General features: G+C 37.9%; 12 protein-coding genes and 1 long non-coding RNA gene across 17 annotated transcripts; 4 read left to right on the top strand and 9 right to left on the bottom strand.

The window, feature by feature from the left end:
• Positions 1–26,173: 26,173 nt before the first annotated feature.
• LOC116202911 lies at positions 26,174–33,235 on the bottom strand. Its single transcript, XR_004156168.1, has 4 exons — positions 32,886–33,235; positions 32,323–32,502; positions 26,792–27,264; positions 26,174–26,629 (listed from the first exon to the last, which is right to left on the bottom strand). It is a non-coding gene; the product is annotated as an uncharacterized LOC116202911 (long non-coding RNA).
• A 2,210-nt stretch (positions 33,236–35,445) lies between these two features.
• Positions 35,446–36,183, bottom strand: LOC116206441. The gene has a single exon (XM_031539317.1). It carries the CDS (start codon positions 35,885–35,887, stop codon positions 35,693–35,695), a length of 195 nt encoding a protein of 64 aa, XP_031395177.1. The 5' UTR covers positions 35,888–36,183; the 3' UTR covers positions 35,446–35,692.
• A 2,577-nt stretch (positions 36,184–38,760) lies between these two features.
• On the bottom strand, positions 38,761–42,665 carry LOC116206439 (protein NTM1-like 9). The gene is made up of 7 exons (XM_031539315.1): positions 42,266–42,665; positions 41,629–41,921; positions 41,114–41,353; positions 40,658–41,029; positions 39,879–40,193; positions 39,532–39,786; positions 38,761–39,439 (listed from the first exon to the last, which is right to left on the bottom strand). The coding sequence occupies exons 1-7, from the start codon at positions 42,429–42,431 to the stop codon at positions 39,152–39,154; spliced, it is 1,929 nt and encodes a 642-aa protein (XP_031395175.1). The 5' UTR covers positions 42,432–42,665; the 3' UTR covers positions 38,761–39,151.
• A 3,007-nt stretch (positions 42,666–45,672) lies between these two features.
• LOC116206440 (E3 ubiquitin-protein ligase MARCH2) lies at positions 45,673–49,139 on the bottom strand. Its single transcript, XM_031539316.1, has 7 exons — positions 48,915–49,139; positions 48,212–48,599; positions 47,422–47,556; positions 47,228–47,270; positions 46,638–46,703; positions 46,428–46,542; positions 45,673–46,000 (listed from the first exon to the last, which is right to left on the bottom strand). The coding sequence occupies exons 2-7, from the start codon at positions 48,586–48,588 to the stop codon at positions 45,870–45,872; spliced, it is 867 nt and encodes a 288-aa protein (XP_031395176.1). The 5' UTR covers positions 48,589–48,599; positions 48,915–49,139; the 3' UTR covers positions 45,673–45,869.
• A 15,238-nt stretch (positions 49,140–64,377) lies between these two features.
• On the top strand, positions 64,378–71,358 carry LOC116205369 (WAT1-related protein At3g30340-like). The gene is made up of 6 exons (XM_031537955.1): positions 64,378–64,654; positions 64,759–64,821; positions 69,305–69,421; positions 69,753–70,164; positions 70,742–70,893; positions 71,035–71,358. The coding sequence occupies exons 1-6, from the start codon at positions 64,458–64,460 to the stop codon at positions 71,222–71,224; spliced, it is 1,131 nt and encodes a 376-aa protein (XP_031393815.1). The 5' UTR covers positions 64,378–64,457; the 3' UTR covers positions 71,225–71,358.
• A 1,352-nt stretch (positions 71,359–72,710) lies between these two features.
• On the bottom strand, positions 72,711–73,079 carry LOC116204128. The gene has a single exon (XM_031536207.1). The coding sequence runs from the start codon at positions 73,077–73,079 to the stop codon at positions 72,711–72,713; it is 369 nt and encodes a 122-aa protein (XP_031392067.1).
• An 8,347-nt stretch (positions 73,080–81,426) lies between these two features.
• On the top strand, positions 81,427–88,568 carry LOC116203471 (nuclear pore complex protein NUP98A). Of its 3 annotated transcripts, none has more exons than XM_031535201.1 (13): positions 81,427–81,573; positions 82,027–82,096; positions 82,270–82,560; positions 83,675–84,286; positions 84,420–84,650; positions 84,737–85,380; positions 85,592–85,673; positions 85,764–85,812; positions 86,004–86,145; positions 86,357–86,473; positions 86,594–86,768; positions 87,180–87,272; positions 87,396–88,568. In XM_031535201.1, exons 2-13 carry the CDS (start codon positions 82,078–82,080, stop codon positions 88,085–88,087), a joined length of 3,147 nt encoding a protein of 1,048 aa, XP_031391061.1. In that variant the 5' UTR covers positions 81,427–81,573; positions 82,027–82,077; the 3' UTR covers positions 88,088–88,568. The 3 variants fall into 3 exon arrangements, with proteins under 3 accessions (XP_031391061.1, XP_031391062.1, XP_031391060.1); XM_031535202.1 differs by having other exon boundaries at positions 83,639–84,286; positions 87,219–87,272; XM_031535200.1 differs by having other exon boundaries at positions 83,639–84,286.
• Positions 88,569–89,307: 739 nt separating this feature from the next.
• On the top strand, positions 89,308–92,458 carry LOC116204101 (P-loop guanosine triphosphatase YjiA-like). Its single transcript, XM_031536186.1, has 10 exons — positions 89,308–89,654; positions 89,768–89,833; positions 89,918–90,098; positions 90,250–90,446; positions 90,551–90,601; positions 90,695–90,786; positions 90,921–90,985; positions 91,410–91,498; positions 91,675–91,779; positions 92,031–92,458. Exons 1-10 carry the CDS (start codon positions 89,373–89,375, stop codon positions 92,166–92,168), a joined length of 1,266 nt encoding a protein of 421 aa, XP_031392046.1. The 5' UTR covers positions 89,308–89,372; the 3' UTR covers positions 92,169–92,458.
• Positions 92,459–92,752: 294 nt separating this feature from the next.
• Positions 92,753–97,681, bottom strand: LOC116204100 (ABC transporter E family member 2). Its single transcript, XM_031536185.1, has 13 exons — positions 97,521–97,681; positions 97,043–97,187; positions 96,317–96,402; positions 96,116–96,213; positions 95,876–95,993; positions 95,701–95,790; positions 95,196–95,500; positions 94,914–95,109; positions 94,651–94,836; positions 94,293–94,562; positions 93,762–94,007; positions 93,314–93,443; positions 92,753–93,230 (listed from the first exon to the last, which is right to left on the bottom strand). Exons 2-12 carry the CDS (start codon positions 97,143–97,145, stop codon positions 93,324–93,326), a joined length of 1,818 nt encoding a protein of 605 aa, XP_031392045.1. The 5' UTR covers positions 97,146–97,187; positions 97,521–97,681; the 3' UTR covers positions 92,753–93,230; positions 93,314–93,323.
• A 12,861-nt stretch (positions 97,682–110,542) lies between these two features.
• On the bottom strand, positions 110,543–112,842 carry LOC116204963 (probable carotenoid cleavage dioxygenase 4, chloroplastic). The gene has a single exon (XM_031537355.1). The coding sequence runs from the start codon at positions 112,601–112,603 to the stop codon at positions 110,810–110,812; it is 1,794 nt and encodes a 597-aa protein (XP_031393215.1). The 5' UTR covers positions 112,604–112,842; the 3' UTR covers positions 110,543–110,809.
• Positions 112,843–115,846: 3,004 nt separating this feature from the next.
• Positions 115,847–118,827, bottom strand: LOC116206224 (bifunctional peptidase and (3S)-lysyl hydroxylase Jmjd7). Its single transcript, XM_031539037.1, has 5 exons — positions 118,346–118,827; positions 117,967–118,264; positions 117,232–117,407; positions 116,559–116,629; positions 115,847–116,463 (listed from the first exon to the last, which is right to left on the bottom strand). Exons 1-5 carry the CDS (start codon positions 118,714–118,716, stop codon positions 116,321–116,323), a joined length of 1,059 nt encoding a protein of 352 aa, XP_031394897.1. The 5' UTR covers positions 118,717–118,827; the 3' UTR covers positions 115,847–116,320.
• Positions 118,828–121,859: 3,032 nt separating this feature from the next.
• LOC116205089 (actin-2-like) lies at positions 121,860–124,874 on the top strand. 3 transcript variants are annotated; one of them, XM_031537556.1, is made up of 5 exons: positions 121,860–122,008; positions 122,702–122,779; positions 122,876–123,269; positions 123,761–124,374; positions 124,553–124,874. In XM_031537556.1, exons 2-5 carry the CDS (start codon positions 122,720–122,722, stop codon positions 124,616–124,618), a joined length of 1,134 nt encoding a protein of 377 aa, XP_031393416.1. In that variant the 5' UTR covers positions 121,860–122,008; positions 122,702–122,719; the 3' UTR covers positions 124,619–124,874. The 3 variants fall into 3 exon arrangements, with proteins under 3 accessions (XP_031393416.1, XP_031393417.1, XP_031393418.1); XM_031537557.1 differs by having other exon boundaries at positions 121,867–122,008; positions 122,705–122,779; XM_031537558.1 differs by lacking the exon at positions 121,860–122,008 and adding an exon at positions 122,039–122,185.
• A 515-nt stretch (positions 124,875–125,389) lies between these two features.
• LOC116205091 (RING-H2 finger protein ATL79-like) lies at positions 125,390–126,555 on the bottom strand. Its single transcript, XM_031537559.1, has one exon. It carries the CDS (start codon positions 126,209–126,211, stop codon positions 125,618–125,620), a length of 594 nt encoding a protein of 197 aa, XP_031393419.1. The 5' UTR covers positions 126,212–126,555; the 3' UTR covers positions 125,390–125,617.
• Positions 126,556–143,450: the final 16,895 nt, after the last annotated feature.

The following is a 143,450-nucleotide window of genomic DNA, read 5'->3' as shown; positions in this document are numbered from 1 at the left end:
GGTTGATAACTAACGAATAATTTTTTAGTAGAAACAGGAGGGAGAGTATCGTAATTAAGATAAAGTATTTTGGTGCTAAAAATGCTCTCGGGTGTTTCGACCTTATCCATTTTCAAGTAAAACACCGAGGGAAAGATATTGTGTTATGTACATTATTCCTCTTTACTGGGAACAGCACGTGCATCAAATGGAAGGAAAGATCATCAACCTTATTCCCTTGCACATATCATATAGAAGGGAATACATAATCAATTGGGTAACTAAAAACCGGAAAAAAGACATTTTTTGTCCTATAAATTTAGCCTTCGGTTAATTTTGATCATCTAAGGTTTAAAAGTGCCGAATTAGTTCAATATATTTGATTCATAAGGCAATTTTGGTATATTTTGTGACCTAAAGGACCAAAAATATCTTTTTTTTTCAAAACTTATAGGGCCATATTTTTATTAAAAGTAAACTTATAAGACAAAAATATCTTTTTTAAAACTTACAGAACTGAAATTGTCTTACAAAGTAAACGTATATGATTGATTCGGTAGTTTTAAATCTTATAATACCAAAATTGACTGAATGCAAAACTTAATGGATCAAAAATATCTTTTTTCCATAAAAAAAAAAGATGTTTCCACCATGATATTCATAATTTAATTTTGCATTTCCGAATGGTAGTAAGAATGCTAAGCTGTCAAAAATGTCATCCGGCATTTTCTTAATTACTTAGAGGAGACAAACTTCGTACACAAACTTCGTATGCAAGGTGAAACGATGCATGTGTTTATGTCTTCCCTTTCGCCCACATGAAAAGAGCGATTTTGCTGTGTTTATGGCTTGATTATAAGTGAAATGTGATCTTTTCGAGGGGCTGTCACTGATGATGTATCTAGAGCAATGTATTGTTCTCTAATGTACGCAGTGAGTGTGTTGTTGTTTCCTTCACGAGACTTGCCCGAATCGATCAACCCACCAACTCATGATCGGGGCGGATGATATATGATGGACAGTAGTAACCAACAACTGATCAAGAATATCAATATTTCTAGCTTGCTAGTGAGATATATAAATTTCTGAATTTTCTCACCTATTACCTCAATTCATATGAAATTTCTGAAAGGTGGAAGCAATGTATTTCACCACTTAAAGGCTCTTAGAAAACAAAAAAATGAAAATTGCCTCAAAAAGCACGATTTGGACTCTTTTTCCAAATTTAGCATGAATTATTTTTTTCTCACAAAATTACATAAGTTTGTCATATCTAGCATTCGTCCATACTTCCGTCCATTTTGATGACGTGGTGAGCTAACGGAAACCGACATGGCACATGGAATCCTACATGACAGTAGATGGTGTTTTGCTAGAACAAAGTATCATATTCACTCCTCAAATTCTTCTCAAAGTCCATTTTAAGAAAAGGCAAATATGTAAATCAACCTAGCAATGGCATTTTTGAAATATTTTTTATTTTAAAATAATATTATTTTAAAATTTTAAAAAAACAAAGTAAATTTAAAAATATAGCGAGAGAAAACCACCGAAGCGCTCCCTCTCTTCCTCTCCCATTATGCTTCTCCATTACCATCTTCACGCCACCTCCAGCCACCACCTCCATCTCCTCCCGCCACCAACCACAGACATATGGATAGGTGCTTATGAAAAGTGTAAATGTTGTGTAAGGGCATAGAGAATAGCGCACTAAATAGAAAGACGATAAATAAAATGAATTATTGTTTGGTATTTGTAGGAAATTTAGCACATTAAACTTGAGGAATATCAAATACTTCGAGTTCATTTTTATTATCGAGAAAACTTTTAATCTTTTAAAAACTTCTTTAATTATATATTACTATCTGCAAATAATATTGATAAATTTTCAACATTAGTTGAATATAACGTAAATAAAATATAATATAAGATTTGATTGAAATTAACGACATACGTTCCCTTTCCTGTAGTGGTCGCATAGTGAGAGGAGAGATGGTGATGACTGAATATGAGTGGAAAAAGATGGACAATATATGTTTGGGAGAGAACCATTTAAAAGATTTGTTACATGTATAATTTTAATAATTTTTCATATATCACAGAAATTAATTACTCAAGAAAACTCTCGATTTCTTTGATATTATAAATATAATGTTGACACTTGGACAAATATATATTGAATTGAACATAAACACAGATGAGGTCTAATTCACGTAACAAAAGCAAAAATTCATTGGAATGAGAAGCTGAGAGTTCTATATATTTTTTCGATTACAAGAGAGACCCATGGGCTTAGTACATTGAAATATAAATATTAAATATCTAACAAAAGGGCACGAGTAGTCCCACTGGGTATCGAACCTGAAACCTCTTAATCACCAGGCAAGAGGTGCACTATTGTGCTATTTCCTCTCTTGATTGAGAGTTCTATATTTCGAATACGTGGCGGCTATACAAAAATGACCTTTCGGCATATTTGTGGGAAGATTCTTCGGCATATTATAATTCGTCTAATAATGCCTTGACTCCCACTTCCAAAGCTGCCTCCGTTACCTGTTTTTGTTTCAGTTTTTTTTTTCAGAAAAGGCAAAAAGAAGAAAATAATATTATTATTTTCCTTAGATCGATATATAAATCATCATCATTAATCATAGAAAACTTGCTTACCGATTCAAACAATTGATTAATAATCTTGATGCATTGAGTAGATTCCTCGGAAACCTAAAATTATTACAAACTTTCCTATTGCATATACATACATACATACATACATACATACATACATACATTTGCATTGGTTCTATAAGCTGAGAGCGTATATCAAACATTGACACTGCTGGTTGATCAAAAGACATATCGGGATGACTAATTAACATCAGGATTATTATTTATGAATCCGTAAGAGTGTGAATCAATCATCTCTGATGAAAATAAACCATAAGATATAATCTCTGGAGGAAAAAAAAATGAAAAAAGGTAGGAAATAAGATATAATCTCTGGGATTTGATTTACCGTTCACTGGGACGCAATGTGATCTCATCCTCAGTTGGAGTCGAAGTTGAGGTCGAGGAACTAGGCTCCACTTCACCAGGAGCAAGATTCTTTGATAGACTGCCGAAAGATTAACCGAGCCAAGAATCTTGGACAGAATCGAACATATATATCTGATTCATCTAGCGAAAAAGCTCTCTTAAATAATGATCAAGCATAGAATGCAATTTTTCCATTCATTCTTACCGATCCTTTGAAGAATTTTCCCAGGCCTCTTCCCACTTTTTTTACTTTCACTACCTTCCTGAAAAACAAACACACTTCCTTTTTATATGTATATAACCAAATAAATAGTTCGTGTCTCTAGTGGTGAGAAAGGAGTAATTTACGGGGTCCGTTTGAAGCGGTTCTCCTTTTGATATGTTATAGTGACTGCATCCAGCATGTTATCATAGGCAAGAACAATTTTAGCGCCTCCTTGAGTAGCTTTGGATTCAAGAAAGACCACAGGTTGATGTCGGACTTCGAGTCCTTTGACTGGAAATAGATGCAATTGATGTGCTTATGGCCAAGCAATGCGGGGTCAAATTGGAACTTGTCGCCACTAGGAATGTCTTCATTATATATCCTCTCGGTGGACATGAAGCTGCCATCTCGCCACACTTTGATCCCAGTCAACGTGAACGTCACGGTGGATTAGGTCCCGTTCTTGATTTTGGTGATTGCGACGAGTGGGTTTAACTTATGCATGAACATGGCCATCCGTGTAAAGCTCCTGTATAAATAGTGCCAATAACAAGATAAACTCGAGTGATTAATTAGTCAATTATATCGAAAGAACAAATCTATACCAAATTATCACGATTATGAAACTATACCAAAAAACGATCGATTGATGGAGAAAAAATGGAAATCAGGCTCCAACGGCCCCCACCAGTAACTGGAGGCGTAGAAGAATCGATCAGTCCAACAATGCTATGTTGATTGAAAGGTCGGGGAAGAGAGTGGCTAAGGGCTGGCGGGGGGGAAGGGTGAGGATATGGCGGAGGGATTGAGAAAATCGGGTAATATCTTCTAATATTAAGCGAATTGTCGATGATGTACCGCCAACAAATCTAACATCCTCAAAATCTTATTCTAAAAAACAAAAAAATATAGCTCCACAAAATCAGCAGAACCAGCTCGCCGAAGGTAATCATTCGCCTTTCAGAATCTTCCTTAGTTACAAAGAAATTGCTACGAGGAATGTAATAATATGGATGACATCAAGTTGCACTCGGAAAATATGTGAAATCTGACGAAATATTGTTTTAATGCAATAGTGGAGGTTTTAATTTTTTCACTTCGACAAATTTCAATTTGATGTCTCTTCATGTCTCTCTTGAAATATAAATCTTAATAGTTAAAAAAGAGGTACAAGTTTCACTAATATCTAACCTAAAATCTCTTGATTACTAATAAAAGCGTGCACTGCCCGCTACACTCTCTTTTATTTATTCATTTTGAGATTTCTTTAATCATTTAGTTTAGAATACTTGTTAGTTTGTTATGACCTATCTTACTATGTTATTTGTCAATGCATCCATAATGCTTTCGTTTCCTTGATTTCTTTTTAGCCAGATCCGATGTATCAGAAGTTATATCAAGGAATGGATCCCAGAGAGAGAGAGAGAGAGAGAGAGAGAGAGAGATTCCCCCTTGGGTTACAGTACGGTCGACTCATTTCTGTTCATTTATGCTCCAATGGTCATACCATTCTCTCAGTGCTTTATGCAAATTGGAAATCGCAGGAAGCCTCACTTTTCTCCTTCGTGATGATTCCACGAAGAAAATTGACTTGCAACCATGGTGAAGAATTATAAGCATTCTCATTACTTTTTATATTTTAGCCATCACTTGAACCTCCTTCGAATGAGAAAATATTAAGTGATATAAACATGTAAAGGTGTATGTGCCTATTCCAATAAAAAATCAAAAAAAATATAAAAGAAATAAGTGCTGTAAACTTCACAAGATAATGTATTCTGGACACTAAGCGTTGTGGAGAGTTGCACACCACAGTATATGTGTTGATATCATCTAATATTTTCTTCAAATATTGCAAATTGAACACAAAATGGCATTGAAAGCTGGTATTACATGTCGAAAAGTTGAAACAAAATCATAGGATTGGATTTACCATCCATTATAGACCTAATAGGCATTTTACCAACCCATCGACTCATTGTTATTAATTAATTAAGCCTGATAATAAGGTTGTCTTCCTCCAACTCTGACCATTAACCAAAATCACAGCTAGCTTGTGTGTGTATGAACATATATCTATATATGCATATATATAAATATAACCACGTTTAAGTACAGTCCAAGTAGATCAGCTGCGCTAGTCTACAGTCATAAAACACGGAGAGTGAGAAAAGAGGGAGAAGTACATTGAAGAAAGCTGCAGCATTTACGGTATCTTCAAGTCCATCGTTTATGGCTATTCGAATCTCTGTGGCTCTCATAGTCATTCTCCTCTACCTCCTACCACTGGCCTTCGCCGGCCGTTTTCTCTCCTCCAGTGGTTAGTCATCCACTTCTCTTTTTCTCTAAGCTTGAAATTTGCAAATTGGGAAGGGGGAGATCAGATCGACCGTTTAACTATAAAAAGGGGTTGTTGGGTTGCTGTAGTGTCTTAATTGTTGGGTATCCCTCCAAAATTGGAGGGATACCCAACAAACTCCCCCTCCCGACTATTTGGAGGTTTCGAGCATACCGGTTATACTTCGGCAAACATGAAGTTTCTCCCTAGCGAGAGGTTTTGTCATCATATCAGCTCCATTCTCATCAGTGTGCACTTTGTCTAGTTTCACCAGCTTGGACTCCAACACATCTCTAATCCAATGAAACTTGATATTGATATGCTTCGATCTCGAATGGAAAGTGGGATTCTTGCAAAGATGAATGGCGCTTTGACTATCACAGTGTAGAACATACCTTTCTTGCTTCAAGCTCAACTTCTGCAAAAACTTTTGCAACCACAACATCTCCTTGCAACCTTCGATCACCACAATGTATTCGGCTTCCATTGTAGACAAAGCGATGCACTTTTGAAGCGTTGATTGCCATGAGATAGCTCCCCCTGCAAAAGTCATCAAGTATTCCGAAGTGGATTTCCGGGAATCGATATCTCCTGCCATATTCGCATCCGTGTAGCCCACTAACTCCGGCTTACCAGTGCCAAAGTGTAAACACACCTTGGATGTTCCTCTGAGATACCTCAGAATCCACTTAACTGCATTCCAATGCTCTTTCCCCGGATTAGAGAGAAAACGACTAACCACACCAATAGAATGAGCGATATCTGGTCTTGTACAGACCATGGCATACATCAAATTCCCTACAGCTGATAAGTAAGGGACTTTCATCATCTCTTCTTTCTCCTTCTCACTTGTAGGACATTGCTTCGAGCTAAGTTTGAAATGAGAAGCAAGTGGTGATGAAACTGGTTTAGCATTACCCATGTTGAACCGATCCAAAATCTTCTCAATGTACTTCTCTTGAGAAAGCCAAAATTTTTCACTTGATCTGTTACGAGAAATATGCATCCCAAGGATCTGCTTTGCAGGTCCCAAATCCTTCATGGCAAAGGACTTACTGAGCTCTTTCTTCAACTCTACAATCTTGCTCATATCATGACCAACAAGTAACATATCATCCAATATAAAAGTAAAACGATAAAATCACCATCCGAGAATTGTTTCACGAACACACAATGATCTGTAGTTGTCCGTGTGTAGCCATGGCTCAACATGAAAGAGTCAAACTTTTTGTACCACTGCCGAGGTGCTTGCTTAAGTCCATACAAGCTCTTCCTCAGCTTGCACACCAAATGCTCCTTACCTTTAACTTGGAATCCTTTAGGCTGCTTCATATATATTTCTTCCTCCAAGTTACCATGCAGGAAAGCTGTTTTTACATCGAGCTGCTCGATCTCCAAATTCAAACTAGCTGCCAGTGCGAGAACAACTCGGATCGATGAATCTTGACAACGGGCGAGAAGATCTCCTCGAAGTCAACTCCTTTCTTCTGGTTGAAACCTTTCACTACCAGTCGAGCCTTGTATCGAGGTCGCGAGTTCTCTGTCTTCAACCTGTAGACCCATTTGTTCTTCAATGCTCTCTTACCTTGCAGTAGCTTCACTAAGTCATACGTGTGATTTTCAGACAATGAGTTCATCTCCTCATTCATCGCCTTCAACCAGTGCTCCTTGTGATAATGTGCCACAACTTCACCATAGCACTCAGGTTCTCCCCCGTCAGTTAATAGCACATACTCATGAGGCGGATATTTTGTAGATGGTCGTCTTATTCTATCAGATCGTCTAGGTAGATCTGCAGACTCTAACTATAACTGCGAGCTTGTATCATCCGTAGTCACATCATCATCTACCTGAGGAATCTCACCCCTAGTCGTGGTTTCTTCATACTCACTAGGTAACTCTTCCATTGGATGCTCTACATCAACCTATACAGGAATAGAGATCTCGTGAGGATTGCCTACTTTGGCCTTCTCTAACTTTTGCAAATCCTCGATTGTTTGGTCCTCAAAGAACACAACATCCATGCTCCTTATGATCTTCTTGCTATCAGGGTCCCAAAACCTGTACTCGATCTCTTCATATGCATAACCCAAGAAGATGCACTGTTTTGCCTTGGCATCGAGTTTTGATCTTTCATCTCGAGGAATATGAACAGATGCCCTGCACCCGAAGACTCTGAGATGCTTGTACGATATTTTCTTGCCGGTCCACACCTGCTGGGGTACATCGCCATCAAGTGTAACTGACGGTGTAAGATTAATAAGATCAACCGCTGACCTCATTGCCTCGCCCCAGAAAGACTTAGACAGTTTCGCCTGAGAAAGCATACAACGAACTCTCTCAACAATTGTGCGATTCATCCTCTCTGCAAGCCCGTTCTGCTGTGGTGTCTTCGGTACCATCTTCTCAAGTTTGATACCGTGAGTCCTGCAATAGTTCTCGAAAAGACCCCTATACTCACCACCATTATCAGCTCTGACACATTTCAGCTTCATGCCCGTTTCTCTTTCCACTGCTACATGGAAGTTCTTGAAAATCTCAGTCACTTGATCTTTAGTTCTCATAGGGTAAGCCCAAACCTTCTTGGAATGATCATCTATAAAGTCACAAACTAGAGAGCGCCACCAAGAGATCTATCCGACATGAAATAAACATCAGTATGCACAAGATCAAGTATATGATCGCATCTAGAGGGACGACTTCTAACAAAAGAAACTCTCCTCTGCTTACCAGCTAAACAGTGATCACAAGTGCTCAAGTCATACCTTTAACGGGCAAAGACTGCTTTCTAGTAAGAAATTGAATACCTTTCTCGCTGATATGCCCAAGTCTCCTGTGCCATAGCTCGATAGGATAATCCTCAGCAATCGGAATTGTGCCTGGCACGCAGCCTGTAGAGAGTGTCGGTCTTCTGACCCCGTGCCACAATCAACGAACCCTTGGAGAGCTTCCATCTCCCATTACTAAATTCATTACTGTAGCCTTCATCATCAAGCTGACCCGTCGAGATTAGGTTAAGGCGAATTTCTGGAACATGCCTCACCTTTTTTAGAAGCAACTTGCAGCCAAGCTCGGTCTGTAGACAGACATCACCAATACCGACAATTTTGCATGATTGTCCATTCCCCATTCTCACATAACCATAGTCCCCGGTAGTGTAAGATGAGAAGAAATCCCAATGAGGAGTGACATGAAACGAGGCATCTGTATCTGCAATCCAGGTAGAGTCCTGACACGTGAAATTCACATAGACTTCATCACAAACGATGTAGGTCTCTCCATCAGATGCCACTGCTGTAATGCCTTCTTCCTTCTTGCTCTCACCGTTGCCATTCTGATTTTTCTTCAAAGCTCTACACTCCCTTTTGTAATGTCCCTCTTTTCCACAGTGATAGCAAGTGACCACTTTCCTCGTCTTCGACTTTGATCTACCCCTCGATTTGCCACGTGAGTTACTATGCTTGGAAGAGAAATTTCTGCTTTGACTTCTCCCCCGTTGTTCAGTAACCAAAGCTTCAGACTGAATGGAAATCCCCGAGCCTTTTCTTCTAGTCTCCTCATTAAATAAACTGTCTGTCACCGTAGCCAACGATAGCTTCCCGTTTGGCGCAGAATTGCTTAATGCAACCACAAGTGTGTCCCAATTATCTGGTAGAGTCCCTAAAAGTAGACAAGCCTGCAACTCATCGGGTAATATTATCTCCGGGTTCATCAACTGGTTAATAATATCCTGGAAATTACTCATGTGCACAGCCATATCACCTCCATCATGGTAACGAAAATGAACCAGCTTCTTCACGAGGAATGCCTTATTTTGCGGAGTCTTCCTCGCGTAGAGATTTGTCAATTTATCCCACAAAGCTTTCGCATTTGTCTCCTGAGCAACATGATGATAAATACTATTGTCTATCCACTGCCGAATCAAACCAATAGTCTTTCGATTTGTGCGTTCCCAAGCCTTGTCATCCTTATCTTTGGGTTTTGCGGAATCCCCTTCAATGGGATCATACAAATCCCTGCAAAATAGAAGATCCTCCATCCGAGACTTCCATATAGAGTAGTTGGTTGCATTCAACTTAAACATAGATCCTGTAGACTCCTCCATCTCGAAAACACCGAAAAAAACTCAAACTTCTCTAACCCGAGGCTTTGATACCACTTGTTGGGAAGGGATGTACTTAACCAAATAATAACGCAGTAATTAATCTTCCTCTCCTACTAGTGTAATCGAGATAGGAACTAATCAAATCAACTAACAAGCAGTAAAGTAAAAGAACACCAAGAATTTTACGTGGAAAATCCCGATGCGGGGAAAAACCACGAGACCAACTCCGAATCAACAATCCACTATGAATGAAGGTTATACAATGTCTTTCATCAAGGGCAAACCCTTGAATCACAAAACTCAAAAGAAACACTCTCTTGGATCACCCAAACACTAAATTCGTCACTCACACCGGGTGGTTCACAAAGTCAGCTGAAACAGCATTTACAGAGCTCGAATAGAAATTTTGACCGTTCAGAATTTAGCCCCACGTGTTGTGAAGCTGCTGTCAAAATTTCGTCCCAATCGGAGTTCGTTTGACGTCCCGATCGAGGTTTGATCTCCAGCTGCGCGCTGCCCCCTGTTGATCCGAATTCTGCTCTGCTCTTCTCTGTTATTCTGTGCTGATTTGCTGCTAAATTCTGCTGCCTCTTACCCATCTAATTTAGCTGAAAATTAACCCTAACTAAAGTGGGTCCTTGGGCCTATTAAAGTCCGATAATACAATTTGAACCCAACTTCCTCCAAAATTAGAGGATACCCAACATTAATTTGCTTGACTTTTTTCATACACATATGTTATAGTTGTCATAAGCTTTACGGATATCTATCTCCTCCTCATTGTTCGATTTCGTGAATATCTTCTATATATTTATCGTTCTACCTGTGCCTGCGCCTCCTCCCACCAGCCTTTGCTGGTCCATTTTCTCTCCGGCGGTTAGTCTGCCTCCCCAATCTCTCTGTGTCTGAACTGTCAAATCAAATTTCGCCGATAGGGAGGAGAAATATAACTTTGGATCAGATTGTACTTTGAATTAACTATGCGGGCTGGGTTGTTAATTGGGATCCAGCAGGTTTTGCTAGAAGGCTCATGATCAATTACAATGTCATGTACTCTTTTTCAGTTTCTGTTGGCAGAAAATATTTATAAATCGACATAGATTAATGATGTTTTAATTTGCAGATGATGCGAATGTGCATGGAACTCTTCCGTCTCTAGCTGGCCAAGCAGTGGCACGCAGTTAAGTACACTAAATCCCCTCTCTTATAACCCATGCATCAATTATATTCCGTAGATGAAAAACGTTGTACATATATATATATATATATATATATAGACTTGGTCATGGTCCATTTTTTGTTTTACATTATCTTTTCCACTTTTTGTTGCATAAATTATATAGATATTTTGGTGTATCTACGTATACGATCGATATTACGCGAATGCTGAAGCATAAGTAACAAGCATCAGTAACATTTGCGTCAATCATGTTCAGTTTTTAGTCTTGGTGAAGGTTGATTAATTAGTTCATTAGATCTCAATATCTTTGTCCTCCAAAAAATCAATTAGCCCAAGCAATATGTGTGCAGAAATTTCCTTTTTTAATTTCTTGATTTCGATTTATATCTAAATGTTAACCTGCATTCAATTATTTACATGAAGATCTAGGAGGTGTGGGCGGAAGTCCGTACCATCAAGATGGGAAAGCTGGGCAAGATCACGGGTATTCTCTCTTTCCCTTTCAAGGCGTTTGCTATAATAACTTTGCCTTTACGTAAGAAATTTGATAGGTTTTAGCTATGGGATAAGAATCAACTACTTACTGAGACAACAATATGATTTTGGCTTGCAGGCACTGATTAATTGTGTTAGGAATTGTGTTATGAACGGATTGCGAAGATCAAATTTCTAGTCAGCTCAGTAGATTGATCTATAACTCTCCTTTACAATTTGATTTAATTTGTCGCAAATTGGAAAAGAGTTGTAACTAAGCTACTCTTCCAAGATCATTTCATTTGAGCAACTCATATATATAACGGGTATATCATGTGGTAATAACATAAGTCAATAAGGGTTTCCAATTTCTCTTAGTTTTTAGAATTTTGGGATCCGTGAAATCAATGCCGAATGTATTTTATGATATACTTAAATTGGGTGAATGGTGCATACATGTTGAAAGACTTTAAGTATTTTACTTATGACTCAAGTAAATTACATGTAAAAAGTAAGTAATTTCCCCGGTGGGTTGGTGTGGGTAATATAAAGTCAACTAATTTACTTGGGAAAGCACAAATTAATTTACTTGCATGTGCCATATATGCATGTTCAACCCTTAAGATTAACTTAATGCAAACGTATGTAGTTTGTTAATAATATAGCGAGTTTACTTTTTCATACATGTCTCGTTATCTCGTATAAGATAAGGTGCCTTACAAACTAATATTGTCTTGTTAATTGAATATTAAGCGCGTTAGTTTCCTTACCGCAAATTCAAAGGAAAAGTGAACTTTTCTAAGATCCCAATTGAAGATAATCTAATCTCTATGATCAGAAATGTTTTCTAAAGGAAACTAAAATTCAATCAAATTAAAAAAATGTCATTCTAATGGAATTTTTTTTTAACTCGTATAAAAGTGATATTTATATGAAGTGAAATGATGGGATATAATTATTTTATTCCATTCTCATGTACCAAATGTACATGATCGGATATTGCCCATGTAAAATTTTTGAAACATGCAAGCCAAGTTTTTCATGAATGTGGAGTAGGTAACATTTCTCCTCAACTCGAGTTTACGACGGATATTTCTTTGTCAAATATGATTTAAGTTAATAGTAACAAAAAACCAAATTCCCACCTTACCTCTCCTGTCTTCGAGCATTGACTCTGTCAATCTATAAGGTATTCTGAAATTCGATCTGGTAATCGTTCCTCATACGACTATGCAAATTAAAAATCAGAAAAAGGCTCAACTTTTCTCGTTCCTGATTATTCCACGAAGAAAATTGATGCCTTGGTGAAGAATTCCAAGCATTCTCACTACTTTTTTTAGCCACAACTAAGTGAACCACTTTCAAACATATTTAATTAATTAATTTCATCCTGCTAAACTCGTTGAATCATTGGTATCAAGCATGATATGATGTTGCTTTCCCCCATCTAAGACCATTGACCAAAACCACAGCTAGCTTCTAATATATATATATATATATATATATATGTATGTATGTATGTATTAACCACACAGAAGTGAAGTACAGGCCAAATAGATCGGCTGCTGGTCCACTTACGGTCATAACACAGGAATTAGAGAGAGTACTGCGGAAGAGGGATAACAATGAAGAAAGCTGCGGCATTTTCGGCATCAACTCCATCGTTTATCCCTATTCGGATCGGCATAGTTCTCACAATCATTCTCCTCTACCTCATTCCCCTGGCCTTTGCCAGCCGTCTTCTCTCCGGCAGTTAGTCTGCTTTCCCCCCTCTCTCTCTCTCTCAATCATTTTCTTCTTCTTCTTCTTTTTTTCTTTTTGGCCATGAACAGGTAAGATTGACAATGCTCATTTGGAGATCATATCGACCTTGAACTATATATTGACATGGTTGTTTGCGATGGATATATATATATATATATATATTCTTTGGGTGGAATGATGGATTATATAGTTTAGTTTGACTTCTCTCTTGCACATATGTTATAATTTTGATATTATAAGCCATGTGGGTGTCTCCTAATTATTCTTTTCAATTTCATTAATGTCTACTGAGTATTTATCGTTTGATGGGTACTAACGATGTCATGCAGAAGATGTGCACCTGCAAGGAACTTTTCTGTCCTTAGCTGGCCAAGCAGTCGCACGCAGTTACGTATAATAGTCTTCCTAGTCTTCCCCTTTCTAATAAATCTATACTTGCAAATTATATATCTTATATAGACGATATAGGTTGCTGAATAGACATGTTATGGTCCATTTTTTGTCACATAGATGTTTCCTCCCAAATGATTTTCAACAGTCTCAACGTATATCCATCAAACTCTACTGTTATTCATAAATAAATAATACATTTGGATCAAAACGGCACACATGTATATGTATACCAAAATTTTGGGGACATATCTGTACCAAAAATTTTCTTTTATAAGTCGTTTTTGTTCATCCGGGAAGGCATGATACATAATGGATATGTCAATCTATTTTCTATCAAGTTCGAGTTTTTTGTCTTGTACGTGAATATTAGTTAGTTCATTAGAACGTATTCATGCTTTGTTCTCCAGATTAGCCCATGAATTTTAATTAATGATTTTTTTTATGGGGATTACTATATAAATTTGAAATTGTCAAATTATATTGTTATTGTAGATCTAGGAGGCGTGGGTGGAAGTCCTTTCCGTGGAGATGGCTCGCATCACGGGTACTCTCTTTTCCTAATTAGGCGTTTGCTAGAAATTTTGCCTGATCAAAACAAATATTTTAGCTTTGATAGTTAATTATGCCTGATCAAAGCAAAGATTTTAGCTTTGATAGCTAATTATGTACTGATCGACAACATATAACTTGCGGTTGCAGGAACTAATCCAGTGTTCATGATCAATTGATCCTAGAGCCAGTAAAAAATTCAATGAGCGGATATTCTCGATGAATGATTTATAAGTTTTTATGGAGCTAAGATTGTCATGGAAAGTTTGGTTGTGACATATATATATTGATACTGAGGCTGCTTTTTCAGTGCTTATTTTTATTTATTTATTTACACCATACATAACTAATTTAGACCTTTAAATTTCCCTCAATCTAATCTGGACCGTTTATTTTTATAGGTTTTAAAATTTCAAAAATACTCCTGAAAAATCACAATTTGATCCCTTAGTTATATAAATGTGATTTTTGTCCACAATTCTTTCCGTCGGTCTTCACTCTCATCACAAATCCAGATTGATAACGTAGATTCCTATTATTGCGCTAGGTGTAATATTAAACCAAACCGGTTAAGCAAATCGATTTACGAGAAGCTCAATCAAACGGTTTAATAAACCGGTTTTTCACTCTCTCAACCATACAGTTTAATCGTAACCAGAGAAGAGGGAGCGAATGACGCTAGGTCACAGTGATGCTTCGTAGGATAAGCCTCGTACGTAATTGCTCGTGAGTCTATTTGTTCTTAGTTCAGCCTATTCCAGATTGTCTTATCGAAGTCATCACTTCAAATTAAGGGAACCATCACTCACTCAACTTTAGCCAACATTCAAATATATATCTGTACAGCTCAAGCTTAGGGAACAGGCCAATTTCAAATCTAGAGATTTAGCCCTAATCTTTACAAAGCACGGAAGAATAAAAACGATCTAATGAAACTTCACGTTCTGCCAGCATATGATGACGACAAGCATGCATGATCCCGCCACTAGGAATGTCTTCATTATATATCCTCTCGGTGGACTTGAAGCTGCCATCCCGCCACAATTTGATCCTCGTCAAAGTGAACGACATGGTGAATGGGGTCCCGTTCATGATTTTGGTGATCGTGCCGAGTGAGATTAACTTACGCATGAACATCGCCATCTATGTAAAGCTCCTATGAAAATAGTGCCAAGAAAAAGATAAACTCGAGTAATTAATTAGTCAATTATATCGAAAGAACAAATCCATACCAAATTATCCTGATTACGAAACTATACCAAAGAACGATTGATCGAAGGAGAAAAAATGGAAATCAGGCTCCAACGGCCCCCACCAGTAACCAGAGGAGGAGGAGAATCGATCAATCCGGCAATGCTTTGTTGATTGACCGGTCAGGGAAGAGAATGGCTAAGGGCTGACGGGGGGTAGGGTGAGGATATGGCGGAGGGATTGAGAAAATCGGGTAATATCTTCTAACTCTTCTAATGGTAAGCGAATTGTCGATGATGTAACCGCCAACAAAATCTAACATCCTCGAAATCTTATTCTAATGAACAAAAAGAAAATATATATAGAGCTCCACAAAATCAGGAGAAACAGTTCGCCGAAGGTAATCATTCGCCTTTCAATATCTTCCCTAGTTACGTAGAAATTGCTACGAGGAATGTAATAATATAGATGTCATCAATTCAATAATATAATTATTATTTTTTTAAAAAAGTTTTAATCATTTAATTCAATCTTTCATACTAAATTCTCTCAACTATTTATTACTTTTTTCCACAATTCAACAACATAATTATTACTTTCTCTCAACTACTTATTATTTTTGCATACTTTTTTCTCGTAATCAAGGTTGTTAGAATTGTGATTCTACCTAAAATCAATCGAGAGCCGTGAAATCGTGAATCGTAGAATCGGATCGTAAATCGTAAAATTCTACCTATAATATATATATATATATATATATATATATATATAATGCCGCATGACTATCTCTCATTAATTCAATATATTCAGACCTTATACATATATAAAAGATAGCCGTAAGCACGTGCTGAAGTCCAAAGCCCACCTCTCTCTCTCTCTCTCTCTTTTCCCTCCGCATCCTCTGCTTTATTGCTCTCTTTGTTGGCAGCAACCAGCCGCCATTGAAGCCCAGCCCTGGAGCTCCCTTCCCCAACATGGGCTTCCCCAAAACTTGATTCTTTCTTTTGTTTTTTGTTTTGTTCTTCTAACACTGTCTGTGTCATCATCCGTCGACCCTCTGTTTCTTGATTCCGAGCTGCTCTGCTTCACAAAGGTGTTCAAAATTTGTGCTTCATAATCGTTGTTGCAGCTCTCTGCTTCCAGTTCAGGGTTCTGTACTCGCAGAGCTTCGGCTGCAATGCCGGCGATCTCAGGGCCCTCCAGGACGTGATGAACGGGCTCGAGTCCGGCATTGATAGTAGAATCGTACCGATTCTACGATTCGGCGATTCAACTCGCGATTCAAGTCCAATTCCAGCATTTGGATTCATCCCCTTGAATTGGAATCGCTTGACATATGTAGAATCGTAGAATTGTATGATTCTACGATTCGAATTATGATTCTAACAATTATGCTCATAATTTAATAACAAAATCATTACAAATCAATTAAAATCAAAATTCAACTCTAAAACCAAACAAAATCTTAATTTTTTCAATTCGACAAATTTCAGTTTGACGCCTCTTCCTATTTCTCTAGAAATAAAAATCTTAATAATTAATAAAAGGGTACAAGTCTCACTGATATACAATCCGAAACCTTTTGATTACATGCGCTAAAATCTCTTTTATTTATTAATTTTGAGATTTCTTTAACTGATATGTTAGAGCTTAAAATCATTTAGTTAAGAATACTTGTTAGTTTGTTATGATCTATCTTACTATGTTATTTGTCAATCCATCCATAATGCTTTTGTTTCCTTGATTTCTTTTTAGCCATATCCGAAATATCAGAAGTTATATCAAGGAATGGATCCCAGAGAGAGAGAGAGAGAGAGAGAGAGAGAGAGAGAGAGAGATCCCCACCCTTGGGTATGGTTTCATTTGTAGCACGGTCGACTCATTTCTGTTCATTTATGCTCCAATGGTCATACCATTCTCTTAGTACTTTAAGCAAATTGGAAATCGCACGAAGCCTCACTTTTCTCCTTCGTGATGATTCCAAGAAGAAGATTGAATTGCAACCATGGTGAAGAATTATAAGCATTCTCATTACTATTTAGATTTTAGCCGTCACTTAAACCTCCATCGAATGAGAACATATTAGGTGATACAAATACGTAAAGGTGCATGTGCTAGTTCCAATAAATAAAAAATTAAGAAATACAAAAGAAATAAGTATTATAGATTCCACAAGACAATGCGCTTGGCCACTGAGCGCTGCGGAGAGTTACACACCAGAGTATAATTGTTAATAACATCTAATATTTTCTTCAAATATTGCGACTCGAACACAAAATGGCATTGAAAGCTGGTATTACACGTCAAAATGTTGAAAGAAAATCATGAATGCATAAGAGGATTGGATTTACCATCCAAACTGCTTATAGACCTCATAGGCATTTTACCAACCCATCGACTCATTGGTATTAATTAATTAAGCCTGATGATAAGGTTGTCTTCCTCCAGCTCTGACCATTGACCAAAATCACAGCTAGCTTGTGTGTCTATATACGTACATATATAAACGCGTTGAAGTAAAGTACAGTCCTAGTAGATCAGATAATGAGATATTTTTTTAAACTCATATAAAAGTTATATTTATATGAAGTGAAATAATGAGATATAATTATTTTATTCCGTTCTCATGTATCAAATGTACGTGATCGGATATTGCCCGTGTAAATTTTTTAAAACATTTCTCCTCAATCTTGTGTTTACGACGGATATTTCTTTGTCAAATACGATTTAAGTTAATAGATGACCAAACCAAATTCCCGCCTCACCTCTCCGGTCTTCAAACATTGACGCGGTCAATCTATAAGGTGTTCTGAAATTCGATCTGGTAATCGTTCCTTGTACGACTATGCAAATTAAAAATCAGAAAAAGGCTCAACTTCTCTCGTTCCTGATTATTCCACGAAGAAAATTGATGCCTTGGTGAAGAAATTTAATGTTGCGTTTAGTTTTATAATAGAATTTTAAAATTAGATTTTGATTTTAAAAAAAAGTGGTATAAATGGAACTCACCATTTGACTTCATATAAGTTATTTTATTTTGTTGTGAAAAAAAATAATATAAATGGAACCCACTATTTGACTTTGAATGAGTTATTTTATTTTTTTGTTGGTAAAATTAGGTTAAAGTTGTGATTTTAAACGTGATTGGCAAATCAAACAACTCTTTCTCACTACTTTTTTTTGCCGCAAACTAAGTGAACCGCTTTCAAACATATTGAATTAATTAATTTCATACAACCAAATTCATTGAATCATCGGTATCAAGCATGATATGATGCTGCTTTCCCCCATCTAAGACCATTGACCAAAATCACAGTTAGCTTACAATATATATATATATATATATTAACCCGCACTGAAGTGAAGTACAGGCCAAATAGATCGGCTGCTAGTCCACACAGAGAGACTCTCTCTGAGAGAGTATTGCGGAAGAGGGATAAAAATGAAGAAAGCTGCAGCATTTACGACTTCAACTCCATCGTTTATCCCTATTCGGATCGGCGTCGTTCTCACAATCATTCTCCTCTGCCTCATTCCCCTGGCCTTCGCCAGCCGTCTTCTCTCTGGCGGTTAGTCTGCTTCCCTCTCCCTCTCCTTCTCTCTCTCTCTCTCTCTCTCTCTCTCTCTCTCTCGGCTTAAGATTTTCAGATCAGTTTTTTTTTTTTTTTTTCCTTTTTCTCCCTCTTTTTGGCCATAAACAGTTATCATTGACAGTGCTCATTTGGAGATCGTATCGACCTTTGAACTATATATAACATGGTTGTTTGTGATGGATATATATATATATACCCTCTTTGGGTTGAATGATGAATTATATATTTTTGTTCGACTTCTCTCTTGCACATATGTTATAATTTTGATATTATAAGCCATATGGGAGTCTCCTAAGTATTCTTTTCAATTTCATTAATGTCTACTAAATATTTATCGTTTAATGGGTACTACCGATGTCATGCAGAAGATGTGCACCTACAAGGAACTTTTCCGTCCTTAGCTGGCCAAGCAGTCGAACGCAGTTACGTATACTATTTTTCCTCTTTCCAATAAATTTATACTTGCAAATTATATATCTTATATAGATGATATAGGTTGCTGAATAGACATGTTATGGTCCATTTTTTGTCACATAGATGTTTCCTCCCAAATGATTTTCAACAGTCTCAACGTACATCCATCAAACTCCTCTATTGTTATTCATAAATAAATAATACATTTGGATCAAAACGGCACACACGTATATGTAGACCCAAAATTTTTCTTTTTTAAGTAGGTTTTGTTCATCCGGGAAGGCAAGAAACATAATGGATATGTCAATCTATATTCTATCAAGTTCGAGTGTTTTGTCTTGTACGTGAATATTGGTTAGTTCATTAGAACGTATTCAAGCTTTGTTCTCCAGATTAGCCCATGCATCTTAACTGATGATATTTTTTCGATTGGGATTACTATCTAAATTTGAAATTGTCAAATTATATTGTTATTGTAGATCTAGGAGGTGTGGGTGGAAGTCCTTACCATAGAGATGGGCGTCCGGGTACTCTCTTTTCCTAATTAGGCGTTAGCTAGAAATTTTGCCCGATCAAAACAAAGATTGTTGCTTTACTAGTTGATTATGTACTGATCGACAACATACTATTTGCGGTTGCAGGACCTAATCCAGTGTTCATGATCAATTGATCCTAAAGCCAGTAAAAAATTCGATGAGCGGATATTCTAGTCATCTCGATGAAATGATTTATAAGTTTATATGGAGCTAAGATTGTCATGGAAAGTTTTGTTGTGACATATATATTGATACTGATTATGAATAACTTTTACGATTTGCTCAGACAATTTTGATCAATTGGAAATTATTGATGACAAGCGACTCTCTTGCACTGTATCAGTCTATCCATGCAATAAGTCCAAGAGATTTGAGAAATTTTATTGTTCTTCTTTTGCAACTGCGAGAAATCTCAATTTTTACAATTTCCTCTAAGGTGTCCAGCTCTTAATTTCTTACCATCAGACACAGTCAAATGTTAGTGAATTAGTTTTAAGCTTATTTCCAAATGATTCGGTAACCCCAATATTTCATATTCAAATCCTCTCTACACATTTGTGGCAAACAATTATTAGAAATGTGCTCTTTGGTCCTGAATTTGGGGGACATCGGCTTCTGTGAATTATACTGGGTCTTTAGTGGTACTGCGCCGAGGGACCAATACTTAAGCCAGTTGCTCAGTTCGCCCGACATATTCGCGATTGAACACGAGAGTCCGAATATTGCGTAGCGGAAAGCGTTAAAGTCTCCTCGACTACCACCTTTTTACTCATCAAAAAATGACACGGTCATTTCATACTTAAACCTTGAGGCCCTTCAGGGGCGGCCCAAGAGAGTCGGGGTTAAAGCGGGAAAAGTTAATATGAGGCCTTTAATTTACATTTAATTTTGTAACTTTTTTGAGAGGCAAATTAATAACTGATCTTTTATAATAATTTTTTCTAATATTTTATTTCGATTATTTTAAACAAACTTCTATTTCTCTGTTGCCGACATCAGGATAAGAGTAAAAAGTTTTTAAAAATAACTTGAAAAAAATTAAATGCTAAAAAGAGAAATTAAAAGAAAGTTTGTCAAGTTATTGGATAAAAAGGGATGATGACTAGGAGAACAAAATAAAATTTATTTTTTTGATAGGTACATATAATAAAGGATGAACAAATTTGATCAAAATAAAGAGCATGAGAATAATTGATTCAATTGAGTCAATGAACTGTTGATGGGTAGAAGAATTAGGGATAGGGAAAAATAAGTAATAAATTGGGAAGATTGTTAGAGAGGAAAGATAGGAATTACATGAAAATGATTTATGTTATAGTAAGCTAATTTATACAAATGAGGAAAAATGAGACTTATTTGGAATTATTTTGGCCAGTAAGTTATTAGAAATTAAATTAGATAAATTACTATGAGGGGCCTTAATCTGTCAATGGTAAGTACTCTATATAATATATATTTAATAAACTTTTCCTCAATTAAGAAAAAATTCTAAAATGGGGACCTAAATTATATGGTCTAAAATTGGGGCCTAAGGCAAGGCCGTTTTGCCTCGTTACTATTGTTAGGGCCCTGGGGCCGTTGTGGGTTCTAATTCAAAATTGGCAAGATCAAGATGGCTAGATGAAGGTCCATCATCTTACAACTAGTAGATTTACGCATGCTTTGGCTTTAAATGATAGTCTATTTCCTCTTCTTTTTTAAGCCTCAAAAATCACGAATTTAAAAATACGCTAATGATATATTTATAAATAATAAGAACTTCAAAAATATTTTCAATAAAATGTAAATATTTAATAAAACTAGTTGGAAGGCCACATGCATTGCACGTGGTAAGCATAACTATGATTTCCAATGAGTTCGATATTGCAACAAGAATCTAATGGTCGTGCAGATCGCATATTTTGAAATGGTAGGGAGGGGGGAGGAAGGACGAACCTCTTATTACCTTCTTCATTCAGATGGTAAACAAAAAAAGTGTAAAATAGCACTTGAAAAATCAAATCTCATTTGTTATTTATAATATTAGTCGAAATGCCACGCACGTTGCACGTGGTGTCTGTCAGCTTGATTTTCATGCCATTGTGACTCAATGCAAGAAGAATTAATCTAGAACAAAATTTCAATTAATATCATATTATAGAGGTAACTTATAATCCATGAAGTCAGAGAGAAGTGCTCCATTATTTTCTTCCAAAGATTCTGCATTAATCATTTAAGCAATGGACAAACTTATGCGCAAACTTTTGCAGTTTCTTCAATTTGTTAATTATGACAATTTCAAATATTAGTTTAGAGTTCCCCCATTTTGACTGAGACTCATGTGGCATTTTGATAATTATATTGAATATCCAAGGCATTTTTAAGTCAGTGAGGAGGTCGGAGCCTTATCCTCCAAAACAGGAACTGCAATTTCCCTTTCTGTTTAAGTGTTTGTTATTACGGAATAGCAATCATTCCATAAGAAATTTCCATAACCTCTTATCAGTAAAACGTCCATCACTTTTTCCACTTGATTAATGTGGAAGCTGCTAATGGAGGAACAAAGAGATGATGACATATTGCAACCAAATATATAATATACTAGTTCTTTTAATTTTAGCAATCTCTGAATAATGTTGAGAGTGTTAACAAAGGACTATCAAAAGACAAGCATTATAGCTGAGAGCTTTCATTTCAAAACCAAGTTAATTAAAAAAAAAAAAAAGAGAGAAAAAGAAAAGGGACTTTAGCAGGACCCTACATATTATGCATATAAAAACCATTTGGGCATTTTGTCAAACAAGTGGCAAGCGTACAGATAACGAAAGAAGGATAATCGATCAATCGAATAGTTCAAGGCCGAACAGAGCATGAATAATGATTCCATACAAGTCGTGCATTCGACGGCAGGCAATCAACTAGTCTTCTAAAGAATAGAAGTCAGGTGGGATTGGAACGCAAAGAAGACTTGGGAAAAGGTAAAAGAAAATGGAGTTTGAACAGAATCTTGAATGAGGACAAAGAACAGGGAGAGAGGGGGATACCTGCAAAGGACAAGCTGGGGGAGAAGAAGGCACTCACTGGGCAGGCAGCTTAAGCGAGAGCCTCAAAGGAATGCAACAAATGCTGGGAGGCGAGGGGCAACCAAAGGAAAGGAAACGGCATGGAATGGAATAGAAATGCAGGAGCTGTTGCGATAGTAAAAGGAAACATCTTTTTGGATTGTTTGCAGTTAAAAGAATTTTAAGCCAATGGATATATCATTCATATTTTTTATATAGAGTATAGATTGTTAATATATAAAAGTATTATTAAAAATAATAAAAGAATATGGCAACCAAAGTATACGGTTTTCAAAAAATAATTTATTTTTTAGAAATAAATTTTGATTGATTTTTTTAAATAATTCTTCATTTTAGTAAACTACCTCGAGATAAAATTCTTAAAAATAAAAAACTAAATGTGATATTTTTCATTTAAGAAAACGCATTTGAAATATTAACATAATGAAGAAAAAAATAATTAACAAATAAATTATTTTCACTAACAGTATCGTGATAGATAGTAACCACTCTTAGGCTCTATTTATTTCCTGTAAATTATTTTCCAAGAAAAAATGATTTACATGAAAAGCAATTTTCGAAAAAATAATTCATTTTTCTATGTTTGGGAGGATATCAAGGAAATTATCTCTGCATGTTTGAAGAGATGTGTCGGGTGGCCCCATGTAAGAGAGAGAAAGAGCAGTGCAGCCCAGAAAATGAATTTTGAAAATTTTTACATAATTCATTTTCGTCATTTTTGCCTTTAGTTTGTAGTTTGGGCGAAAATGCTTTTCCGTTGACCAAAAGATTTTGTGTTACCAAATGTAGGAAAATGAGTAATTCACTTTCCTGTAACTTATCTTTCCCAAAAAAAACGAAGCCTAAGAGTTGGGTTGTAAGTAGGACAAACTACTTGTGAGCTATTCAGGATCGAATTGATGATACTCAAACCCGACTTGGCCTTGTCGAGCTCGAGACCAAGCTCGAATCAAGTTTGTAAGTAAGACAAACTACTTGTGAGCTATTCAGGATTGAATTGATGATACTCAAACCCGACTCGGCCTTGTCGAGCTCGAATCAAGCTTTTTATTTGAGCAAGCTGAGCTCAAGCTTAGTAGTGCTCGACTCGTCTAGCTCACAAGCTTAACCAAGTTCTCATGTAAAAATTATATATGAATCCTCTGATGAATGGCCGAAGCCCATACTTATATCTTTTATGCAAATTTGGGATGGAATTCTAGAGCGAGCTTAACCGAGCCATGCTCAAATTGCTCGATTGCATTTCGAGTCAGGCTTAAGCTGGGATTTCAAAGCTCGACCAAGCTCGAGCTCAACACTCTCTATTCAAGTCAAGTTGAGCTTGCCTATACTCGAGCTCAACTTGGCTAGATTACACCCCCTTGATTACAGAAAAAAAAAACAAAAAATAAAAAACAAAACAAAAACAAAAACCCAAAAGATAATAGGTTCCTCATCTATGAGTTTTATGCCCAACACAAATGGGAACGAGAGACTTCTCATGCATCTATGAATTCATATCCAAATCCCAAAGGCATACTCTTTTTCTTTTTCTTTTTTTGCTCCAGTAGTCAAGTGGATCCATTCATTAATCCACGGAAAAAATGGATATAAGTAAAATGCCGATCAGAAATTACAAGAATTGAAATAAACAGTTTATCTATCGGGCAAACTACAAAGGATAGAAGGAGAAAACATCAAAGAATAATAGATACAATTGTAGTTTGTTATCTTGAAACCGTTAACTCAGATCACTACATGCTAACGATATTTCATCGTGGACCCCAACAGTAATTGGGAAGGAGGACATCCTAAATCCACTATGAAATTCTACTCCATAATGAAGTAGGGTAGTCAGGGTATTTCAACCCGGTATCCAAGCGCAAGATCCTACCATACATCTATGAAAATTGACCTAGGTATTTAGTTAAAGATGTCCACTGCCATACGTTGTATCGATAAGCAAATTAAAAATAAAAAAAAAATAAACGTGATCTCTTTCATTTAAGAAAAAGCATTTGAAATATTAACATAATTAAGAAAAAATAATTAACAAATAAATTATTTTCACTAACAATATTGTGATAGATAGCAACCACTCTTAGGTTCTGTTTATTTCACGTAAATTGTTTTCCAAGGAAAAATTATTTACATGAAAAGCAATTTTTGAGAAAATAATTTATTTTTCTATGTTTGGGAGGATATCAAGGAAATCATATGTATGTGTTTGGAGAGATGCGTCGGGTGGCCCCAGGTAAGAGAGAGAAAGAGTAGTGTAGCCCAAAAAATGAATTTTGAGAATTTCTTTGTTTAGCATTTGAGTTGAGTTAACTCAACTCTATTTTAACTTTGAATATATATATATATATATATATATAAATTAATTGAATTGTAATGATTATGTTATTGAATTATAAAAAAATATATAAAAAAAGTAATGAATAATTGATAGAATTTAGTATTAAAAATTAAATTTAATGGTTAAAAAATTGAAGAAAAAGGAAAAAGTAATAATTGTGTTGTTGAATTGAAGATAAATGAAGTTAAGTGGAGTAGAATTAAAAATAAATTATAAAACCAAACAAAGGGGTACCGTTACCTTTACTTTGTAGTTTGACCGAAAACGCTTTCCCGTTGACCAAAGGATTTTGTGTTACCAAATGTAGGAGAATGAGTAATTCACTTTCCTATAAATTATCTTTCCCGAAACAAACAAAGCCTAAGAGTAGGGTTGTAAGTAGGACAAGCTACTTGTGAGCTACTCGGGATCAATTTGATGATACTCAAACCTGACTCGGCCTTGTCGAGCTCAAGGCCAAGCTCAAATCAAGCTTTTTTATTTGAGTGAGCTAAGGTCAAGCTTAGTAGTGCTTGACTTGTCTAGCTCACGAGCTTAACCAGGTTCTCATGTAAAAATTACATATGAATCTTCTTATGAATGGTTGAAGCCCATATTTTATATCTTTTATGGGAAATTGGACTGGAATTCTAGAGCGAACTTAACCGAGCCGCGCTCAAATTGCTTGGTTGCATTTCGAGTCGGGCTCAAGCTGGGATTTCAAAGTTCAACCAAGCTTGAGCTCAACACTCCCGATTCGAGTCAAGTTGAGCTTGCCTATACTAGAGCTCAACTTGGCTAGATTACACCCTCTGATTACAAAAGAAGCCCAAAGCATAAAAGATAATAGGTTCCTCATCTATGAGTTTTATGCTCAACATAAATGGGGAAGAGAGGCTTCTCATGCATCTATGAATTCGTATCCAAAACGGTAAACCATTTTTTGTTTTGTTTTTTTTTTTTTTTTGCTAAGGCTGTCAAGTGGATCCATTTATTAATCCACGGCAAAAAAGGATACAAGTAAAATGCTCGTTCAGAAATTACAAGAAGGGAAATTAATGGTTCATTCATCGGGCAAACTTCAAAGGATAAAAGGAGAAAACATCAAAGAATAACATATACAATTATAGTTTGCTATCTTGAAACCGTTAGATTCAATCACTACCTGCTAATAATATTTCATCGTTGACCCCAATAGTAATCGGAAAGGAGGACCCTAATTCCACTATGAAATTCTACTCCATAATGAAGTAGCATAGTAAGGGTATCTCGAGCCGATATCCGAGCGCAAGATCGTACCAACAATCACTACCAACAGACATAATCAGTCAACCTAACCCTTAACAGCTCAAGCACTAAGTAATCAAACCAAGGAAGCTCAACGCATCCTTGATCGGTTCATACCATATATCACAATAAGGTCCTAAGTAATCAAATCAAGGGAGCCAAAGCCTCCTTGACCAGTTCAAACCAGCGACCACCATTGGAGCCGAGACCTGCAAAACCCAACCAAAAAAAAAAAGGGAAGTGAGCCACAAAAGGTCAATCTTTGCAAGCGGGAGGTAGGACTAACAGCCTGATAACGCGATCATGTGTCAAGGTAGGTGAGGATACTATCACGGGAAGAAGATTGGGAGGCTGAGAGAAGAATCCATCACCGGTCGGAAAGGTGGAGAAGCCGAACGGTCTGGGTCAAGTCGGAAGAGTGCACAGCCCCTGTGCCGATACTGCCACCACCAGAACGAGGAGGGACAGAGCAAATCAAAGCTCCTGGTCAAGGCCAATTGTGGTCAATCGGTGAGAGCGCCAATGCCGACACCATCTCACGCCAACATGTGAGCCGCTACTCAGGGAGAGGGTCGCTGCAAAATCACCAAAGGGGAGGGGGAACCGCCACCACACACACATTACTGATGACGGGAAGGAAGGGGAGACGGCCAGTGCAACCTTCAGGACACCATTGAACACCATCCCCACCGCAAAACAGAGGGCGAAAACGTTGAGGACGTCACTGAGGTGTTGACCCAGTGAGGGGGGAGCCCGGGATGTCGATCTCAACCTCAAAATCGACCACGAAATCGACGATGAAATCGATCTCAGGGGGAAGCTTCGGGCATGCCTGGACACAGTGCTGGTAGTTTGGATACGAGTAGTTCATAAAATCAAAATTGAAAATCATACATCAGCCAACAATTCTCAAGATGAGCATAAAACTACATATAGTGAGGTATTATCACATATATTATGGTTATCGTAGATCTTCAAAGTCCCATCCACCAAAATCCCTAATCTTGCCTAATGGTTCTACCACTTCCATCGAGTTGGTTAAGAAAAAAGTACAGACGAATATCTCTATCAAGAGACATGCTAAATTGTGCATTATTCTCACCCATAAGTCTATTTCCATATTTTCTTTGTCCTACTTTAAATGAATAATAAGCAAAAAAGAAGCAGAGATGACGAAGATACGATGAAATGAGTAGATTGCTGACTAGTTACAACAATAGTCTGCTTACCAATTACGTACTTTATGACCTCCAAATTACAGTTCTTAGAGTCAAAATTTACCCGGTAGACAATCTAGCCATAAATTGAATTTCTATAGTAGTTTCAACCGTTATTGTTTAGGTATATATCTTATAGTAGCTAGACATCAAATTTCGCCACTCTGCAGAAACATAAGCAACTACATAAACTTTGGAATTACAATAAGCGAGATTGTCACACTACTCCATTTGGTTTTGCAATCGAATTTTAAAATTTTAATTTTAACTTTAATTTTACTCACTATATAACAAAAATTAACTTTTCAAAGTAAAAAAGGTAGGACCTATACATAAATCCACATACACCTTCATTATACTCAATTCAATTTTTAATACTAAATTCTCTCAACTATTCATTACTTTTTTACACTTTTTCTCATAATTCAACAAAACAATCATTACAACCCAATTAAAATTAAAACTCAACTCAATTCAACTCTAAAACCAAATGCACCATCTTCTCGTCACAACTCAGTTGTATGTCCTCACTTTCTTATTGGTCAACTTGCCTTCATTCAATTAAATTCAAACCTCTTTAAAGTTTCTTGTTCGTCCGACGGCATAATAAATTACCTTTACAAAAAAACAATTGAGAGGTAAAATAAGCTAGATAAAAGGACTGTGATAAATGACCTGGAATTCTGTTTGAGTTGGGCATATGTGTAATAACCTTCTATAAAATTAAAAATTATCCATTCTAGTCACTTCTTCACATAATATGTTAAAACTTCACAATCAGATGAACACCGAATTCTTTTCTGGAATTGTTAGAAAAATGACAGGAAATAAAAAGATAATTAAAAACTCGCAAAATTGAAAAAACTTTTCCCGTTTTGTGGACACACGCCCATGTTGGAATTCATATTGCCCACGACTTCGTTTATACATCGGCAATATGCATGCGAATATGGGCGCGTTTATGCAAAATGAGTAAATTCCCGATTCCACAAATTTTAAATTATGTTATTGTTTCCTGTTATTTTTCTTTTTCACAGTTCAAAAAAGAATTTAATGTTTTCTCATTGTGGTGTCTTAGCATGTTATGCGAAGAACTAATTAAAAACGAATTTTATAGAAGGTTAAAGAACACATGGCCAACTCAAACAAAATTTAAGGTCAGTTATACCAAATCTTTTATAGCTTGTTTACCTTTTCATTGTTCTTCTCCGAAGCTAATTTATTATTCCCTAGGACTAGCGAGAATTTGAAGAGGTTGGGTTTAATTCAAGACAAATAGCCGATAGCAAGATAAAGGAGAGGAGACTAAGTGTGGCACACTCTCTCATTGGGAACCCCTAGGTATAACTTTCTGTAGTTGCTTATGCATCTCTATAACGGCGGAATTTGACGTTTGCTAAGTAGGAAAATAAATGAAGAAACCTACTAGAGGATACATACCTAAATAGTTACAGTTGAAAATGTTTTGGAAATTCAATTTTGTCGCTAACTTGTATACATGGATGAACCAACTAAGAATAGATTTTTACTCCAAGCACTGCATTTTGGAGGCCTTAAAGTATGTAAAAGAAAAAGCAGCCTATAATTCAAATGAGTGAGCAATTTACGCAAGTCATTTTATCTTCTTTCTCTGCTTCTTTTTTTGCTTCTTCATTTGAAGGAGGACATGGAAAATTTAGAAATAGACTTACTGATGGGAATAATGTACTACTTAGCATAATGTATTACTTGCTCACGAGCTTGTGAGGAATTATCACAGACAAGGAATAACCCCACGTTGTGCCATAAAGATTGATCTTATGAAGGCTTTCGACTCTTTAAGCTGGGAGTTCATTCTCAATAGTTTGGAAGCCTTGGATTTCCCGCCCTGTTTTCTCTGGTGGATTAAGGGATGTATCACTTCCCCTTATTTCTCTGTGGCTATCAACGGGACTCTAGCTGGTTACTTCCCTGGTAAGCGTGGAGTGAGACAAGGTGATCCGTTATCCCCATATCTATTTGTCATTGCCATGGAGGTGTTCTCCCTCATCATGGATTTGGCTGCAGCTGAGGGTAAAGTCGGCTATCATCCAAGATGTAAGTCACTCCGTCTAACCCATCTCTGTTTTGCGGATGACTTGCTCTTATTCACTAATGCTTCCAAGGACTCCCTCGTCGCTATCCTTGATGTATTGAATACCTTCTATCATTGGTCTGGTCTGAAGTTGAACCTTGAAAAATCTGAGATTTTTATGGGAGGCATTTCTGAGGATTCTATTTCTGACTTGGTGACTTGCTCTGGTTTTAAAAGAGGCTTACTACCTGTGAGGTACCTAGGCCTTCCTCTTGTTTCCGAGAAACTCTCTTCGAAGAATTGTGAAGCTCTTACCGAGAGAATTGTGGAAAGAATCAAGAGTTGGACTGTGCAGTATTTATCTTATGCAGGAAGGGTGTAGTTGATCAACTCTGTGCTCTTTAGTATGGCCAGCTACTGGTGTTATCACTTTATCCTTCCAAAAAAAGTCATCAAACTTGTGCAGCAGAAGTGTCGATCCTTCCTCTGGAAAGGTCTCGAGCAATATGCAGGTGGGGGCAAGATCAGTTGGGAAACCATTTGCCTCCCAAAAGCTGAGGGAGGTCTTGGTATCAAGGACTTAACTCTGTGGAACAAGGTGTGCGTATTGAAGAACTTATGGTCTCTCCTTATAAATTCGGGCTCTCTCTGGGTGGCTTGGGCAAACAAATACTTAACAAAAGGTCGTAGTCTTTGGTCTTTACGGATGCCTGGAGACTGCTCATGGAATTGGAGGAAACTAATGCAGATCAGAGCTCTCATATTCCCTTATATTAGATACAAGGTTGGTTCAGGCAAAACTGTGTCCTTTTGGTACGATGCCTGGCTACCTGTTGGCCCGTTGATCAAATATTGTTACAGAGGATTTCAGTGTTTCCCCTCACTCAGGGAGCATGCAACAGTTAGTGCAGTTCTGGTGGAAGGGCAATGGCACTGGCCGAGGAGTTCGGACCCACAAGCTACTTGTATTCGGGATTTGGCCACAGCTCTCGAATCTTCTAACCAGGACAGAGTCTTATCGACCCCTCAGAAGTCTGGGCAATTCTCTATTGCAAATGCCTGGCAGTGTCTTAGATCGAGAGGCCCTAAAGTGGAATGGGGGAATGCAATATGGTTTGAAGGACATTTTCCTCGCTCTTCTTTTATTAGCTGGCTCAGTGTTCATAATAAACTAGCTATTAAGGACCGGCTATCAAAATGGGGGATTCAGCTTGCGTCTACTGAGTGCGAATTTTGCAGTATGCAGAGGGAGACTCGTGACCACCTCTTTTTTGAATGTCTTGTTACCCAAGGAATTTGGAAAAGTCTGCTAGCTCGAATCGGTTTGCACCGAACTATGGTGAGTTGGAATACGGAAATCAACTGGATTACTTCCCTTTGAGGGAAGAAGCTTGATGTCATATGCCTCAAGCTTCTTTGGACTCACTACATATACTGTATATGGCGAGAGAGGAATGTCAGAATTTACCAAAAGCATATCTCTCCTCCAGCAGCAATAATTCAGAAGGTTTTTGCAGATGTGAAAGCGAAGCTGAGTGTTTACCCCAGCCTCTCACAGAAAATTATAAATGCTACTTTAGTCGGTCACATGTTTAACTCTTCTGATTTTGTTCACAACTAATTAGCTCCCTTTTGGGGTAGAGTTTGGGGCTTAGTCTCTCATGTTGTACTAGGTTAATGGCCTCTGATGTAATTACTTTTGATTAATGAAATTTGCCATTCATCCAAAAAAATGTACTACTTAGCATATCTACTGAAAAAAATATATGTCTATATTCTTTGCTAGCCAATTAGATGATTGTTTCAGAGGCCCTAGACGATATATTAGGGATTCGGGGGACTTTAAAGTTTACAGCAACCATAACATTGGTAAAAATACTTCACTATAAGCTATGGTATGGTTATTATGAGAATTGTTCGCTGTCATATAATTCTAAATTTTGCTTTTGAGGACTACTCATTACATCCAAACTTGATGAAAACTACAATGTATGCAATAATTTAACTTTAGTTTAAATGGACAAATTTATCCTGAGAAACTATCATTTTAGAGAAAATTCTATTTTGAGGTCCATCGTATTCAATCAACATAAGTTGCATTTTTTAAAATGTAGGAGAAATATTTATATACTAGTACATAGAAAAAGAGTTACGTTCAAAACCATATATAGAAAAGATTGAGTCATTTGAAAATTAATGTTCATAGCAACATAAATGGAGTTCCTGGTAATAGGAACATAATAAATTTTCTAAAGAAGAATATGGCAGGGTTATCGCTATAAATTTGAGTTGTGGCGCTTTCTCGCGCCCCGACTTATATATATATAAATATATTGATGAGATAAGTTTATTCACAACTGATTAATGAATAATTTATATCTATTTTTTTTATCTTTGTATTTATTCCTTTCAGGACTATTTGGTTCTACCAGATTGTACTCTGATATGAAATTCAACTGTAAATCATTAGTCGTCTTACTAAGTCATATACGATGATTTATTTGATTTGTTGAAGGAGAAGTTATATTAGTAATTTTATTTTGGAAAATGATTTCTCAAAGAAAAAACCCCACCTTCCACACAAAATTGGCACACAAACCCGAGCAGGCCAAGCAAGGAGCAAGAGAAGTACCCAAATTGAGCAGAAACCCCAATCCAGTGTTTCCTGTGAAATTGACGTAACCAGCTGGTCATGCGTGTAGAGGGAAAGAATGCGGCTAGTGGGCTGTCACGGTGGGACAGAAGGAAGCAGCGCAAGGCCGTGGTGTAGGAGCAGCAAAGATCGATGCATCGTCAGGGAGGTTTAACCTGCCTGTTAAGAGGAAAGAAACCATTCCAAATCATTACATCTCAGTCTACGAATCCAAGGATATATATATATATATATATATGTATAAAACATAAAACGAGATCACAAAATTTGGTCCAATGTGACATAACATTGGTTCTTCTAATGTTGTTTTCCGAATAAAATCAATCATCTTCCAACGCAAGTTAATGACTAACAGCTTGTCTCGTAATAATAATTAAATAGATCTAACTTGGAGAACAAATTCTGTTCTTGTTAAGTGAGATTATCATGACCACTCCAAATATAACAGCAGATACATTTAATAAGAAATGTCTACAACAACAGCGAGGGTGACCGGGAAACCGCATTTCAGCAATTACTGGGAACGAAGGGAACCTGTTTACCTATCTCCTGCTGGAGATCATTGATGTGGACATTCCTCGAACAGGAAGCAGGGGTAGTAGTAAGTGGAGAGATCGGGCAGGGGGCCTCGGATGCCCTGGGGAAGAACTCGAGGATCTGGGCATTGAACTTCAAGGTGTCATTGGTGGTGAGCCCCGTCTTGGACGTCTCTCCGTCCCTCTGGCAGGGCCAGGGTTGCGCCGTTGTTGTGGGCTGCTATGCTTTTTTATTAGGAGGGACTGATGCTGGCCTGTTTAATTGATGGGTAGGTGAGTGATGCTTTTGCTTGCTCTCCGGGAGTGTAGTAACGGTGTGGACGTTGAAGTTGAACCCGCTTTTCCAGCGCAAATTACGAACATCCTTTGATCAATTCAATGTGTGCGTGTGTGGAGGAGAGAGTCTTGCATGGATGGGGATATATCACGCGGCGGTATCGCAAATTCACGAATGTCAAACATATCAATAAAGTTAATTACGAAATTGCGATATGATATTAAAAAAAAAGGTAAATAACACAGTTTTACGTGATATACCTATCAATTTACCCATCATTTTTATATCGGTTAATTTGTATTTGAAAGTTGAATGGAGGATGCATCAACTGTCAAGTTTGCTTTAGATTTACTGCATCTCAACTCAATTTTACTGCATACCCATCCATTTCTTTTAAATGCACATAAAATTGGATTCTTTTCCAATCTCCGGAGGTGACTCGGTCCTTGAAGCCATCGAATTTCATTCTAGATGTTCGATTCGGATTTATACAACCAAAATATTTGAATTAATTTTTTTAGACTAATAAAGAGAGAGGAAAATAAAGAGATGCAAAAAGAAGTCCAAACTGTGAAAATCGAGTCTTGAATCTCTAGTTTGTGGCGACAGCACGTGACCTCGTGTTCCATCCATTTTCTCCGAGTGAAAAAAAAAGAAACTAAATGAAAAAGAAAATGAAAAGAACGAACAAACAAAAAAATAAAAGGGTAGATTGCACTGAACTCCCTTCAGATTTAGGGAAATAGGACTCAACTTCATTTATTAAAAAATATATTGCACTTAACTTCATTTGATATCTTTGACCAAATAATTATTCTTATAGAAAATACTAATTTAGTCCATAACTTTTAAATTTTTTTCTTAAGACCACATATATACTTGGAGTGATATTAATGATGACAGGTTATCACCGCTCCATAACTATCTAATGAGGTTATGCGATTCAAAAAGATGAAAGTATTATCTATGAATATTCCATTGTACTGTCACCCTCCTAGGTGGTCCACATCTGGTTACTATCGCCCCAAGCGAAGTCTTCAACATCTTTCGAAATATCTCTTGAATGGTGATAGTTGGTGGCGCGCCACCACCCACTCCTTTCTTTATTTCTCTCATTGTTTGAAGCTTTCAACTTATTTTTTTAATTTTTAAAATTTTACAAATTTAAAGTATTTAAAAAAATAAGTTAGGCTTATAAACATTTTATGTAATATGGGCCTTATTCGATAAAAATAAACGTATGTTCTTTAAAAAGGAAAAAAAAATTCAGAAATTATGGTCTCAACTGGCATTTTTTCAGAAAAATGACAATGCAGTCAAATAAGTCAATCAGGCTAAATGTATATTTTCTTCAACAAATAGAACTGAGTGCTATTTCTCAAGATCTCAAGGGAGGCCATTACATTTTATCCAAAATAAAATTATGGGATTTTATCCGAAATAAAGTTATGGGATTGAATAAACCAAAGATGCTCATATATCTCATAGTACGGGAGACAACCGGAAAAGACACTGCTTGGTTGACCTCATCTCATACGACACACGGTAATCGGTATGGTACCATCTAAAAACGTTGACTGTTGGGGCTCTAGTGAAGTTGTATTACCTTCTAATTAGGTCTGAACTCACCGTACCCTTTCACTTCCCCTTACCGTGAGGCTGGGGAAGAAGATAACCCGGGAAGTTATCGGACTTGGACCGAGCCCATCGACATTGACACATTGGAGCTGGGTGGAAGTGCAGAGCCAGAGGCTACCCGCTAAAATATAGAATCGGACCCAATAAGACACTGACTTCCATATTGTTCTTCTTCTTCTTTACTTTTTCGATGTGTCCATCGACCGGATTAATTCAGTGGGTTCAAGTCGAGTAAAGAGAGTAAAATTCAGTGGGTTCAAGTCGAGTAAAGAGAGTAAAAGGTTGACCCACTAAAGAAGTAAAGTCCTCGAATTTCTCAATTTGCAAGGATTGAATCGAGATCTTACGTAAAGGGTTAGTACTACGGTTCACAGTTTCACAAAATTCTATTTAGTTAGACGAAACCTTCGGTTCAGCTGAGGTCCAATGCCCTCCGCATTCTGCCCCTTAGAGCAAGCAAACATTGAGGAAGCGCCGAGTTATCAACCTCTGAATTCGATCCCGAAGTTAGGATCTGATGGTGAGCGAACTCAAAGGGCCTAATGCCCCATCCATCGAGCATTTTGCGGCATCCTCGTCGAGATACTAGTACAAATAACTAGTGAACATTCGACACACTAACTAGCTATGATTAATGACCATAATGAGAGGAGAATGCAGAACAAAGGAGTTTTTCTTCTTTTTTTCCCCTCTTTTTCCCTTTTATTCATGGAAGAACGACAATGTACAAAAATGCTTATCCTGGGAATTACAAGAAACTCTCACCAACCTTTTAAAAAAAAAGAAAAGAAACTGAGAGAATTAACAAGAAAGAACCGAAACGAAGAAAAATTCATTAGTGGGAAAACAGAGCTCATCCGCAGAATATATACATACGTGGGAGGGAGAGGAAACTTTTCTAATGGACACGGGGTGAAGGTGAAGGGATGAGGTAGGGAGGGGGAGGGGTAGAGGAGGCAAAGGGGAGGCTGCTGAGGATGAGGAAGCGGACCCGCCTGGGGAAAGGGAAGTCGCGGAAGACGTGCTCCAGCAACCTCGCCAGCACCGCCGTGTACTCCTCCATCAGCTCCGCCAGTTCCGCCACCAGTATCATCTCTCTCTCTCTCTCCAAATTCTCTCCAACAGGGGATATTGAAATGGTGAGGTATGGACCCAACAAATTGACCCGAAATCAACTCCGATTCACCCGATAAAAGAAATCTGCTGCTCTTGTGCTGTGCTGTGCTGTGCTGTTGACGAGTAAAAGACGAATCTTAATTCTGATTTATACGAGAAACTCGGCGGCGGCTTGAGTTGAGACGAGAGATAATAATAATAATAATAATAATAATAATGAGAGAAAAGCAAAACAACGGCGGCCCCGGGCAGAGGGAAGGGCAGAGAAAGGAAAGGAAAGGAATGGAAAGGGTGAGGGGGACGCGGCAGCCTCGGTTCCACGTACGGCCGATGATATTTCACACGACATGATAATATAATACAGATAAGATACGAAATTAAATAGATTTGGATTGAATATTTTTTATAATCGATCTAAATGGATCCAACCCGTTTAAACACGGTTAATAAGCGTGTTCTATCGGGTTGAATCCGTGTAAACCGATTATACATAATTAAACTTGTTTATTTAGACATGTTTAATAGTGTTATTATAATCATATAACCCGTTAACCCGTTTATCTATTTGAATTTACCAAAATATCCTTATATAATCCTAACTTTCGAAGTCTCTAACCTAATTTTTTTCCTTTCTTTCATCCAATCCAACACATGTCGTGTTAACGTGTAAACATGTACATGTGTTCGGGAAAACGAGTTAATCGGATAATCATGTTGTGTTAATGTATCCGGATAATTGAGTTGATCGGATAAACAAGTTGTATTAATGTATCCGGATAACATTTATAATCGTGTCATGTATACGTGTACATATTATGACACGTTTCGATAAACGGGTTTAAACGTGTCTAAACGAATTGACACGGATATAAACGTATCGTAGATGGGTTTTCAAAACCTGATCCGTTTAATAATCGTGTCGTGTACAGATTATGACTTCGATGACACGAATCCATTTAGACACAACACGTATATACACGACACCATACAAACCGTCACCCTAGTTCTACCTTGCCATCCATCCGGTGGGCTGGCTGGGGGTGGGTTCAGTATCGCCACGTGGGAGGGATGAATCGAGAAGTCTGAGGATGGCGTGTGGGGCCCCAGCCTATTTTGCCGAATGTTATGTCTTATTTTATTTTATTTATTTTCTAGGTAGGATGGGAAAGCTTCACTCAAAGCTGAGTTGAGTTGATCCATTTGTCTGTCGTTTTTTGTTTCCGTATTAATTATTGGATTCATTAATGTTGAACAACAATTTGTTCGTTCGTTCTTATCCATTCCATCCTTATCCATCACCTTTCTATCGCTCCGCTCCCCTGTCAATTGATCCTTTTTTACTTTTTCTTTTTTAATGATTATATGAAGAGGATATTTCGGTTTCTTCCGAATAATCCCTACCGTTCACGTGAATATTCGATAAATCTATAGAGCAGGTCAGGTCAGTCTGATCATACGTCTTTGAACATTTTTATACTCTTGCTCTCGAGGCCAGTGTGGGTTGGCCACCTCGCCTAGGGCAAATCGGATTTTGATTCGTTTGGTTTACTGTTCGGGGTCTTGTTCGCTCGTTTCGAAAGCTATCAGATTGCTTCTCGATTGTGATATCATCCACACCCTTTCTTGAAAACCATATGGTTTCTCTTGCCATCATATGATTATTTTCAATTATTGGTGATCCTACAATTCTTCTTCTTTTTTTTTTTCCAGAATTCACTTAATAGTTCCCTCGGGTTTTATATAAAGGTTATTGTACCACATGAAGTCCCAAGCCAATAGATTTTTTTTTTTTAATGAGCGTAATGACACAGTATCACGTGATATATCCATTACACATAACGTATTTTATAGTGTTTTGAGACGACGATCTACTTCAATTAACTGAGAAAACTTTATCGAGGTCTCGGGGACTCAGAAGTGCATCTTTGAAAACCTCCTTCCAACCCTCAAATTCTTTCCACACTCCCGTCAAATCTGAGGAAATCCTTGTGGAATGAACTGAACGATTTTCTAATTTGTGAAAAAACCATTTGGTACTTATGGACAGCAGCGCCTCTATCTCGAGTCGTGCTGGGCCGCGAGGCCCCAGCCAAGCCCGACCCAGTTCAGCTTTTCCAATCTGGATCCAATTAAGGCTCCTACAGAAGAGGGAAATGTTGCAAAGGGTGGACGCATCATCGGCATCCCCAGGGTCTAGGGCTCCTTAAGCAATTCCAGTGTGGCCCGGGGAAAGCTGGGGGGTTGGGCTAGGACTCGTGGAGCCTCTTCCAACTCCCCATGGGCTCAGGCTCAGGCTCGTCAAGCTCCTCCACGAGACTCTTCACCTCACCAAGCCCATCCCAAGCAGCTTGAGCTTGTCCAGCGCCCCATCCTGGTGGGTCGAGCTAGGCCAGATCCCCTTGTTTTGGGCTTGAGCACTTGGACCTCGCCCAACCCGATCACCACCTGCCATAGTGTCGACGATAAAAGTACAAAAAGATCAGACCGAAACTTCAAGCGCAAGCTGCTTTTTTTTTTTCGCTAACCCGAAGTGTCCGGGCTTCGCCCGACTAATCCTTAGAACTCCGTGAACCCCCGACGACACATAAAGCAAATAATCACGCCAAACGCGCTCCGGTGACTCCAAGGAATTTCGAATCCAATCCGAACTCCAAGGAATTTCGAACCCGGGATTGGACGCATGCTGCTTAAAGAATGAAAAGGCTACAAATTGTCTTCTTACCCCTGATTACGAGGAGATTGACGCTTAGCCGGCCCATAGAACTTGCGGCTCTGAGCTTCCTGCCGGAATCAGTGTTTTTCTTTTCATTTCTTTTTTTTTTCCTTTTTTGTGACTTTTTCATTATCATATAAGGATATGCAAAACCTTAACTCGGAATCATTTACACACAGGCACGTCTCCGTCAATCGACAATGCGAATACACTTGCAATAAGAAGCTAACTCTACATTCAGCATCAAAGGGTGGACACTGGTCTCCACAAGCTACTGCAGAGAAGTCGAGCCCCGATACATAACGCTGAGCTCGTCTCAGATACATAAACTAACCCTTAAGACCATCTAATGCCACTACCAAACAACACTATCTACCAGGAAGTTCTCAGTTGATCGGCTAACCCAAGACAGAAGGGGCATGCAAGTGAAGAAGTAGACGGTGCCTGCCTCATCAATCTACCCATAAACAAGTAATATGCACACACGAGCTGCCATGACGAACTTAGAAAGATGTGACCCAAGGGTAATCACGATCTGAGGCACAGCAGCATCCCTACAGGGAGAGCGACTACTAGGACCATAATAATCACAGAGGCGCCTCTCAAATAGTGAGACATGGGACTAGAACCTCGGAGAGCCAAACTCTTGTCGGAGCAACTTCCTGTTTGAACACCTGATGATTTGCCGCCTTGTATTGACCTCAATCTCAGATTTGCGGAGCGCTCTTTAGCAATATCTTCCCCATTATCAAGCTTTGTGTTCTCCATCTTTGGCTCATCAGTGGCAGGAAGATGCTCCGGCTCTCCTTTATTATCCTGCATAGAAGATTACCCATGTGTCAATAACTGGTGGAGAGGGCCATACCTTGGGAGAGAGTACCTTATGATTTGCAGCTAACGACTGTTACCTCGGTGAGAGCAGATGTGACTTCTTCGTCATCATGTACTGAACCAGGTTTCAGATTTACTTGTAGGTGAATTCTTCTCGCAGCAGTTCCCTGGGCAGCCACATTTTCTGATTTCTGCTGCTGTCGAGGCTGGCGGCTCTTGATCTTGATACCCGTTCCATTATGATTATCAGGATTCTTTTCATTTATCGATCCTTCAGAAATATTAGATGCTGCAACACTCGAAGGGCAGGTGTTCTCTGCAGTATCTCCAACCTGCACAAGACAGTCAATTGAACCCTCGAATCAGCACATCGCCTTTCTATATTTATACAAACTAAGATTTTAAATAAGAAGAAAACTCTTGCCTCCTCAGTAGCAGCCGACTGCACTTCCTCATGCTCCATTTGTAAACAGAGTCTCCTCCAGGCAGTGCCCTGGGAAATGGGAGAATGCATGTTCGGAGGCAGTTCACGTTGACGTGTCCTAATCTTGATTCCAGCTCCACCAGCAAAATTGTTGAGAGATTGACCAGTTGATTCTTCGACATTGCTGATCTCATGATTAAATAGACCTGAAGCCGAACCACCAAAGAAGACATCTTGTAGAGCCCCAAAATAATTGTGTTCCCCTCGTACAAAATTCTGATTAAGCTGCGGAAAGACTCCCAAGTTTGCATTGTGCTGTTATTGGAGAAACGGCAAAACAAAGGGAAACTTCTGGTCAGGATTCGATTGTGAATAAATATATCCAGTTTAGAGTAACACCAAGAGTGAAAAATACAAAGAGAAACTAGACGTTATACACACCAGCAGCAGCTACTGGAGGCTGGAGAGTCATGCGTTGAGCATCCCCTGAATATTTTAATTTAGATTCAAAAGAAAATTCCTTTGTGATTTTTGTTTCTTTTTGTAACATTATATAAACACCTTTTAGCACTAACTTCTATTTTTCGAAAGATAAGTTACTGACACTATTGGAAAATGGGGACGCAGATGGTATGACTACATATTCCCATCCATCTCCAATAAGACACTTGATTAAACAACTTGGTTCTGAATAATTCACAACACCATGCAACACATATACAAATATTCATTATTTGAATTATAGAGAACTGTAAGAACTAAATCAAACTATATTTTACCTGAATTTGGGCCATCTGAGTGTCAGTATCACTGAAGAGTCCACTGTCTTTAAAAAATGAGGGCCCTGCAAGATTGACATGGATCTCACCTCCAACCACAGAGTTCTTCTGACTAGTCGATTCCTCGCAGGAGTCATCATGGTTGTTGAAGACCTCATCTAACAATTCAGTAAGAGAGATGTCCTGCTCACTAGTCCCATCCTGGAAAAGTAGCCCATCATGATCATTGCCAAAGTCATTGGCGAAAGGTGAACCCACATAAGGCACCAGCTCTTCTTGATGGTGAGATTGATCAGGAGAGAAAATTTTGCAATCCACTTGATCATATGGAACATTAGACGAATTTGGATCGTCTCCTAGGAGTGGATGCCCCTGGTGGAAAAGACACTTCTGGTCAGTCCTAAGGAATAACTGTAAATTTTATGGTGAAAACATACAAGAAGAGAACGGACAGACCTTGAAGGTTGTTCCCTCTGTCATATCGTCCAGCTTATCAGTTAGCCACCGCTTAATACCTTCTGATTGCCTATTCACTCCGGCGTCTGATGCTGGTGTTCCTTGTACAAGATCCGAGGAGGTCTGCTCAGGAGAGGACTTGGCTATTGGCGAAAAACCATTCGGTTGGACATCTCCATATTTCAGGGCTTCGGGCTTCTCCTCTGACTTTCTGAACAGGCGGCAGAGAACATAAGCACCCTGCGCCATCAAGGTAAGAGCAAGCAGAAGCATATAAGGTTAGATGGCGGACAAAGCCCTTCTGTATTTTATTCTAAACTCACCAGTCTCAGCCAACCATGTCGTAGGAAGACATGTCACAAAGTTTAGCATCAATATGTCAGAATATGCACTCAATGTTGAAGTAATATTCACCAGTTAAAAAAATAACAGAGAATAGCTTATTAAGCCCAATAAAGAAATAGCAAACATCGAAAGAACTTAAGCCACGCATGAGGAAATGGAAATAGTAGTACCTGGCCAGGACCAGTGCCATCAAGGTCCTTCTCCGTAGCACGATATTCGTGCATGATCCAGTGCGTCCGCTCACCTTTAGGAGCACGCCCCCTGTAGAAAACCAAGGTCTTCTTCATCCCAATCAGGGTGGTATTCGAGCCCGACTTGCGGGACTTGATGGTCCGATCCTTCCCAGTGGCCTTCCAGTAACCAGCATCCGTTGCCCGGTTCGATCTGTGACCATTTGGGTACTTCCGGTCCCGTGGGCAGAAGAAGAACCACTCAGGATCATCCGTCTTTATCACTGACAGCCCTATTGATCATAAAATGGATAAGAATCAAACAAGGGGGGCAAAACAAAAAAAAAAAAAAAAAAAACACAACTTTAGCGAAGAACACAACCAAATGACACCAGTTCCAATTCTGGAAGCAGAACCTGACCAGCACGAGGCGAAATTCCTGAATCAGAGTCTTTTCCCTCTTTTATTTAAGCGAAATTTCAAAGAGGAATCTGATTTATTGGGGGGGAATAAAGGGAACCCCAACTGTCAATTAACGAATCAGGTATTCAGAATTTCGGCCGCTCATGTCACGGCAAGCAGTAATTTATTCCAAACAATTGAACTATAAAAAGAATGAGAAACCCGGTGAGGTTACCGGGCAAATCCCAGGGCTCGAACTTGCAGACGTCAATCTCCGGGACCACCTCGACCTCGGAGTGGCGCCCGTTTATCTTCAGCCTCAGGTAGTGGCTTATCAGCTCCTCATCGGTGGGACGGAACCGGAACCCTAGGGGAAGGGAGTTCACTGAAATCACTCCCATCTCGCAGCGAGATCACTTCACCACCACGACTACCTTCTTCTATACAGAAGCGAGACAGAAACCCTAATTTGACAACAGATCGACCAAGCAAATTGCTTTCGCTTTCCGGATTCCGAGGCTGATTGATTGAGGTTTGGTCGGTATTTTGCTTTCACACTGACAGGACAAGCAGCTTTCTTCCTCAGCTCAGCCCACAGCTCTGCTGCTGCCTTGCCTGCTGGTGGTTTAAACTTTTTTGGATTTTCTTTATTTTTCTTCTTTCCCCTTTATTTTTCTTTTTCTTCCTTTTTCCTTATTTTTCTTTTTTTTTTTAATTTGTCGTAGCTTGCTGAGATTTCCGGAACGCACGTGCGGACCATCTCATGCGCTGCTTGTCGGCTCGTTGCGACTGCTGTTTTCTGTCCACTGACACACGCACACGTGTAAATTGCATTGGTCTTATCCGGCTGCACCGAGTTTCGATCCCACTGAATTTTTGCTCGCCAATCAACACCATAACGAGAAATTCATGAAGTGACCGCGAGATGTCGTGGATTCAATCCTCACTAATAAATTTCTCAACTAATCGAAAAAATCATTAACGTTATGGGGTGTTGGTGGTCAATTAATGGTATGGTTATGACTAAATTGAAGGTGTAAGTGTAATGTCGGGAGCGTAATGTGTTGATCCTTGATGTTTGAAACCGACATCATTTTCAATTTTTCATTGCTATCAAGCACGCTCCCAACTTTACCCTTCCACCTTCAATTTAGTCATCGCCATCCACCTACCATTATTTGACCACCGACACTCCCCCTCTCGGCTGTCACTGGCACTGAGGAGGTCATCCAGTGAGCTCCCCCACCAGAGAGGTCACTAGAGGTATCCGAAGCCTCCGGCAACGAGCTGCCCGAAGAGGCTCGAGACGATCTCTCCCGCGTTATGTATAAAACTACACTTTTAGCTTACTATCTTGAGATGCTTTTCTATTTTAATTCGTTTTTTATTTTTTTTTGTTTGTTTTAATCCAATAGTTTTGTTTACTTTTTGTTCTAGGGCTTTTTCTTTTTATTTGTTTCGTTTTTGTCATATACATTTAGTTGCTCTTCTGTTTTCGTCGTCTAATTAAATTTTCAATTAGGAAAATGTTATGTTTTGGTCCCCAACTTCTGTAATTTTTTTAATTATATCCTAATTCCCTCTCTTTTTCTTTGCAATCATTTATTCGGGAATAAACATTTTGTTATTTAGTCCTTTTATGTTTTGGGTTTAAGTCTCCTGCAAAAATGCAATGCAAACTTTTTACAATAAAAAATATTGCAAAATATTAAAATTAAAATATCAATAACAGAGGAGGGAGATTGCGGAGAGAAAAAGTGGACGAAGGAGGGCAAATGTCAGATATTAACGCGGTGGTCAAAGACTTTCTGTTATGTCCCCTTTCTCTCTTTGCAAAGAAAAAGATAGTGAAGAGAGATCAAAGTGGTAGAGGCTAAAATAGGCGGCCATCGGTCAGATGATGTCGTCGACGACCTCGGTGAAGTGGCGGATGCAACATTCTCGGGGTCACAGTTGTTTTTTTTCCGGTGGAACGATTGTTTTGAGATCTACTGCTCTATCTCTTTGGGTAGAGCCAGTGACCAACATTAATCGAGGTAAGCTCCTGACAACCTCGCACAACACGGTTGCCGCAGGAGTTGAGCCCCCACAACCCTTTCACTCTAGCTCTGATATATTTGTTTTAATTTTTAAATTTTTAATTTCAATTTTCCATCTTCACGAAGAGAGGGCAACATGGAATGTTACCAGTGACATCGTCTATGTGATGCTATGCCCGATTAGGCCCACGCCCTTCTCTCCATTTTCTGGTTTCATTATATGTTTTTTTAAAAATTAGTTCGATTTTTTCGAAAATGATTTTTAATTTAATATGATTTTAGCATTTATAACCGAAAATCAAAGGAGAAGACTAAGAAAATATAACATGTAATGTTATTGAAGGAAAAAGAGAATTACGAAGAAATCGAAAAAATAATTAAAGTTGAGGATCAAAAGTTGATTTTTCTCTAATAGAAAATTGAATAAAATGATGAAAATAAAAAAGTAAATAAAGGTACAGGATAAAAACAAATAAAGATAATGAAATGGGCTCAAATAGAAATGTAAGTAAAGCTATTGGACGAAAATGAAAATGAACAAAAAAAATAGAAAGTGAATTAAAATAGAAAAGCATCCAAAGGTAGTGAATTAAAAAAGCAGTTTTTCTTTTTCCTTTTGGCCTTTTAATTTTTAATTTTTAATTTTTAGTATTTAATTAACACCTTCAGTGGTTAGTTAACGGCGAGTAAATTGCAATGATTAAACTAATGGACGGAAGTATGGCGTGCGAGTGTATTTAATGACAACGAAAGGTTTTGATGGGTATAAGAACCAAATTGATTAGTTTAGTCAAAAGAAAAATGTCGTAGGAAAACAATGTTCTATCTTTGAGGGCTCTGTGGACTAAGAAAGAGGCGTCTAAACGAAGAGAGAGCCGTCGTCCTACAAGGGATGCTACCGCGGGGTACGTATGGGGGCTGCTGCCTTTGCCTTGCCTTCTTCTTTTTTCAAACGCAGAATTACCGTTCTGCCCCTGAGAGCCTCTAGTAACATAAGATCAATGGGTCACTCAACAGTTTTATTTGGTCCATTATTTCCGGGAGCTCGAGCATTTGAGTATACGATGGCTAGCACGAAACCCGCCTACAATTTTACGTGTTTCATGGACCCACAATTGCTCTGTAACACCATGATTGTCGATTACTCATCTTATGTTGTGCAGTTTAAGATAAAAGAATCGTGTCATTCACTCTTTTACTTTTGTCCCCTTTTATATCGCTGTAAAGAACAATGAAACGTTTCACGGACTTTAATATGGCCGTGGCATCGATCGAATACAATGGAAAAAGAGAAGAAAAGTAAAAGACCAATGGTGCCTCCCAACCCAAATACGACATAACCACATTAAGGAAAAAGGTTACCCGTCGCTGGTAAATTGATTCTTGTCGGGCAAAAAGCACCCAATTCGAAACCCAACATATTCCCCTTACTTTCTATCTTGCCATTTCCCTTGGAATTGTAATACTTCCACACACTCTCTGCACCAGCCACGGTTGGATTTCGGTCCATTGCGAGATCCTCGCGATTTTCAACTAGAACTCGATAACTAGACGAGACCCCAATTGACGTCCCATTTAGAGCGAAATATCGAGCTCCTTGAGGTACTTCCAAATCCAAAGCGATATATATATAAACCAATCAATCAGAGTAACACAACACAATAACAGACAGCGTCTCCTATACTCCTATCAGGCCTGCGCAGACTAAACCAGCCACCTTAAAACTTATAGACAACTGTAGAGCCGTTCCGGATTAACCATCATGTTCCACCACCTCTCTTTCTTATTTACAGTAATAACTCATAGTGCAGGATGGTACCCGAGATTTACATTTGTTTCCACCCTCTGCACGACTCTCCTTAAGCTCCATTCATGGCAGAATTCAAGCGTGAGCCGAAGCGCAGTTCCTAATCCGAGCACAACGATGACTCCTGAAAGTCGTTGAAGAAAATTAACAAGCATAGTCATTAAAACTGAATCGGTTGTCAAACTGATCAAGGCTAGGCATGATTCAAGGGTTAAAGCAGAAGTTAAACAGGTCCAACAGCTAACTATTTAGTTTATCTTTGGCTGGAAGTACAACTAGTAGAAATAATAGAATATTGACAATTATCTGGCTAATTAATTTTGTCAAGGCAATTCATAATAAGCTCTTTGCCTTGGGCAGACAAAGCAGCCAACTGGTAACCATTTTCTGAGGAAATCACCTGGCTCGCCGGTTTAGTTGCATTTTAGTGTGTCGCAAACAAGCGGACCAGACATTTTAAGTCCCCAGTCAAGCCGATCAACCAGATTCAATACTGATGACTTTGCTCACAACCTACTGATAATTGTACAAAACTCATATAACTAAATTACCGATAATGATGTTCACAGGGAGGGCCGAGACACCGAGAGTGACAGATATGAGCACGTCTAACAGGAGACCACCAATGAGGATTGAGAATGCAACCCAAAGAGGACTAAAACAAGTCTGCTCAGTCAAAATTTAAGCAGAAAAACTGAGAATTAGCCTTGCATTTCTTAAAAAAAGCATCCATTAATAAGTTTCATAGAGTGGTTCCTTACCCTGCGCTCCTCTGTAATAACAGAACCTCTTAAGGCTGGATCGACCCTCCAAATCCAAGAGTTTCCCTATTTCATGAGAGAAGAGACAATCAGAAACAACAATAAGATGCCAGGTCTAGATGTAGGCCTCAAAGCAATCAACAAATTGTTTGCATTCAGAAAATTTGCTTTGTTAATATGCAAGAAAGCGAGGGACACCACCCCAAAGCTGATGAGAACAAAGCATATTTACCCAACAATTTATGAGACTTGTTTTTACTACTAACATCTAAATGCATATGCACCTCTAATTGATTTAAGTAATACCCTCTAATTGATTTTGCATATAAACATCTGATTTGGTTTTCATCATTTAAGAATGCAAGCACTCTTGCTCATGGATTAGTTATCCATAATTACTTTCTGGCAATTTGCAAGAAACAACAGATTTAAGTTCAGCAAAAGTTAGCATATGACATGTCTTGAATTAGGCTGAAGGTCTAAAAGAAAGATCAGCATGCCTGCTACTGGTTAATAAATCGATTAAACTAAACCAATAAATGTAGAGATAGGGTTCCATCCACTTATTACAGAAGAAACAGGATACTTACAGTCGGAAGGGGCTCTGGAGGTGACACATTTGTAGCTGCTTGTCTGCATTAAAAGGCCAATAGGATGGTGTCACCGTTTAACCAAAAATTAAGAAATGGATTTAGTCACTTAGAGTTAGCTTGAATTGATAAGCAAATGGAACCCTATAAAAATGAAGGCAAAATTAAGAAAATGATCTTTTTCGATTGCTTACTGGCATATCTCACATTTGTTTGATCCCTTCGACCGAAACCATGTGTCTATGCATGACCGATGAGCTTTTGCAAGCCCACCTCGACATTGGCATCCAAGGTCTATTAATGCCTCATCTTTGTCCTGCTGACAAACTCTAAAAACAGCATGAAACATATTTTAGCCTTACAACCGTAAGATGCATAAAAAAGTCTGGCTTCACTCTTCCACTGCAAGGGCAAATTGAAAGAACTAACAAGGTCCCCCAACTGGCAGTCGTAAATCCATCTAGCACCAGGCACAGCAAAGAGTGCAGAAAAGGAAAAATAAGTCATACTGCACTCACTTTAGTCATTGAAAGGTGCAACCAGATATAGTACAGGAGTATTACATCTTTGTTAGTTCAAGAGAAACTCTACAGAAGCATAGAGGCCATTTCAAGTCCTAAACATAGATTTGTATCTATCATCTTAAAAATCAAATGTGATGAAAAAGTAAGCCAGGTCTTCCCAGAGAGCTTCGTTTTGCAGTGACTTCTTAAGCCAAGGTGGTCATTTTTTGTTCTGCTTCCCACTGGCTCATTAATTAAGCTACTGAACATAACATAAACATCCAACATAAAACCAAAAGTACAAAGATTGTTGAAATTATCAGATTATTCAAATTATCTATGTTGATGGATGATCCAGTAGCTAAGTCAAGCCACCAATAATACGAACTAATGAGACATTAATCTAAAAATGATCTGCTTTAGAAGAACACGAAACAGCATAACGATCACAAAAAAGGAGTTCCACAGAAAAGAACTACACCTGCATTGCTCATGAGAGCTCCCATTTCTCGATAAGTAACCCTTTTTAGGAGAAGCCACCACAGCCAGCTCCTCAAGAGATTCCAAAGCCTTTGTTGTGCCCTCAGGTGGCGCAAGCGGCTCCCCCGTTGACACCACAATCGTGACAGGTGGCAACAGCTGTGGCGCCGTTGGCAGATGCAATGGTGGGAGCAGCGGCGGCATCGGCGGCGAAGGCATTGGTGGTAGTGATGGGGGCTGCGGCGGTGCCATAGGCACGCGGTCGATACCGCCTGGACGATCGGACACTGGAGCACCGCCCTGCTTCTCCAAGTCAGCTACGTCTCCGCAGTGATCGTCAACTGCAGCATCACCACTCCTTGATCCATCTCCCCGCATCAAAAACACCTCTGCAGGAGATTCCGGCAATCAAAAACAATAACCCCCAACCTTCTATTTCAACAGCCCCGAACTCACAGCCCCAAAACCAAACCACCGCCCGTCCTCTCCCCCCCCCCCCCCCCCCCCCCCCAAAAAAAGAAAAAAAAAGAAGAAGACTCCCACGGCACAAAAACCACGAAATTCAACGCCAATTCCACCACTCCACACTCAATACGCAATCCGTCCACAGATTGATCGCCATCAACAGCATCCGCAGCTCAAACGCGGCCACCTAACTGCTGACCGAGCTCAAAGAAAATTACAGAATCAAGTAAGTGACGCACCTGAGCCGACCGTAGAATTGCACAGCTGCTGCTGCTGAGGGGATATGACAGCGAGAGAGAGAGAGAGAGAGAGAGAGGGTGGGTTGGTTTTGGCGATGGAGGTGGAGGAGAAATGGAATGGAAAGAAGGAATTTTCGCGGAAATTATTTTTGCAAAATTAACTTAATTTCCATGAATGCGTTCATCCATCAATTCTCTGCCCAACGCAGAACTCATTTTCATTCTTTTGCCTTTTTCATTTCCGGGAAATAAATAAATAAAAATTCAATTTTCAGATTTTTCAATTTTTGGTTGGTGACATGCCCCCAATATTTATTGCGCCACTGCCCCCTCTAAACATAGGATTTATTGGGTACACCGGGCGTATGCTCCTCCCGGGAAATAAGAGCGCGAAGCTGTAGAGGGGAGGTGAATGCACCGGGCGTACACAATCATCGCTCGGAGCACCTGTTTGCCGGTTGCAGTTGCAGATGGAGTTGGGACCCTCCATTCCCCTTGCTCTTTCTCGTGCTCCTCGTGGGAAAGTATCAGTACTTACTAGGACGGAAGTATTCGTTGCACCCCGCGATCGTTGGATCAACACTTAAAGGTTATTTTCGTGTACTCATCCAATGATCCAACAGTGGCTACAAGACTGGTATTTCTATGCTTCTCGTGTTTTCTTTGTCATCCGGATCATGTCAGGTTCCGCCCATCTTCGTGGGAGGGAGATTCAGTGGTAGTGATGGCGAAGCCCTCGTCCCCCAAATTATTAACAGACTATTTGGGATCCTCCAAAATGCGAGAATTTAATTTTTTTTTTACACTGTTAAATTCTGATATTTAGAATGCAAGCGACAAAACTACCAAGATTTATCCCGAATTCAATTCATTTGAACGGTAATCTTAATTTTAAATTTTACTCTATTTAAAAATGCAATTTAAACGAGATTATTCATTTCATTTTAATTAAATTGCTTAGTTTTTCAAACAACATAATTCACTTACAGTTAAATTGAATTAAATTGAATCAAACTGAAATTTTCTTATGGTGAGGCTGTCTCAATTTCATCCTGTAAAATTCATCTTCCAATTTCACAACGTCGATCGTGAAACTTCAATTCTAGGTCCAATTTCAGCCTGTTTCCATGAGGTGAATATTGTTGTGACTTGGCATATCTCCCAATTGCTTGGGCATGACTGTTGGGAGAAACGAATGAATGTGAAATTGAAAAAGGGAGGTTTGGGGGAGTTGAATAATTCCATTCCCATCATGATCTGATTCCCAAACTGACAATGACAGTGAACAAACCTCATCAATATTCCTCTGACCACCTCTTTTATTCGTGTGGAGAGATCATGGCTTTTGCTTACTTGCTTCGGAAGAAAAAGAAAAAACAAGTAGCATATTATTTTAATTCAAGTAGTTCGACGTTGAATTTCCTTAAGTAAAATCTCAAATTCGACTCTGGCGGATGTAGAAAATCATTATGAGAGATTTATCTCATAGTGGACAGATGATTAGTTAAGACCATTGGATTTGCAGATACTAAAGTGGACACAAATATATATATATAGATTATATCTCAAAGCTAATATCCTAATTTGGGAAATTACTCCAAATGATGGAGGTTTATCCAATCCAGAAGGGATGCAATCAGGATTCAGTTTGAGAAGGGCAAATTATTAAAAGGGAAAATATCTAACAGATATATTGCTGTTTTAGTGAATATCTCTTTTGTAAATTCTTTTTCCCCCTATAATGACATAAAATTTTAAATGACTCTACTTCATACTGATATAGCAAGAAACAATCAATAATAATCATTTAATGAAAAATAATTATGATAATTATCTGGATGATTAGCATAAATTCCTCTATTTTATGCAATTCAATTGGCTTCCTCACCCAATAACTTCTCATGTAATGAACTGTTGGACTAGGTATCCATGGATAACTAAAAATGTAGATGATATACTATTATATAAAATTAGATTTAAGAGGACAATAAATATTACGATATACATGTATAAGACCTGTCACATTTGGTCAAAAAGAAAGCCAACAGTTCAAAATGAAATTGCTGTATGATATTGGATCGTTTGGTACGACTCTTTTGCATTGTGTCTCATTATATCACACATGACCAGGTCAAAGAAAATCCGCTCGACTTATTGACAGTGCACAGATTTTCTCAACTTATCAAAAAAAAGAAAAAAATTGGTGCACAGTCAATAAGCATTAATGAACTTGTATTCCATGCAAAGATGCCCCGATTAGAGTTTATAATTTGTTATGAACCAGGGACGGGCAAATTCTAAAATAGTTTTTCCTAATTTGATGGATGAATATGAAATATTCCGTCAAAATTCGAAAACCTATATGTAAATTCATTAAAACGTGAAAATTTTAGAGGGGCTTAGTCTATTCCAGTCATAAACATTGGCTTTGCCTCGCCAACTATATAATATCATATGGTTGGACGAGAAATGGAAGAGAATAAAATCATACCCCAAAGAGGTATCTTATATATATGCGCATGTTTTCATTGGAAGGGAGGACTCCAAATGCTTATTGTATTTGGTTTTAGAGTTGAGTTGAGTTGAATTTTGGTTTTAATTGTTTGTAATGATTGTGTTGTTAAATTATAAGAAAAAGTGTAAAAATGATAATGAATAGTTGAGAGAAAGTAATGATTTATTATTGAATTTTGGAAAAAAAGTAATGAATAATTGAGAGAATTTAGTATTAAAAATTAAATTGAATGGTTAAAAAAATTGAAAAAAAAGTAATAAATATGTTGTTAAATTGAAAATAAGTGGAATTTAGTAGAGTAGAGTTAAAAAAAATTTGAATACCAAACACCCTACATAACTTGGATGTAAACAAAAGTATGTTTTCGATGGAGAAAACTGCTTTGCTACTCAAAAATATTTTGAAAATATTAAAAGTAAAAGTCCCTTATAAACTATTATTTAATTAAGAGTTTACTTTTGTACATCGATAATTAAATTTTTATGGAAATTGTTTTTCTTATAACAGTATATTTATGAAATTTTGGTATAGAAGAGACGTTTTTCTTTTGAGCTGAACATATAAATGGAGCCATCAATCGCGCAAAGACCGTTTGGTCATATAATAGCCCAATGCCGATGGAGCCCAACGGCTAATAATTTTGCGAAGAGAATGGAGTCGAGTCCTACATTCACTTTCAAATTTTTTATATCTGATTATTATATTATTTTTGCAAATGAAAATTAATTGCTTAAAAAATTATTTGATCAATTAGAAAAATTTTAATTAATTAAAATTAACTAAAAATTTAGGATATAATTAATTAATTAACACTTACAATTAAAAGATCCGCAGCAAAGTTAATTAATTAATTACAAAACAAATGTAAATGTGTGATACAAATTTAGGTTATTTAATTTTATAATTTATTTGATGAAAATTATTGAGTTGAGTTTTGTGAAAATTAGAATGTAATTTATAATTCGATGAAAATTTAGCATATTATAATTTAATTTCACAACAAATAAAATTATAATTAAGAAATATGTATGATGAAAATAATAAATAATTTATTATTAAAATAAGAAATAATTAAATTGCTAAATTAATTATAAATTAATTTGATGAAAAATAATAAGTTTATTTGAAGAAATTAGAATGTTATTAATATAAATATATATGTATGTACACATTTGAAATTGCTTAATTACAATGTTCTTATGCTGTAGGTGTTATATAATGGAGAAAACTATCACTGTCGTCCGTCTGCTTTCACACTGCCACAAATTTAGTCCCTCTACTAATTTTGCCACAATTTTAACAGAACCGTTTGCCTTCAGCCTATCAATATGGTCATCGACGTCAGTGGACATAACGAAAGTTTGACGTGGGTGCATTGCTGGACCAAACGGCATCAATGAATTGGTTTTTTAATCAGAAACATGTGCCAAGCTCAAAACGACACCGTTTCTAAGCAAACCGGAGCTTGATTGTAGACCAAACAATGACGTTGTGGGACTTCATCTTGGCGGCGAAGGAGCCGGTGCCACCGCCGATGCCGATGTCAATGCCGAGCCTGAGGGCTGAGCCGGAGGATTTGGCGATTTGGAGGAGCTGGGGGATGAGGAGGTCGAGCTAGGAGGAGTAGGAGGAGAAGCGGGAGGAGTCGTGGCGGAGGGGTTGAAGCCGAGGGAAGGGTTGTACTGTTTGAGGCAGGAGAAGTTCTTGACCTTCAAAAGCCATCATTTTAGCGAAGGAGGACGAGGCCGCGGAGTGCAGCGGCCTCACTGTAAGGGGTGTTGAGGTTCATGGTAGCGGTGAGGACGGTGACGTTGTGGGACTTCATCGCAGCGGCAAAGGAGTCGGTGTCGCCGCTGATGTCGATGCCGAGCCTGAGTGGGGTAGACATCATTTCTTACAATATTTTCTGGACCAAGCTCTGATTTGCTTCGCTCAAGATTCCCTGCTGTTGAGGGGATGCATTTGCAGGTGAATTCACAGAATTCAAAATGTCCACAAAACTCCGATTATTAGATGAGGATGGTGTCGGTGACTGAAATGGAGATGCGTTGGGTTGGGTGTTTAGGATGGTTGTAGTAGAGGTACCCGGAGATGCAATCTGAATGCAATCTGAACACCACTAACTGCTCCATATGGACTGCTTGTGTTACCCATCGAACTTTGCTGCCTGGAGTTCATAGAATTTTGGTGCAAAAGAACTATAATCGTGCTAGAAGAGGCGGACGTGGATGCGATGTTGATCGAGTTATCTCCACCTGCTATGCTGCTGCTTGGATCAATTTGCATTCCTGTGGCCTGAGAAAGGGCCGGATCAGTTCTTGTGTTCTAAGACGTTGATTGTTGCGGATACTGTTGTTCCTCTAGTCGGGGTGGTTGTGGCAGGAGGAGGCGATCGAGGAGAACTGCTGAGGATGAGTGTCTCAGAGAGGTCGGGGTCGTAGGGGCCGAGGGAGAAGGGGTGTAGTTCATGTACTGATGGAGGAGTTCGGGGTGGTTGTGGCAGGAGGAGGCAATCGGGGAGAGCTGGGCATGGAGGAGGAGATATGGCTGCGGGGCAGCGGCAGCAGCGGCGGAAGAGGAGGAAGAGGAGTTGGAGGAGTCCATCCACTGACCCCGTTTGGTCCAACAATGCACCCACGTCAAACTTCTGTTATGTCCACTAACGTCGAGGACCATATTAATAAGCGGAAGGCAAAAGTTTGTATTAAAATGGTGGCAAAATTAGTAGATGGACTAAATTGATGGCAATGTGAAAGCAGATGGATGACGGTGATAGTTTTCTCTATATAATGTGTTATAGATTGTTCTTTAAGCATGTTTCCAATTTACTGAGTTTGCTAAATTAATTTATAATTTATAATAGAATGTTAAAATTATAATAAATAATATAAGAATAGTTAATGGTGTTATATAATGGGTTAGGGATAAAAGAAAAATAACTAAATATATACAAAAGTTGGTGCTTTCCTAAACTATATATAAACAATATACAAATATAATATATGCAATTAAGTGTGAGAAGATGACAGGACTTGACGGTGATAGCACAATATTTAAGAAAATTGGAGGCTCAGAATCTGAGCGAGGGGTCGGGTGTTCAAAGTCCCCCGACACCCAAAATAAATACGCTGGTGCATGTAGGGGTGTGCACGGATATTGAGTATACCCAGAATCGATCGAAACCTATTCATTAGTGTAGGGTCCATGTAACTCGTATTGAAAATATGATAGGATCATGGTATTAAAATTAGGAACCATTAAAAACAGGTTCCGGTTCCGGTTTCGGTTCCTGCATGTAGGGTACACAGAATCGAAACCAGAACCAGAACCGGTACCTCGGAACGGGTAATAATTTTTCCTAGTTATATTCATATATATTTCTCATTTTTACTTTATCATCTTCGCCTCTTTGTCTCTCTCTCTCTCTCTCTCAGTGGAATCGTTGCATTTCTTATCGTCGACAGCTTTGGTTCGACGACGATAGGTGTGTCCTCGATGAGGCCTGATTGTATTACGAATGTTTAGTTTTGTGGATGGATTGATAAGACATATTACTCTTTGTTGTAGATTTATAGTGGATTAATCTAAATTTATGTCAACTTTCTATTTTGCGTAATTACTGATTATAGAAGAGACATTTTCGGTTTTATTTAGCGAGACAAAAAAATTTACAGATTCCAACATGATACTCGAAACCTGTAATATAATCAAGGTTTTCAGAATCGCGATTCTAGGTAGAATCGGTCGAGGGTCGTAGAATCGTGAATCGCGATTCGAATCGTGAATCGTAAGATTCTACTTGTAATTAAAAAAAATTAAAAAAATAGCATATATATATGTAGCATACTTTCTGAGTAAAAAAAATCAATCCTTGTTCATTCAAATAAACAAGGATTGAAAAGTTTAAATTTCTTTAAAATTTATGTAAATTACTTCGAAATTTCTATAATAATGTACTTTTTTTTTAATGGACGTGTACGCTGCTGCATCTCATAGATATGGACCCATGGATTTGTTGTTAGAACAACTTCTTAGGTTGGTAAATGTAATATTTCATGACAATTGGATCTAACCCACACCCTTTTGTGGATTATATCTCATTAAATATATATACTTCTAAAAGCAAATTATGGAATATTCTGTTCAAATCAGAAGAAAGAGCGAACAACTTTTCAGAACATGCACTAGCTGCAGATCGGATCAAGACAAATATACGGGAAAGGAAGAGAGGGGGGGCGGAGAAACTGCTGGGCTCAGGGGAAATGGGCTGGGCTTCAGTCCGACTCCCACAGACAGCCCGAATGAGGCCTGGGCTTTGCCCCAGTCTGGGCTGGATCTGGAATCGCAGAATCGGCCCGATTCCGCGATTCCGTGATTCAAAGCCCGATTCAATTCCGATTATGCATTTTCCGACTCACCTACCCGAATCGGAATCGGATGACTCCCTTGAATCGTAGAATTGTACGACTCTACGATTCGAATCATGATTCTGAAAACTATGAATATAATACAGATTCCGGGTAGGTTCCGGTTTCATGACTCAACATGGTATGGTCTGATTTTAAAATCTTGAAATATGTTTCTTACTGGGTAGGGTCCGGATATCGTGAAAAATACAGAATACCCAGACCGAACACCCCTAGGTGCATGTGTGCCTCATGGACGACGACGAAGCGTCGTGCACTAATAGGCCCCTGGCCAATAATTTTGTTTTTAAATTTTCGGCTTTTGCGACGGAAATCCATCGCAAACCCATTGACAGGCATTTGTCCTTTGAAAATTTGTTGGTACCCCGTCCGTACTAATAGTATTAAGATGGAATGTCCAGTCGAAAAACCCTCAAATTCTAGCAGTAGTGGAGGCCGACATCTGAGCTAGCAACCCCCTTCTCCTCCTCCAACTTCTTCTTCTGACAGACACTCTTTTTTTTTTAATAAATTTGCTGTCCGGTTCAACTAGCAGGACCGGTTAATTGAACCGGTCAAGCTTTCGGCCTAATAAATTCATGACGTGATTGAAATATTTGTGGCTAAAAATAAATTTCTCATATTCAAAAATACAAAAAAAAAAGTATAATATCATGGTACACAAGATCACATACTGTATAAAATATTTTGTTAATTGAACTTTTTTAAATACAATAACAACAAAAATAACAGCAGCAGCAACAACAACAACAACAACAACAATCAACAGCAAAAAAAGACAAAGAAACTATGGACCTTGCCAAGGGGAGTGGAGGTCACCGACCAAAGTTAGAATATTTTGGTGAATATTCTCATTATTTTTTTAACTTCAAAGTTTTAAAAAATAACAGTTATAAAAATAATAAACATAACATATACAAGATAGAGAAGGCACGATAGTCATGAGGGAATGGTTGTCGCTAATGAGACAAAGAAGTTGTGGGCCTCGATGAGGGTGGTGGTGGCCACTGACAAACATAGCCACCAACCAGAGTTAGAATATTTTGGTGAATATTATGATAAATTTTTATTTTTCAGTTTTAATTTTTTTAGAATTTTAATAAGTGAAAATAATAAATAAAAGAAAGAGAAAGAAGGCATGCCAATCATGAGGAGATGGTTGTCACTGACAAGGCTCCCAACACCTTCTTTGATCGAAACCTAAAATACTATTAGAATATTTTGGTTATATTATTATTATTGTTGTTGTTATTGTTGTTGTTGCTGCTGCTATTATTATTATAATTATTATTAATTTTCTTTTTTGAAAACCTAAAATGATTATAAAAGTTAACAAAAAGTCCCACGGAATTTGCTAGAGGTATTAGTCAACATAGTCAAATAGGGGAGAGTGTCAAGTTTTCCTAAAATGAGACCAAGTGATATTGAGAAAATCTCAAGAAAGGAAAGTGTAATTTACACATAAATTAAATAATTGGCGCAAAACTTTTTACAAATGTAACTTTTTGGAACAAAAACTAAGAATAGTAATAATAAAATACAAATTTCTTTTTAAAGCTATATCAATGCTATAAAAAAAAGTCAATTTTGGGCTAACAGTATTAGTATTTGTGTCATGGCTCCTTCGTAGCTGCTGAAGTGTTAAGAATTGTTTACGTGACTCTTGCGTGACGGTGACATGCCATCTTTAAATTAAACAATAAATAAATATAATAAAAAAATGAAGTGATATCAAAACAAATAATAATAATAATAATAAAATAAATACAAAACTTAAAAAAAAGAGAAGAATATTTTAAAATTTTAAATCAACAAACAATAATAGTAATAATGAAATTAAAGGTAAATACTAAAAATAAATTTAATTTTAAAAACATAAAAAGAAATAAATAAAATTAGAATATTAAAAATAAATAATTTTAATTATATTATAATAAAAATAAATAAATACAAAAATACAAAATTTAAAAATTAAAGTAAAATATAAAATATAAAATTAAAAGTGAGATAAATAATTTCAGACTTTTTTATTTGATTTTAATTTTTAGAATTAATTTAATTTTTTATATTCATTTTATTATATTTTGTATTTTAAGTTTAGTTACTTTGTTTTTATTTGTTTTATTTTATTTTTAATTTCAATTATATTTTTTTATATTTATAGTTTTTTTTTAATGTTTACAATATTTTTCATTTTTATTTTTAAGTTTTGTACTTATTTTATTTTTATTATTTGTATTTATTGTGATTTCATTTCGTTTTGTATTTTATGTTATTTATTTTTAATTTAAAAATGACATCTCAACGCCATGCATGAGCCATGTAAACAACATGTCAATAGCCGTAAGAGATCAGCAATTATTGACATTGTTAGCTCAAAATTGATGGTTTGTATAACATCGTTACATATTTAACAAATGAGTACCAGTGATTATGGTTTGGATCTCCAGTCTGCGCACATCCTTGCAATTCCTCTGCAACCATCTTTTTCAATTTAGAACTTCAGCTACAGTAGAGTATAAAGGGATGCCCAACCTCTTACCATTCATGCTCTTAATGAGGGGGCAGTTGGAGTGTCGATTATCAAAGCAAATTAGTTAGTTGTCCATCCTCTATCTCATCGTCCAGCTGAGGGAGCAGGTTTGATATTAAGGAAGGCATCTGAATTTGCTCACATTTGTTCGAACAATAGTCATTCTTATTCGTCGAGCAATAGAACTATGAGGAATATTGGTTGGATCCCGCCGGACTCAGGGTGGCTGAAACTCAACACCGATGGAGCTGCGAAGGGCTCTCCAGGCATGGCAAGTGCAGGTGGATTGCTAAGAGATGACCGGGGGAGGTGGATTGGAGGCTTTGTCCAGAATATTGGAATTGCTTCTGCAATCGCAGCAGATATGTGGGGAGTAAGGACATGATTAGCTTTGGCTTGGGAGTCAGGAGCTAGAAGGATTGTCCCCGAAGTAGACTCCGAGGTAATTGCTAACTGACTCTCTTCATCTCAAGTGATGCACGGCTGGAATGAAGGCCTTTGCCGAGACATCAGAGCTCTTATTAATCGACCGTGGACAGTATTGGTTTGACACACGTAACGGGAGAGCAACGCATGTATGGACTGGCTTGCTAATTATACACTATCGCAAGGCTTGATTTCCTATTGTTTAGCGATGTTATAGGGGTCACCATGCTCGGACTTTGTATTTCATAATTTATTTTAATGCAATTGGGCCTCGACCCCACAATTAAAAAAAATAAGAAGGGGTTTTTAGACTCCATAAACTCTTACCTTTGATTATGTACTCATTTATCTAAGCAATCCAAATGGAGCCAGCCCAACTAATTAGAAGCCAAATCAACTTTAAATTGCAAGCTTAGTTCCAAGAGCTGAGCTCTTTAACACCCAGCCCTCCCTCCTTCCTTGGTAATCAAACAAAGTCCCATTTCACACTGGCCCCCTTAGCATCACCTACCTTCCCTTTCCACAGAAAAGTCTTGCACCTTCGCTCCCCAGCCCTAATCACCTTCTTGGGCAAAACAAAAGCATTGCTCTGAAAATTGACAAGGGCATGGATAACGGACTGGATCAATTGAAGTCTCCCAGCATATGACAGCTTCTTTGATAACCAACTATCAATTATTTACGTTATCTTCTCAATGAGTAGCCTACAATCTTTGTCAGTAAGCCTTCCAGGAATCAGTAGTACTCCCAAATATCGTACAGGTAAAGAGCCCTTTTAAACTTACTGATCTGCAGCATTTCATGAACCATCTCCCTTCCAATGCCACCACAGAAAATCTATGTTCTGGCTGGATTAAATTTGAGCCCTGACATCTTGTAGAACCTGTCAAAAATCTCCATAGTATTCTTGAAAGAATCAGTCTCTCCTTTTAGAAATATTAAGAGATCATCAGCAAACCCGAGATGAGTGAGCTTTATCTTCCTACAATTATAGGGTGATAAGCAATTTTGCCTTCTTCAGCAGCCTTGTTCAGGAGCATAGACAGAAGCGAAACTGCCATTATAAAAAGATATGGAGAAAGGGGATTCCCTGTCTCAACCCCTTACAACCCGTTTGGTTGGACGGATGAGAATTGCAAATCCCACATCCCGCCCAATTCGGTCAGATTTGCAATTCCCATGTTTTTCTGTATTTTTGGGCTCGGAATGGCAAGTCCGATTCAGGCCAAAATCCGACCCCATGCTGATTTGAAAATCCGGGCTCCCAGCTCGGATTATGAATTCTATTTGGGGTCCTTCTGCGAATTATCGAAAATGCCCTTCACTTTAGGGATGGCATTGGGAAGGATTTGAGATGGCTATTCATCCCATACCCATACCAATTAAGAAAAATTAATCTTAATCCATTTCCAAACCCATTAAAATTTTAAAAGAAAATTCCCAAACACATCTAACTAATTTAACGAAAACCTACCGGGAACCCATTTTTCGCCCGTTAATAAATTTGCGAGAAAAGTTTGTATGAATTTATATAACATCTGATTTATAGAAAATGGTTTGATATAACAAAAAGTATTCAAATACAAAATATAAATTCCAGACAAATAATTATACGAAAGAAAAAATACAGAATATAAATTCCAGACAAATAATTATACGAAAGAAAGTAAGCTACAACACTTATAAGTTCATAACATGTTCGAGAAAAACAAACTACAACATTTATAAGTTCATAATATGTTCAAAAATAATAAACTACAATACTTTCAAGTTCATAACACTAAACAAGTATTATAAATACTAGAAATTTGAATTATAATAAAGGGAAACAAAAGAGAATAATAAATGTTGTTTTGTAAATATGAGTAATATAGAGGGTAATTTAATAAATTTATGTTTAATGGTTTGAAACAGGTTTTGAGGTAAAATCACCCTTCTCAAATCCTATCCCTATACCATTCCTATGACTTAATGGGTAAAATCCATTAAGCACCCATTAGGGTTTTTGGACGGCTGAAATACCCGTTTACATAAACCCATTGCCATCCATACTTCATTTATCTTCAAATTTTCAAATGATTGCCCTTATCCCTTGTCTCCACTCGCTGTGGTCCTCCTCCTTCATAGTTGTATTCCTTGCCGTCATCGCCGGTCGATCCACCTCAGATCCTCTGACCAACATCTTTCAGGCAACCCAGCGTGGAGAGGCCAACTCTGACCTTTTATCGGCCATATCTCCCATCGTCGGTAAGAAATGGGTGTAGGAATTCGTGACCTAAAATCCATCAGGGAGCCACAGCTCCCCGAGCCCAGTAGGCTCAACATCGACGGGATTTGTGAGGTGGTCCCAAGGCTATTGTGAGGTCTCCGAGATCAAAGTGAGTTTCGTGTAAGTAAAGCTCATAGGTCTAGGGAATGTGTTGACCCACCCGACGCTGGAATCCCATGTTTGACGGGAAATCTGACCACGGCAAGGCCAAATCTGCCCTCCCTGTGTCAAGACCTATTGGGAGAGGTCTCTCAGAGGCTTGGGGGTGGTGGTTGGCTGGCGGCGACGGCAAAAAATGTTGGCTACCATAATGTGTAGGTTGCTACTGTACTGTGTGTCGAAGACAAGTGTCTTCAGAAAAATAATTAAAAAAAGATTAATTTAAAATTTATATTAAAAGGCGGCAATTTAGTCTTTTGATTTATAACTTTATCCCATCCCTTATCTATTCTGAGGTCCAACCAAAAAAAAAAAAACCTCAATTTCAATTCTAATCCCATCTAATTCCAATTCCCTTCTTATTCTAAACTCCTTCAATTCTTATCCCACAAACCAAACGCCACGTTAGATCCTCTAAAGTACCCCTCTGTACCTCCATTTACATTTATAGAGAAACTAGGTCCACTGATGTTAACCCAACTAACAAACTGATCAGGTACCTCAACTGCTGTAAGAACATTGAGAATGAACTCCCAACTCACTGAATCAAAGGCTTTCATAACATCAGCCTTAATAGCACATCTGGGAGTAATATCCTCTCTTATATCCCTTTTCTAAAATTAGTTTAACAATTCAAACGGGGCCTTATAAATGCATTTATAGACCACAGCAAGAGATAGGTCTAAACTCAACCATCTTAGAGGGATTTGGGACTTTAGGAACCAAAGGGATACATGTGTTATTGACATGTTTAAGCAACTTGCCGCTGATGAAAAAATTTATGGGAGCTTTAATGAAATCATGACTTAGAGAGTTCCATGAGGCATAATTCTTGAATTATGTTCGAAAATGTTGATTATGAAAAGTTTTGGTTCATGGGACATGTCCCTAACAAAAGAATAGGTTACGAAGATAAACATCTCTTTAGTTTGTGCCCATTGATTACAAATAATTAAGGGCATGTTTTGGTGCAATAATTCTTGTCGAATAATTTGAAAGAATGATAGAAAAACCAAGAGACAGTATTAGGGAATTATTCGAGTTTGCTAGTTAAAGAATTCATAAGCTTGTGGTGTCCATAGAGAGACTTGTTATTCAACCCTCTAGCAACTTTTGTGTAGGGTAAATGACTGTCTTTAGAAAGAGTGACGCGCGCCTTGAGGCTTCATCATTCGTAGAGGATTATCATCACCGACTTCTTCTCCAATCAACTTCGAAGTTCTTCTTCCACAACTAAGTTTTGAAGTCCGAGTTTGTCTCTTCCATCACCCACTCTGAGTTGTTCGAAGTTCTTCACCGACCCTGTCTTCAAATTTGGTTCCAGCTTTATCTCTGATCTATCTCTCCAAGTTTAATCGACAACAGGAACTATAAAAATCCATATCAGGAAAGTTTGAGCACTGTCATTCTATATATCTCATTCGTCATCCTCAAGAGTCAAGAGCATCGATCAAATTGGCGAAGAACAAACCTCGGGTATATCATGCATAAGGAACCGTCTTTTGAGTGAAGAAATGCAATAGTCAAGTCATGTCAAGCAACACATTACAGCTAGATTCACTCTGTAAGATCAGCAGCAAAAGAGGTATAGCTAGCTATCTAATTATTGGACTGGAGGCCTGCTGAATATTCCATGTGGATGTCAAGTTGATTGTGAATTTAGTATCTCACAACTTTTGCCCTACTATATATCTCTTTATGAAGGGAGCATCAAATCCTTTTTCTGATTCGATGTCTCCCCCGGCCTTTCTCAATTTTCTGCTAATTAAACAGTTGAAACAACTGTAGATAAATGAAAGAGCTGAGTTCAGCTTTAAAGCTCGTTTGGATTGCTTTTTCCCTGACGGTTCCTTTTAGCTTATGTGTGACTTTCGTTTTCGCTTGGAGACTTTAAGGAAAAAGCTTAAGATGGGGATAGTTTATCTCAGAATTTTTCAGCTGAAAATATCTCTTCATGTTTGTCACACGTATATATAAGTATCATCCATGATTTATATGACACGATCTTGATTCATTACTTACATGGGGACCCAAATTAATGTACATGTATCCATGCATTGGTCAAAATTTCTTCAATGCTACTGACCCTTCTGTTTCAATCTCTCCTTCAAAAATGATAGCTAAGCTAGTCGAATCCAGGTCTGGTTCGATTGGTTATATCTCTGCCAGTCTAGGTGTGTGCACAGACGGGTTTCTTTTACCAATCAATTAGATCATATTCATGGACAAACAATGTGTAAAAACTGAACCTAGCTGCTTGCTTGGATTGTGGGTTATGGAGTTTTATTGTGCAAATTTGAATAAAAGAATCAGATCGCACGGTGTTATTTTTTTATTCATATCTTTATGGTAAGCTATAGTTTTGTCGACTCCGCTATTACGCGCATGCACAAAAGTATGAGATTTGACATACTGTTCTTGCTCAGCCCTCCCCAGGATAATATTATGGAATCCGGGATTTGCCTGTTCAAATGGAGAGCATTAGATGCCATAACTGTAAAAGATCGAAAGGAGGATCCAACTATAGTACACTCCCACTCATAGATCAAGATGCCAAGCAATATATGCCCGCACTCTATTATATATATCGTAGACATATATATATATATAGTAAATATATGCTCTAAAGTAACCTTAAAAGAAGACATACAATTGGTCAGTGTCTGAGGGATTTGTTTTTGTTTTTGCTTTTTTTGGCGTGAACACTGATATCCAAAAGCCCAATTGAGTTTTGACTAATCCAGTATAACCGAGTTGGCCCACTAAAGGGTAAAACTTTCTCAACGTGAATTTTCTATATTCACAATGATTCGAACATGAGACCTTACTTAAACGGAGCAAGTGCCGAACCGCTTGAACTAGTCCTTATTGATTGGGGGGATTTTTTTTACATCAGACATATGAGATCTCATGATAAATAGAGTATTTGACAGTCAAATTAAAGAAAGCAAAAACTAACAAATTGGGTTTTGAAAATGGGTAACAGAATAACAATAAATATATTAAACTAATCTCGAAGATGGTAGCTTAAAGCACCTAGTGTGGTGCTCGGAATTTTAATCTTGCTTTGTTCCCACTTATTCTGCAGGTCCTTCCTGTTCCCACTCGATCGGTTTATAATCTATAAAAGACTGCGCATGTGGAAGCTGGAGTGCGAGAGGAGCTGAGGGCTTTTCTCCGAGATCATACATAGTCTTGAGTCGTCCTAATTAATATGGATGGAGAGATCAAGCAGGGCTGCGATGAGTGGAAACCCTTCATCATGATGCTTGCAATCGACTCCGCCTTTGCGGTAGTGAACATCCTGCTCAAGACCGTTCTGGAAGACGGCATAAACCATTTGGTCCTTATCACTTACCGACTCTTGATTTCCGCGGTCTTTTTGGCTCCAATAGGCTACTTATGGGAAAGGTATATATATTGGTCATGCATGGTCTTCTGATGATTCTGCTCATGTTATATTTTGCATACTAAACCATCTAATTCGGGATTTCTTTTCGTACTTTGGTTTGCAGGAGTAGCAGGCCGAAGCTGACATTTCGCATATTGTGTTCCCTATTTTTCAGTGCTATTGTTGGGTAAGTTTCTTATGGACGACTATACACCCCTAACTAAATTCCACAGCTTAGTCAACTGCATATACTATAGTTCATCTACTTCTATCTCAAAAGTACTTAATGTTTACCAGTGATATAATTACGTATATCGACCGTAAAGATAATGTTAGTTATAATACAGTTATAATACACATAAAATTCATCGGTTATAATACACATTAAGTAAAGTATACAATACACGAAATACAAAAACTCAAAAATCATCTATAAGTCGAGTTCCTTGTAGTCTAAACAATGATATATCCTTTACACCATTTTGTTTCAGGAAAATTCAATGATACACTTGTTTTAAATGTATGTATCGTACATTATTCAATGGCTGAGATTTAATATTGAAATTTCAAAAGTTAAGATTCAAAATGATTGAGATTTGAATGCATAATTCATATACCTCTAGTTGCATGTGTTTTAAACCAATCCTTTCGTAAAGATTCCAGTGTTTCATCAGTTAGTTTATCCTTAGTTCAAAGATTAAATCTTGAAACAACATATATAAAACAGACGGAGCAAATTCAATATTCGAACAAATGTAATGATATAGATCTAACAAAAAAAGGGTGTTTTGACAGGCACCGAGCAAGCATGCCTAAGGGTTAGCAAATTTATTTTCTCTAATTAAACTTCGAAGGAACCTTGGTATAGAAAATAAAAGATGAATGTTGAAAAGGAAATTGAGTGATCCATTAAAAAGATATGTTTGTAATTATAAGTGTAAAGTACATTTATATTTGGAAATTCTTTCGTCACTGACAAATTAACTTCTTTGTAATAAATAAAACATTAAAAGTTATGTTTATATATATATATAGATACATATATATGCTAATCATCAATTTATATATAGGTGGAGGTGGAATTAAAGTTAGTCTAAATACACTTAGACGTGTGTCGGCGCCACGCATAGGATTACTATGTATGACAGAAGATTACTAATCAATGACCTCGTGGTTAAATTCAAGCTAAAGTCTACACAGGTTCAGTCAATAGACTGAGACTAGCTATCGTTTTAGAAAAAAATTACCAATGAATGAATTTAATTTTACAAAATAGGTTTAAAAAGAAAAAAACATTGAAAAGATCTATAGTAGATTATCAACAAATATTAATATTTTGAAAATTAATTAAAAGATACATATTGATGGAAGAAAAATGGAAAAAAAAAGAGATGTGTGCGACTAAATATGAAGGGCAGGAAAGAGGGAGATAAAAGAAAGAAATAGAAGGTGGGAAAGTATTGGAGAGAAAATATGGCAATTAATTATATACATTTATAATTATATCCCTTATTTATTGGTTGTCATATATGAGGCGGAAAGATTACTTTTAGGCTAGTTAGTTACACCACTATACTCTTTTTCTATATAGTAATTTATTAGATAAATGGTACAAATTGTCCCGATACGCAAAAGTACACCAAAAATTTATAACTACTAGCTAGTTTATAGTCCATGCTTTGAGCATGTATTTGAAACTAAATGATGAAAATAATTAAAAATTGTCTCGATAACGAGTACAAAAATAAATGTCGAAAATAATTATAGTAATCAATAATGCACCAAAAAAAAGGTGGTCACAGAAAAAGGTGTAATACAATATATTTTTAATATAAGGGAAATTTTTGTGTAATACACTAAGGAGAAGAAAGTTGCAATAGTGAAAGAAACGCCAACTTTCTCTGAGTAAAACTTATGCCCTATACATACATGATATTCTTATAATGTTGTACATAGACGCACGCACGGAAGGATCAAAGAATTTGGTCTAAGGGGGCAAAACGCAAGATAATACAAAAAAAAAAAGTAAATTTATCAATATGGGATGATCTAAACGATTTGACGCTTATTCTCCTTAAATAAGACCTTAAATCCAAAATTATTCATAAAAGAATGTCTTAGATCCGAGTCTTGTAAATGAATAAAATCCATACTATGATAGTTTTACTCTCTATGGTTCGGCCTCACTCGAACTGAATCAATTAAAGTCGTTCAACTTTCAAATATCAGGGTACGCATAAAAAAAAAGAAAAATTATAAAAAGTCAAGGGGCAAATTTCGATAGTTTCGTGAAAAAAAATGATATGACACAACAAAATATCCTATAAATTTTATAATTTTTCTCAATCCAAGGACGAGCGGCCAGTACACTCCCCTAAATCCATCCTTGGTCACACGCATATGCAGAGAGATATAGAGACCGAGGGGTAAGAACACTAGTGAAATTGGAGTGGAGTGAAAAACTATTCATTTAATTTTTCAATTCAAGAAAATTTTAATATATACATATATCTATCTACATATTATATAAAGTTGAATACAATATAATAAATATATTTAAATTAATAAATGTATGTAAATTAAGAGTTTATCAATAAAATTAATAATAATTTTAGTATATAAGTATGAATATATTTAGATGTGAAATATTTTAATTTTAATATATCCTTAAAATTTATGATAATTATAAAATTATCATCAAAACTGATGGCATACTAATTTTTTACTGAATTAATGAAATGATCATTTTTAAAAAGTTATATCACTACTCCTTCTCTCTTAAAATATTTGGATATTATTATTAGATAATATATATTATAGAAAAATAAAAATTCTTTATGAAAATTTTGGATATTTAACAGAAAATAATTAAAGTTTGAATAGGTAAATATAATTATATTTGTAGTAAAAATCCCGTGTAATGCACGGCCCAAAAGACCTAGTATATCTATATATCTTACATTATTATTTAATTAAAAAATTGATTTGTAACTACTAATTTATCTATAGGAATTGGTTAAAAAATCGAAAGTACACCTTATTCTTAATTTAAATATGATACAATTTAAAATAAAGCGGAGGAGTTGGAGAACAATATTGTTCAATTAATATTATTCTCCCTCAGTCCCTCTCTCTTTTCTCTCATCTGTCAACCTCTTCTTATTTTGTTATTTCCTCTCGTCCTCCCAAACTCACATTCTATCACATTATTTTTTTTTAAATAAGATAGCATCTCCATATTCTCCACTGTAGCTTTTATATAAATTTAGTCAAATAACTATGTAGCGTTCAAACAACTTTGAGAATATTTTGATGAAAAAATGCACGTTTTTAATTATTAGATATAGAATTTATACGTTCACGTAATAATGCAAATAATAGTGAAGATTCTTGGCATTTATTTGTATACTGATGCGAAAAAGATTCCCAGGAATATCTTTACATAATTATATATGAGCTAAATACTAAAATGGCACATCTATCTATATCTAAATAGTTAAACAAACTATGCCTTCAATTAATACACCCAACAAATGCATTAAATATTCTACCAAGCTCCTTAAAAAAAATTAAAAATTTATAGTAATATCTTTCTTTTTTTCTTTCTACTTCTTTGGGCCTTTGGCTCAATATTGTTAAAAATAATCTAATATATCTGTTACTCGAAATTATATGTTATTGACATGTGCTTTATTGCATAAAAAAGATCATATTTATCCCCGTATTCTAGCTCATAAATTATTTTGGGCCAAGATGATATACCATATACACACACACATATACAATGCAAATAAAACAACTTGCATTAATAGATAAATTTACAAAAACAAAATTAATACTTGGTATCGGAAAGAGAAGAATTATCAATATGTAAAGGCGTCAAATTAACTTGAGTACATGTAATGAATTTACCATATCCACATGTAATTTGAAAATAAACTAAAAATATTCATAACTAAAATTTTTTTACATTAATAATTAATTATCTATTTATAAATTGGAATTTTAGTATTACTTACGAAAGAAATCCCGTGCGGTGCTTGATTTAAAAAACTAGTAAATTATATAAATTGAACTTGTTAACTGCAAAGTTTTTAACTAAGGACTTAATAATATATATATATATATATATATATATATATAAATAGGATTGGATCCCAATCTCTAAAGTGGTCACGTCGCTAGCGGTCATTACCTCAGGAAAGCATCCATCCCTGGCAAGCACCCAACCACCACAATTGCCACGGTTGGCTGTTGGATTTTTTTTTTAAATTTAAAATTTATATTAATGATTTTATTTTCTTTAAAATCATTGACGTGACAGCGCTACATTAGGATTTAACAGAAAAAATTGAAGACAACCAGCGCGTGTTGGATTTGGATTAAAAATTAAACAGTATGATTTCACAAGAAAATTTTAAAGTACATAAATAATTATGAAAATAATCCCAAAGTGACATGATTTTTTGCTCCTTTATCCATATCTTTTTTAGCTCTGTAATTTTGTATGGTGTAGATGTAGATACAGATATCGGGTGCGCTTAACTATTGATAAAATAAAATAACAATAAGCATTTTTTGATATTTTTTCTTCTTTTTTTTTTGCTGGAAAAAGGGAATTTTCTTTTTAAGAACTGTATGTATATGGATTTGTTTTTCCCATGTTGCAGGGCATCCCTAACTCAGTACTTCTTCCTGCTTGGGATTGAATACACATCCGCTACATTCTCCTGTGCTTTCATCAACATTGTTCCTGTCCTCACATTCATCATGGCTTTGCCCTTTCGGTACGAAATCTACTCGTTCGTTTGCTAGCAAATAATATACATGAATGCGACTGTTCATTAATTAATTTAAATTGCTATGTGCCTTTTGCATAGTTATTTTGATGCTATATTACAAACGTACCTAACAAATTGCTACCGAATTAACGAGAGGATGATATGTTGCAACTTTATCAGTTAACAAGTCATCATGACTACATAACGTATGAATTAGCTTTTTAATTACCCTTATATATTTTTTAATGAAAATCAATGTATAATTTTACCAATAAGAAAAAGGCTCTCCGTTAAATATAAAGTTTTCCTTTTCACCTCATTAAATTATTTTGTACAGCACAGAGAGAGTGGACTTGAAAGAGACCAGTGGAAGGGCCAAAGTGTTGGGGACCCTAATATGCATAGGAGGGGTAATGGTACTGACCCTTTACAAGGGAACTGCCCTATTCAACTCCTCACACACGCAGCAAGCCCCTAGGAGCCACAACTCCAACGAGCTCAGCCCTTCAAAGATGGTCGAAAGGTGGAGTATCGGTCTTATGGCCTTAGGCTCAGGGACAGTCTTGTGGTCCTCGTGGTTCCTCATGCAGGCGAGCATCGGACAGAGGTACCCTTGCCAGTACTCGAGCACGGCAATCATGTCCTTCTTCGGGTCGATTCAGTCGGCTGTCCTGACATTCTCGTTAGGGAATAACCTTTCTGTCTGGGTGCTCAGGGGGAAGGCTCAGATATTAATTGTCCTCTATGCTGTGAGTACGCATACAGGTTATATGTTTTCTATTATTTGACATAGTGCTATATATATATATATATATATGGTGTAAATTACACTCTTGGTCCAAAAAGTTTTACAAATGTTTCAATATGGTATAAAAAAATTTTTGCTACTTGATGGTACAAAATATTTCAAAGTTATTCTAGTATAGTACAAACCGTCATCTCGCCATTGATGCCGTCAAGTCAACGTTGATGGTGCAAAACCGGTTTTTGTGGGATATTACATGATGGTGCAAAATGTTTTGAAGTTGTAACTTAATGGTACAAAATATTTTACATAAGTTACATGATGGTGCAAAATTTACAGATCTTGTAAAGGCCGGCTTGACAGAGTCAATGGCAAGATGACGGTTTGTACTATACCGAAACAACTTTGAAACATTTTGTACCATCAAGTAGCAAAAAAACTTTTTGTACCATATTGAAATATTTGTAAAATTTTTTGGACCATCGGTGCATTTACCCTATATATGTGTGAATATTTTTTGACACATATAGACATGCCCCAGCTATTTCATCTTTAGTGACTTCAACGTATGAAAATGGCAGGGGTTGGTAGGATCAGGGCTATGTATTGTAGGGATGGCTTGGTGTGTGAAAAAACGGGGCCCCGTCTTTACCGCAGCCTTCAGCCCCCTCATTCAAATAATGGCCGCTACGTTAGATATTCCAATCCTCCATGAGCAGCTCCATATCGGAAGGTATGTACGTACATATGTTATATATTAATATCAAGTAGAACGCAAATTCCATATGTCGAGAGCAACCAATGTATAGTATATATATAATACTACTGCTCCTAGCTTGCTTGCTAATTAATTCCCATCAATTGGTCATTGCAGCCTGGTGGGATCGATTATCGTCATAATAGGGTTGTACATTCTGCTGTGGGGCAAGAACAAAGAAATGCAGAAATGTGCCACGAGGATTGCCCAAGAAGAAGAAGAAGAATTAGACAAAGAGATGAAGGAGCGAGAACAAGTCCAGGAAGAGCCCAAAGTTGTCCATCGCGGGGTCGATGCTGTCTTATGACGGTACTGGTATTCTCCGGCGGCTTTGTTTCGGTTGACGTGTTCTTTGCCATTAGCTTTATATCCAAGATTTTACAAAAAGAGATGGGTGTGTTTACCTATATCAGAACGTAAAACGGCCACTAATTGTTCCCAGTCTTTTCCCTTCTTACAAGGTTCTTGATCATGTTCACTCCGTTCGCCCACAATATTCTGAGCTAGTAAGAAAGCACGGGCATCGATTAGAACAGAAATTAAGTTTACCTTGCAGTCCACATAGACTGGTTACTTGCATCAATTTTCCTGGTTATATAAGGTTTAAATTGGTCATATTATATTTGGAGAAAAGAGAATTGTCTTCTCATGAGAATGTGTTTGCAATTTTCTTCGGAAAATTCTAAGATATACTTCGTGTATATTAGTACCACAACAGATTGTTGTGAGTATACGAATGGGATCCACCCGTCTTATGAATTAAATGATGATGGAAATCATACTAACGTATGGAGGTGCCAATAATATTGCCGAAATAAGAGAGCTTGAACGGCGTCCGATGAAAAATGAAAGATGTGCGTGATGCAAAACACCAGTATATGTTGAAGGTATGTCTTCCCAATGGCCCATTTTGGCTGTAAGTTCTGAAAATTCCAGGATTACGAATCTATCATACTAGAATGTGGGCTAAAGCATATTATACTTTAGAAACTAGCATCATATGGGAATGCAATGCCTCAATGTCCGGGAGATTTTCCCACCTGCAGATCAGTCCTTGACACGAGTCACTACGTGTAGCGTCGACATATCCGTAATTTGCGCTATTTCGTAATTGAGCAAGTAAAGGCAACATCGACTGATCTTTGAGGGGATATACTGCCCTGAGCGATGGATATACGGAAACATGTGAAATATGCCAGCGGAACGATTATATTCCTTTCTGATCTTTATCATGCTTTCTTGTGCAGCGTGACTCTGTTAATTGAAATTGATTGCTTTTTAGATCACGAGGTATTCTAATCCAATTAGCTGAGACTAACTAACCCTTACTGAATTTAAGCTTGTTACGGCCATGCGATCAGTGGACTTCGCTAAAATTTGCCCATTAACAAAATGATAGCGTAATTTGTCAAATGCACCATAACTTGTGGTTGATGTTGATTGTATTATACCGAGAATTCTGCACTTTTTCTTGTGAGATTTAGTTGGTAGACCAAAAATTGCACACTATAACTGAAGAAGGTGATGAGAACTTTTATTTTTTCATAGGAAATTTCATGAAGGCAGCAGATCAAACAGAAAAGCACGTCCAAAACACCTGTTCTTATCCTCAAAGTGGACCGGATTTGAAACCTAAAACAACATAAAAAGGCGTAGATTGTCAAAGGAATTGTTTTTCCTTAGCTTATTGATAATCCATAGATCATGACTCACAGCCACACATGTTATTTTCTTCAATCAGAGAGTTGATCGGAATGCCGATAGCTTTCGCTAGCACTTCCCTTCTCTTTCTCCTATCTCTTCTGCTGCCCATAATGCTTACTGTGGCCAGTCCCATGCTCGACAAAATCCGAGATCTCCATACGGACCCCAGGGTTGTGCACCTTGTGGCTCCCTCCCATCATGATCGAGTTACTAATCAACTGGAAGTTGCTGTTCATGTAGGTGCTTATTGGACCTCCATCCTCTTTATCCCCGGCCTCCACCGGTCCATGCAGGCTGTGGCCCGACTTCTCGTGATCCATCTGGGGCTGTAGGACGGCTCCAGTATTGTCCCCGGCGATCACTCTGACCCCACAGTTGTCCTCCTCACGAGGCAGGCCTGACCCACCAGGCCCAGGTTTGTCAAGGCTGGGGATCCGGTGCATTATTGCTGTGACCATGTCCCGAACTCCGTGGTCGAGTTTCTTTTGCTGGCTGGGGTTATCTTCTTCCAATTGGCTTGGAGGTATCGTTGAGGCATGGTGTCTAGCTAGTAATAATTACAAGAGTTCCAAGTATATATGAAGAAGTTTATGTTATATGGCAGTCGGAGTTTGGAGTTTGATATCATGTAATGCGTACATATTTTTTAGAACAGACCAAGAACTCGGTTTTGGTTTTTACTTTTTCTTTTTTCTTTTTTGTTTTTGTGGTAAATGGAATAAAGGGGGTTTCTTGAATGGCGATTCAAGGATTTCCAATTTGCATTTGCATTTTGTCTGAAAGGGGGTCACTTTCAAGGGCTTCATCCCATCTACTTTCTGATTTTCGTCATCTCTACCAAGACGATGCTATTCCTATATATTTCAGTAAAATTATTTCAATATATTTTCTTTTTAAGTGAAATCACGAGGTATTTTTAGTCTTAAGATCTGCTTATTTTAGTCAAAAAGTAGTTGCAGTAGGTTTGGAACCCTTGTATGTGAACTTTGCTCTTTGACACTACAATATGTCATTATGATTTGCTCGCTGGACAACATGTCTTGGTTTATCTACATCCACATGGGTTTAGGAGAAAGCAATCCAAAACGGGACATTATATATTTTGAAGAACTAATTATCTTCAAACGATTATATGAATTTGTTAGCTAATTATCATATACTAGCCATTTCACCCACGTATTGCGCGGAAGTATAATTCATGATAGAAATTTTTATAATTTATTATTTAAAGTCTTTAAAAATATTGATTAGTTTATAATTTAGAATTAACTCTTTGATAATCGTCAACATAATGAAGAACAAAGAATGTTAAATTTATCGTATTAGATTTCCTTTATTAAATAATTTATTTACATAAAAAACTATATATTCACTTAAAAAGCATTAATTTATATATTTTATAAATAAGATTAGTAAAATCACATGAATAAGATTATTTTAATTAAAGTAATTAATTAATACCTTTTAGTTTTTAAGAAAACTCTTAATTTCAATATCGAATTTGTAGAAGATATTTGCATTTATATCCTTTATATAATAATAAGTTACTCGTAAAACTTAAAGGCCTGTTTAATTTTAGAAAATTCATTTCCACTTTTCATTTCTATTTTTCTCATCCTTTTTCTAAATTTATTTCTTCATAGAAAAACTTACAAATATATTTTCTATTGTTAAATTAGAAAATTTTCTAATATGAGAATAATAGGAGTAATCACCATAAAAATATGATATAAAATAAGTATATAAATATAAAAGTAAATATAAAAGGAAAATTATTAATTAGAATATAGAAAAAGGAAATAATGGACAAATGAAAAAAGACCTTATTTATTTATATATAATTTAGAATAATGGAGAAGAAAATTTTCTTTGGAAAATTAATTCAATTCAATATAAGTAAACGTATTCTTTGCAGTTTTTTTCTTTTTTTTAGAAAGTTTTTCTGGAAAATTGAAGAATTCTCCAGAAGCAAATATGTCCTAAATGTTTCAACTTTAAGTAAATTTAATAAAAAGAGATAGCAAATTTATTTCATTCATTTAATGAACTTTTTAAATAAATAAATTCTTTTAGTGTCATCTTTAATTTCTAAGTATATTTTTGGTGTGAATTCTGATATCCGAAAGTCTAATTAAGTCCCGACTAATCTGGTAGAGCCGAATCGACCCACTAAGAGGTAAAGCTCTCCCAGCATGGATTTTCTACGTTCACAAAGACTCAATCCCGAGATCTTGTTTAAGTAGAACAAGCGCGAACCGCTTGAACCAAGACAGATGGGTAAGTATATTTACTATTAACATAGAACTTGTAATAGCTTTTTAATATTCGAAACCTCCTTACAATTTCAATTATGTAAGTAATTACTTGTGTGAAAATTTTTAGAAAAATATTTCTCTATCCTATTTTAACTGAAAAACTCTATTATAGTTTCAAAAATATAATTAAGCATTTGTAAAATTGAAAATTGGGAAAAAAAATTATTTATCGATTTTCGAAAGATATATTTATTACTAAATTGTACGAACTCTTAGATCAATTAACTTGTATCTTTTTTTATATATTTTTATACTTTTGTGTGTATTTAATATTAGTATAGAAATTTTTAAAAGTTCATAGATGCTCCAATAAACATAATTTTACTTGTTAAATTGAGAATTGGAAAATGAAAATAATTTTAGTAAATTGAATTGATATAAATATATTATATCTATAAATCAATTTATTTACTTGTGCATTAATTAGGTGTATTTAATATTGGTATAGAAATTTTTTGAAAGTTCATAGATATTCTAGTAAACATAATTTTACTTATTAAATCGAGAATTGAAAATGAAAATAATTTTTGTAAATTGAATTGATATAAATATATTACCCTATAAATCAATTTATTTATTTGTGCATTATTATTAATACATTAAAGAGCGTAGAGAAGATTAGTGAAATTTTGGTAAATAGAGAGCTAAAGGCTTGGCACATGGCACTATTGGGTTCTAAACCATGATTCCTAAGGTTTTAAAAAAATTTAATACGCTGTGAAATTACCTAAGATCATCAATCATATAAACATGCATCAACTCACGCAATTGGTTCATCAGCATACCTCGTTCCGCAAGTTATGGTTTCCACAAGGTAGTCGGTGTAGCGGCTGATGGCATGGGCTGATTGGGGTTGTCCTTAACCTCCACAAGAGCTGAGGATGATGGCTGATCGTTGGCCTCCTCACGCCTTGCTCGGCTACGAGCTCGCGGTGATATGCACAAGTCCGATCGTCACCAGCCTCTACCCGATCTTCTCCTCTATTCCTCTCGCTCTCTCTATATCTTCAACAGTGTCGGCAGTCGAACGTGTGTCAGATCAGTTCTCACGCACACTCAAATGTCTCCTCTCATTTCTTAAATATAAGAGTGAACGGACTAAGCACTAATGGGCCTTACTTAAGCTCATGTCAAGACTTATCATTGGATTGAATCAACACATAGAGAGTAGATACCAATGTACCAGTTGAGTATGAGACTAGAGAAGGGACCCAGGACATGTCTAACTCGGCTTCTAAAATGATCAAAATGCTCCCGCTAACAAATAGCAAACTAACGCCATTCTGACTCTGGTTATTACCACTATGTAAATAGAGCTATACTTCGAAATTAAACATTGTGTTAATTACAGAGGCCTGAAGTATCGAGCACAACTCTTGTTCTTAACTGTTAGGAAAAATTCACAGACCTACTTCGGACTTGGGCCCATCCGCAACCCAAAAGCTTAAGCCAATTGTCTCATATAAACCTATGGATTTCCTCTCAAATTTTCCATATGGGACTATCTCCAACACATACACTCACCATTCTCCATATAGGAGAGAAACCGTCCCAACAATTCTCCTCCTTCTCGACTATGTGGAGGACTTCGAGCCGGGCTTCCACTCCTGAACTCGGATACCAATTGTTAGGCCCTTCATTAGCCACGAGTTCCACACTCGGGCCTTGGTGTAGTGTGGATTTCCACGCATAGCTTGTGCACTTCCCCAGTATCGTTACTTTGGGCTCTGATACCACTTATTAAGAAAAATTCACAGGCCTACTTCGGATTTGGGCCCATTCACAGCCCAAAAGCTTAAGCCAATGGGTTGCTAGACCATTGTCTCATATAAACCTATGGATTTCCTCTCAATTTTTCCATATGGTACTATCTTCAACACCTACACTCACCATTCTCCATATAGGAGAGAAACCGTCTCAACATTAACCAGTAAGTGTCTCTATGTGCTACCTCTCTACGTAACACCCGTAATCGAGGCCAGATCCCATGTGTCTATCACCTTCTCAATTACATCTTATCCTTACAGTATCTCGTCCAACATGTTAACATCTCGAAATGTCTTAATTGGCTTCCGCTGGTCAATGGGAACTACAAGTATCCAACACTCGACATGACTCGAAGTCACGTCACTAAGGCCTTAGTTTCTGGAGGATCAACTAGGATGACCCTAGGGGGCGATTAATTCGAACCAATAATGGTCGATATAGTTTCTATATTGCATATGCATGTCCCAACTAGCTATTCTCAAATGCCCAACATACAAAGTTATTGATTTATAAAAGATATCACCCATGGTATGTTAAAGCATAAGGTCCTAGTTTCGTAAGTTCATTCACATATGCTCTAGATTAAGAGCACAAACACTTTATAATAGTAGAAGTATCTGATTCCTCTTTGTGATAGCGTTCAAGAGTCACTTCCATGTGGTCATGTTCAATGCTAGCCACTTGCACTAGATCTATGAGTTCAGACTTCATCCGATGACCAAGGCAAGCCATCTCCACATACAAAGAAAACCCTCAAGCTATAACCTTTACAGCCTTGCTAATCCTGCATTTTCCTTTCGCTATAATATATTGTATGTATGTTATAAATAGATATATAGATTACCTTGTTGCACTTGCTCCTACTTCAGAAAACAGTGGATGGATCTTTTGGTTCCACCATGACTAGCTCCTTAGTTAAATGACCTAAAAAAATATGAATTTTGTCCCTTTTGTTCATTTTAGCACAAATTTTTAAAAATAGAATAGAGAGTCACAACTTCGACTTTGTTATCACATCTACCATGTCGTAATTTTAACGTATTTTATTGACATGATACTAACAGTGAGGCCATAAAGTATTTAAATAATACTAATTTATCACAAAATTTAAAACATTAAAAGGAAAATATATAAAATAAAGAACAAATAAGAACTTGAAAGAAGTAGGGCAGGCAATCTGTGTCCTATCGTGTTTATGCAGGTTGTGTCTAAACGGATTTATGCAAAAATGCCTAAACTTGAACACAACACATTTATTAAATGTGTCAAAATTTGAAAACCCAAACACGACGCTGTATTTTTAGATGGACATGGATCTACCTATTTAACTCGTTTAATTAAGCATGTTTAACTGTGTACATGTGTACGTACCTACATGATACTACATAAAAACCTAAAATGAATCTATTCTTATAATAATCTTTACACAATAAACACAATCAAACCAAATAACATTACAAACACAAACTAATAGCCAAACAATAAATTAAGCATAGTAGAGTGTGAATCAACAAATTACCCTCTTTATCCTTTATCGAAAAAATAAAACCCATATCTAATGAAAATATCACTCCATATTTGGTCTAATTTCATATATAGATAAATAGCTTTACTAGTTCAATAACATGATAAAACACATTTAGTTAAATAGGTCTAATCGTGTTTATAGTGTTACACAAATTCAACCCGTTAAAACATTGTTATTTATGCGGGTTATGCGAGTTCAACCCTTTTGGACCGAAAATATGTTTAACCAAAATCGAACCCATTTAATTACGTGTTGTAGTTAGGTTGTGTTATAATGTGTATCAGAAATTGTCAACACTAAAAAGAAAGGAGAGATGCTGACTAGTGTGGCCTAGCTCGCCGCCGCTACCATCACCCCCAACGGGGATTGCTGGCAACCTCAAAGGTAGCCAACGACCCCAGAGGGGTGGTGGTGGTTTCGGCAAGGCCCATGCTGCCCTAAATTTAACAAAAGGAAAAAAGAAAGAATTTGTAAGTGGAAGAGGAGGGGGGCCGACGATGGGGTTCGCCGGCGCCATGACCACTCCAACGGGGTCGCAATAACCTTAGAGGTCGCGGTGACACTACAAGGTTGGAAGGGGCTCTGGCGAGATTCATTTTGTCCCAAATCTAAATATAAAAAGAAAAATCGAGAGGTGCAAGTGGAGAAGGTCGCCGGTAATTCCGATTAGGGCAATAATGGTGTCGTTGAGGCCCCCACTGTTGGCACTCCTTCTTTCCCTAGTTTGCTTTGATTATTCTCTTTTCTCTATTTTTTACTTTTATTTTTAAGTTTTTAACAAAATTTAATGTTATTTAAATACCGTTAGTGCCACGTATGCACCCAATTAGTGCCACATTAGTAAAATTCGTTAAAATTGACAAGAAAATTGATGGCATGCTAGATATGATAACAAAGTTAAAATTGGTGACCTTCAATGCTATTTTTGAAAGTTCGTACTAGAAATGAAAAAGTGGATAAAGTTCATACTTTTTAGGTCATTTATTCATAGTCTTCAATCAATAATTGTAACTGTATCGCAACTTGTACATACATGTGTGTGTGCACGCACAAAGTCACACCCTGTACGTGTACATTCTTATAAGCATATGGTCGATGTTTGGGAGATGATACTAAAGCATACGATTGGTGTCTGGGGAGATAATACTAGCTAGCATAATGAGTTAAAGCAGTGTTGGCAACTTTCTTTAGATATACATACATGGCCACTGTTAACACTCGATTTTGTCAAATGTCCTCTTCGTCATTTGCCACGAGCATGATTCTTTTTGGCCCGAAAAATGACTGAATGGGGCAAAGTGCTTAATTTTTACATAAGGTTAAGGGACCCTGTCAATTTTTAAAGGTTTAGGGCAAACTTTTTCTAACCCTAAGGATCAGGGAGCAAAGTGCTCCTTCCTCTAGGGTTATTCATAAGAACCAAAAACTGAACCGAACTATTGAACCGAACCATATAGAATCGATTCTCTTTCAATTCAATTCGGCAGGGCATGAAGTGTTCGGTTCATTGCCGAACCATCTTTAGCCGATTAACTGTGATTAACCGAACCCAACTATTTTGTAAAATAAAAAATGCATAATTGCATTTGCATATGCTTTGCTTTCTTCTTCTTGTTTTTTTGCCTAATGATAATTATAAGTAAAGTTGCGAAATACATATAAATTGTTATTAAAATTTTTGAAGAAAAGTAATTAAAAACCATAGATTTATTTCAATTTGGGAATTTTATATTCGGTTTGGCAGTTGGAGAATTGAACCTAATCGAACCATGAGACAAGCGGTTAATCAGAGCAAAATACTAGGTTCGAAAATGGTTCAATTATTTCGTTGTCAAATGGTTCGGTTCTGATTGATACTCAAGTAATTGAACCAACCATCTTCGTGCTTTAGAATAGTTCGGTTTGATTTGTGTATGGAACCGCACCATGAAGCAGCTCTACTTTCTTCCTTTAAAAATAGAGAAAAGTATATGCTAGAACACAACATTTTGTTTTTGTATCAATTTTATCACAACCTTTTAAAATTACACTATATAGCATAACGTTTACGATATGGTGTCAATTATGGCGTATGTTAAATTTTCCATAAAAATTTAACGGAAGGCTGGTGTGTAGCATATGTGGATGAATAGTAGGCCAAAACTTTTGCCATATGCAGAATAACTCATATTCAGACCAACCGGTGCCCTTTTACCCACCCGATGACCTTTTATCCACCCATCAATACCTTAATCTCATTCCGTCTCTTCACATACAAAATCCTCTTTCTGAAAACAACTATACCATCAATAGAATGAAAAAAAAATCACATTTTGAACTTACTGCAGCTCATATACTGAGCAAGAGATGAACATTTGTTAGGAAAAAAAGGGAAGCTCACATCTGTTGAATGAAAATGCAAACCTTAATTCGTTTTTTTTAAGCAAAAGAGGGAGAAGTGTGAAGAGAGAGATTGACCGGCTCGTGGGTGAAGAGGGGGAGAAAGGAAAAAGCATTGAACAGAAAAGAAATTTGGGGTTGCAGTAAGACGGGAGATGTGTGAAGAGACGAAAATGAGATTTATGTATTAATGGTGGGGGAGTTGGGTAAGTAAAAGGGCACCGACCAAGCCGGAATATGGGTTATTTCACATGTGGCAAGAATTTAGGCCACTATTCATCCACAGGTGTGCCACAACAGCCTTCCATTTAATTTTTATGAAAAATTTGACGTCACTCAATAATTAACATTACACTTTAAAATATGTGTTATATAGTGTAATTTTAAAAGTTTATGATAAAATTGGCACAAAAGCAAAAGTTTTGCTATGATTGACACTACAATCTAAACGATGTGCTATATAACGTAATTTAAAATGTTGTGATAAAATTGATATAAAAATAAAATGTTGTGCTTTGGCATATATTTTTTCCCTAAAATTTATGGGGAAAAAATCCATATTGTGGGCCCGGACCGTAACTGGACCCATGTGGACATTGCAGTTGGGCTAGCAAGTAGGCCCAAATTGATAAAATTGGGCCGGAATGGGCTTCCTTTGTCTACAATTACGGGCCGTCACTAGTTCGGACAAAAAGGACCCAAATGCGTCCTCTTCTCTTTTCTTCTCCTCCTCTTTGCATCCCTCGCCTGATTGCGCTTACTTTCCACGCGACGCGCGGGTCGGTAATGATTTGAACGCCACGCGCCTCTTAACCCCCGCTTTATATTTATCCCATTGCGACCCGACCCCTCTTAATACCCTCCTCCTCCTCTCTCTCTCTCTCTCTCTCTACCCCTGCGGACGGAGATTGAGCATTTCTGTCCAGTCTTCCGCCCAGTGAGATCGACCGACCGACCGACCAGGTATTCCCTCAACCCTAATCGTCTCGTCCCCTCCCCCGCTCTCTCTCTCCCACTGTCTCGAGCTCACTGCGGATAATGACCTAATCGAACGTCCCGATTTTGTGCTGGTTCCTCCCGTCGTGGTAACTCCATCGCCGATAAACGGGACTGCCTTTGCTGGCAAATATAATGCGTGATGTGTAAACCGGTGGGTGGATGGATTGTTCGTTGCTTCGGTCGGTTTTGAGTTTCAGCCAGCTCGTTTTCTGCTCAGCTCGATGTCTCTGTGAAGTTTTTGGCTCTGATTGGTTTTCAATTTGTTGCCTGATTCGCGGGATTTGATTTCTTTCGTTTATTATGATGTTGTCCTGTTTTGCGGAATTGAAGGATATCTTATTGCCTGTTATATCGGATGGGCGGAATGGGATTTCAATGCGCTGACGGTGTTTTTCTCTTTTGGCTTCTCTTTTCCAGTTTGAGACCGGAGTTTTTATGCTTGGGCTTATAGGGAGTTGGTGAGCAAGGATGTTTGGGGCGACAAATCGTGAGCACTCTATTCTATCCGTGACTTCATTGTTATTGCTTATGCTGTGAGATCGAAAAGCTTAATGGATTTTTGAATGCCTGGCACTTCTTGTGCAAAGCTCAATCGCCTTGTTGTACCTGTATGTTTGTGCTTTGGTGATTGTTAATATTAACTGGAAATTCCTTCTGCAGCTTTTGGGCAGTCATCGAGCAGCCCTTTCGGGCAGTCGTCAAGCAGCCCTTTCGGGTCGCAATCGATCTTCGGCCAGTCCAGTAATACAATCAATCCTTTTGCGCCCAAACCATTTGGCAATACAACCCCTTTTGGGTCCCCACAAACAGGGTCTTCCATATTTGGGGGAACTTCAACCGGTGTTTTTGGTGCCACTCAATCTTCAGCACCCGCATTTGGTGCACAATCATCACCGGCTTTTGGTGCATCTTCTACTCCTGCTTTTGGAAGTTCGTCATCTGGTTTTGGAGGTATGCATCAACATTATTCTACATAGCCTTCTCTCCGCGAAATGTCATTACTTTTGCCACTCCTCTGTTTACGCAACTTTTTACCTTCCAAGTGTTGACATAAAAAGGTTATGACCTATATGTACGGAAATCATGTTAATGAATTTTGGATAACTAACTTGGATGTGCAAAATTACTTGAAGAGAAGGCTTTTTTGGAATGCCAGTATTACTAGAAACTGATACCTTTTACCGAAACTTAGGAAAAGTTGCATCATTAAGTTAACGAAGGTGTATGTATGTGTGTGTGTGTGTGTTTTTTTTTTCCCTGTAGCATGTATGTGTATATTTTCTCTGAATTGTTAGCACTATGCATTTATTCTTATCATGATTTTTATTCTTTTTCCTGGAAAAACCTTCTTCTGTAAATGAATCATATGCTTTAGATGAAGAAATTATTAAGTTAGTTTGTCATTCATGGAATATGAGATCTTCTAGAATCAACCATGGTAAGCTTTCCTGGTTTGTGTTCATGAAGTTGCCGTTTATGCAAAAGTAGATTTAACATCTAAGTCACCAGTAGCAAATGCAAATATTGGGCAGAGCTATTAGTTATTCAATTAATTTAAAAGCAATCATTGGGATGGATTCCTTTATAGTAAATATAAACGCTATTCTAGGTAATTATTCTAAAGTTGCGAATATCTGGGTTGCATTAGGTAATATTTGGTTCTAAATCATGCCAAGTCCATTTCTCTGCTATTACTAATTATGAACTCATTGTCACACAAACCACCACGCGCCCCCCCCCCCCCCCCCCCCCCCCACCACCACACCCCCACCCACAACCAAAACACCACCCCCGGGCTCTCATCATGCCACTGCCACACAGCACAAGTATATTCACTATATATAGGAAATTTCTGCTTGTCAACTACTACTGCGTTGGATCTAATTCTAAAGAATCAGCTCATAGAGTTGTTGCTTCGTAGTAGTAGTAGTAGTTTTTATAGTTATTATTCTAATCGGTATGATATGTTATTTTTATTTGCCGTTTTCCCCTCTTGGCACTTCCTTTCCTGATTTCTAAATCTGAAAAGGATCTTCTCTGTTTGGTCAAAAACCTGCTTTTGGAGGCTTTGGGTCCACTCCTACACAAACAAGTCCATTTGGAAGCACAAGTCAGCCATCACAGCCAGCATTTGGAAGTGGTATGTTTGGAGCTTCTACACCATTTGGTTCTTCAACTCCGTCTCCATTTGGTGCCACCTCCACTCCGGCCTTTGGAGCGACCAGTACCCCCGCCTTTGGAGCCACTAGTACCCCTGCCTTTGGAGCCACTAGTACCCCTGCTTTTGGAGCCGCTAGCACCCCTGCTTTTGGAGCCGCTAGCACCCCTGCTTTTGGTGCTACAACTACGCCTTCCTTTGGTTCAACTGCCACTCCAGCATTTGGTAGCGCAGGATCTGCATTTGGTGCTTCAACTTCCTCAGTCTTTGGCACGGGAAGTGCATTTGGGGCTTCTAGCACCCCTGGTTTTGGATCTTCCAGTACACCTGCATTTGGGGCTTCTAGCACCCCTGCTTTTGGCGCCTCAAGTAGTCCAGCTTTTGGGGTTTTGACTCCTCCTTTTGGGGCTTCCAGCAGCCCTTCCTTCAACTTTGGTTCTTCTCCAGCATTCGGGCAGTCATCATCAGCTTTTGGTAGCAGCTCTTTTGCATCTTCATCTCCTTTTGGGGCCCAGATAGGTTAGCTATTTCTATTTTATTCTATTGTTAGTCATTATAAATTGTCAGTCAACTCTATTCTTTTTTTCAGTTTCACCTAGGATTTTATGATTCATAGAATCTATTCTCCTTAGTGCTGAATTATATAATGCAGGAAATCAGGCCACAACACCAGGTTTTGGTAACTCTGGATTTGGACAGCCAGGTTTTGGAGGTCAGCAACGTGGAGGAAGTCGAGTGTCCCCGTATTCAGTAACTCTTGAGCAAGATAGTGGAAGTGGTGCACAACCGACTGGGAAGTTAGAGTCCATATCAGCAATGCCCGCATACATTAACAAGAGCCATGAGGAGCTTAGGTGGGAGGACTATCAGTTGGGTGACAAAGGTAAGGTTAAGGCGGTTAACCAGAAACTTGATATTAATTGTTCTTATATCTTCGCTTGCATGCTTACCTTTCTAAATAATTCACAGGTGGACCAAATCCTGCTGGTCAATCTGCTGGTGGTAATCCCTTTGCTACATCTTCATCAACCCTGACACCTGCATTTGCTGGACAATCATCTCCATTTTCCTCCAGTACACCTGCTAATCCATTTTCCTCCACCACAACCCCTAATTTGTTCTCCTCCACATCATCACCAAATCCATTTGCTCCAAAACCCTTCACTCCAGGTTTTACGTCAGGACCTGCTACTTCAGTCTTTGCTTCTACGTCCTCATCTGCAACTTCTGTATTTGGACACGCTGCAGCACCTAGTTTTACGGCTGGTAGTTCTTCGTCCCTCTTCCCTACAGCAGGTCAATCTACATTTGGGACATCTCCTTCATTTTTCAGTTCTACTCAGGGTGCCACCGGAATCAGTTCTGGTTTTACTTCACAATCCACCCCATTATTTTCATCAATTACCCCCTCATTTCCCCAGACAAGTTCTGGTTTTGGACCAGCAACTGCACCTTTTGGTCAGACCACTAGTCCCTTCGCCCAGAGTAGCACTCCTGCCATTGGTCAAACAAACATATTTAACACACCTTCGACTGGAGTTTCAATGGGTTTATTCTCAAGTACTCCTTCCTTGCTTGCTTCTACTAATACTGGTGGATTCAATCGGACAAATGTTAGTGATGCCCCCTTCTAATCTATTTAATTTTTGTCTTGTAATGTCATGTTTGTTTATATTTAATCTGTTGATGATGGTTTCAAGCTCTTTATTTGACCATGTTTAATACTTAGGAAGCTTTTCTAGAATTCTCAGTTTCAATATAAGTAGTTTTAAGCTAAGGTTTGCCTATCATGATTTTGAGTTTGATTTGTTGTCAAATATGCAGCCCTCTTTTTCATTGCAATTCCAGCAGTCTCAACCTGCTCAGGCAGGCCCTGGGTTTTCCAACTTAGTTCAGCCCCAACCAGGTGAATTCATCTTTATGTTTTAGCATAATTACAAATTTTGCATTTTTCTCAAGTGGCTGGTGCTAACTTCGTTTCTCTTCTATCTTCTAGCTGTTGGAGGTCCACAAAATATCTATACTCAGAGTAACTTTGGACAATCGTATGTCCTTCCTTGATATTACTTTTTTTTATTGAGCTCATAAATCATGCCTCCATCTCCATCTATATCTTAATTCTGAACTTGTCCTGTGGGACACGCTCATGCGCTTTAATTTTCTATACATATTCATGTAATGTATGTATTATTGTTTAGAATGGTAATGAAAAATCCATTATATGTTCGTATGACAGGTCTGCGAACCTGAGCTCGGCAGTTGTGCAGACAGCACCTCCTTCCACTAATCCATTTGGAACACTCCCAGCAATGCCTCAGATGTCAATTGGCCGAGCTGGAACTGGTTCCTCTATTCAATATGGAATTTCAAGCATGCCAGTGAGTTAGCTTTTTCCTCATCTCCTTATGCCATGTTATTGAGTTTTTTTTTTTTTTTGGTCCTATGAAGTTTGGAATGTCAGCATAAGTGCTACTCGCGTACAGGTTTAGATGGCTAGTTGCTCTGTGCAATTATGTAAATTCTGCCTAAAGTTTGACTTTTTGAAGATTACTTTGAGAGTTTTATGTACAAATTTTATCTTCATCTTAGGTTGTGGACAAACCTGCTCCTGTCCGAGTGTCATCACTATTGACATCTCGACACCTATCTCAGATGCGGACGAGGTTGCCTGCTAGGAAATATCATCCTAAAGATGATCACCCGAAGGTGAGGTCCCTTGATTTGTCAAATGGAAAGAAGAAACATGGTCATACACAGTATTTTTATTGTTGGGGTTATATTTTGTTTTTGTGTTGAGCCTCTTCTTTTGTTCTTGATTGCTGTCAGGTCCCATTCTTCAGTGACCAAGAAGAAACGCCCAGCACCCCGAAGGCTGATGCTCTTTTCATTCCAAGGGAGAATCCTAGAGCTCTGGTCATCCGTCCTCCTGAGCATTGGCCTTCAAGAACTAGTGCAGAGAAACCATCTCCAGTGAATGACACATCCCCTATCCTCGAGAATGGTAATTGTTTTCTGCCATCTTTAATGTCCCTGAAAAGAGAATATTAAAATCATGATTTATTATAGGGGTTTGACTTGGGCTTTTGCTTGTAAAAACTATGGTATATGGAGTATACTCTGTGAAGTGCCTTTGTTGGTACGGCCTTTGTATTTTTTCGTAGAAATATGGCGTTTTCTTTAATTCTTTCTTCTCTTGCTATTTCCATATTGGTTTTTGCTCTCGAGCGAAGTCATATGCTCTTCATATTCTGATGATGAGATTAGTGCTTCTTACCTGTTGTTATGGTTGTAGCATATTGAGCAATTGGGACCAATTCTGGTTGCAGCTCTCTTCTTTTTCTTATGATATTGTCGAGATTAAAAATTCATTGAAACAATTTTGACTAAATTCTTTGCATTTCATGGGTTTTAGCTGCATCCTTTGCTGAGTTACTTCAACCTGACGTCTTAGGTAAAGTGAATGGAGTTTCACCAGCAAATGGTCAATACTCAGTGGATAAAGAACGTAAGTATAATTCTTTGGGAACTCGTTGAAAGGAAAATCAATTGTGATGAACAGTTTGCCATTATTTGGGGTGTTATGAATGTACGTTCTCTCATTTGATAAGTTGTGTCTGTCATGTTACAGAAACTCCAGCTGAAAACGGCCACTTGGCGGAGACGCTCAGCCGTGCCAAAGCTGCTCAGAAATCAAACGTGGTCCATGAAGATCATACCCAGATGGGTGACTCCTACAAGACTCTCACTGGCCACCGAGCTGGGGAAGCTGCTATTGTATATGAGCATGGGGCTGATATTGAAGCCTTAATGCCAAAGCTCCGGCACTCGGACTACTATACAGAGCCTAGGATCCAGGAATTGGCTGCCAAGGAGAGGGCTGAACCAGGCTTCTGCCGTCGCGTCAGGGACTTTGTGGTGGGTCGCCATGGATTTGGAAGCATCAAATTCATGGGCGAGACAGATGTGCGAAGGCTTGATCTTGAGTCCCTCATTCAGTTCAATAATCGGGAAGTCATCGTGTACATGGACGACAGCAAGAAGCCCCCTGTTGGACAAGGTCTCAATAAGCCAGCAGAGGTAACCCTCCTTAATATAAAATGCATCGATAAGAAGACACGCAAGCAGTATACAGAGGGACCGAAGGTGGAGAAGTACAAGGAGATGCTGAAGCAGAAGGCTGTGGATCAGGGTGCTGAGTTCGTGTCATATGACCCTGTGAAGGGAGAGTGGAAGTTTAGGGTTGACCATTTCAGCAAGTATGAGCTCAGGGATGATGATGAAGCAGCGTGGGGGCTGTGTGATGATGCCAATGAGCTATAAAAGTTTTGTTGATTGATCGCAGATGATCTGTGTTGATGGATGAAGCAAAGGTCTCTCTTGGGGGTTTGGACGGTTTTCAATCTAGTATGGGTTTCATGTGGGGATTATACAGGCTAGGGGAATCGCTTATGTTTTTATGTCGACCAAGGTGCTGATACGCATCAAGTTGCCTGTTCTGTCTTGGTCTTATTGCCCTGTCCGAGTCATTGCTGTAGTCTTTGTTTTTGCTGTTTGGCCTTTTTATTTCTGAGTCTGCTTTTGTGCATCTGCGTGAGTAGAGATAATTGTTACAAAAGATGTATGTGCTATCGTCGAGTTTAATAGATGGGGCCTTGAAGCCAAAGGGAGGAGAAAGGGTTGTATAATGTTTTTGTAGCGGTCTGCTGTTTCCGGTTTCTGTTTTATTTTTGGGAATGTAGAAGAACCCTTTTGAATTAGTGTTAAGTTTTGATCTATCAAGAAGTTGTACATTTCAATGTTTGATGTGGGAGGAGGACATGCATGAGATTCTTACGTTGTATGGATTATTCCTTTGATTTCAACGTTAATCGACTCGAAAGAGCTGTTCCATACTCATCTTTACTGTAAGACGTCGGAGAACAAACAAGCGAAAACCATTAAAGAACTTAGAAATATACTGAGAAATTCTTATATGATTTTGTCTCGTATAATATGGTGGAAAGGAAATAAAAGAATTTTTGTAATTTTTTATTTGATTGATACTCCGTTCATGAGTTTGTTAGATTTTAATTTATTCTTTCTCGCGTTACGTGACGAGATATGATCACCAAAAAGTTTACCGAATAAATCATTTTCTTGAAAGTCAAAACAAAACTTAAAAAAATCTCAGAATTAACTGTTATTATGGATAAACATAAATAAACCTCAAAAATAAATTACGCTTTAATGAAATAAACCCGTTGGTCAAAATTGAGTGCTCATTTCTCAAACATTCCAAGTTATACCTACCGAATGATCTCTCAACAATGCAGTATACAAAGTCATATGACATTGTATTGTACTTATTCTCTTTGTTCTCAAACTTACATCATATGTGCTCAAATTGGTTGCATAAATACATACATATACGTATACGTATATATAATAATAATATACACATAATTAACTGGATACAGGTCCAGGGGGCATTTTGAGATCACTCCCAAACTATTGGGAGCGAGTTGAAATTTCAAACAAGTAATAAACCCTTCTTTCGGGGTTTAAGCTCGACTCGAGTAATTGGCAGTCTCCGCCGGCGACTGAGAGCAGACCGGAACCTACTGAAATGGCCGCTGTCAGGCTGCTAATGGCGAGGGCAGCGTCGCTGGGTAACCTCTACCTCCACCGCCGCCTCCACGATCCTTCGCCGAAGTTCCACTTCCTCAAGAGTCTGCACTCTCTCATTTCCCCCGAGTTCAACTCTCAGTCTCCTCTCCCGGGCAACTCCCGGAGCTTCGCTTCTTCTCCGGACTACACCGTCGATGAAGCTGCTGCTGCTGCCTCTCCCGTCAGTCTCGATAGCCGCGTGCCTGCCACTGTTATCACCGGCTTTCTCGGCTCCGGAAAGGTCCGATTATTCCATCTTCATATCATGGATATAGCAGCGAGTACTTTTAAAAAAAATATATAAATTATTTTCGGTCTTTGAAGCTGTGTTTTTGGATGATGCTTGTGCTGCAGACTACTCTGTTGAATCACATCCTGACTTCTCAGCACGGGAAGAGGATAGCTGTCATAGAAAATGAGGTTTGTGCTTAGTTTGGTTTAGTGCTGCTCAGTTTTAATCATGGAGGCTGTCCTCTAATTGATGCTTCGATTGTTCCTCTTCAGTTTGGTGAGGTCGATATCGATGGTTCATTGGTTGCAAGTCACTCTAAGGCGTCTGAAGAAATCATCATGGTCAATAATGGGTGCCTATGCTGCACTGTTAGAGGAGACCTCGTTAAGATGTTGCTGGAGTTGGTTAAGAAGAAGCGTGACAAGGTCGATCATATCGTGATTGAAACCACAGGTATATTCATGCTAATACCTTCTAGCTTCGATTTTACGCATATTATAATTCATGAGTAAATTTTTCGTTCTGATTTGGACGTGATGCGATCCGTATTCAGGTCTTGTTGATTCTTTTCTATGAGTTGACTGTGTAAGTACTGTTGCTACAGGCCTTGCTAAGCCAGGTCCTGTTATCGAAACATTTTGTAGCGATGAGCTGGTTTCAAGGTCTGTCAAACTGGACGGGGTTGTTACCTTGGTTGATTCCAAACATGCTATGCAGCACCTGAACGAAGTCAAACCAAGATTTGTGGTGAATGAGGCAGTTGAGCAGATTGCCTACGCTGATCGTATCATAATAAACAAGGTGAACTTCTTATCTTGTGCAGAATTCCGGTGAAGTTCTCCAATCCCTGTGTTGCTCCAATACATGGCAACTCTTATGACTGAAATTTTCCGCATGCTTGACAGATTGATTTGGTGAGTGAAGCTGAGCTGGAGATATTGACCAAAAGAATCAAGGTATGCTTCCCCATTCTCCATTTGTGAGCAGAAAGGGCTGTCATGAGTTTTGCTCGTAAATGTTAATGTTCCTGCTGTCTTGGCACTTGTCAGCACATCAATGGGATGGCACTGATTAAACAAGCCAAGTATGGTTCTGTTGACATGGATTTTGTTTTGGGAGTTGGTGGTTATGATCTGGACAGGTTGTCCTTCGAAATTTTGTCAGCCTTTTTTTTTTTTTTCTTTTCCTTTGTTATCTTCATTTAGTTACATTGACCATAGGTTACCAAGTACAAATATTTAAACTAAAGCTTCACTATATTGATTGTCTTTACAGAATTGATTCTGAAGTTGAAGGAGATAATTCATCTTGTGCTACCCATCAGCATAGCCCTGGCCATGGTAAAATATTATTACCCTAATTTTTTTATATGTTCTCTGCAAATAAATTATCTGATTCGCGGTCTAGAGACATTTTGTTTTCACATTTAATGCCATTAGGATATGCTAATCAATTCCTCAGAGAGCTTTTAAACTTGTTTTTCTACCAACTGCCAGGCTGCTCTTTGGAACAGCTAGGAGCATTTGTTAGTTCCTTTGTCCTCAAGTGTCTCGTAACTTATCAGAAATATTATTGGCTTATGTCTCCTTTTATCTTTTCAAATAGCAACATGTCAAATTGTTTTCTATATCTGCATGTTTTCCTCTGCTGGTGTACCGATTTCTATCCATTGCTTGTCATGCAAAGTTCTGCTTTTGGAGCACATGGAACATTTATCCCTTCTCTGGATTGATTGATGGATTGTTTTGTTTGTGTTCTCGGCAGAACACAAAGGGCACCACCATGATCATGTGCATGATTCTGCTGTCTCTAGTGTCAGCATTGTCTCTGAAGGGATGCTCGATCTCGATGAGGTAATTAATTTTTGCGCAATTCCTGATCCTGTGGCACCATGTGTACTAATGATCAGTCTTGGAGTGTAATTAATTTTTCTTGGAGCTCAAATTCTTATACATTGATTTGCCCTTTATCTTCCACTCTCTCTTACTGCACATAATGGTTTGTAATTCCTCATTCCTGGGTGGAATAGGTTGATGATTGGCTTGAAAGAGTGATCGACGAGAAAGGGGAGGACTTATACAGAATGAAAGGCGTCTTGTCGGTGACGGGTTACGAGCAACGTTATGTTTTTCAGGTTCTAGTGTTTTGCTTCCAGTAATTTGCATTGGCATTTAATTTGGAGTCTTAGGTTGTGCTTGTTCAAGTTCAACATATTACACGCTTAAGTTTTAGCTGGAAAATATTGGCTTCACTATAGGCAAACTTATTTCTAAATTTTGAGTAATAATTAGATAAGTGTACCAGATGAAACGCGGCACTTAATTGTTGTTCCCATTGCTGATTCTTAACATGTTCTTTCTCCAATAATTATCCTGTTCTCTTCAGGGCGTGCACTCCATTCTCGACAGATGTCCTGGAAAAGCATGGGGACCTGATGAGAAGAGGATAAATAAGCTTGTATTCATAGGGAAGAACTTGGATGAAACTGCATTGAAGAAAGGATTCAAGGGCTGTTTAGTATAATTTGGAGGTGTCGTGGCCTGCCAGTGCCAGTGTCTGAAGGAATGGATTTGATGACTTGCAAGCCAGAGTAGTTGACTGGTTTATGCACGAACCTTTCGAGATTGAATGTAATAATAGGTCTATGGTTTATACAGAAGCTACGAATTTTGTGCACCTACTGTCAGGTCAGAAAATCGCCCCATTTGCTGCTTTAAAGACCTCGAAACAAATTTGTACAACTGTATGTAACAGCCACTGCGTACACAACTTCTAACATTTGGTTTTTTCCAACTAATCTCCTTTTTTTTATGCAAACTATTAAAGCTATGTTCTTTGAGATCATTGTCCTGATCGAATTTCATTGCGCTAGACCATGGCCTTTTCTAGTGGGGTAAATGGAGACAGCAGCAGCAAGAAATATCGTATTGCATTCCTAGGAACATCCTCCTGGAGGTCTCCAGAATGAGACAATAGACAAAACGGATGGCCCTCACAAGAGAATGGCATTGACGATCCCAGAAAATCACCTTTTTGTGACCATCAATCCCATGAACATAGTTTAGAGCTTAGCATTGAAACAAAGGAAGCAAGCAAAACACTCCATAGGGCTTCAAAATAGTAGAGTATACCAAAAAGATGTTTGATTATCGAAGTATCATGTCAAGTATCAATCAAATCCCCAAAATTGCAAAGGAGAAGAACCTCTGAAAGTAAAAGCCAGACTACCCAATACACCTGAGGATCGACATCCTACTGTTTCTTCCTATTCCTCTCCTAGAAAATTCCGCACAACCGAGGTGATAAGGTTCATATTTCATAGTGAAATATTAAAGATGACATCTATATCCATAGATCGAACCATCACAATCAAAAATACTTAAAGCTAGTGAATGAAGACTAGGCAGATAACAAGGTCAATCACGTCGACGCAGGGCACCGAGACAAGGCCTCCGAGCTCAGCCAGGTAAGGCCTCTTCTATGGGCAATGGGGCTTCCTTATTACAGAAGTAGCAGGAGCTCTCTCTTCCACCAGTTCAGTGCCCCCCAATGCCCTTCTAGAGTTCGCAACTTGAAAAAAGCATACTGCAAACACATCATTCAGTCAAAGATACATATCAAGGGTGTGCATTTCAATTTTCGGATCAAAATAAAAGAAATGGACCTACTTTGGCAGCCTTAATCATCCAAGTAATAGTAGGATCCAGCTGACTTCTGCTCCCGGTCCTTGGTGGAGTCCAGCTTATTGATTCGTGGACGATAGTTCGTAGGGTCACGCCTAAATGTGATGTCCAAATGCTGTGACAAGTACATAATGAAGCTATCATAGTAAGTGTTTGAAGCCCATTTTGGAGCTTAGAGTTGGTTAAGACAACTTCAGGTTTATAGTTGTTTAGAGAAGGCCAAAAATCATCACAATCATGATTTGCCCAAAAGATAGATAACTGAAAAGGAGGGAAAGAAGAAAAAGAGAGATCCAATATGTAAAACTTATTTTCCCTTTATTTTCAATCGGCAAAATAATAAATTTGGGTCCTGGCCTAGCCACTATTAATGTTTTGCTGTTTATGTTTCTCTTTGAGGCAGGCAATAGAGGAAAGTAATCGCAAAGCTTACCGACAGGAAGAGATTCATCCCAGTCAACAATGACTGAGGACAGTTTGCAATACAATCCACAGAAGGCTTGCCCTCATAGACAATCACTCTATCTGCCAAATAGGTCGCCATGATAAAATCATGCTCCACAATAAAAGCGGTTTTCTTTGCATGAAGTATGAATCTCTTTATGACTTTCGAAGCAACAATACGCTGCTCGGAGTCAAGATATGCACTTGGCTCATCTATCAGGTATATATCCGCAGGCTGCAAAGTGTAAACCCCCAAGAGAAAGCATTAGAAGTGCAATAGCTGCTTATATTAGCAGCTAACAAACTCCTAAACAGTTGAGACCTGAGAGAGCATACAGCCCTTCTGTATAATTATTTTCATAAATGGAACATCCCTTGGAAAAAGCGGCAACCACAAATTTATGGTTCTATGGCTGCCGAGCTCTTCTGTTATATGGAAAGCCATTGATTTCATGTTTCAAATCCGTGAAAGAAGAAGAAAATCGCAAAGCATAGTAAGTGGTTCAAATAAGGTGATTACCTTTCCAAGGCATAGGCATAATGCGACTCTTTGCAGCTCTCCACCAGAGAGATTTACCACTTCTTGATCCATCAATTGTTCAATAAGAAGGGGCTTCATCACATCTGATATGAATTGAGGATGAGTATATGAATCCCTAATTTTCTGATGCAGAAGGTGTCTAACAGTAGATTGGAATTTCGGACTGATCTTCTGTGGCTTGTAGGAAACATTAAACTCGGGTATTTCCACATCTGTTCCTTCCACAGAATCGGGTTTCAGCAAACCAGCCTGAAGGACAAACCACAAGATTTGAAAATCCCGAAATAACTGATAACTGTATTAGCAACAATTTATATTAAGAGAAAAAAAAAATTACCAGCATTCTGATGAACGTTGTCTTTCCAGTGCCATTCTCCCCAAGCATTACAATAATCTGAGAATCAGTAAATTCTCCTTCGATCACCTTAAGCTTGAAATTTCCTTGAACTTTTGTCATGGTTGGGTATTTGTAACGTGCATATGTTTCAATGTCCTCAGCACTTTCCTGTGGAGTCTCAGCAACCTAGAAAAAGCAAACTTAAATGACAACGCCTGCCTTAACAAATAGAATTGCCTATAAAAGGGAAAGTTAGACTTCACCTTGAAAGTAAGCGACTCATCTCGGAATCGCAGATTTTCTGTAGGTACAAACCCCGCCAAGAAAATGTTTATACCCTCTCTCACAGAAAAGGGAAGGGTTACAACTCCATATGCACCAGGTTTCCCATATAAGCAGCAAATGAAGTCAGATAAGTAGTCCAGGACACTAAGGTCATGTTCCACAACTATCACATAGCTGAAAACAAGATGCCATTGGTAAGATGATAATAAATCAAGAAGAGTCAAAAGATAAAATCGGAAAAGAGACAAGTGAAGAGAAACCTGTTAGGCCCAAGCAAAGATCGTACAACTTGGGCAGCTTTCAGCCTTTGCTTCACATCAAGATAACTTGAGGGCTCATCAAACATATATATCTCAGCATTTTGTATCGCAACAACTGCAATGGCAAATCTCTGAAGTTCCCCACCTGATAGATCACCAACATTGCGGTCTATAACCTGATTCAACTCAAGGTCATCGCACAGCTCTTGTTTCGCATCTCTCTCATCTTTCTGTTCAAGAACCTGCCCAACGTTGCCTTGAACTGCTCTTGGAATGTGATCCACATACTGTGGCTTAATGATAGCCTGCAACAAATACAGAAGACCTTAATTGTAGAAAAACCAATCTTGCACAATTATAAATGAAGACAAACTAAAAGGAAAGGTTAATGCATATTGTATATCACCAAACTAAAGACATAAGATGTTTCGTTTCTCCTTGGAGCATATCAGGTCTAAGATTCATTCCTATAAGGAAAACAGAACTTAGAAACTCTGCAACTGACCTTCAAATTATCTTCAAGAATCCGAGTGAAATAATTTTGTAACTCAGACCCACGAAAGTATGTCAAAATTTCCTGCCAATCAGGAGGATTCTGCAACCAAAAAGAGCAGTTTAAAAAGTGGAAAGCATAAAGACGGATCCAACAATCAAGAAAACTATATGTCAAACATCATTACATCAAATCTGCCTAAGTTTGGCTTCAGTTTCCCAGCTAAGATTTTAAGGGCAGTGGACTTCCCAATCCCATTTGTTCCAACCAAACCAAGAACTTGTCCCGGCCTAGGCACTGGCAACCTGTTATTTGAGAACACTCTAGAGGTCAGTGAATATCTTAAGAAAAGAATTCCACTACAATTCATTTTAAGAAGTAAAACCAGAAATTTGAGAATCTTTTTTATCTGAAAAAGTTTCCACACCTATGCAGCTTAAATGTGTTTGGACCATAACGATGGGTCGTATCCTTATCCAAATCTTTCGGCAAGTTGATGATTTGAATTGCCTCGAAGGGACATTTCTGCAATATCGAACCATAATGAAGCTTAGCAAGCTCATGTAGGGGCACAAAGAACCAAGAAACAGGAAAAAGGATGGGAGTAAGAGAGGGTAAAGAAACTAACCTTGACACATATACCACATCCAATGCACAGCTCCTCAGAAATGAACGCTATTCTTGACTGAGAAGTGACCTCAATACACAATTTTCCTGGAAGAAAACAAAGATCAAGGGGTTAAAAGAAGACTCTCCCCCCAGAAAAACTTTTCCTTTCATTATCGACATAACCAGAAAATATCAGACTACATATAGTGTTCAATAATAGAGTCAAAGAGCAGACAATTTAACAAAATCCAAAGCATGGTCATCATACAAGAATTCATCAGTATTGAAGATTCTGGAGACAAACTTGAATTCCTTCAAATGGTAATTATGACGCTTCATCCCCATTTGTAAGGATGAAGCTTCATTATAGAAAACCCAATACGCCAATGCAATAGAAAAATCAGAAGCAACAAGGACAGGGGCATTTGGACGCATCAGACAATAGCCAGCGCAGTCATAATTGGCACGCATGTTTATATAATTTCAAGACAGTAACATATCACAGGGAATTTAAGGTAACCTAACATGAGTGCAATTACTAAATATCATACAATGTCCAATAGCAAAATTGCAGAACACAAAACACACGTCAATAGTCTATCAGAGAAAACAAACTAAATTCACATATCAAACACAATCCTTGGAGAGAAATACATGATCCACCGTGACCCAAAATCAAAGACAAAAAGATAAATTATATTTAAAAAGCAAAAGCAAGACTCAGCTGCAAACCAAAATCTCGTACCCGTTTTGACGACAGGACAGCTCTTCTTACACTCCTGCCGACACTTTTTCGGCTTGCACCGGTCAGAGCTCACGATAGCAATACGCGTCAACCGATCTGCCATCTCTCCGAGCCCGGGCTTACTCTTTTCCCTCTCTCGATTGGCCTGAATACCAGTAAGCCAAAAAGGAAAAATAAATAAATCAATAAATCAATACTGCAGCTACCAGTGTCCAAGAAAGATCCAGGGCAGCCTCCATCAGTGAGAATCGGGAGGTCCCTACACCCCTTAAGCTAAGGAAGAAGCCTATCAAACTAGAACAATCGATAATACGCAGCTCCGCCCCAACTGGAAATACAAACTTCTCACCTGCTTGGATTGGGACCACCGCCATCAGTGGACAATGGATTGGAAATCAATCAACCCACTCGCTAATTAGGGCCAGAAACGTTTAAAAAATTGACGAAACCCTAAGAAGAAGAGAGACGGTAGGCTCACCTGTTTCGCTGCAGCTGGGTGACGGCAGAAGACGAGAAGTAGCAACTTGCAGATCAGGGGGACGCCGAAGGCCAGAGGGGAGAGGGAAGAAACATAAGAAGAAGAAGAAGAAGAGCGAGGGATCAGCTTCACCCCAAGAAAAAGAGCAGCAAGCAGCCGAGCCGAGAGAAGCGAAGCGCTGAGGGTTCAGGGGGGAAACGTATATGGGCTGGGTTGGGCTGGGCTGAGCTGAGCTGAGCTGAGCCTATAAATGAGCCAGGCCCACTTTCCCCTCCTCAAATTATATTTTTCTCAGAAGATGAACAATTAAAAAATTAAAGGAAAATGCAGTACAAGAAATAACAAAAAGAAAAACAAATTTATCAGTAGAAATTCGAGGGGGAGGGGGGAGGGAAGAGACTATGGCAGTTGGCTATATCTCTGTCGTCGGACCGCAATTGAGTAATCCCGTCCATACACGTGTAATCCTTAATTATGAGCAGTATAAGAAAGTGTTATTTTTGAAATTTGAACCTTAATTATGAGTAGCATAAGAAATAGCAAAAAAGAAAGACAAATCAATCAGTATATGTTTAACTACATACAGAAAGATTTGGACGATAACTAAGCACAATGTATCTTAAGCGAAGCAAATTTTTGCAGTAAGAGTTGTTCCGCTCGCAAATTTCTGTCTTTGTTCACGTGCAATCCTCGAGCAAACTACGAACCACGATTCTCCACAAAGGGCTGAAAAGGAAAGAGCTGTTTGCTTTCTACATTCCCGCTTTAAGTGCGAACGTGATTATGGAAGTCCGTGTTGAGTGTAGATGAATGGATCACGAGTACAAAACCCGTATTTATAGGAAATCAAAGATGGTAAATATTACCTACCTGACAGATATTTGCAATATCCGAGTTGCCGAATTGGGTTTCATGCTGAAAAACACAGATTATACACATGATTAAATTATTACTTGATGGGCAAGGTAAGGCTAAAGACTGAGTTAGGCCGACCATCATCGCGGCTTCGCTCATCCTTGGAAGGCCTTATGCCTTGGGTGCTACGTTATTTGCTTTTATATAATCTATGGAGATACCTAAAAGTATTTGTGCATCGTTTCTTTTTCTTCCCATATTGACTCATTAATATATACGTTTAGTGTGTGTATATATATATATATATATATCTTTATATATTTATATTTCAGTAACACTATATGTATTCTCAATTTATTAGTCAAAATTAATCTAATTAAGGTTTCGATTTAACATTGACCACAAAATAATTTGGCAGTAACTCTGAGGGGTTTAGTGACTCTAGTGGTTAAGGGGGAGCTCATGTATCTATCCAAACCCGAGTTTGCCCACCTTAGAGCCACCGAAGCACCTTTAGGATTTCGTTATCAATTTGAGTGTTAAAGGTGGGCCCAAGATGGTAAGTCACACCGAACGGGTCAGGTCAATTTTCCGATCCCTAACATAGCCCCTTCACTTCCATGAACTCGAGAGGTCACAAGAAGTGGATCAATTCATAACTACTATAATTGCATCATAAGCGATGTCTTAGCATGAAGATAGACTTTGTATCGCTCGTTCAGTCTTGTTTCCTCGAAGGAAAGCCTCGCTCTTGGTTATCAAGTGTTTTCGCTTCCACAAAGTACGGCTCCGCTCTTGGTTATCGAGTGTTGTTGCTTCCATGAAGGAAAATCCCACTCTTGGTTATCGAGCATTGTTGCTTCCACAAAAGAAGGCTCTGCTCTTGGTTATTGAGCATTTTCGCTTCCACGAGGGAAGGCTCCACACTTGGTTGTCGAGTGTTTTGGGTCCCTTGGTTGCCGAGACGTGATCCTTACTTGTTGGACTCTTTTTATCTTAGCCTTTGGTTATCAAGCGTCGCCTCATGCTTGGTTATTGGATGTTATCCATCCCTTGATTATCGAGATATAATCCTTGATTATCAAACTCGATGGAGACCCTCGATTATTGGGTTTAGCCCTTGGTTATCGGGCATAATGGAGGCCCTTGGTTATCGGGCCTAACGGAGACCCTTGGTTATTGAGTTTGACCCTTCGTTATTGGGCGCGATCGTTGTCAGAAGCATAGCCTCCTAGCGAAGAGAGATTTTCAGATGCGTCGCTTTTCTATCCATAAAGAGTCAGCCAGCTGTTGGGAATTGGTGTATGCCCTAGAGGCAATCTATAATCAGTTCTGTAATATGATATCTATTTCATTATATTACGAGGCATATCTGTTATTGTGTAGATTGCGCTAAATATGATTTTACACAATAATGTCCTTGGAATAGTAGGTTCAATAGGCATCAAGTGTGACTTGATTGTGAGATCCTATAATTAATGAACATTATTCCTAAATGTCCATAGTCAAAGTATTATCGTTAATTAGGACAACGATAATACGGTTAGACTAGTGTGAGTGTTGATTGATGACCAAGTCTCATAGGTCATGGATATGGAGATATCAAATCACACCACATGTATACATTAAGAGTAATGTGTATTGGACTGACCCACCATGAGATTGCTACATGGGTTGTTACGTGACTGTCATTAGCATATCTCAATGTGACTATAGTGTAATGGTCCTTTGACTTGAGGTCACCATAGATTCCTACATGTAATGTCATATACTTTGATACTGTCAAACGCCACTGTAACAGGATGGTTATAAAGACAGTTATTGGGTATATCACAGAGCATGGAGAGGAATGTGAGTAACCAAGATAGGATTTGTCCCTCCTACGAAACGGGAGCGATATCTCACGGCCACTTGGTGGTTAAGTATAAAAGTGTATGCATACCCAAATGAGTCGATATAGCGATATCGAGCTCATTTGTTCTGATAGACTTACCCGGTAAACCAAGAAAAAGAGATATTGAGCCATACAAGGATGTCATCGACCATGCCTTGGGCTCAATAGAGATATAGAGGACAAAGGGATTATATTACACGGTAACGTAGGTCACGAGGTTCGTCGAGAAATTGACTTTCCGATTACTTGAGTAACAGTGATGCATTGCTAGATGCCGCTCACTGTTTGTAATATTAAAATAGAGATTTCGATATTACTGTCAACGTAATTGGGAACCTACAGGGTCACACACTACGACTAAATTGACGAGATATTTTGAAATAATAAAAACGTCTAATTGAGATTAGATGATTTATGGTGTGACCGATTAATCGGATATTTAATGAGATTAAATTTGTCGATTAATTAGACTCGATTTATTAGATTAAATGGACCAAATTGATGCACAATTAATATGGTAACACATGGCTTTTGTTTGGATGGACATGTGTATAGACACATGTCACTTGGGGACACTAATTTCCCTTCATCCCACATCGGTCATGGGAAAAGAAATTGTCTCCCCATTTGCTTATAAAAGCAGCAGAAGAGATGGATTCAAAAAAGCGTGTGTGTATGCTTTATATGTATAATGTGTATGCATATATATATATACGTGCAGACATATTTATATACATATATGATATGTGTGCATATAAGTTTATATTAATATAATTTGGGTTGAATTGTTCAAACTCAAATTGGTCCATTAGTCTAAAAATTTCGGGTGTTGCATCGGTATTTCTTTCGAGTGTTGGTCGCTAGCACCGCCGATCTCGAAGACTCGTCGACAAAATCGGTGTGAATACCGGTAGAGGCGTCACGCGTGGGACGCTCGGTCGACTATATTAAATATTCCAGGTACGCTTTTATTTACTCTTATTCTTCTAGTAGGTCTTGGAATTAGTTTCACGGGTAGGAAATTTTGAATTTCTGTCCCTTTTTCGCTTCCGTTGCGCCCCGTGGAACTAGCAATTGGTATCAGAGACTAGCTAGTTAGAATCTGAGTAGATAATAGCATAAAATATGATTTTATGCTTGGTACTGGTATGATTATGTTTGATATTTGCGGTGCATGACTGTTAGACATGGACTATGTCCTAGTTGTGTTAGTATAATAGTTATACGTGTGGACTATTATGTAATAGTTACATAATAATGTATAGTGAGATCGATTAAATGTTAATCAAATCCCTCAAAATATTAAGTCCATATCCTTCCACCGTGTAACGCTCGTCAAGACCAAGATCGATGAGTGTGTAGACCTTGCCTTCGCAGGATGCCCTTATCTATCCTAGTAAGACGTTGTGTTTACCAGTGGGTCGGACTTAACTGAACAAGCCTAATAGGATTAGGAGTTCAGAGGCATGTAGTTGGGCATCGATCTATAAGATAGATTTGAATAAGGAGTTATTCACTCAACTAATCAAGAGTTGCATGTGATGCAATTGGGAAAGTGAGTTCCCTACCTAAATAGCCAGTTCTGGGTGAATCAGCCCTCGCTGACTCAGAGCTTGGTGAGATATGGATCTTGAGCTACTATGAGAATGATATTCTCTGAATCAATGTTGAGGGTCATTGATTTGATATAAATAGTGGGAGCAATATTTATAAAGTCCTCATTAAATATTGTTGTGTCATAATACTTATTTTGTATATTTCTATGGTAGTTACCATGGCAGGGAGCACTTCTAGTACTTTCTGTTTGCGATCCGTCCTTGATAAGGACAAACTGTCAGGGAATAATTTCCTTGGTTGGTATCGAAACTTGAGAATTGTTCTCACCCAAGAAAAGAAGCTATATGTCTTAGAGCAACCTCTTCTTGCGCCACCGCCTGACGATGCCCCCCAAGCTAAGAAAGATGCTTATAGTAAGCATCATGATGATGCCGTAAACGTCGGATGTCTCATGTTAGTCACCATGGACTCGGAGCTTCAGAAGCAACACGAGAACATGAAGGCGTACGATATGATCGTGCATCTCAGGCAGCTCTATCAAGAGCAGGCCCGACATGAGAGATTTGAGATCTCTAAAGCACTTTTTCAGGCAAGGTTGATTGAGGGTAGCCCGGTGGGTCTTCATGTACTCAAGATGATTGGGTACGTTGAGACTCTGGGAAGACTGGGATTTCCTCTTGGTCAAGAGTTGGCCACAGATTTAGTCCTACAGTCGCTGCCCAGCAGTTATAGTCAGTTCATTATGAGCTATAATATGAATGACTACAATAAACCATTGCCTGAACTGCTTAGCATGTTGAGAACAGCTGAGCATGATATCAGCAAGGGGACGTCCGTTCTAATGGTCCAAGGGACCAAAAGAAAGGGCAAGAGCAAGAGTAAAGGCAAGAAGGCTAAAGGTGCATCCAATTTTGACTTGGGTGCGTTGAAGCCTAAAGCCAAGGTGGCGAAGAATGATTACTGCTTCCATTGTGGAAACACTGGACATTGGAAGCGGAATTGTAAGATATACCTGGAAGAGTTGAAGAAGAAGAAGGGAAGTGAGACTTCCACTTCAGGTATCCATGTTATAGAGATTAATGTATCTACTACTTCTACATCTTGGGTATTAGATACCGGATGTGGTGCTCATATTTGTGGAAATATGCAGGACCTAAAGGACAGTAGATCGTTGACAAAGGGCGAGGTGGACCTACGAGTTGGAAATGGAGCAAGAGTTGCTACATTAACTGTAGGGACTTATCACCTAGTTTTACCTACTGGGCTTGTATTAGATCTTAACGACTGTTATTATGTACCTGCTATTAGTAGAAACATAATATCTGTTTCTTGTTTGGACAAGAAGGGATTTTGTTTCACTATAAAGAACAAGTGTTGTTCTATGTACATGAATGATGTATATTATGGCAGTGCACATTTAAGTAATGGTTTGTATGTTCTTGATCTAGATACGCCTATTTATAATGTGGAAACCAAACGGCTCAAATCTAATGATTCGAACCCGACTTACCTCTGGCATTGTCGTTTAGGCCATATTAGCGAGAATCGCATCTCTAGACTCCATAAGGATGGATTACTGGACTCGTTTGATTTAGAATCGATCGAGGCATGCGAACCTTGCTTAATGGGGAAAATGACTAAGGCCCCTTTTACTGGAAAAGGTGAGCGAGCTAGTGATCATCTGGCTCTCATACATACTGATGTATGTGGACCAGTGAACAAGCTTGCTAGAGGTGGGTATCTCTACTTCATTACATTTACTGATGATTTCAGTAGATTTGGATATGTGTATTTGATGAAACACAAATCTGAATCCTTTGAAAAATTCAAAGAATTTAAGAATGAAGTGGAGAATCAGTTGGGTAAGAGCATTAAAGTTCTTCGATCAGATCGAGGAGGTGAATATTTGAGCTATGAGTTCGCTGACTATCTTAAACAGTGTGGGATTTTATCTCAACTGACTCCACCTGGAACACCACAATGGAATGGTGTAGCTGAGAGGAGGAATCGAACTTTATTAGATATGGTTCGATCTTTGATGAGTCATGCAAACTTACCTGACTCCTTCTGGGGATATGCTCTACAGACAGCTGCTCTCATATTAAACAATGCTCCGTCGAAATCAGTTGAAAGGACACCATATGAGATGTGGTATGGGAAGCGTCCCAAGATGTCTTTTCTAAAGATATGGGGTTGCGAAGCTTATGTGAAGAGATTATCTTCGGATAAACTTGGCCCTAAATCGGACAAATGTTACTTTGTGGGGTATCCTAAGGAAACTCGAGGATACTATTTCTATAATCCCATCGAGGGCAAAGTGTTTGTCGCTCGAACTGCGGTATTCCTTGAGAAAGAGTTTCTCTCCAAAGGAACTAGTGGGAGGAAATTAGAACTTGGGGAAGTTCTACCACAAAATGACATTGACCAATCGACGGGCGATGTTACAGAACAAGTACCACGAGTTGTTGTGGCACAATCTTCTGCACAAGTGACACAGGAGCCTCGTAGGTCTGGTAGGATACGTCATGAGCCCGAGAGATATGGATTTCTCGTGACTCAAGATAATGACGTATTGCTCATAGATAATGATGAGCCTACAACCTATGCGGAAGCCGTAATAGGCTCTGACTCTGAGAAATGGCTGGTGGCCATGAGATCTGAGATGGAGTCCATGTACACTAACCAAGTATGGACTTTGGTAGATCCACCTGAAGGGGCAAAACCCATTGGGTGTAAGTGGGTCTTCAAGAAGAAGATTAACATGGACGGTAATGTGATTACCTTTAAGGGCCGACTTGTGGCAAAAGGTTTCAGACAAGTTCATGGTGTTGACTATGACGAAACCTTTTCCCCGGTAGCTATGCTTAAATCCATCAGGATCTTGCTTGCAATTGCAGCTTATTATGATTATGAGATCTGGCAAATGGATGTCAAAACTGCTTTCCTGAACGGGAAGCTCCTCGAGGATGTGTTTATGACACAACCTGAGGGTTTTGTCGATTCACATTGTGCCGGAAAGGTTTGTAAGCTACAACGGTCTATTTATGGACTGAAGCAAGCTTCTAGGAGCTGGAATCTTCGTTTTGATGATGCAATCAAAGAGTTTGGTTTCATCAAGAATGAAGATGAACCCTGTGTTTACAAGAAGGTTAGTGGGAGTGTAGTAATCTTCCTGGTGTTGTATGTAGACGACATACTTCTGATTGGAAATGACATTCCTTCCCTACAGTCTGTGAAGACTTGGTTGGGAAGGTGTTTCTCTATGAAGGACTTAGGCGAAGCTACCTACGTGCTAGGTATCAGGATCTATAGAGATAGATCCAGGAGACTGCTTGGCTTAAGTCAGAGTGCATACATAGATAAAGTGCTTCGGCGATTTAGCATGCAGGATTCTAAGAAAGGGTCGCTGCCTATGTTACATGGCATAAGCCTTTCGAAGGCTCAGTGTCCTTCTACTCGAGAGGAGAGGGACCGCATGAATAGGATTCCATATGCGTCAGCTATTGGATCCATCATGTATGCTATGTTATGCACTCGATCAGATGTCTCGTATGCTTTGAGTATGACGAGTCGATACCAATCAGATCCAGGTGAAAGACACTGGATTGCAGTAAAGAACATCCTTAAGTACTTACGAAGGACTAAGGAGATGTTTTTGGTATATGGAGGCGAAGAAGAGCTCGTTGTAAGAGGTTACACCGATGCTAGTTTCCAGACCGATAAGGACGACAGTAGATCGCAGTCAGGGTATGTGTTCTGCCTGAATGGAGGTGCTGTGAGTTGGAAGAGTTCCAAACAGGAGACAGTAGCCGATTCTACCACAGAGGCCGAGTATATTGCTGCCTCTAACGCTGCAAAAGAGGCCGTTTGGATCAAGAAGTTCGTGACAGAACTTGCTGTGGTTCCTAGCATCGTAGACCCAGTGGATCTCTATTGTGACAACAATGGAGCCATTGCGCAAGCTAAGGAACCCAGGTCTCACCAGCGATCCAAACATATACTCAGACGCTTCCATCTCATTCGCGAGATCATCGACAGAGGAGATGTGAAGATATGCAGAATACCAACAGATGAGAATCTCGCAGATCCACTTACGAAACCTCTTGTGCAGCGCAAGCACGAGGCTCACACTAGATCTATTGGCATTAGACAGATGCCAGATTGGCTCTAGTGCAAGTGGGAGATTGTTGGGAATTGGTGTATGCCCTAGAGGCAATCTATAATCAGTTCTGTAATATGATATCTATTTCATTATATTACGAGGCATATCTGTTATTGTGTAGATTGCGCTAAATATGATTTTACACAATAATGTCCTTGGAATAGTAGGTTCAATAGGCATCAAGTGTGACTTGCTTGTGAGATCCTATAATTAATGAACATTATTCCTAAATGTCCATAGTCAAAGTATTATCGTTAATTAGGACAACGATAATACGGTTAGACTAGTGTGAGTGTTGATTGATGACCAAGTCTCATAGGTCATGGATATGGAGATATCAAATCACACCACATGTATACATTAAGAGTAATGTGTATTGGACTGACCCACCATGAGATTGCTACATGGGTTGTTACGTGACTGTCATTAGCATATCTCAAAGTGACTATAGTGTAATGGTCCTTTGACTTGAGGTCACCATAGATTCCTACATGTAATGTCATATACTTTGATACTGTCAAACGCCACTGTAACAGGATGGTTATAAAGACAGTTATTGGGTATATCACAGAGCATGGAGAGGAATGTGAGTAACCAAGATAGGATTTGTCCCTCCTACGAAACGGGAGCGATATCTCACGGCCACTTGGTGGTTAAGTCTAAAAGTGTATGAATACCCAAATGAGTCGATATAGCGATATCGAGCTCATTTGTTCTGATAGACTTACCCGGTAAACCAAGAAAAAGAGATATTGAGCCATACAAGGATGTCATCGACCATGCCTTGGGCTCAATAGAGATATAGAGGACAAATGGATTATATTACACGGTAGCGTAGGTCACGAGGTTCGTCGAGAAATTGACTTTCCGATTACTTGAGTAACAGTGATGCATTGCTAGATGCCGCTCACTGTTTGTAATATTAAAATAGAGATTTCGATATTACTGTCAACGTAATTGGGAACCTACAGGGTCACACACTACGACTAAATTGACGAGATATTTTGAAATAATAAAAACGTCTAATTGAGATTAGATGATTTATGGTGTGACCGATTAATCGGATATTTAATGAGATTAAATTTGTCGATTAATTAGACTCGATTTATTAGATTAAATGGACCAAATTGATGCACAATTAATATGGTAACACATGGCTTTTGTTTGGATGGACATGTGTATAGACACATGTCACTTGGGGACACTAATTTCCCTTCATCCCACATCGGTCATGGGAAAAGAAATTGTCTCCCCATTTGCTTATAAAAGCAGCAGAAGAGATGGATTCAAAAAAGCGTGTGTGTATGCTTTATATGTATAATGTGTATGCATATATATATATACGTGCAGACATATTTATATACATATATGATATGTGTATGCATATAAGTTTATATTAATATAATTTGGGTTGAATTGTTCAAACTCAAATTGGTCCATTAGTCTAAAAATTTCGGGTGTTGCATCGGTGTTTCTTTCGAGTGTTGGTCGCTAGCACCGCCGATCTCGAAGACTCGTCGACAAAATCGGTGTGAATACCGGTAGAGGCGTCACGCGTGGGACGCTCGGTCGACTATATTAAATATTCCAGGTACGCTTTTATTTACTCTTATTCTTCTAGTAGGTCTTGGAATTAGTTTCACGGGTAGGAAATTTTGAATTTCTGTCCCTTTTTCGCTTCCGTTGCGCCCCGTGGAACTAGCACCAGCCACCATGAAAATTTCATAATTCAAATAGATGCATCGCTTTGCAAAAGATTATCCTTCTTACAGGGTTATCAATGACATGATAGCAAGCAATGCATAACTTAAACGCTTATATGAGCATTGTTTAAAGACGCGTGATTCCCAAGCAACATGGGGACTGTCAAGCTACGCAGCAGCTGAAGCATGACACATCAAGGTGGTTATACCAGTCGAGAGATGTGGCAATCTTCACATGCGTCGCCGAAACCATCACACTCTATCATGAAAGCCATCATTCATGTTGGCCCTATTGAGTATGCTATGGCACGCCTCATGAATGAGATGCCAACCCCCGTGCCTATTGTCGTAGCCCCCCTTGCCCATTGTCGTGAAACAGGCATTGTGGTTGTCATACGACGAGGGCAATATCACTCTCTTCGAGTCTGACTTTGTTCCATACTCTCCCAACCCCTAATCCCAAGACATCAACAATATATTTCGTGATGAATACTGAAAATTTAAACTCAATTGATAACTGAGTGCAAGGAATCAAGTAACGAACATTCATATATTGAATTGAAAAAACAATATATTTAATATTTGATCAAGCAGAAGCGTTCTTTTTTATTCTTTTATTTTAGCCGAGATTGAACTTGTGAAGAAAAGTTAGGAAACTATAGTGCAACGAAAATGTCGAGGGAATTGATCAAGACTTATAGCAAGATTATTCAAGTAAATATCAAAATAAATTTCAAAGATCAAAATTTTCTTTTTGATAAAATCATGAGAATAAAAGTCGAAAAGCGGGCACTTAGCTTGCGATATTCTTAGAGCAAAGGCATCACATATCTTTCGCGATGAAAGTCGTGGTCGTCATGAGGTAGCCCTACTGCGCAGTATGGCGCGTCGGTCCATGAACCTCTCAGGTGCTTAAATAAGAAAGTGCTCGGAGAGAGTAAAGAATGAAACTTAGGGTTTTAGGCATACCTTGAGGGTATTTATAGAAATTGTAGCAAATCTCTTATAGAATTTCATAATCTATATCAAATATTTAATTGTATACAACAAGCAGATATACTTGCTTAATATAGGGTTAAAGATAATATAATATCTTATAAGCATATTGATAAAACATCGTACAATATCTAAGAGATATATCGAGGATATCAATAGAGACAAAAGAGATAATTGTGGAGATATACTCATAGTAGGATTTCATTACCAATGGGGGTATCAAGGTGGGCCCAAGATGGTAAGTCGAACCAGATAGGTCAGGCCAATTTTCGAGCTCTGACAAAATTGTTCATTATATTTATCTATACTCATTTAACTATTAAATTCATCTTTTTACTGAATTATAGTTTTCTCTTTATTTTTTCGATAGAATCTTTACATTTTTTTGTTATATATATATATATACTAAACAAGATATAATTTTCTAATAAAAATAAAAAAAATTAAGATCATTTCATTTAGTCTTGGGAGTGCAAGAGTCTCTTCAAAGTTATTTGAAAAATTGTTTCACTTACATTGTTTGAGTGAAAGGATATTAACTAAAAGGTACAATAATTTCAAGAATTAGTTTAGTTTTGTTAACTATATAAATGGACAAATTTGAGATATCGTTATTTAAGTAAGGGCAAAATAGAAAGAAAAATTTGAGAAATATTCAATACTTTTGTATATAAAATAGACAGATACAAATATTGATATAGATGACATATTGATAAGTAAGTCCAAAATATTAGTTACGTTACTTACAATCCTTTATATTTTGAAATTTAACCAAAAAAAGATTATCATTTTACTCCTTATATACTCTTTTTTTTTCTTTTTCAACAAAAAAAGTTATCATTTGTTTTCACAAACAAATTTTAACTTTAATTTTAACTCTACTCCACTTTAATTTCACTTATCTTCAATTTAACAACACAATTATTATTTTATATCAACTATTTATTACTTTTCCCACAATTTAACAACACAATCATTATTTTCTCTCAACTATTCATTACTTTTTTCAAAATTCAACAACACAATTATTACTATCCAATTAAAATCAAAACTCAACTCTACTTAACTCTAAAACTAAACACAACATAATTTCATGCATGTTTTTTCTTTTTTCAAATGGTAAATCGATCATTTCATTAATGTTCTATCTTGGAAGTGTTTATCGTTCATTAACAATTTATTACTTTTTACACAATTTATTAACAAAATTATTATTTTCTCTTATCTAATCATTACTTTATCTCAACTATTCATTACTTTTTTCAAAATTCAACAATACAATCATTACAACTCAATTAAAATCAAAACTCAACTCTACTTAACTCTAAAATTAAACACAGCAAATTTCAAGCATGTTTTTTCTTTTTTCAAATGGTAAATCAATTATTTCATGAATGTTCTATCTTAGAAGTCTTTATCGTTCATTAACACCGGGCACCAAATAGGCAAATGCAATATCTTTCCCTTTCTAAGGAAATTTCCGTAGCATATGTCACTCTCTACTTTTCTTGATTTAGACTCATCTCTTTTTTTCTTCTTTTTTTTGTTTTCCTTTTTCCTTGCCAAAAGCTCCCTTAAATACTTATTCTGAAGATTCTGTCAACAGTAAATTAGTCATTTTCCCATCTCATACTGTTAATTCTTTTGTGAGGTCACCGCTTATTGAAGAGACCAACTCTGCCCGAACATCGATTTGGCCCTACTGCATTGCCAATCTATATTAATTTACTTTTTTTTGGGTGACATAATTTACTCACATTTGTTTGTACTTAATGACTTCATTTTAATCGTCAATTTATATTTTAGAAATTAGAAATGGCAACTGATTATGAAATTCCCAGAGCAGAGATCCCTGGCCAAAATAATAATCTTTGCAATGAAGGTAGGCACACGCCATAAATTAAATCTATAGTAACTTCTATATGAATGCATAATCCGTATAATTTATTTACAAAATAAAAGCCGTATACTTTGTCGACATAAATTTTCAGTGTATGCAACTACACTTCTATGGTCTCAAGCAGGATTTTGTTTTAATCTAAACCCCGCCACGATCTAATTGCCAATCATTAATTTGACCTTACAACCGTAGATTTTTGGTCAGGTTTCTGAGTCATGTGGCCTAGAGCTTATTGAGGTCGCTTTCCCGGATGAAGAGCCCGTGGAACCCGTAGGGCACCCGCTGGGGCAGCTTCACCGATGCCACGACTTCGAGCTCAGGTGACTTCGCGTCCATGACTAGGAACCTCGACTCCCCTGTGTTCTCATCATGAATGTAAGAAACCACATACCCGTCGTCCTCCTCAGCCTCCGGATTGTCCGGTTCCCTGGCTACAAAGAAAGGCTCGCCCCCGAAGCACCCAGGGTCAAACATACGACTCGCCACGATGCACTCCTTACGGTCGGCGTTTGTCACATCAAGCTTCACCACACCCGACACCTTAGGCATCGGGTCCCCCACGGCAGCATAAACAAACCTGTTCCTCCTTGCTGTGTACCTTGGGTTAATTACGCCAAAGTCGAGGTTCCTGGCTGAGAGGGGCTGCCGGGACACGAACCCGGTTTTTAAATTGATCGTGACCTTCTCAACCAGTGCATGAATGAGTTCCATCCTCTCCAAGGTGTGCTCCACTGACATGATGTTCGGGGCGATCATGACCACCGTGTCCTCCTCCTCAACATCCCAGGCATTGATCGCATGTATGTTGTTAAATCCCGGCACCTCAAACCACTTCATCTGCGACTCATCACTAGTGTACCTTGGGAGGACCCCTATCCTTGGCACCTTACCGGGGTCCGCCCCGACAGGAGACCCACCTCCAAAGATCATTTCTATAGGGTTCATACCTATCTGAATTTCCATGAAGATAGCGTACTTCTTTGTGATCGCGAAGTCATGGAGAAACGATGGGTGGGTCATGGAAAAGATTGGCACATCGGCTTGCTTCACTCCATCAGGATCAAAGCGAAAATAAGTCAGAAATGGGGGAATCGGTCCATACCTAAAGGCAAAGGCCTCGCCGGTCTCCAAGTCGATCTTCGGATGAGCTGTCATGCTCATGAACAACTTCCCATCGAAGTCATGGCGACCCAGAGTCTCGATGTCTCCGCTTTGTGTCACTTTCATGGAATAGGGAAGATCCGACTCCCCAAGGGCGTAAAGGCGGTTCCCAAAGAAGGCGAGGCTAGTGTTAGCAAGGCCGATGCCATTAGCAGGGTTAAACTGGCCTGCAAGCATCCGTGCTGCAGAGAGGGCCCCGCGGGCTGCTGAGGCCGTGAGCCCATTGAAGCCTGAGAAGACGTTCGGCAAAAGTGCCGACCCGGCCTCTCTCTCGGTTAAGTACTTGTAGGTCCTCACATAACGGCTACACAGGTTGGCCTGGCCCCTGGAGATCCTGATCGAGTGGAGCATCCCATCCCCATCGAAAAGGTGATATGGCCCTCGAGGAAGGAACTGCGGGTTCGGCCCATTTCTGATATATGCCCCATCGAGGCACGATGGGATGGGACCAAACTCAACTTCACATTCGGTCGGAGGAAGCTCATCCACGGGGGCGAAGTTGTCTGACAGCACATGCCTCGGGTCTACAGATGGCTTCACTGGAGGATCTACAAAGTTGTTAATGATGTCATCCAGTGCATTAAAGATAGCCACTGAAAGCGGCGGCTCGTGCCTGGTCCGAGACCTTGTGAGCAGCGGTTTAGCGCCAGCTGGAGAGTCAGGCTTCCGGGGAAACGAGGCCGGAGGAGGCGGCGGTGTGGACGAGGGGCTCGGCGTAGTAGTTTTGGGCTTCTCTTCAATCCTAACAGAGGAAATGGAGGGAAGATGGGTCAGGGGAGGTGGCTTGATCAGTGTCCTAGAAGAGTAAAAGAGCAAATTCTGGTTTGAGAGGAAAGAAGAAGAGAAGGCATCCATGATTTCCTTCCACGACCTTAAAACTAACGAAGGTTGAGAGGAAATGGGCGGAGAAATTAAGGGACGGATATGTCTATTTATGAAGCAGAAGGTGCACTAGATGTCGAAACAGGTTCCCAATATTCAAAGACATCTGCTTCAAGCTAAATTATGATTCATTATTTTCTTTTCCCCCTTTTCTGGCTGTGCTGAAAAGCATAGAACAGGATGGGATTCGCATGAAAATTGTCGGTCCCCGACGGTCGAGATTTACCAATGTTTATGGGGAGTATCTTCCGAATAAATGGAGGACAACCAGTTCACTTTTATGAGCTCGGTGCCAGTGATATATTTAACAAGAAAAAATCGCTTGTGAGTTTGTGCTGTTGATAAGTCGATCGAAGATGGTCGTCTCTCACGCAAGGACCACTGAACTTCCCGACCACCACATCATTGGAGGGGAAATATCTAATAAGGTTTCGTTTTTTTCTTCCACACATGACCGAATTAAATGCCACAATCTACAGCGACAGCACCAGGAAAAGGAAGAAAGAAAAGGGAATAAAGGATGAAGGATTAAAAAGAACAAAAACCCAAAAAAAAAAAAAAAGTGTACTATTTCCATCCATCGCTGATATAGTGTACTATTTCCCTTTTCTCGAGGCACTGGCAAGTGGCAAGCTTTAGAATGGCCAAGGAATTGTCCTTGCTTTATCATGTGTTATTTGCGGGTCAGCTTGTAGTAGAAGAGATGATTCATTCAGTTTGTTTAATTTGATCTGGATCGAAAAGAATTTCGCAATTGTAGGTTTTGCTCTCTGATATATATATATATATAAACCTGTGACGGTGATAATGACAACATACGTAAAGTCTTTCCTTCTGTGTTTTTACCTTTGTTACCACCGTTCATGCTGATCAACTGTTAGGACCCGAGGTTCTTTACCTTTTAAGCAACTTCAGCCAGTTGTGTATAGCATGGTAAAATTCCCGGGATAAAGCCCCGAGAGATGATCTCAAGAACTTTTTGGCAGTGTCAATATTGATATGCGCGATCCCCGTTTAACTTCACTACATGTGGTTTGTATTATTTTCTGAAAGAATGTGATAGACGCATCTCCCATGAAGTGTGGGGGCGATACGACAAAGGCTTGGCATGATGGGTAAAGGAAAGTGAATAGAGAGATGACCATGAAAAATTTATCAACAGACAAGTGTAAAGGGGAACCCGACCCAATATAGAATGACATAAAAAACGGTAACAATTTGATATATATAGCGGTGCCTCATGAATCACATGGTCGATGATGACTTGCAGTGACAATTGAAGAAGATAATGTAAGGTTTAATTACTGAATTCCGCTAAAACGACAGAATAGACGACAGATATCTAGCGCAAGTCTCTTCCATGGTGATGCAGTTCGAGAAACTTAATCACGATTTGATATAAATACCGGTGCCTCATGAATTACATGGTCAATGACGACTCGCAGTGACAATTCAAGAAGATAATGTAAGGTCCAATTACTGAATTCCGCTAACACGACAGAATAGACAACAGATATCTGGCGCAAGTCTCTTCCATGGTAATGCAGTTCAAGAAACTTAATCGCCAGAATAGCGTCTATAAAGGGAGAGTATTGGGAAGAAATGAATATTAGCCGTTCGGGGAAACATTAAATTTGCCCAGAAAAGGAGTGTACTGTGCCAGTGGCCTGAATTGAGATATGGAATGTTTGTGGAATTCCTATTCCATATAAGGGATCCCAGACCCCGAGGGAGGAAGAATGTCTGTTCAGCTTATGGAATTCTGGAATTTGATAAGATTCTTGCACGAGAACGTATAGCCTACAACATTATACATTCGTGCCTCGTGGTTCGGCTCTTTGTCATGCATTGTATATGTCCTTGGATATGCATGGTCTTCGTTTTTCAAAATCTCGGCATTCAGCTAACCCACCCGAACAATCTGCCCGGTCGGGACACTAAACACCTATAGGGATCGATAACTCAGGCATGTACTGCGAAGAACATGGACAAAAGCATCCGAGCTTGAGGAGTAGAAGCGTCAAAGGAGCACGTTCTCAAACAAAAGAAGAACCAGCAAATCAAAAGGGTTTTCTTTGGCTAATTTACTGAATGAAATTTATTTGGGTAGAAGATCTTCAGTGTATTATATATAATTTTTCTTACCTAATATCTGAAAGCGCAATAGGAACCAACTAACTCATATTTGTATCGGATCGATTTATTAAGGTGTAAAACTCTCATAAGAGAGATTTTTTTTCATTTATAATATTCAGAGATGATGACTTATTTAAGAAGAAAATGTGTCTAATCATTTGATTCTAACACGTAATGACTTTTGCATTATATAAACATATGCTGAAGATGTTATGAATCCGAGATTTGTGTTCACCAGCAACCTCGCAGTCCCTATCAAGCCCCCCAGATTTTTAGTGCGAGGATGGACACACAACTTTCCTTCTAAGTCTTAGCAAGAAGAATAAATCCACCGCCTGAAAAATGATAATTAATCCAACCTCACCAGTGGATGTAGAGCCCTGTCACCGTGAAGCTGAGATGGCACGTACGATAAGCACCTGAGAAATTCCGAGAGACTATCCCGATCATTTATTCCAAAAGATTAATCTTACTGAAATTGTGATATTAGTAGCTGGAGCGAGGGAATGCATGCAGTGAAATCACCGAAGAACGGGCCATTGCAGGATCATGATCAGCTCGGATACTGGCCTTGAGACAACACATGCCGGGGACCACCAATCCCGTGGATAACAAGATAATTGAGCAGATGAAATTGATGCCTCTCATGGCCATCAAATGGGACCCTTTAGCAATCAATGTTAGGTGTCCTACCCCCGAATGATATTTCCATCTTTGGGTGGTTGCAAAGCTTCGATTACGCTTTGTTCGGATAGGAGGGAAAGAGGCGAGGAGAGGGAAATGAATGGATGCCCATTCAACCAAGGGGTTAATCTCCAATCTGTTTCAGCCATTATTGGGCCTCATCAAACACCAGCCAAATCACCATCGAAGTCCATTTCGTATTAAATTATTTCGCCACAATTATATGGCACAACAGAACAAGAACTCTGAACATTAATCTGTTATCCATGCATTAGTTAGAATCAGCAACTTGCAATGAGATCAGTGCGGTAACTGCAGAGGCAGGCGTAATTGCACAAAGAATGGCCAATCCACATAAAACTCTCATTACCAGGGGCCGTAGCTCTCCTATCAAACTTTAGTCCAAAATTGACGGGGCAAATCCCCAGGAGATATGTTTACCAAAATTTGGACAACTAGATCAATTCTTGACTAGCACAGCACCTCATGAACGCCTTTTCATACCATATAATCAATCACATCATATGGACACGGGCTAACATTTTTGGAGAATATATAATCAATCGCAACCTCAGAAGTCAGAGCACCAAAACGTGGGTCATAAGCAGGTTGAGAGCTGCAAGTAACCCAGGTGAGAAATACTCAACTCAAGCCAATCAGGAGCACATCATGGCAGAATCTCTTCTAAATCACGAAGAATGAGAAAACCTCAATCAAGTTATGAGTGGCAGGAAAAACAGCAGCTATAAATTGTGTTACATGCCTTCAGCATCTCCTTCTTCTCCGTTAAAATATTCCTGCATCACATCGGCTCACATCAGAATGGTTCCATTCCTTGGCACCAAACTGGGCTAAGAGCTGTATGCTTCCTCAACGGAAGTCATTTCCTATTACTGGCTTAATTATCTCTTCACTCTCTGTTTCGTTAGCACTAGGATCGGGAAGAGATTGGTATTGAATCGATTGCAAGAAGTTGAAGTATGCATACTTCATGTCGTATTGCATGTCATACCCTACACATAAAGCAGAAGCAAACACGCAATTCAGTGTCTAGGAATGGATGCAGTGCAAGTAAGAAAGAAGAGGATGGGAAGGAGGCACTACTTACAATAGTTGACTGCAATAGTGAGTCCTCGGTCATCTGGGCTCTGCCTGACATGATGGAACCACATACTTGGTCTGGAAGACATCAATGGCATTAAAACAGAGCTCTAAATGAAAAAAAAAAAAAAAGAGCTAAAAGCATCAAAATGTGTTTGAGAAGCCACCCCATGACCATGCTTCTTGCGCTTTCAACGGAAATCTAATTTCTGTATATGCCTACCAAAAAAGTTCAACCCCATATCAAAGTTTAAAATGTATGGAAAGTTTTACTTCTCTGTAGAGTACGGAAAAATGAACTTTTATGTCAATTCCTCACATGACACTTTAAATATAATTTCTTTATAAAAGCCAAGTTCTCAGACGTAAGAAGCGACCAAATGAAAGACTAATTTTACCCATTAAGGTTAACAGTAATAGTCGAGAAAAAGATGCTCCTAATTCCTAAGAATAAAGAATTGCTCTACTTTTCCTCCAATGCCAGTACGTGTATAACCCAACAGAGAGGTGAGCATTTAGATCAGGAGACCTGTCTTTGAATGTAAAGCCAAGGTTTAAGATCAAACAAAGAAAAACCACCAAAATCAATAGTAGAGACACCCACGAACATGGAAAAATTAATGTACGAACTATCCATATTAGTGCTAAAAGAAAGAAGAGCCATTAAGTTTAAGACTTACAAGAACAAAACCTCTCCAGGCTTGACTGTACACTCAAATGGCTTAGGGCCATTGAAATACAACGGGAACTTCTCCATCTCACTGTCTAGATCCTCTTGAGAAGGGTTAGGATTTACACTGCACCAAGGAACCCACCTCTTAGGTTCCTCGAGCTCCAACTTGAACTCTCCTGTTTCCTGCAAGCCCCACCATCCACAACTAAACAGATAAACAACCTGACTAGACAATTTGAGCCTTTATATATTATCAGAATCACCATAAAATTGCATGTTGAGAAACTATAGCACAGCAGGAATTCCATTGGGATATGACTTATTGCGCTATTCCTGTTTCACAACTATACCAAGGGCTCACGAGCAGGCAAATGAGTTACGAAATTAGTAATTGTAGGATACTAAATATGTCTTTTTGATTTATCAAATTCTTATTGTCGAGCCTAATGAGTTTCACAAGTTCCAAAACCTATAACGGGATAGCACAAAACAAGTTATTTCAGCTCAAACAACCTAACTTGTCTTGCATTGTTCTCAGTCCTAGACCCAGTTCAGAGTTTATACCAAAATGAGTTCTTTTCAGCTCAAATTTGGTGCTGAAAACTACATTTTTTTCTGCTGCATATAAGCAATGGTTAAAGAGTACATAACCAACAAACAAGAATGCGATGTGAGAAAGACCCACGATACATCTCCCATTGATGTGAGTCATGGAAAGCTAACCAAGCGACACGGTGCACACCTCAGAATACAAGTACTGTGCAGCTGGATATTCCCCTATGTACATCCGATGTACGTCAGTCGGCGGAAGGAGGAGGAAGTGCTTTTCCCCGCAAACCACGGCGTATAGATTCTCATAATGGTCCTTGTGGAAGGACGTCTCCGACCAGTGGGTCCCGATCCAGAGATTCACGGCTTCGGGGAGGCAACCAAGGGCCTCCGAAGCCCACTGTATATGGGAGTCGCAGTCAGAACCTAAGGCAGAGTACTCCGACCGGAAGCAATCGTTCTGCTGTTGGGCATAAGCAACAAAATTGTCTCTGATTCCATGAAAGATCATCAATGTAAAGACACAGTGAGAACCTCGTAGACGACGGGATAACGAAGTAATTTGTACATACCCCGCATTGCTCCTGTGTATGAGATCGAGCGCCTCGGGGAAAGGCAAGCGCCGGGTCTCCGCGGAGGCGAAGCAGAGGGACGGCGGCGGCTCGGCAGGGTTCAGTGCAAGGGCGTCGGCGCGGCCGTCGGGGGTGAGGTGGACGGAGACGGTAGAGGAAGAGAGGGAGCCAGTGAGGTAGTCGTCGCTGCGCCAGAGATGGAGGGCGGGCCAGTGGAGGGTGGCGTTGGAGATGATGCAGGGCTTGTTAAGGGAGACGAAGTCCCTGAGGAAGCGGAGAGGGGAGGGAGGTGAGGTGAGGCGCTCGATCCGGGAGGTGTTGCCTAGGGTTAGCTCTCGGACATCCTCCCACAGAGCTTCGATCTCCCTCATCTGCTCCGGCCGTGCGGCAATGGCGAAAGGAAAACGGAGGAGGAGGAGGACCGGCGAGCTAAAACCCCGTGCGGCTGAAGGGGTTTATGGTTAATGAATCGATTTCAGCGGGAAAAAGACATTTTTGCCGTCAAAGTTTCTGATTTTTATCACTTTGGCCGCCAAAACTTGGTGGCAGTGTCACTTTACTACTCACGGCCCCCTCAAGTTTATAGGTTACCATTTTATACCATATAGTTTCACATACATACCAATTTGCCCCCTAAAGGTTGTATGAACTATATGGGACTCATATATGAAGCTCCTCGCATCAATAATAAATCTTTCATTTTCTGGCCTTATGCTGGTACTTTTTCAGCCGGTTACTTGGCCACTTATCTCTTCCCTAGGCATAGATTCCCACATCTATCTCACCAAGAAAGTATTTTGTGTAACAAGTATATTACGTGATATTATGTCACAAGACTCAATAATTTTTTTTTTTGTAAATAATAGTTTGTCACAAATTTAATACCATTTACATTGATGTATTTAGCAATCATTAGTTTTGTAATATACACCGCGTGATATACTCATCACGTAGAAGACTTGAGACTTTCTTCTACCTTGTGGTATCATAACTTTTCCTCCGAGATCATTGATAGTCAAGTTTTATTTTGGTAGATTTCGATTTCTGTGACTTCACATCATACTTTTAATTACCAGCCTTAACTCCATCATGTTTTCAATGTCTCTAATCTCTCATTTATCTGCCTTTTATCTTCATTCTTAAATATCGAAGTCTTTATATGAGATTCTATGGTTTACTAGAATGGATAGCTAAGTGATGGCTCTATTGACTCTCCTACTCCTCAAAAAATACTAGTGTGGACGCGGTCTTTTGAGTCTCAATAGATGATATTGTGATCTTCACCATACCCTAGTTGCCAAGACAATAGAGAGCATATTTGCACAAACTATAATAGAACATATTAGTCTGTAATAAAATAAATAATGGTTACTACTTTTGTATGTTATGCAAATTTGATAGATATGCACATGTACCACGTGCGGTTGAAGGGGTTTATGGTTAATGAATTGCTTTCAGCGGGAAAAAGACATTTATGCGTTCAAAGTTTTTTATTTTTATCACTTTGGCCACCAAAACTTGGTGGCTATGTCACTTTACTACTCATGGGCCCCTCAAGTTTATAGGTTACCATTTTATACCATATAGTTTCACATAATACTAATTTACGCCCTAAAAGTTGTATGAACTATATGGGACTTACATATGAACCTCCTCGCATCAACAATAAATCTTTTATTTTCTCGCCTTATGCTGGCACTGTTTCAGCCGGTTACTTGGCCACTTATCTCTTCCCTAAGCATAGATTCCCACATCTATCTCACCAAGAAAGTATTTTGTGTAACAAGTATATTACGTGATATTATGTCACAAGACTCAATAATTTTTTTTTTGTAAATAATAGTTTGTCACAAATTTAATACCATTTACATTGATGCATTTAGCAATCATTAGTTTTGTAATATACATCGCGTGATATACTCATCACGTAGAAGACTTGAGACTTTCTTCTACCTTGTGGTATCATAACTTTTCCTCCGAGATCATTGATAGTCAACTTTTATTTTAGTAGATTTCGATTTCTGTGAATTCACATTATACTTTTAATTACCAGCCTTGACTCCATCATGTTTTCAATGTCTCTAATCTCTCATTTATTTGCCTTTTATCTTCATTCTTAAAGATCGAAGTCCTTATATGAGATTCTATGGTTTACTAGAATGGATAGTTAAGTGATGGCTCTATTGACTCTCCTGCTCCTCAAAAATGAGTAGTGTGGACGCGGTCTTTTGAGTCTCAATAGATGATATTGTGATCTTCACCACACTCTAGTTGCCGAGACAATAGAGAACATATTTGCACAAACTATAATAGAACATATTAGTCTGTAATAAAATAAATAATGGTTACTACTTTTGTACGTTTTGCTAATTTGATTGATATGCACATGTACCCCGTGCGGCTGAAGGGTTTATGGTTAATGAATTGCTTTCAGCGGGAAAAAGACATTTTTGCCGTCAAAGTTTCTGATTTTTATCACTTTGGCGACCAAAACTTGGTGGCTGTGTCACATTACTACTCATGGGCCCCTCAAGTTTATAGGTTATCATTTTATACCATATAGTTTCACATACATACCAATTTGCAACCTAAAGATTGTATGAACTATATGGGACTCACATATGAAGCTCCTCGCATCAATAATAAATTTTTCATTTTCTCGCCTTATGTTGGCACTTTTTTAGCCAGTTACTTGGTCACTCATCTCTTCCCTAGGCATAGATTCCCACCTCTACCTCACTAAGACAGTATTTTGTGTAACAAGTATATTACGTGATATTATGTTACAAGACTCAACAATTTTTTTTTGTAGATAATAGTTTGTCACATATCTAATACCATTTATATTGATGTATTTGGCAATTATTAGTTTTGTAATATACACTGCGTGATATACTCGTCACATAGAAGACTTGAGAAATTCTTCTACCTTGTGGTATCATAACTTTTCCTCCGAGATCATTGATAAGCAACTTTTATTCTGGTAGATTTCGATTTATGTGACTTCACATTATACTTTTAATTACCAGCCTTGACTCCATCATGTTTTCAATGTCTCTAATCTCTCATTTATTTGCCTTTTATCTTCATTCTTAAAGATCGAAGTCCTTATATGAGATTCTATGGTTTACAAGAATGGATAGCTAAGTGATGGCTCTATTCACTCTCCTGCTCCTCATAAATGACTAGTGTGAACGCGGTCTTTTGAGTCTCAATAGATGATATTATGATCTTCACCATACTCTAGTTGCTGAGATTATAAAGAGCATATTTGCACAAACTATAATAGAACATATTAGTTTGTAATAAAATAAATAGTGGTTCCTACTTTGTACGTTCTGCTAATTTGATAGATATGCACATGTACGCCCTCTACGACGTAATCAATTAGACCTGGGATTCTTAAGGATGCCAGCAAAAACAGGGTGAAATTGTCACTGCAGACAAAACTTAGGGGGTCAAATGGTCCGGACGCAAAACGTCAGGGTAGAAATTGTAATATGCCCCAATTTCCCGTGACCCCCGATGACCCCCGATAAAACCGAAAAGCCACAGTTGTCGTGTTCTCTCCCTCTGCTTCCTCCGTCTTCTTCTCCGTCCTGAGGGTTTCTCGCAGGTTCTCTGCTTGAGGTGGCTGAGCTCGAAGAAAGTCATCTTTCACGGGTATCAAGTCTCTGCAAACTAAGCTCTCCGTCACTCTGTTTTCATTACTGTTCTTGTTTTCGTTCCGGAAGCGAGCTCGTTCAGACTTTTCTTTGGAGCTCTGTGTCACCGAGGTGCCGTGATCGGGTGGCGGGTTCCGCCCTTGATCGTCTTTCCAAGAACGTCCAAACTGTCCTCGTATGTTTCACTTTGTTTCGATATCTTATCATGATCATGGATGCTCTGCTTCTGTAACTTCATGAAAATTGTTGGAAATGGATGATATTTGATTTCTCGCAAGGACCCATTAGCTTTTGTTGGCCCTTATGTAGGATGATTGATTATCATGGAGCTGCTAAGGCTTATTGTTGCAGTATCTCAAAGAAGCTTCTAGAATACGTATAGCTTATCCCTGATCATAGTTCCAGTTCAGACACAAGTACTATGTCGAAAGACATTGAATTATATCTGCATGTCTCGTAAGATTGTCTGATGTATCACTGTTAAGGTTGTTATAGTTCATCGATAGGTTTTCCGAATGATTGCTGTCAAAAGAGTTCGAGCAGCTCAGTTCATATTTTGACGAGAGATCGATTTACATTTACAGATAAAATGTTCTGAATCCTGCATACTTGGCAATTTCTATCTGTTTTTGAATTGTGACAAGTCTGAATTACACTCATAATTGATGGGGTCGCTCTCTTTCTGTGTCAGAAGGGTTGTTAGTAAAACATGGCGGATATAGATGACATTCAACCTCTTGTTGTTGATAACGGCACTGGAATGGTCAAGGTGAGATTGTTTAGACTCAATGAAAGGTGCTTTTTGGTCAGAGTTTTGCACTCATAGAATTCATAGCTCTGATACAAGTACATGTATGTGAAATAGGCTGGATTTGGGGGAGATGATGCCCCAAGGGCCGTATTCCCTAGTATTGTTGGTCGGCCTCGGCATACGGGTGTCATGGTAGGTATGGGCCAGAAAGATGCCTATGTCGGGGACGAGGCCCAGTCCAAGAGGGGTATTCTCACGTTGAAGTACCCAATTGAACATGGGATTGTTAGCAACTGGGATGATATGGAGAAGATCTGGCACCACACCTTTTACAATGAATTGCGTGTGGCCCCCGAGGAACATCCCGTGCTTCTTACTGAAGCCCCTCTCAACCCTAAGGCGAACAGGGAGAAGATGACTCAGATCATGTTTGAAACCTTCAGTGTGCCTGCCATGTATGTCGCAATACAAGCGGTGCTGTCCCTTTATGCTAGTGGTCGTACTACAGGTTTGTACATGCCTAACATTTGGACCATTTGGTTGCATAAAACTTTTTTATGTTCTTAGTTTCTTTCATACTTTATTCGTTCAATTTTTACTTTTTCTTTTGGTTTTAGGGTTGGAACTTTACTCCATTCCACTCCAACCTAATAGGACAAAAGTAGATATTATATATATATATATATGAAAATTTTATTATTAAAAATTAATTATAATAATAGTTAGAACAAAGTAGATGTGAGAATTTATTATCAACATATAGAAATGTAAAAGTAGATGGAGAATTACTGTTGATTGTAATATAGTTCTGAAAAAATATATATATGAGAATTTATTATTAAATTTATTATTACAGAAATTATCTGTAAAAAAAATAATGATTATGTTTTTAAATTGATGAAAGAATGGAGTGGAATATGATTCAACTCCAAAACCAAATGGCATTGTTTCAACTCCCCCCAAAATATTCTGAATAATGGAATTGTTAATCATTTGCAGGGATCGTCCTTGATTCGGGTGATGGAGTCAGTCACACTGTTCCAATCTATGAAGGATATGCTCTTCCCCATGCCATCCTTCGGCTTGACCTTGCTGGACGGGATTTAACAGATGCTCTGATGAAGATCCTAACCGAGAGAGGATACTCGTTCACAACATCAGCAGAGCGGGAAATTGTACGGGATATCAAGGAGAAGCTCGCCTATGTTGCTCTCGACTACGAGCAGGAGCTTGAGGCTGCTAAAAGCAGCTCAGCAATTGAGAAGAGCTATGAGTTACCCGATGGGCAGGTGATCACCATCGGTGCAGAGCGGTTCCGATGCGCAGAAGTTCTGTTCCAACCCTCTCTCATAGGGATGGAAGCACCGGGAATCCAAGAAACCACTTATAACTCCATCATGAAGAGTGATGTGGATATACGGAAGGATCTGTACGGGAACATTGTGCTGAGTGGTGGATCCACCATGTTCCCAGGCATAGCTGATCGCATGAACAAGGAGATTTCTGCGCTCGCGCCGAGCAGTATGAAAATCAAGGTGGTGGCTCCTCCCGAGAGGAAATACAGTGTTTGGATTGGAGGGTCTATACTAGCTTCTCTGAGCACGTTCCAGCAGGTACTGATATCATTTCACATATAATTTCTCATTTTTGTTTCTTGACATGCAATGTTCTGCTGTCATTTTCTTTCACGGTCACAACTATTCCCGTCAACCTACTAACCTTTGATGGCTTTCCATGTGGCATGAACGTCATGATTCATTAATTTCATTTTCGGGATGGTTCTGGATGCAGATGTGGATAACAAAGGCGGAGTACGATGAGTCTGGGCCCGCGATTGTTCACAGGAAGTGTTTCTAGACAGGCAGTGTTTTTTGTATGTTCTGAGCGATGTAATTTCTCGTGTACTAGTCTGTGTAGTTTGTGGACCATCGGAACTTGGCTTGTTCGGCTTTGTGTCTTTTTCTTGTTTTTGTATGTTAGGAGTATTGCCAAAGGACAGTGCATGATCTATAGTCTGAATGCGGTCGAGTATGTATGATAATTTCAGGAACCTCCCTTTTTTGAAGATGCTTTGATTTTCGAAATTGCCCAACTGAAGGTTCGACTTGAATTATCATTGCTATGCAAACGTTTTCCACTTTTTAACATTTCTAGTTTTCCCAGCTGCCTGTTTGATAGTTCTAGCTCGATAGGGCCGGAAGACGACAAGGTGCAGGGAAAGAAAAAGACGTGGATGTTTTCGGATTGTGGGGTAAGAGTCACATTGCACTGCGCCGGTGACATTTCTGGTATACAAAGTAATTCATTAACCTTCCAAAACTGAAAAGAGCATTATGATCCGGCTTTTCCGGTAGAAAGTTGAGCGAAACAATGCATCGGTTATGCACGTTAAGGTTCACGAGTATTGCAAAGTATAGTCGTTACGTGCTGCCTTTACATTGCGACTTACAATCTCTACTGTATAGGGACGCGCCAAATATCAAAATTGAGATGGAATGTTCTGCTTCCTTCCTAGGTAGAGCATTCTTTTTCTTCTTGGATCTCGAAAAGTAAACGGAATCCTCCAATTCGATTAGAAGAAGCAAAGAACCGGCGGGAATGGTATCGACCTAACATTGATTCTAAAAATCGAATGCAAAGCCGATCCGGTTCCATTCATAAGATCGAAAATTCTTTTCTGGACCGGCTCTAGAAAACGAGTTCGGGTTGCTATTACGATAAGAGCAGATTTTATGACAATCAACGGTTGGCAGTACTTTCTGTTGCTCTGAGCTCAATTATGGCATTTAGGCAGTTGGAGTTCCATAAGGGGGGAAAAAAAGAAAAAGAAAACATGCTATAAAAAATGAGACTCCATCAGAAATGCTGCTGCGCCGGAACGGGAAAGGAAGCTTGTCCGGCTTCGGCGTTATCTACGTCAACATTTACAACAAGACAGTTGCGGCGGCAATTTGGGCAGGAAGAATGGGAGCGGAGCCATCTCTCTATGCACATTCCATGGAACCCGTGGCGGCATTCCGCCATCAGCCTTATCTCCTCTCCCTCCACGAACTCCGTGAGGCAGATCGCGCACTCCTCGCCCCCGGCCATATCCATCCCCGGGGAGAATGCCACTGCTGGGCCCGGGCATATCGGGGCGGCCATCGCTTCACCCGAGTGCTTGGGTGGCCTGGGGTCTTGTTCCAGCGGGCGCCGAAGGAAGCAGCGGACGGCGCCGTGGAGGGCGAGGGCGCAGATGAGAGCACAGAGTAGGATGATGACGGCGATGGCTGCGTAAGCCTGGAAGTCCCCCAAGGTGCCGGAAGAGGAGGACGAGGAGGGCGGCCTCCACTTGCAGCCGCCGTGCGGGATGCATGTGGTCACCGGGGGCGGCAAAGCCGGTGGCGAGGAGGTCAAGCGGATGAGATGTTGCGCCATCGCGGTCGCCGCCGGCAGTGGAGCTGGCCGCATTTTGGTGGCTGCAGTTGTCTGGACTGTGGAGTACGTCTTTTTCTTTCTGGCTCCTCTGCTTTTCCTCTGTTTTCTGTGATAAAACAGAGAGGTTCACAGTTTGGTATGTGTTATTGTTTGTGTGCGCTTGTCAGAGAGAGAGAGAGAGAGAGAGAGAGAGGGGGGGGGGCTAGTGGCTGTGGGAATTGCGGGAAATAGGCAAAATTTTAGTACGATGGGCTTAATAAACCCAAGTAGTATGAAACTATTACATTTCTATAGAGAAGCATCTAGTATCAATAGGACAACTCTAGCAGGTTTTCGGTTTCATTTTCGGCCGAAATTATGCGGACCGAGCAGCTAGCCGGCCACGGTTCTCGTCCATTGACAGCATTCAATGAGCATGACCCCCGGTATCATACGAGTTACCAATAAACACATTAACGTGTCTATCATTCAAGGAGAGATATATATAGAATGTCTTATATTTGATCAAATGCAGATATTTTAGAAATCATCACTACGTGATATAACATCATCGAAAGTTCATCTACGACTGAGAAGACGAAAGTTTTTCATTGTTCCTTTTAAAAAAGCACATCCTAGCCTTCTGTAATAATTAGCAGATCTACTGCATCGATTCTATAATATTAACATGATGACTGTAAGTCTTGTAATAAAAAGTTGATCCAATGGATTCGGGAAGGCGGGAAAATAGATTGGAGGTAGCAAATGGATCTTTCTTATGATAACATAATTTGCCATACGGTGCTATATAACTTTGTCCTCAACTTAAACTGTGTTTTTATCTTGATAAATTCAAATAGTGGACCACAGTAGTGATAATCTTGCTACGCCTGCAATGCAATGTTCAGGCTCCCGTGTTTATAAACAAACATATCGGATGAATCGAATAGCAAGCGCAAACACTAGTTTTATCAGCGTAGCACCATCAAATATCTAGTACAAGTCACAGAAGTCGGTGTCCCATAATTCCGAGCAAAGAACACAATTCTAATAATTATTTCGATACAAATATAATAATAGGATTAATAACTAAAAAAATCCCAAACTTTTTACATTTTAAAGATTTTAGTACGAACTTTTCATTTGGCTAATTAAATCACAAACTACCGATTTGATAATAATATTAGTACATCGTCAATATCTCCATTAATTTTAATCGGAATTACAGACGTGTACATGACCGTATTACGTGGCACACAATGATTGACCGAGTGTGTCCCACATTTTTCAAAAAATAAAAAAAAAAGATTCTGAAAATTAATAAAATAACCAAAAAAAGCCTGCAATTAAGGAGGAAGAGAGGTGGTCGGTCCTCTTCATAATCAGCCTTACGGCCTTTTTTTTTTAATACCTTATTTTGTTATTTTTTTAAATTTTCAGAATATTTTTATTTTTTAAAAACATGTGGGATCCACTCAGTAAATTATCATGTGTCACGTAACATCATAACATACACATAAACAATTACGGTTAAAATTAACAGAGAAATTGATAGCGTGTTATCGTTGTCATCAAATCTATAGTTTGTGATAATATTCTTTTATTAACTCATCATAATATTCTGGTACAAGTATTTCGACACAATTCTAATAAATATTAAATTATATAGAAGTAAGATTGGAATCATGAATCATCATTCAGCTCTGTCCTGAAAGGGAAGGAAGCAATGAAGGGCAGTGATACGGTGGGGTAGGCCAAGCACAAGATAGGCCTAAATTTGATGATTTGGTTGCACAAAACAGAAAGCAGAACAGAAAACAAAGACGGTGGGCCCGATTTTAGTATTTTTTATGGGCATGTGATGTAATCTAACATAACATGTGGTCACTCTCAGTTCGCCTCACGAACGGTTGTGGATACATGTAATAACCCAAACTCCCCCGTCGTCTTTTCTCTCGTTGAAACCACGAATTTTTTTTATATTATTTTTTTCGAATCTATTAGTTGAGATTAATTATATTTTTATCTTCACGTCGTTAATGCACCCACTATCTTTCATAGCTGATCTTCTATATGATCTGTCTTGTCCGATTTACATGATTTTAATTCAATATGCAGGTCCGCTTGATAGTTGTAAATGCTAAAGAATTCAATATCAACCTTGTAGGTTTCATGAAGAGTCTCGTCAGAATCTCAAGCGGAGGGAGTATTTTGATTTCGCAATCTGATTTAAGATTTTAATTTTAACTTAAACTCTATTCACTATACAATAAAAGTCAATAATACAATTATTACTTTTTTTTCAATTTTTAATAATAAATTCTCTCAACTATTCATTACTTTTTCTACAATTCAACAATATAATTATTATTTTTTTTTCAATTATTTATTACTTTTTTCACATTTTTTCTCATAATTGAACATCACAATCATTACAAATTAATTAAAATCAAAACTCAATTCAATTCTAAAATCAAATACACTATAAGTTTGCTCTTTTTGACCGTTCATTCTCGCGTAATAGGATGTCGGCGAAGTGCTCAAAACCCGAAATATCGAGGGTGGGGGGGTAAGTACGTGTTATGGACTCATGATCATAGTGATAAATGGACAGGATACACTTTTTGTCCTCAAACCTGTCCTGGAAATGACCTTTGGAATTGGATTTAGACCTTATGAATTCAAAAGAAATAAGATCACTATTTGTATTCACAAAATATGTACGATAGGGGGCGATGAGAAAAATGAAAATAACGTAATAGGACAAATTAGTAAAAAGTATGCAGTGAAGACTTAACATGTAACATTGACTTCATTAAAGTATCTCATCTCTGACGCATGGCGTCCATGTTTATTGCCCCTTACATCAGCCAACATATATTATAAGATTCACAAGGATGGAATCTCCATTGTAAGTCCTACCGTCACTCGCCTTAAGAGAACCGAATCTCGAAGGTGCATGATGGCATATTTGTGAATTTCTTTTTCATTTTCTGTTTTCCTGTTACCAAGGTGTTAGGGCATGCGCAGCGAGATGTCTGATCCCAGCCTCTAGCGCCGACGTGGCGGAAAGAGAGATCGAGACAAAGACTCGCAGCATTGGAGCGGCCCCAGTTTGGGAGACACGTCCCTCTGAAGAGGAACGTCTTCGTGAAGTGACGCGACGAATAAGCTATTGCGTGGCACCTGTAGGGCCCACGCTGCAGCTATTATTCTCCGATTTTTTTTTCGTTATGTATCTTGATATTCAAAAGTTTAATGAGATCTGACTAATTCAATCGAGAAATCGAATATTTTTCGACTTTTTTTATTCACATACTTTCCACACAAATGTACTCCTCCAAATTAGCATTATTCCCTACGTTGATCTTCGACTAAGAAAATGGATCAAAAAAACCAATTTAACTTCAACGCTTTCCACAATTACATGCAAAATCCGAACTTCAAACTCTCAAACCCGAAGTCCTGATTTTCATTATAATTTTCCTAATCTAAATTTTGTATTTCATGATTTTCCACCCAATCCAAATCAACAAGCACATCCATATCCATTCCCTCCCCCATTTAACCCCTCGGACGAAAGTGTAGATACATTCTCATCCATTTTATGGGTGGCTCGAGTTCGACATCCGCAAGTGCATCGGGGGCGTCCTCTGAGCAATCTCCACATACGACCACGAATTCACCATATATTCAATTTTTTAGCGGCCACGACGTAGATGCCGTCGACTTTAACGACGACGCAATTGAAGCAGAAGATGGTGGTTGCAATTCCAACAAATGGCGATGGCAAGATGATCGACTGCTAATATGTGACCGGTTATATGTCTCGAGAGATTCTAGTTGCCGCGGATTAAAATTTAAGTACATTCTGGAACCGGCTCTAACAGTATTGCATTCAAGGCTATCCAACCTTGATGAAGAGAGAGACAAACCAGATGAAGCAACATTGTTATAAGATCAAGGATGTCATGAGTTTCAACGGATTCTATGAGCATGCAACAAGTCATCATCAAAGCGGATCGAATCAAGATAATATAATGGAGATGGCGCATGACCTATTTCTACAAAAGCACAAATATAAATTCAATAAGGAGTCGGTCAGGAATTTGCTCCGAAGGGAACCGAAATGGAGAAATTTTGTATATGGATATGGAGGTCCAAGGGTGACAAGGACAAGTGCTTCCGAGGCATACTCAACATCAACAAACGCCGAAATGACAACGGACGGGGATGCTGTTGTGGAGTCTCCGGTTCGTCCACAGGGCACCAAAGCAGCCAAGAGAAAGAACAAAGGAAAATCAAAAGTGCCAGTTGCTCCCTTTTTTCAATGAGGAAATTGAATCTATCAAATCCGCTATAGTAAGGAAACTATCTATGATTAAGGATTTAAAGAGAGTCAAGGATAAGGAGCTCGAGCTGAAGGATAAGGAATTGACGATGCAAATGGAGTTGAAGAATAGGGAATCAGCCTTGAAGTCCTTAATGCAGACGCAAGTACTGTAACTGCGAAACAACTAAAACTTCATGAAAAGCTGCTAGCAGAAGTTCTATCAAAGTGCATGTAATTTATGTTTCAATCATGCGTGTACCGTTGTAATTTTTAAGCTGTGTAATGAAATTTAAATTATTTTTTTATTAATTATATATTTTTTTATATTTCTTTATATTTAATTTCTTTTATTAGGTTTAATTAATTTTTACTCTTTTTTTTAATAAATTTAAGGAATTTATATTAGATTAGTTCATTTAATTACTATAAAATATATGTGGGTCCTCATAGGAGATCAAAGAGACTTGCATTAGAGGGGAAAGTCTTTTTTTTTTCTATGAATCTTTTTTGAAGTGACACTTATGTGGCAAAAGTGAGGTTATTTTGGAGACCCATTAAGAGACTTGCATTGGGAATGCTTTTAGATCCTATAAATCTAATATAATAAAATAAAAATTTAAATAAAGAAATATATATAATCTGTCTAAAATCAAATAAAAAATTATTTAATTATCAAATGAGGATCACTGCAGTAAATCTTCTTTTCTTTAGGAGGAATTTTTGGATTGGTAATGATTGAACACAAAATGCATTTCTATCATTTACTATGCAACAGAACCCATAGTTCGTGCAACTCTCAAGCATATGAAGGCCTTCGATATCATTTTCATGATACTTCTTGTTAAAGTAGTGTACCGATGCATCTCGATGGATAAAACAGTAAATGAACTATACTTCTTCGCGCGCACGGTTTTATGATTGAGGGCCATACTATGCATGATTACTCGACTATAGTATTTGCAATCAACTAGATCACAATGAGCCCATCGTCTTTGAATACCACACGTATGGGTCAATCATCTCACTTCTGGGGACGGACACAATCAAAGAAACAGGGTCATGTCATTGATAATAAAAGAATACATCCCAAGGGGACAAATGACTTTAATACAAACTTGTTAAATTTCAATCGGTCATATAAACGATAAGACACCTTTATAATTAGATGGAGCATGGCATGAGAGTACGGGAAAGCGTATCCTATTTTAATACCGTATCGAATATTCACTAGGCCGACATGTTTTTATCCAAAAAACTCGAGCTAATGCGATGATGAGCTCAATTATCTTATAAATCCATAATTTTCTTATTGAATTTCCATTCAGCAAATGTTTGATGGACAACTTTGATAAAATAGCCTTAAATGCTAGCTCATATATTTGGAACTGTTTAATTTTAGTCCCTTTACTTCACTTTTGTCAAATTTTCTCCTGTTTAACTTCGGGCTTTTATTTTTTATTTTTTATCTTTTTGGTGCGAAAGTTTGTAATCTTTTTTTGCAACGGTTGACGCCAATAATAAGGTGATATATTACTTATTAGTTTAGTAGGTATTTAATTATTTTGCACATGACAAGTTATAACGAAATAATATTTGTAAATAAGTTACTTGTAATTATTTCAACGTGTCATCTCACCGACAATCATCTTACAAACAACATGCCTTATATATATATATATATATTGAAAAACAGAAGAACATTTTTAGGATTCCGATCCACCTCAGAGCAAACTCACTCATACATAATCGGACCCAATAATAGGTGAAGTCATTAATTTATTATGAGCTAGTGTTATCGACCATGATATAACAACACCCCTTTTCTCCAAACCGATGCACCATACCTTGACAACAAAGTCATAGAGCTTCCTATTGGTTTGGTTGGATTATGTTAGGGTCCGCAAAAGCAGGGACAGATAGTTGCTTGGCCGTATGAATTTGTTCCATCTCTCCGAGGGTCTTGTTCTTGTGAGAGAGGGTAGATATATAGACAGGGACTGGAGATGAGAAAAAAATGTTCCCTCGAAAAAACTAATAAAATTATTTTAATTATAAATATTTATTATAATTAACCGAATGATTAATACTCATTAATTTATTTCTTGTAATTTTATTAGTGCTTCCTCATATAACGTAATAAGGTAAGATAACCAAAAAATCTCTCGTGACAAACATAAATGAGGATAGTGACCGGGAATTCTGGAATTTATGGGCAATTTACTTAATCTGGCCCCATTGAATTTCAATCAATCAATCCAGTCCTGAGATGGGAGGTGTATGGGGTAATGGAATGGGGTCCGACCAGGTCCACTGGCACTTACTAGTCCTCGAACCTTCTGGTTTCTTAAAAAATATACAACACTAGGGTGATGGCCTGTGTTACGCATGGTCATTAATAATGTTATTATAAAAATTTTATTGTTAAGGCGTTTATCCTGATATAGAATAGTTAATGAGAAAAAATTATGTGAGATTAATCATTAATAGAATAATTAATGTTTTGTAATCGGTGAAAATTAAATTGAAGCAATTAATGAAGATAGTAATTGTTTTTCTTAAATAATATTGGATTTAACACATATTTAGTAAACAACAAAAAACAACACATTTTGTAATTTATAGAAAATCATTTGAAATTATATATTACTTAACTTTCAACTAAGTAAATGTGGCAAAAATCAATTAAAATTTATTATTTTTTTCAGTAAAATATGTAGAAAAGAAATGTAGGTATGGGTAGTATAGAATCTGTATGTACCCATACTATCCTAAATCCTAAAGACTATGTCATAATAGATCCGAACATTTGTCCCAAAATGGTAGAATGGGGTACGTAGTACGCGAGAAAATCACCCGCTTCATTGAGTATGCTACCAATCAATTTTACAACGAAATTTATGAAAATTAATTTGTTGTAAAACTTATAGAAAAATAAACATGCATATCAATATTATTTACTCCATCGTCAAGTAAGCATATATATTAATATATTATTTTATAATATTATTATTTATTTCAACATTAAGCAACTTATTTATTATTATATCATTTTATTATTTACTTTATCGTTAAAAATTTATTTACCTAATAGGACGAATGTGAACGCACTTATTATTTTCGTTTGTTTATTCATCGAAAGTCGAATAGAATATATTATGAGTAAAATGAATTTATTAAAAATATAATAAAAATAAATGAAAACGAATTATAGTCTCGAGAATACGGAATTCGAATCGTACTCTCTCCAGCATACTCCGAAAACAGTCTTTTATATATATATATATATATATATATATATATAGCCAGAGAAACCATGGCTCAAATTCCTTGCCCCTCAGGCAACTGCACAGTATTATCTGTCGCTGAAGCATTTGTTCCTTCCGAGAATATTGTAGGACTGAGTCTGCGAAGGATGCCCGAATCGAAGAAGTATTTAGCTCGTGCTAATGGAATGAATGATCTACACCATTGATAGGGTCGATGACAATGGGGCTAGAATGGCCTATGGAACTCGACCTTACACCCCCATATGGGGGCCGGGGTTCCTCGAGCCCCTCCCTAAGGCTAGGAGCATCATGCAACTTAACTAAGCATAGCTTCTTGGGCTTGGACTATGGGCTCCTGTGGGCCCGACCAGGTCTCCATCTGCGTACTAGGTTCGTCAGCCCAAAGAACAAGAGGTACAATAAAGCACACTTGATTAAGAGATCAAGGTCCTATCGGTGAGTTAGTACGTTCAAATTACAAAAAACTCCAAGGGTTAAGAAAGAACTCATCTATCCACCCGATCTTGGGTTAAAAATTTCTTGCGGGCACCGGAGTGACTTTAATATGATTACATGTTCCGTACACAACTGGGGGCTCACTGAACCTCGGAAATTAGTCGAGCGAAATCTGAACATCCCGAGTCAGTAAAAAAAAAATCCAAATTACTATATATATATATATATATCCCCTTACGAATTTTCCTATAAATACTCATCACTAAGACAAATAAGATAATTTGACTGTTCATAATTAGCAACTAACTTGAGCGTCGAAGGAGATTCCTGGCCCAATTCCCTCATTGACCTTGTTAATTTCTTTGTGGCAGGCTCTTCTGCCAGTGCCCATATTACAAGTGACATCAAACACGACAGTCTGACAAGAAAGCCAATTTGTATATTCTTGGATCATAAAGAAGCTACTCTATCGAATATATTATCCTCCTAGTTTCGAAAATAGCGACACGTGCTACTAATTTTGCCCTGACAAAGCCAAATAACTCACGTCAAATGGCTGCATCCGAGGGAAGGATCATTTATACCAATAATGACAAAGAACAATTTATGGTGCTGGAGGGAAGCTGACTTAACACTGGCCTTTTCCTCTGGAAGTGGTCTCAAGGTGGAAACGCTTCCTCTTGGGCTTAATACATGGGCAAGACCACCAACTGTAGTAGGCTTGCAAATAAAAGTTCAAGCCTAAAAGTTCATGGGCCTGTTGAGATTGATAAGTCAAGAAACCCAATAAAAAAAATATTTGCCGTTTGGTTTTAGAATTCAATCGCACTTTATTCCACTCCATTTTTTTTTCAATTCAACAATATAATAATAATTATTTTAATTTTTCCCTAATTTAAAAATAAATTCTAACTCATATTTTTTAAATTATTATCACAATTAATATTTAATAATAATAAATTTCCTATGTACTTATATATATATATATATACACACACACACTCAAATCTTATGTATATTTTTTCCTAATATTATTACAACTGATTTTTTAATAATAGATTTCCTCATCACCTATTATCTATTTTGTTATCTATGGGTGGAGTGAAGTGGAATTGAATCCCAACTTCAAAACCATACGAACAAGCTATGGAAAATTCTAGCATGACGGGAGTTTAGAATGACATATTTAGTGTTTCATTTCAAGTGTTTGATATATTACTTTATGTTTTTAGTAATTTTGTCATTCATGATGGACAGTAAAAAATATCAAATACTTAAATTGAAAGTAAAAATAATAAATATTAGTATTAATCACGAAAACTAAAAGTAATAAATACTTAAATTCAAATACTAAATATTTGAATCGGAAGTACCAAATGTGTTATCATATTTCTGTTAGACTCCTTGATATATTAAACATCCCTCAGAAATTAAAAGAAGAAAAAAAAATCTGGGGCTTACTCAAATTAATTTTCTGGCCCCGTTTTGAGCTGTTTATGAACCCGCAAAATAGAAAACGATTTCTCGGGGAATTTTTATAATTCGTCAAATTTATCAAATTGAAAAATATATATATATATATATATATATATAGTGGGAAGTAATGTCACTTTCATGAGAGAGTCCATTTCCGAAAGTCACCTTCATTGGATTCTCCCTCTCTTAATTCCTCATAAAAAGCCCTAATCAAAGGGTCCCTGTTCTCTGAGCAGTCACATGGAAATTATGGGTGGGGCAATGGGATTTGTCGTGTTTGCTGCAAATTACGTATATTCATCTCTATCTAAAATTCTGAAATTCCACATATATTTTCATTTTTAGGTATGAAAATTTCATTATTGCTGTTTTTCTTTCTCTTTTTTCTTTTACGAGGAAGACTCGTGAATTTAATATAAGAAAATATATAATTATATAAGGCACTATAATCCCACTTATTAATAAAGGCACGTGTCACTGTACTGTACACCATTTCTTTGATTATTGTTCTTTACCTCTTTTTAATATCTATGTTTTCTTTTATTTTCTATTACATGAAATTTACTGGACCCAATAAGTAGCTTATGGAGAATTTTGTGTAAAATATTTAAAAAAGAAGTATCCACTTAGGATGACTGGCCATTTCACATGGCTTTTGCTCCTTCTATATATATACGTAGATGCATATATAGATGGAGTGGCTTCCTACGTGAGAGCCAAATACATCGCTGCATGCATATCATGGGGCTTCTCGGGATATTGCGTCATGACACTTCATCCTGGCACATATATGTGTCAGTATTAATGCTCAATATTCCAAAAGAGCCTCTTCAATGTCCAGCAAAATGTACGGACCAAGTGATCTTCCTCAAATGTACGTGGCGGTGATATCTTCCTCATTCAGATCTAACGTCCTTTCCGAGTATCACAGTTGCACTGCAGTATCTTACTCTAACTCATCCTGATCTTTCACTTGCTGTTAATATTGTTTGTCAATACATGCATTCGTCGACGTCCGTGATTCATTTTCAGATATTGATGAAGTGGATTCTAAGGTTTGTCAAGGGGACTATTAGTATGGGTCTTGAGATTCGAACATGTAGTTCTCTCGAGCTCTTTGATTTTGCAGATGTAGATTGGACCGACTACAAGTCACCAGGCATTCCATTACAGGGTATTGTACTTTTCTTGGCCCTATTCAAGTGCTAAAAAAGCAACTTACCTCAACATCAAAGCTGAGTATCATGCTCCCGCTTATGCCATAACTGAATTAATATTGAGAGTGATTCTTCCACACATGAAAATTAAAGGAAAGTGTTTATAAGAGATTGGATATTACAATACAGTCTTGGTTTGCCACCGCCGTCTGGTTTGAGGGGAGTAATGAAGAGAAATCTTCTCCCACCAATTCTTTCTCCAACAAACTTGCCAAATTCTCAAATAACAGCTAGTTAACTGACTAGTTTTTATAACGGCTAGTTTTTGAATCTTTTGTATTTGCTCACTCCTTACTCTTGGGATTAGAGCAAACTTTCCTTCAACTAGTCTTCCATTCTGTGCATTGCACGGTTTGAATTATATAGAATAATATTTATAAAGATAAACTTATTTCTTGTGAACAATAAAAGTTTTGAACTATAGCTTCCAATTTTGAATAATAATCTCTAATAAATTAAACGTATATTAAATAATTTAGTGACTATTTTCTAAAGTAATATTTTGTGATATCTTTAATATCAAAATTAAACTTTTATTTTGTATGTGAGCATAATTTTGTAAAATTAACATCTAAATATAATTTCTGTTGAAAATCTTGTATTTTCAACAAAATTATATCATCTAGTGAAAATTTTACTTATAATTTTATTTATTTAATTTGTATTACATATTTATTTATCACCAATGTAATGCACATATATATTTCATATATGCGTTTAATTTTAAATTTACTAATTTTATTTTGTGCAGCTAGTGAAAATTTTGCTGATAATTTTATTTATTGTAAAATGCAATAATCTCCCTTGAGGTTTGGAGAAATGAAACTTAACCTTGTTTGTTGAGAAAATATACACTTAGTCACATTTGACTTAGTTGACCACATTATTATTTATTTGGCAGAATACTAATTAGGGTTATAACTTTTTTTTAGTCCATTCATTTATTCTTTTACTAAATAAGTTCACATTGCATAAATTTTCATTCACGGTCATTATCATTTTTATTTTTATTTAAAAAGTAAAAATTGAAAATAAATAATAAAAACAGTTGAAAGCTTCATTAAAGAGGACGAATAAGAGAAGGAAGGGGGTGGCATGTCGCCCGGCACTAGGGATGAAAGTAGAGACCCAACCTAGACCCGTCTAGATCCAAAAACCAAAAACCCAATTTCAATATCGGATAGTTTCATACCTTAATTGGATTCTCGTATTTTGAAAAAAAAAATCGATAGGGACCCACCCTACCAAAATTGAAATCTCAAAATATATTTAGAATTTCTAAATATCTAAATTTGTTTTGCATGTCTTTGAGTTTGTTTCTGAACCTTATTTTTGTTTTGATGAGTATTAGATTCAATTTCATTTGAGTTTGCTTCATTTAATGACCATCGCAGTAGGATATGTTACTGGAGGCCTTTCTTCTCCCCCTTTGACCCGATTCTTTTTTATTTTTATTTTTAAAACTTTTTATTTCTAAAATGTAGAAATATATTAAAAAGACCTTACACAAATATTTTAATAATGTGGTTGCTTTATTAAGTAAAAAATAAATGTATGATCTTGAAAAGAAAAATCCATAAGTTGTGAACCTAATTGATATTTTTCCAAAATATAATAGCTTGATCAAATAAGTTAAATGGGGTTAAGTGCTTATTTTTTCAACAAATGGAGCTAAGTTTCATTTCCCCAAATCTCTAGTGAGCTTAGTGCATTTTATCCTTTAATAGGATTTTTAACAGGAATAGACTTGTGATTTGATAAAAGTCCCAAACATTGACATATTTCCGGAGGTAGATATCATCGTTCAAAACCTCATCGTCGGAAGCCATTATCGGCTGCTTTTAACTTGCTGAAAACCAATTTGGGTTTAAAACCAATCAAAATTGTAAACCATTTATGTTTATAAACCGAATAATACTAGTAAACCGGTTTGAATCAGTTCTCCTATTGGTGTTACTGACATGGCAGTTACATGGATGAGATGTTCATGTGATGTGGTCGAGTTGGTGACATGGCGATGAAAGGTGATGTGATGAAATGTGATTGGTACAAGTAGAAAGTGGATTTGAAAACATTAATATAGTATTGTGGGCAAAAATTGTAAAAAGAAAGTACAAAACACTACAAATACTAGGGGCAAAATATGTAAATAATGGATGGATGAAATTAAAAGTTTGTGAGATCTAATGGCTGAGATTTGTGTTCCACCATGAAATACAAGTTAGCGTTCCATCCTAAAATCACCATACTCATTTACCTACAACAAACCCAATTTAAATAAAAGTTATGTTAATTATATTAAATAAATTCAAAGTTTTATATCCTAGCTCGATGTGATAAAAGTCTCATATTTAAACTTGGCTTTAGACCCCCAACTCCTTGGACTGCCCCTAACATTCATCTTTCTTTTTTATTTCAAAAAAAAATTATTTAATAAATTGTAAGTCCAATTTATTTAAAACTTAATATAAGTTCACCTCTTTTCGAAATATAAAAAGGGTGAACGAAGAAGAGATGAAGGAAAGAAGAGTTGGAGAAATTGTACGAAAAGAATAAGATGGCAGAAACAATGAAAAATGAAACTATTAATCTTGCGTTTGGTTTTCGAGTTGCATCGCTTTGTTTGGTTTTAAAATCATAGTCTTCTCAAGCTAACGCAACTCTATTTCATCAAATTCAACAACACAATCATTATTATTTTTTTTCTTTTTATCTAATTCAATAATAAATTCTCTCACATACTTTTTAATAATTTTTATAATCAATTTTTTAATAATGAATTCCACATTTACTTTTATATCTATATATACATATGAATTTTTTAATAATAAATTTTCTATCTACTCTCACATCTATATATACATACATATATATTCTCACGTATCAATATATTTGTCAATATTTGTATATCCAACTCGAAAACCAAACACAAGCTAAGTGATCTAACTCAATTTGATTTTGAGCAATGATTATAAGTATTAACAAATATATTGATGTGTGAGAATGTATATATGTATAAATGTGAGAGTAGATGAAGAATTTATTATTAAAAAATTAATTATAAAAAGTAGATGAAAAATTAATTATTAAAAATTATATAAAAAATAATTAGGAAAAAAAGAGTGAAAATTTATTATCAAATAGCAGAAAAGACTAAAGAGTAATGATTATATTGTTGTATTTAGAAAAGAATAGAGTTGAGTTGAATAAGATTATTATTTAAAAAAAACAAAACTACCAAATAATTTTTAGATCTAATGATTATGTTTTGAATAAATCGGAGTAAGAATAATCTTGAAAAATGAAAGTTGCACCATCAACAACTTCTTTTGTATAAGTAGTATATATCGATGTAGATGTATATTACAAGGATGTCTATACTCTAATGGACGACCCCCTGGACTCTTTTTTTAGGGCAAATTATAAAAAAAAACTCAAGTTTTGAAAAAGTCTCAGTTTTGTCTTAAATTTTATTTTGTAACAAAAAAACCATAAGTTTCTAAAATGTCTCAAAAATGACCTCCGTTATAACTTCCGTCAATTTTTGCTGCTGATGGTGAGTCCCTTTAACAGTCCACATAGGTCACACGTAGGCAAAAATTGACGGAAGTTATAACGAATGTCATTTTTGAGACATTTTAGAAAACTTATGGTTTTTTTGTTACAAAATAAAATTTAGGACAAAACTGAGACATTTTACAAAATTTGGATTTTTTTTGTAATTTACCCCTTTTTTTATTTTTATCTTTTTTCCTTCTATCACAAGGATATGTAATATTTTGTGAATTAATCTATTAGCAAGCCAATATTCATGCTTATATTCTTTTTTTTTCCTCTCATATTTCGAATTAATAATATTCTTGTGTGTTATCATAGAAAAGCATGTGGTTTGCAAAATTTCCCAAATCTAGCACGTGTTTGGGGCCCAGCAAATCGCCACTTTAGCATTTAACGAAGCTTTTGGACAACCATTGACGGAGTACTAAATCTGAGATGAAATGTAAACCACATGCCTTTTTATGTATTTTCTTAAAACACGTGCTAAATCCGGGACTTTAACTAAACCATGTCTATCCATGTCAAAATTTCTATTTAATATGTATTACATATTTATTTATTACGAATACAATGCACACACACATATATATATGGGAAAATTCCTGAACATATCACAATTTGAAAACAAGTATCACAGTACATCATATTTCGAAAAATTGACATGGTGCATCATGAAAATTTTGAAAATTTTCACCGTGCATCATTTCCGTTAACTGATGGACAGAAAGTTGACGTGGCACGTTATTTGGACAAACGGTGCCAATGTGGCCGTGTTTACTCAGCATCTAGGTCCCACCTGACCATGAAAATATGATGCACTGTGAAAAGTATTTTCAAACTATGATGCACGGTGTCATTTTTCCATTTTAATATTTGTCTGTTAACTTATTTCTTAAAATGGAAAGACACTAATAACCATATACAAACTGTCATGTCCTGATAATCTTGTTCCTATCTCTCTTCCATTTTTTGTAATGTTTGGCACAAGTATGCTAATCGATCAGTAGGCATGACCTCCATTGTCGGCTGAGCCACCAAACCTCACGCGGTGTGTTTCCCTTGGTTGGGTCAGGACCACATTAACGTAACCCTCAAACTCGTAGAGCTCTTGCAAGGGCTTCCACATCGCTTTCGTCAACACAGAGCTCAACCACAGACGAATGGTCAACTCTAGAGAAGGGCCTGGTCTCCTCGATGGCGAGTTTGAGAGTTACGTTAATGTGGCCCTGACCCGAGCAAGGGAAACACACCGCATGAGGTTTTGTGGCTCAATCGACGATGGAGGCCATGTTTCTTGATCGATCAACAAACTTGTGCAAAATATTATAAAAAATGGAAGAGAGATAGGAACAAGGTTATTCAGGACATGACAGTTTGTATAGGGTTGTTAGTGCATTTCCGTTTTAGGAAATAAGTTAATGAACAAATATTAAAATGGGAAAATGATACCGTGCATCACAGTCTGAAAATAATTTTCACAGTGCATTATATTTTCATGGCCAGGTAGGACCCAAATGCTGAGTAAGCACGACCATATTGGCACCGTTTGTCCAAATAATGTGCGACGTTAGTTTTCCGTCTATCAGTTGACGGAAATGATGTACGGTAAAAATTTTCAAAATTTTCGTGATGCACCATGTTAATTTTCGAAATATGATGCACTGCGATACTTGTTTTCAAACTGTGATGCACGGTATCATTTTCCCTATATATTACATATAACATATATGTATTTCATTTTGTGGTTTATAGGATCAAAAATCTCTTTCTTTTTCAAACTTATAAGACTCAAAATGTCTTTTTCAAAATTTATATGACTGAAATGGTCTTACGGCGTAAATGTATATAACTAATTTGGCACTTTTAAAACTTAGAGGATCAAAATTGACCGAAGGCTATACTTATAGGACAAAAAATGTCTTTTTCTTGTATTTATTAACTATATTTATTACTCATGTATGCTCCAAGTAAATTTTACTTATATATAGACATAGATTCTCTCCATTTTTCAATTCTTCTACTAAGAGGGAGAAGGAGAGAAAGAAAGCGAGGTGATGGTCATCTAGATGCTGTAAACATTTTCAACCTCCCGAGATAAATTTTGTATGGATCCTAGTGAAAACTAGGAAGTAGAGCATAGCACAATTCGTGTAGAAACTGCTACATAGAAAAGCAGAGCCAAGATGAGTCTGAGACCGTTACCTAGCACATGAAACCTCCATAGATCAAACCTCCAGATCAATTCTATCAACTAATTCCTAAACGGCCCAATCCCCAAACATTCAAACCAATTTGGCGAGGTTCCTTTGATCGATTCAAACAAGTGACGGCCTAACTAATCAAAATTAGCTAGACTATCAAATCAAAGTACCAAGCTTCCTTGATTGATTCATACCAATGACTGTTGGTGTGGAGTCGAAACCTGTAAAGCTGACAAAAAAAACCGAAGCCACAAAAGGTCGATTGTAAGCGGTTTGGCATGATCAATTGAGCCGGGAGTCTAATCCCTTATAGTAGAAGGCGGGGATTCCATAGCGGGCCGATGGCGGTAGCTGCAAAATAGAAGCCGTCGTCTAGGGGAGATTTGAACAGGCAAAGAGGTCTATCAATTAGGTCGGTCGTATGGCAGTCAGGCCGGAGAAATGGTAGGTCAGGTCAAAGTATATGGCAGTTGGGTGGGCGCTAAAAAATTGAAATGGGTCGAGCATGTCTAATCTGGAGCGGCTGCTTTGGCATGACGTTCGTGGGTGGGTTGGCCTGCTCTCTTTTTTAGCCATAGATCTAGGGCGGTGGTGGAAGAGAGGTGACCATGGCAGGAAGCAGGAGGCTGCTCCATCGGGAGACACCTCGATGCATTGCCTTCGGGGAGCCGGAGACGAAGAAGAGGAGGAGTAGGGCCACTACGACCTCTTAGCTGAAAAGAAAATCTTTGGAATTGAAATTAAATCTATTACCTTATTTTATTTTTATTTTTGGTGTAGATCAAG

Source organism: Punica granatum, chromosome 4 (assembly GCF_007655135.1).
Source record: "Punica granatum isolate Tunisia-2019 chromosome 4, ASM765513v2, whole genome shotgun sequence".
Classification (NCBI taxonomy): Eukaryota; Viridiplantae; Streptophyta; class Magnoliopsida; order Myrtales; family Lythraceae; genus Punica; species Punica granatum.
The sequence above is the reverse complement of the archived record's forward strand: the minus strand, read 5'-3'. Positions and strand labels throughout refer to the sequence as shown.

Excerpts from the sequence above, each read along its gene's own strand:
- LOC116206441 (XM_031539317.1), bottom strand. The coding sequence starts at position 35,887 with ATGATACTGGTGGCGGAACTGGCGGAGCTGATGGAGGAGTACACGGCG.
- LOC116206439 (XM_031539315.1), bottom strand. The coding sequence starts at position 42,431 with ATGGGAGTGATTTCAGTGAACTCCCTTCCCCTAGGGTTCCGGTTCCGT. Across the intron at positions 40,194-40,657 it reads CTCAGATGGCCCAAATTCAG|CACAATGCAAACTTGGGAGT; the intron begins GTAAAATATAGT and ends CTCCAATAACAG. Across the intron at positions 39,787-39,878 it reads AGTCGGCTGCTACTGAGGAG|GTTGGAGATACTGCAGAGAA; the intron begins GCAAGAGTTTTC and ends TGTCTTGTGCAG.
- LOC116206440 (XM_031539316.1), bottom strand. The coding sequence starts at position 48,588 with ATGCGGGGAGATGGATCAAGGAGTGGTGATGCTGCAGTTGACGATCAC. Across the intron at positions 47,557-48,211 it reads AGCTCTCATGAGCAATGCAG|AGTTTGTCAGCAGGACAAAG; the intron begins GTGTAGTTCTTT and ends TGCTGTTTTTAG. Across the intron at positions 46,704-47,227 it reads CTCCAGAGCCCCTTCCGACT|GGAAACTCTTGGATTTGGAG; the intron begins GTAAGTATCCTG and ends CTCATGAAATAG.
- LOC116205369 (XM_031537955.1), top strand. The coding sequence starts at position 64,458 with ATGGATGGAGAGATCAAGCAGGGCTGCGATGAGTGGAAACCCTTCATC. Across the intron at positions 64,822-69,304 it reads TTTTTCAGTGCTATTGTTGG|GGCATCCCTAACTCAGTACT; the intron begins GTAAGTTTCTTA and ends CCCATGTTGCAG. Across the intron at positions 70,894-71,034 it reads GAGCAGCTCCATATCGGAAG|CCTGGTGGGATCGATTATCG; the intron begins GTATGTACGTAC and ends TGGTCATTGCAG.
- LOC116204128 (XM_031536207.1), bottom strand. The coding sequence starts at position 73,079 with ATGGTCACAGCAATAATGCACCGGATCCCCAGCCTTGACAAACCTGGG.
- LOC116203471 (XM_031535200.1), top strand. Across the intron at positions 85,674-85,763 it reads CTTAGTTCAGCCCCAACCAG|CTGTTGGAGGTCCACAAAAT; the intron begins GTGAATTCATCT and ends TCTATCTTCTAG. Across the intron at positions 85,813-86,003 it reads CAGAGTAACTTTGGACAATC|GTCTGCGAACCTGAGCTCGG; the intron begins GTATGTCCTTCC and ends TTCGTATGACAG.
- LOC116204101 (XM_031536186.1), top strand. The coding sequence starts at position 89,373 with ATGGCCGCTGTCAGGCTGCTAATGGCGAGGGCAGCGTCGCTGGGTAAC. Across the intron at positions 89,655-89,767 it reads GCTTTCTCGGCTCCGGAAAG|ACTACTCTGTTGAATCACAT; the intron begins GTCCGATTATTC and ends CTTGTGCTGCAG. Across the intron at positions 90,986-91,409 it reads TCAGCATAGCCCTGGCCATG|AACACAAAGGGCACCACCAT; the intron begins GTAAAATATTAT and ends TGTTCTCGGCAG.
- LOC116204100 (XM_031536185.1), bottom strand. The coding sequence starts at position 97,145 with ATGGCAGATCGGTTGACGCGTATTGCTATCGTGAGCTCTGACCGGTGC. Across the intron at positions 95,791-95,875 it reads CAAACTTAGGCAGATTTGAT|AATCCTCCTGATTGGCAGGA; the intron begins GTAATGATGTTT and ends TTTTGGTTGCAG. Across the intron at positions 95,501-95,700 it reads TTCTTGAAGATAATTTGAAG|GCTATCATTAAGCCACAGTA; the intron begins GTCAGTTGCAGA and ends TATTTGTTGCAG.
- LOC116204963 (XM_031537355.1), bottom strand. The coding sequence starts at position 112,603 with ATGGATGCCTTCTCTTCTTCTTTCCTCTCAAACCAGAATTTGCTCTTT.
- LOC116206224 (XM_031539037.1), bottom strand. The coding sequence starts at position 118,716 with ATGAGGGAGATCGAAGCTCTGTGGGAGGATGTCCGAGAGCTAACCCTA. Across the intron at positions 116,630-117,231 it reads CCTGGAGAGGTTTTGTTCTT|ACCAAGTATGTGGTTCCATC; the intron begins GTAAGTCTTAAA and ends GATGTCTTCCAG. Across the intron at positions 116,464-116,558 it reads CACTATTGCAGTCAACTATT|GGTATGACATGCAATACGAC; the intron begins GTAAGTAGTGCC and ends CTTTATGTGTAG.
- LOC116205089 (XM_031537556.1), top strand. The coding sequence starts at position 122,720 with ATGGCGGATATAGATGACATTCAACCTCTTGTTGTTGATAACGGCACT. Across the intron at positions 122,780-122,875 it reads ACGGCACTGGAATGGTCAAG|GCTGGATTTGGGGGAGATGA; the intron begins GTGAGATTGTTT and ends TATGTGAAATAG. Across the intron at positions 124,375-124,552 it reads CTCTGAGCACGTTCCAGCAG|ATGTGGATAACAAAGGCGGA; the intron begins GTACTGATATCA and ends TTCTGGATGCAG.
- LOC116205091 (XM_031537559.1), bottom strand. The coding sequence starts at position 126,211 with ATGCGGCCAGCTCCACTGCCGGCGGCGACCGCGATGGCGCAACATCTC.